Genomic DNA, 124,186 nt, shown 5'->3' with positions numbered 1-124,186 from the left:
AACTCTTGAATTATTGAGTTACAATAATGAATTATGGCTGTGTTTTGTCAAACACTTCAAGTAACTACAAACAGATTATTTTCTTTTCTTTCAAATATTAACATGATCAACTGAATTAATGACTTCTCAGTAACAGCCCAATCTTACATTTCTACAATAAAATTTATGTTTTTACATGTCACTTTGTGCTTTAGTAATATTTATATATGATTCTCCCATTAATACTCATAAGTGACATTGGACTATCATTATGTGTGTAAAGTACATGGTTTTTTGTTTGTTTGTTTTTGGTTTTTCAAGACAGGGTTTCTCTGTGTAGCTTTGTGCCTTTCCTGGAACTCTGTAGACCAGGCTGGCCTCGAACTCACAGAGATCTGCCTGGGTCTGCCTCCCGGGTGCTGGGATTAAAGGCGTGCGCCTCACCGCCCGGCGGGTATATGTTGTTTTTATTGATTTCGGTATCATCATTATCTTCATAAAAAAAGAACTTCAAAATTTTCCATCTTTTTGTGTTCTAGAAAAAATTAATAGCTTTGCAGTGAACCACTGTTTACCATTCATATGGAATTTCTTTGCAGGAGAAGGGGTGCTTTTTCATCCTTTGGGGGTCAAATGGTAGGAAGGGTTGTTCTTTGATCATATGATCTAGTTCCCCTGTGCTAATGGCTTGCTTAGATTTTGTCTCTCTTCCGGGATCTATTTTAGTAAACAGTATTTTCTTGTAACATGCATTTAATTTCCTGTTTGTTTAAAGTTTAGCAAAATTAGCTTCTTGGTAATCTATTGTTTTCTATATATGTGATTTTTCTACTTTTAAAATATCTTGTCTAGGCTGGGTGTGGTAGCACACACATTCAGTATTAGCCCTTAGCGGGCAGAGGCAGGTGGATCTCTGTGAGTGTGAGGTCAGCCTGGTCTACATAGTGAGTTCCAGGACAACCAGGGCTACACAGAGAGACCCTGTCAAGCCAACCACTCCCCTCACCCCAGTAAAAAAGTCAAGTGAGATTTTTTCCCTCTGTTTCTTGCTTATTTGAAGGCCATGTTCATATTTTGTTTTTTAATATATCTTACATTAATTGTTAGTATAAGATAGAACCAATTTTATCCCACCTCCCAGAAAATAGTGTGTGATTTATTAAAAATTATGGGACTCCACACCCCAAACAGCATAAAAATAAACAAGTAAATTAACTATGAGCGACAAGGAGCTCAATAAATGAGAGTTCTCATAACTCTGTAGGAAAAGAAAAATGGTGTACAGCCACACCAGGCCATGCACGGTCCTCCCTCCCGTGAGGTTTGGGGACTGTCCGATGACTCTTGTGACAAAGTTTAAACTTATTTAACAAAAGATGTCCTTCCACTCATAGCATCTTTCAAGTAAGGAAGGGACTCAAGTGGTGAATTACAGTGGATGGGTTCTGATGGGTTCTGATGTGCTGGCCAACGCGGCTGATCACTAGGGACCGTCGAGAAAACACAGACAAGCCAGTTTGGATCCTAAGCTTCTAAAAGTTCAAAATTTTCAAGACAGCATCTTACATTTTGGAGCAGGTTCTGGCATAGCCTAGGCTGGACTCAAACTTGCTGTGTAGGTGAGGATGACCTCCTAGTCCTCCTGCCTCCACTGGGCCCTCTTTATTTGTGATTGACTATTTTTTTTACGTGTTTTCCTACCAGTTGAGATTAAGACTACTACCACAGTTTAAAGTCAAATTTGGAGCAAGCTTTTTTTTTTTTTCCAATTTTTTTGTTTTGTTTAATCTTTTTTGATTCATTTTTATTTTAGGTATATGAATGTTTTGCCTACATGAGTCTATGCACCATATATGTGCAGTGCCTGCAGAAGCCAGAAGAGGGCACCAGATTCCCTGAAACTGGAGTGCCATTTGGGAGCTGGGAATAGAACTTTGGCAGAGCAGCAGGTGCTCTTGGTGGCGGAATCATGTCTCCAGCTACCAATTTCATTGACTTTTTTTAAAGATTTATTTATTATGTATACAGCATGTATAACTGCAGGCCAGAAGAGGGCACCAAATCTCATTATAGACGGTTGTGAGCCACCATGTGGGCGCTGGGAATTGAACTCAGGACCTCTGGAAGAGCAGTCAGAGCTCTTAACACCTGAGCCATCTCTCCAGTCTCTGGAGCAACCTGTAATAGTGGCCAGGCTGATGAACTGTTTCTCTGGTTTCCCAGTAAATGGGCCAGGGTCATGGTTTGCAAGGGCTCAAGTATTTCCATCAGGTCCAATCATGCATCCTGATGTAATTTTTGGCTGTGAGCCTTCTGCCCACAAGTGATCAGGCATATCTAGTGTAGGGACAAACAAAATTGTTTAGGGCAGTAAAAATTTTGGCTTGTTATCTCCCATAAACAATGGCCTCCAGCATTTCAGGAACTATCTGTCCTTGGGCAAGGGGCTTGTAGATCAGAGGTATTTTGTTTCAAGGATCTCTTAGGTTCTCACATTGGATCTATTAGTTCAAAGGTGTTAGTACTGTAAATCCATTAACTTATTCGCCTTTACCTTTGTGTTCCTGCTGCACTCATGTTTACTTTATATATTTTGTTTATTTTGGTTTTTGAGGGAGAGCCTTGCAGTATTGCTCAGGCTGGCTTGGAACTCAAGTGTTTCCTCAACCCTCCGATTCACCACAATCCTTCTGCTTCTGCTTCCTTAGTTCTGGGATTGTAAATATGTGCCACTACGCCCGATTTATTTTTGCAGTTGTAACTCTCCAACTTACTGTTTTCCCCATATGAACCCTTCCCCAGCTGTTTCAAATAACCATGTACAGATTATTTTTACTGTCTGTATTTTCTAGATATTCTGCCGCTCAGTTTGAACTCCCCCTTTTTCCTGGTGTTCAGTGAGAATGCTTGCTCTTTTGAGTGGTGGCTGGAAAGGCTCCATGTCTCCAGCTCCGGGGAGGTGCCCTCCTGGAAAGGTAGGAGAGCTGGCCCGGCTCCAGCGCAGGGCTGATGGAGCACCGCGCCTCACCATCCACAACCACCACCACTACTCCCGCCCCCGGCACATGGTCCAGTCAGCCAATCGGTGCCTTCGAGGTGCCCGGGTCTCTGATTGGCTCTTGCGGAGACGCCCACCTCGTCTTTGGTGCAACGGTGGCCGAGGGAGGACAAGAGGCTTGCGAGGCAAGGGACGCTTTCACCAGGAAGCCAGGCAGCTTTTGGTGTCCGACCCGGCTGTGCGGACATGGCGGCGGCGGCGCTGCTGGCTGTGGTGGACAGGAACCAGTGGCGGCGGGTCCCGATCCTGCTGCTGCAGCCGAGGTGACGACCGGGCGGCGGGTCTGTGCGCGGCCGGGTGGGGGGCGCTGGGTCACGTGAGCGGCCCTTTACGTTTCTGTGTGTGGTTTTGGTGGGTGCTGTCCCACTTCATGGTCCCTGTGTCATTGTCTGGTTTCTGCTCTGAGGGTGGGAGGGTGGCGCACAGTGCACAGCTGGAGGCTTGGGCCAGGATCCCCTTCCCAAAGCGTCCCCGTCTTGAGTGCAGTTCACAAAAGGATTTCCAGAGATCTTTCCTACTGCTGGAAAGAATCAAATTAATGAGAGCAACCCTGCAGAGGGCTGAGGAGTTTTGTCGAAAGCTGTTCACAAGTTTGAACAAAGCTGTGTAAGATGACTCACTAGTACCCCAGATCCTTTTGGCTATGAAGCTCCACGCTTTAGGGACAGTAACTTCTGCAGTGAAAATCCGAATCCTGTAGGTAGATGGCTTCGTCATTATCATCACCTTCCCACTTTCTGGAAAGGCAGCCTCAAGACTGCCCTGGGGGCAGAAGGCTGGGTCCCTGCCTAGCTGCTCACTTCTAGGTGTGTGACCTTGGCTAAGTAACCTGATACCTTTGCTTCAGTTTCTTCTAGGAAGAGGTAGCAGAGATGTTAATATGATACTGGTCCTCTCTTTTGTCCAAATTAACAAGTGGATAAAAACTTAACCAGATATGGTCCATATAGTTTAGTCAGTAAACGGAATTTGAAGAACCAACGCTTTTACACATCTTCAACCAACAGTGGTAGATATCCTGGACTGTCAGTGAATCAGTTACCCTATATTTTAAATAAGAAAGATGGTGAAAGTCGTGTCAATTCTATTTTCTTTCCTGTGAATTAATTTTTTTAGGTTTCCATAGCACTACGACAGACTCATTTTCCTCTTTCCTCTCTCAAAGCTTGCTTATTGTCTGTAGATGACTAACTTGTACCCCAGATCCTTTTGGAGATGAAGTGCCACACTTCATCATCTCGCTAATGGTTTCTAGAATTAAAAATCTTACCAGCATGAGATTTTTTTTCCAACCACGATTCCTCTAATATCTCAGAGAAAAGAATCCCTAGTTGTAAGATTCTAGGCATGAGAACAGAAGCTGTCTCAATCAGTGTAATTATCTCCTGGCAATAACTTACTTATCTTGTTTAAATGTTTTAAGATGTAGAAAAAATAACTGTAAAAGATAGGATAGAGCAATCAGAACATTGTGAGGATAGAGGAGGATTACAGCTAAGGGGTGTGTCTTTCTGCCTGTCTCAGTCTTTACTGGCTGAAAGGAAAATGCTTTGGGCTGTCAGTGGTCTCATATGAAGTTGCCATTTCATAGACGCAACTGCCTGGAAAGGCCTTAAACCTTAACTTACCTGAAGGGGTCAAAGGAAGACAATGCTCCAAGCTGGAAAATGTCTCATAAAGATCAGGAAAAATGTCTTCCTCCTTGAAGATCAGGAATATGAGGTGGGCTGAATTAGGAAGATTTAAGAAAGCACCAGTCTCCTGGGGAAGCTGTCTGCGGAGCTCTCATGCCAAAGAGATAGGCTTCAAGACTGACAGCATCTGGTTAAGTGTGCCTCCCAGGATAGTGAGTATAGAGTGTGCCCCAAGTGAGCCCGGTGGTTGAATAGCCACATGCAAAGGGTATATGCATATTGTTGCAGTTACATAATATCCTAACGTATACTATGATCTTTGTGCTTTATGGAAGAGCTAAGCTCCTCGCTCTATGCAACTATGGTTTTGCTTGGAAAAATTGTATACTTTAAAACTGAGAAGTATCTTCAAGATTGCCTTTTACAGAATAGGAACTGTAGGTTAAGCACTTTGACTAGCATGTGTTTGTGGCCCTCTAAAACTCAAATTTCTCTGTTTGTAAAATGTATCCCTTACTGTTTAGGTTTTCTCGTTGGGAGGGTATTAATGAAAAAAGATTGAGAAACCCCAGTGTAGAGTGATGTGACTGTGGGCAGGCCGTATTGAAGAGAAGCAGGTGGGGACCAGGCCATAGCCAACGTTTATTTCTGCTGTCCTTGTTTCATTTTCTTTCAGCCTCCTTCCTTTAATTTCTCTGGCTTAATGTCACAGCTGTCTTATCAGAGGTTTGCATTCAATTTGTATTTTCTTTCTTTCTGTCTTTCTTTTCTTCTCTTTTTTTTTTTTTTTGAAACAGGGTTTTTCTGTGTAGCTTTGTGCCTTTCCTGGAACTCATTCTGTAGCCCAGGCTGGTCTCGAACTCATAGAGATCCACCTGGCTCTGCCTCTCGAGTGCTGGTATTAAAGGCATGTGCCACCACTGCCAAGCTTCAGTTTGTATTTTCTTTTTCTTTCTTTTTTAAAGATTTATTTATTTATTTATTTATTTATTTATTTATTTATTTATTGTGTGTACAGTGTTCTGCCTGCATGTATCCCTGCAGGCCAGAAGAGGGCACCAGATCTCATTACAGATGGTTGTGTGGTTGTGGGAATTGAACTCAGGACCTCTGGAAGAGCAGCCAGTGCTCTTAACCGCTGAGCCATCTCTCCAGCCCTTCAGTTTGTATTTTCAAACTGTAATTTGGTTAGCATATTTGATTTAATAGGACAGAGCAGATAACATCAAAATGCAGAGTGAGTAATCTTTCTTGACAGTTCTGATTGTGTGTGTGCTGGGTGGTTTTTACTATTCTTTACAGTGCAACCAAAGGTTTTTAAAAGCTGACGTAGAAGATTTTAAAGCACTTTACCCTTTTAAGTATCTCTCTGGCCAAATGCCAGCTTCAAGTATTAAACAGGCTAGGTGACTCATTCAGAGACCTCAACCCAAAGGGAGACTGGCCAGAACTCAGCCTCCCAGGCTCTAGACTGGCTTTCTTTCCACAGAGTCTTACTAAATCACTTTTGGGCTTAAGGTTAAACTTCCACCGCATCTGGACTTGTTTATACAAGTTTTGAAAGAGCAGTAAACGATCCGGTATATTCTGATTAATTTTTCTTCCATTTGGACTTATTTTATAGGGAATGGGCTTGGAAGCAGAGAGCCATGAAGTATGGAACAACCCCAGGTACTGGCAGGCTCTGTTTAGCATTGCTTCAGGGTGTGAGCCAAGAAAAAACAAATGTTTACTCTTTAATTTGTGTACAATAGAATTAGCTCTCATAAACCTTCAGACTTTTGAATTTTTGTGATAATGTTCTTATTAATTACTAAGTCACCAGCTTTGCTTTTTATGTCAAATCGTTTTTGTTATTGAGTGTGGATTTTGATGTGTAATGATGGAAAGCATTTTCAATTTTTTGTTTGTTTGTTTGTTTTAAGACAGGGTCTCCCTACATAGCCCTGGCTGTCCTGGATCTTGCTTTGTAGACCAGGCTGGCCATGAACTCCCAGAGATCCGGCTGCCTCTGCCTTCTGGAGTGCTGGGATTAAAGGTGTGTGCCACCGCCACCTGGCCAAAAACCTTATTTTTTAAGAAAAAGCTTTATTTTAAAGTGTCAACATTTATCCTGTGTGACGATGGAAATGTGTATCTTTTTTTTTTTTTTTTTCTAGATCAGGTAGTTTTGTTACCATGATTGAAACAAGAGGAAACAGTGAATCTCTTAGTTACTCAGAATTAAATATAAATCACCAGGTGACAGTGCAGGCGGTAGCGTAGGGATCATTGCGCACTATACTGTATCATTTCCTTATAAAATATGATTACATAGGGTTTATCTTGTGGGTGAATCATAAGTGGGTGGACAGGGCATAACAGTGTAAATAGCCTTTTAAGAAATAAACTTGGGAGAACTATGCAGATTGGAAATGAATTGGCCCATGTTGTTGGACATATTTGAAACACCTGTATTGATTAGGTTTATATGAATAAAGGTGGAGTCTAGTTATGGGAAGGAATGAAAGCCAGCAACATTTCAAGAAATAGTGCAGGAAAGCATTGAGAAGCCTCATAATTTGACTGGATGAGAACAGACCTCCAGGGAAAATTCAGCGATACTCATAACTTCCCAGGAGTTTGGAAACTGAGAAAAGAGCGCTGGTGGAAAGATCTGGAGAAAAAGCACAATAAGCCGTATTTTAGATGTTCTGATGTTAAGTCAACAAGCAGACGGTCAAGTGGAAATCGACTGTAGAGAACTAGAAACCTGAATGAGTTGGAGCCGCTGGAGTACAGAGGTTACCCATGTAGAAGGGTGGCATTTGAAAGTACCAGAATGCTTTCATGACAGTAAAAAGAAAAACTGAGAACCTAGTCATGTCTCCTTCTCACTGCGTTTCTTGATTTCAATCTCCTAAGCTCTTCCATGTGAAGATCATACAGTATGGTTTTTTAAGCTTTATGTATCTTCTGAGTAAATTGAGTTTGCAATGATAGAGATATTATGAACTTTAGTGAATAGAAAAGAAACCTACTGTCTAATATTAAAATGGTAATTTTAGGTTTCAGTGTGCCAGGTTTATCAAAGCAAGCCCTTAGGAGCTGACTAAAAATGTATTTTAATTTCTCATTTCCTAATAACACTTGTATCTTTCTTCATGGTGTCTTAACAGGAAGAAGCATTGCCAAGGTCCTCATTGCAAACAGAGGAGAAATTGCCTGCAGGGTGATACGAACAGCCAAAAGAATGGGCATACAGTCTGTGGCTGTTTACAGTGAGGCTGACAGGAATTCCATGCATGTAGATATGGTATGTTGTTAAAAGCTGGAAACAAAATCTTGTTTGCGATTGCATGTGTTTGCTTTTGTGCCCAGTTTAGCTCCTTACAGTGACAGTTGGTGCTTGCAAGTGTCCACAAGGTTTGTGTAAGTAGGTTCCAACTACTCACTGAGCACTCCTCTTGGAGACACTTTTAAGATCAACACTGGGTGAACCAGAGTGCTTAGTCACATAGCTGATTCACAGGCAAGGTACTTGATCTCATCAAAGATTGCTTAATTCCAGGGCCCTGATATGCAAGGACAAAAAGGTCAAGACAATTGCTGTTAGCGTTTTCACCTTAGATAGGTCACTTGATGTTTCTGAACTTTAGTTCATCAGTAAAATCCCAGCCAAAAATACTCAATTCCTTTGAACTCCTTTGAATTTTGCATTTTCTTTTCTTCCTTCCTTCCTTCCTTCCTTCCTTCCTTTCTTTCTCTTTCTCTTCCTTCCTTCCTTCCTTCCTTCCTTCCTTTCTCTCTTCCTTCCTTCCTTCCTTCCTCTTTCTCTTCCTTCCTTCCTTCCTTTCTTTCTCTTTCTCTTCCTTCCTTCCTTCCTTCCTCTTTCTCTTCCTTCCTTCCTTCCTTCCTTCCTTCCTTCCTCCCTTCCTTCCTTCCTTCCTTTCTTTCTCTTTTATTGTTTTTGCTTTCTTGAGACAGGGGTTCTCTGTGTAACAGCTCTGGCCATAGACAAGGCTGTTCTCAAACTCACAGAGATCTGCCTGCCTCTGCCTCTGCCTCTTGAGTGCTGGGTGCTGGGATTAAAGGTGTGTGCCACCATTGCCCAGCTGAAGTTGGTGTTTTCAGTTATGACTAGTTCTGATCTGCCAGACAGAACTCTAGCACAGACGTCTTCAGCTGTGGACTCTTGGGAGCCCCATGCATCAGTTTGAGTTCCTGGACCAGCTTCAGATGGGCTTTTTTTTTTTTTAAACCATAGTAAACTACTCCCTCTTGTTAGAAATAAGTTTCCTCTTGCTTTTCAGGTCTCTGAACCTCCTCTCCTTTCTCAGTGTCCTTTCTGGACCTCTCCCACCTGTATGAATTCGACCATTGATGTTGAAGTTCTGGTGTCAGATTTTGTCTTGACCCTCCTCCTTTCTCCCTGATTCTTTTATTCTAGATCATTTTACCTAGCCCTTTGACTATGGAAAACTCCTGAATTTCTGTCTGTAGCTCAGGCTTCCTTTTGAACTTGGACATCTGGGGATACCAGCTGTCTATTTGTCAGATACCAAACCACTATGTCCTGACACTGAACTCCAGCTATTTTATCTATACTCAACTTGATGTTCTCCCACACTTCCCTTCCCAGTTGACAACACCTTTGCTGATAAAAATAATGATGGAGAGACCTAGTATGTCTCCCCTCCTCTTCCCACTTTATACACGTCATCCATCCCTTCTCTTTTAGAGAGCACTAAGGGCTGCTACTTCCGCTTCCAGACACTCCTCCCACTTCTTCCTGCCCTCTCTTACCTGCACCGGAAGTCTTGTCTTGAGTGGAGAGTGCTATTATTGCCTCTGAGCCTTCTTCCCATTCCCTCCTGTCCTCTTAGGGTTTCTTTTTTGCATTTCAGCCAGACCAAGTTCTGAACCAAAGTGTGTTCGGATTGTTTAATTGCTTTATGATCCATCTAGTTGGGAAATCTTTTTATTTATTTGTTTGTTTGTTTGTTTGTTTATTTTATGTGCAGTGGTGTTTTGCCTGCATGTATGCCTGTGGGAGGGTGTCAGATCCCTTGGGACTGGAGTTACATACAGCTGTGAGCTGCCATGTGGGTGTTGGGAATTGAACCTGAGTCCTTTGGAAGAGCAGCCAGTGCTCTTAACTGCTGAGCCATCTCTCCAGCCCCTAGTTGGGAAATCTTTAAGAGACAGACAGCTAATACTTAGTGTTGGTTAGGATGGGTAGAATTGGTGTGTTGATGGAGATGTTTGTTAGCGAAACCCCAGTACTAATGAACCAGGATTTATTAAAATGTACACATTTGTAACCCTGTCCTGCAAACATTCTGCCACGTCTGTATTCCCAAGATTGAGGGGCCACATTAACATATAAATGTGCACAGGTATATAAAGAATTTTCCAATCTTGCCTGGGTCCAGTGCTATGCTACTGCAACCAAAATTCAAGTGAAGAGGCTTGTGATTAAATGAGCGCTGTGCTACCTCCATTCTGTGCAGCTGTTCTAACAGCTGTACATGTGTACATTAGCAAAGAAACACTTCCCAAGTCAATTCCAGAAGATAGGCAAATAGTATAATTCTATTTGTATAAAACTAAGACTGTGTGTGCTTATGTTTATATGAACAAATAAAATTATGGATATGAAAAAATGTTCCAAATTGGTTATAGTGGAAAATATGTCTGGAGAGGACTGTAATGAAGAAAGTACCCAAGGCCAATTTACCATTGTATTATTGTCCATGTTTTTCAGAATGAGAATCGACTTGTGTTTTGTGAAGTTAAAATATAATTTTTGTTTTTTTTTTGTTTTTTGCCTTTTGTATTTTTTCCTCAAATCTCATTATGAATTCTAATAGGAAAAAAAAATCCAATAGTTTTACTTCCCAGAGGCCTCATGAAATCTGTCTTATCACTGGTTCCTTGACTGCTCACTTACAGTGACCCAGCCACATGAGCTACCCTGGGTTGCTTACACAGATCAGTTTCCCGTCTACCTCTGGACCTTCACATGTGTGTGTTCTCTCCATGGAAGCTCTGCAATCCCTTTCCTAAGCCCACTTTCTCCATCCATCCCCAGGCCACGTCCTTACCAACCCTGCAGGGCCTGCCCTGACCACCCTCAGAGCAGAGCCAGTCACCCCGTTATATCCCTGACTTCTCCTTTAGGACCTCTGTCACAGTTCCCATTTGTGTGTGAATGCTGTCTTCCCTCTGTAAGGGACACTTCCCAACCCAAAGCCTGGCAGGTAGTAGGCATCCGGCATATGTACATAAATGAATTCATGCTTTCTATTTTGGTCTACTTCCAGGGATGCTTTGACTGTATGAAAAATATAAAGGATAGTGTAGAATAATGTGCAAATTAAGAGATTATATAAACTTTGTAATGTTTTCTTGCTACATGTTTCAGTTAATGTATTTTGTATCTGTTTCCAGATTATAACTTTTGGCATTAAACACATTTATGATCATTATAGTGCTGTGATTAAATCTAGACTGTGGTTTATTTGGAAAATTGAGTTTTGACTCTCCTTACATGCACGCGAGTCCCAAACTGCTGCTTGTGCGTCTTCATCTTACATTATTCATGGCACTGTCATTGTCTGCTGTGCCCAGCGTTTTCATTTCTAATAGTAACTGTCAGGCTTTTCCTTTCGGGCCACCAACCAGCTCCCAAATCATGAGTTATTAGTAATTATGAATGCTTGGCCTTATCTTAGCTCTTATTTTAATGTTTCTCTCTCTCTCTCTCTCTCTCTCTCTCTCTCTCTCTCTCTCTCTCTCTTTGGTTTTTTGAGACAGGGTTTCTCTGTGTAGCTTTGTGCCTTCGTGGAACTCACTCTGTAGTGCAGGCTGGCCCCAAACTCGGAGATCCGCCTGCCTCTGCCTCCTCCCTGCCTCCCGAGTGCTGGGATTAAAGGCGTGCACCACCACTGCCTGGCTTAATGTCTCTCTGTATCTATGTTTTGCCTCGGGGCCTTTTACCTTTCTTTCTTTCTGTATGTCTTACTTTCACTGCCTCTTGTATCTGGCTGGCGGCTGCCTGGCTTCTGATCCCAGGCATGTCCCTCTCTTTCTCCCTTGTTCTCTTCTCTTCCCCTTTGCCTAGATTTCTCCTGCTACTTATTCTCTCTGCCCATAAGCCCCACCTATCCCTCTCTTGCCTAACTATTAGCTGTTCGTTTTTTTTACTAGACCAATCAGGTGCCTTAGGCAGGCAAGGTGAAACAAATGCAACACATTTTACATCATTACAAAGGCAGCAGAAACAAATGTAACACACCTTCACATAGTTAAAGTAATATTCCAGAAAGTAAACAAATGTAATACATCTTTGCCTAGTTAAACAATTGCTCCACAGGTAACAGGCTGGTACAGTTCTATATACCATACAAGTGCAAACTAGCCATGTGGTCTTTAACAGGCAGATGAAGCATATTCCATCGGCCCTGCTCCATCTCAGCAGAGCTACCTGGCAATGGAGAAAATCATTCAAGTGGCCAAGAGCTCTGCAGCACAGGTAAGAACTGTGAAAAACTTTGCAATGCAAAGAAATAAATTTTGTATAGTTTATGAAAAATTACTTCTTTGCAGACATTTTCTCTTTTTGGTGAGTTTTTACATGTGATTATTGAGTTATCTTCATAAACTTATATATTCCTTCTCCTTCCTCAGCCTTTTTACTGGGTCCTCTACTTGAAAATCTTTTGGGAAGTAGGTGGAGGGAGAATCTAAACTATAAATTAGAATTAAGAGAGAATTCAGCTCCTCTACCTCAAATTTCAGGTGCTTGGAACATCATTGGTTTAGGCCAGTTTTTCACAGAACAATAAAAACCCCTTCCCGGGCTATAGCCCTTACTGTCCTTAACAGCAATGCTAAATTAAAGTGTGGGTTTCCTAGGACGAATGACATGGCTCGTCAGTAAAGGTGCTTGCTGCCAAGCCTGCCAACCTGAGGTCAGTGGAAGGACAGAACTGATTCCTCTAAGTTGTCCTCTGACTTCTACATGGATGCCCCACAACACACGCACACACTTAAGAGATGTGATAACAACTGTTTCATAACTATTACTCTTTTAACCAAAAATATGTCTTAAAACAAAAAGAGGAAAATTATGTCTTAATTATGTTTCAACATTTAATTTATAATAACCACTTCTTGATTTAAGCATTCTTAAAGTTCACTTGGTAAAAATTTGAGAAAGTTTGTGTAAAGGTAGAACATTTTTAATGTGTATATAAAGATAGATTGTTCTAGAGATGACCACACAATTCATTAATTCCACTTTGAAGTTTTATTTATTTGTTTATGTATGTGTGTACATGTATGTATGCATGTATGTCTGTAAATGTGTGTGTGTATGCATGTTTGTGTGTGTATATGTGTTGGTGTTTGTGTGTATATATGTTGGTGTGTGTGTGTGTGTGTGTGTGTGTGTGTGATGTAGGGGTTAGGAGCTTGTAAATGTGGAGATCAGAGAACAACTTTGTGGAGTCAGTTTTCTCCTTCTACCTTTTTATGGCTTCCAGAATCAAACTCAAGTTGTCTAGCTTTCTGTGGGCACTTTACCCACTGAAATCTCTCACTAGCCTATTAATTATACTTTGAAGTGTACATTGGAGAATTTGTACTAGGGGCTCATACTTGTACACCAAGGTTCACAGTCATATTATTTATAGAAATAAAAAAGTAGAAACAACTCTCATGTCTGTGAACAGATTAGTGGATGACCAAATGTGGAATTTACATATAGTGAAATATTAGCCTTAAAAATGAGTGAAATTCTGGTATAAGTTGCCAAAGAATGTGAAAACATGCTAAGTTACATAAGCCATAGACAGACGAGAAGTCCATCGATAGAAGATACCTAGATTTGTAAATTCATAGAAATGCAAAGGACATAGTGTCTGCTTGGTCACAGGGATCAGGTCTAGGATGGTGATAACATTTCGGAGATAGGTGGTGGTAGCAATAGGAGAGTGGCATCGTTGTGAATCACATGCTTAAAATCACCTTGTAGGCTTCCTATATATTGCTACAATAGAAGACACAAGGCTGAGGGAGTAACTGGTAGACCACTGCCTAGCACCTGGGAGGCAGCATCAAGTGAAAGAAAGAAACAGGTTTTCCTGATGCCAACAGACTTCATATTCCAACATGAATGTTGTAGACATCTCTTTGGGAGCATGCTATGACAGAGCCCTTGGTGTCTTATCAGCTGTCTCGCTGACATGATGCACATCGCCAGCATCAAAGTCCTGCTAGCTAGTAAGTTATGTGCTTTCTCTCCTTTACAGGCCATCCATCCAGGATATGGCTTTCTTTCAGAAAACATGGAATTTGCTGAACTTTGTAAGCAAGAAGGGATTATTTTTATAGGCCCTCCTTCGTCTGCAATTAGAGATATGGGTATAAAGAGGTAAGCCTCATAAGGCAAATTAAAGTAGTCTGTTTTATTACAACAGATATTTTTTAAATGATTATTTTGTGTGTGTGTGTGTGTGTGTGTGTGTGTGTGTGTGCACATGCAAGCCTTCCACCTTTCCATGGGTTCCGAGGACCACGCTCACGGCTTGCAGAGCATACACTTTACCTACTGAGCCATTGTGCCAGCTTTGTTAACAGGTGTTCTAAATTATACCCTTGTTGTTACTCTTCTGGCATGTTGGAAAATTCCACTGAATTATGGAAAACATACAAGTAATTAGTGTTTTTAAAGTATGTATTAGCTGTCTGGGGTTTGAAGATGGTGGGATGAGCTACCACGGGAAGTAAGGGCAAGTGTGTAACAAGGAGTTTTAGCATGTGCTATGATATTGATCCCAGGCTGAACTCCTTCCTTTACTTGTGCGATGATTCTTTAAACAGTTATGATTTGTTGATATCACAGAATTGGGCATCTTGGTGTTTTTACTCTAAAGCACATCCAAGTCCATCATGGCTGCTGCTGGAGTCCCTGTTGTGGAAGGTTACCATGGCGAGGACCAGTCTGACCAGTGCCTGAAAGAGCACGCTGGGAAAATCGGGTACCCTGTTATGATCAAAGCTGTCCGTGGTGGAGGAGGAAAAGTAAGGTTGTGGGTACTCTTCCTTGCCATTTCTGGCTAGAGGTCTGTGTTTATGTCGTGGTCACACAATTCTTGCTTTCTTAGGGCATGAGGATCATTAGATCTGAAAAAGAGTTCCAGGAGCAGTTAGAATCAGCCCGGAGAGAAGCTAAGAAGTCTTTCAACGATGATGCTATGTTGATCGAGAAGTTTGTGGACACCCCAAGGTCGACTTGCTGGTTTGGGTTTTTGGCTTTGAAATGAGAGAGAGAGAGAGAGAGAGAGAGAGAGAGAGAGAGAGAGAGAGAGAGAGAGAGAGTGTGTATGTGTGTGTTTAAGCAGTGCATATATATTCTTTAAGCTCTAATGTTGTAACACTATTTAAGATCTTGAAGTCCCCCAGTTGTACATATGTAGTCATGGGTTAGAGGACAGTATGCTTGCATCTAAATATTTTCTTCTGTGTTGATAGAAAACTCATACACAAACACATAAGAAACAAGATATGCCCACAAGAAGAGTGGATAGAATCATTTATAACATTATAGTGTTATTCAGTGAAATACTCCAGGCATCTTTCTATATTAGTAAATAATGACTCTGCCTTAGTACTTTGGTTTAAGGCAGAGGGCTCTGTGACGTTGATGTCCCAGAGTCCGTTTGTTACTGGTGAAACTTAGGATTTTCTTCCAGTATAAATATGTTCTTCTAAGAATCAGCTGTGCTTACAGCGCTCTTGGCATTAGTTGAGGGATTAAAAAGTGGAACTTGTTAGTTAGCTAGATTCAGTTATGAAGATTTTTGTCATCATTCTATGTTAACAAGCAGTAGCCCTGCTAGCTAACACTAGTCATATGCTAGATTCAGGGTTTTCATAGTCTAGGTAATCCTATTGTCCTAATTCCAACAACCCCCGGAATGTATTCCTACTTAAGTGTGTGAATCAAGGCACCACGCAATAGAGTAACTCTTGCTGCCTGTGGTCACCAACTACTAAGTTGTAAATCTGGAATTTTTTTTTAAATTTTTTAAGATTTATTTATTTTATTATGTATACAGCATGTATGACCAGAAGAGGGCACCAGACCTTATTACAGATGGTTGTGAGCCACCATGTGGTTGCTGGGAATTGAACTCAGGACCTCTGGAAGAGCAGTCAGTGCTCTTAACTTCTGAGCCATCTCTCCAGCCCTAAATCTGGAATTTGAGTGCAGGCAATTTGACTCCAGAGTTCACATTCTAAACTGCTGCACTGAGGAGCATCTTTAGATACCACAATAGAGGACCATAAAGATTCCTAGTTTCTCCTGTTTTTAAAAATAAGGTAATGATTGTAAAATTTCCTATGTCCTAGATTTTTGCATCTAATATATGTGTGTGTGTATGTGCGTGCGTGCGTGTGTGTGTATGTCTGTGTGTATACATATACATACATAATATATGTGTATATATACACTTATGACACACACACACACACACACACACACACACACACACACATCCTTTAAGTCAAGTGGAAAGAACAGTCCGTGTGTGAACCATGCGTAGAAAGTCTTACCTTGCAGGCGATGAACTTGAAGCTCTTGAGTTCTTTTTTAAGAGAGTCCAGGAAGAACTCCCTTTAATGTTCTCTTCTCTTTAAAGAAGGCTCTATGTTGTTTTTGGTTTTGTTTTACACCGTATAAAGATGGAACTGGAGGGCTGGAGGGAGATGTGCAGCAGTGTGCAGCAGGTAGGAACACTGGCTGCTCTTGTAGAGGACCTGGGTTGAATTCCCAGCACCCACCTGGCAGCTCACAGCCATCTGTAACTCAAGTTACAGAGGATCCAATGACCTCTCTGGCTATGTGGGCCAGGCACCAGGCATGAGTGTGGTGCATAGACATATGTTCAGGCAAAACATCTATACACATAATATAAAAATAAATAAATCTTAAAACAATAATGGACCTTTACCTGAGCCTGAAACAATAAATGAAATTTAGTTGCAGTTTGATAGTTAAGAAATAAATCAATTCAAAACAGATCAGTAATTAGGAGAGCACAGCTTCTGCTTTGATCCTCTGTCCCTTGCAATCATCCCTCCCCCTCCCCCTTTTCCACAATGTTCCCTGAGCCTTAGGTGCAGGAGTGATTTGTAGATGCATCCTTGTGGGAATAGGATCCACAAGTTTGTGTTTGGCTTATTTGTGGTTTTCTGTAATGGTTTCCATTTGTTTCAAAAAGAAGTTTCCTTGATGAGGGATGAGGGCTAGCTACACTTACCTGTGGATGGGAAGGCAGATGTTTAGATTGTTGTTAGGGATTACACTGGCTTAGTGAAGTGGTGCTTGTATGTTCTTCTCCAAGACCCATGACTTCACTCGCCCTGGGTTGTTAGCTAGGACCAAGGATGCGCGAGTCTCATTTGTATAGGCATCGTGTATGTTCACTATCAGTATTAAAGTGCCTTTTTGGTTTTTCATAATTGAATGTCGGGACACTCTTGAAGTACTAATGATCTATATTTTAACGTACTTATTTGACTTACTTTTTTTTTTTTTTTTGAGCTGAGGACCGAACCCAGGGCCTTGTGCTTGCTCTACCACTGAGCTAAATCCCCAACTCTTGACTTACTATTTTTAACTTATTATTTGACTTACTTTTTAGCTCCTTTAGAGATGAGATTTTGATTTCAGTCTTCCATGTTTGTAGAGTCTGACTGTAAAAGTTTTTTGTTTTCTTTAAAAAGTTGGTTATTACTGACCTTTTTTATGAACTATCGTTTGTAATAACTTTTATAAACAAGTTTATCAGCCTTTGATTTTTTTTTCCCTCTGTGATGTACCCCCAATTTTAGATCTCCTGAATTTTCACTCTTCTGACCTAACAGTCATTTCAGACATGTAAGTTTGTTTTCTCTGGTGTTTGTCATCCAAGTAGAAGCCCTCTTACTTGGACTTTACAAGATTGTAGCTATGTTTCTAAGTCTATAACCTCAACATGGAATCCAGAAGATCATTATCTTCCTCAGAGAAAATGGAGGAATCTTGGTCATTTTGGCCAGCAGTTTAGGTTGATAAATATGAAGTCTTTGAACCCTTAATGAAGTATATTTACACATTGGTTTCTTTTTGAAATAGGCACGTGGAAGTCCAGGTGTTTGGTGATCACCATGGCAATGCAGTATACTTGTTTGAAAGAGACTGTAGTGTGCAGAGGCGACATCAGAAGATCATTGAGGAGGCCCCAGCGGTAAGGAACCTGAAAGGACATTTCTGAGGTTCTCTTGAATGCAAACCTTGCTCAATCCTATTTTCACATCAGATCTGTAAGCTAACATCTCCCATCCCTAGCATCTGACTAGGAATGCAATGATAAGACTTTGGTGCATAGCTGAGGATCCATGGGGGTTGGTGGTGTCATGTGGGGTATGGTATTGTTCTGGGGGAGATATAGGTGAGTCATGTTCCTTCTGGACACAGTCCAGAGAGGTCTACCTTGGTGCAAGTATCTGACTAAGAGTTAGCAACTGGACAGTGATGTTAGAGCACACTAATTAACTAGAATTAATTACATGAATAAAATGGAATTATCTGGTTTGTTGGACATTGTTTTCATAGAGAAGAGTCTTGGTTTTTGTTTTTTGGGGTTTTTTGTTTGTTTGTTTGTTTGTTTTTTTTTTGTTTTTCGAGACAGGGTTTCTCTGAGTAGATTTGCACCTTTCCTAGAACTCACTCTGTAGACCAGGCTGGCCTCGAACTCACAGAGATCTGCCTGGCTCTGCCTCCCGAGTGCTGGGATTAAAGGCATGCGCCACCACCGCCCGGCAAGAGTCTTGTTTTAACCACTGTTTCAGCATGTTCCCAAACTGTATTAGTCATCTTGCCCAATAGTTACACTGTGGAGGAAATGTAGTTTCTTTTTGACAACTTCCCCTTAATACTGTTTCTATCCCTCATCTTGGTTCAGGTTGCTATGAGGGTCAAAGCGAGGGCTTCTGCTTTTTGAGTTTATATTTCTGTGGTGCTTACAACTGCCATTGGTGAAATATGTGGTATATGTATTTCTGAAACATCGGGGGTCTGGGCTTTCTAGTTAACCAGTTCTTACACTATTCAAAGTATAATTTTTGTTGCAGAATATATTAGATATTTGAAGTACATGTCAACAACAAATGCAGTAAGACACAATTTTTAAGCAGTGATTACTTAAATGTCTGTGTGTAGAACATTGTTTTGAACAGTGCCTGTAGAAGCAAGTGGCATCAGATTCCCTTGGGTTCCTCTGCAGGTTGTGAGCTGCCTGATATGGGTTCTGGGAATCAAACCCTACCCCTCTGCAACTGCTGGCCCATCTTTCCAGCTCAATACTCGTCATTTCTTATATAGTTATGAAGGTTGTTATGCACATACAGGAATAAAGCTGTGTAATTGTACTGAGTAATAGCTGTGGTTCGTAGACATTACTAGCAGAAGCTTTCAAACTTTGGTATATTGACAGACAAATTGGTATATTATCTTTTTAATGCAGTTATTTAATATACACTACCATCTAATGTCCATTTTAATTGTTTTTGCATTCTGGTGGAAATGTATAGAGATCGGTACTAATGGAAATTATTTTTAATACCTTCCTGTAGCCTGGTATTAATCCTGAAGTAAGAAGAAAGCTGGGGGAGGCTGCAGTCAGGGCTGCTCAGGCTGTCAAGTATGTGGGAGCAGGTATGTTAAAACTTCCTTGCAAAAATTATCTTCTTTCAGGAGATGAGATGGGCATAAATCAGCCCCCTAATGTTTTTACTGTATCTGCAGTAAGAAGTACACTTTTAAGAAACCTTTTCCTAGTCAGTCCTTAGCCTAATCAGATATGTGGAAGTTTGTGATTTCCTATTCTATTTCAAAATAAAACAAATCAATTTTCACTTTTATTTTTAAAGCATAGTTTTTGTTTGTTAATAGAGCTAAGAATTGAAGCCAGGACCTCACATTATGCTAGGCAACAAAACTGAACAGAAAGCTGGAGTTGTACTTACACATCACCTGCCCCACCCAGCCTCCAGCTGTGTTAGCATCTCTGGACCAGGTCATACCCTGTGTGAACCCTCATGGTTCACACTCTACCCTAGTCCATAGTTTAGGGAAGTGGTTCTCATCCTTCCTAATGCTGCAGCCATTAATATAGTTCCTCATGTTGTAGTGACTCCTAATCATAAAATTATTTCATTGCTACTTCATAACTTCAATTTTGCTACTGTTAAGGGTTGTAATGTGCAGGATATCTGATATGCAGGATATCTGATATGTGACCTCTGTGGAAGGGTTGTTCCATCCCCCAAAGAGGTCGAGACCCACAGGGTGAGCTTCCCCTTAGGTGAGAGCTTACTCTTACCATTATACATCCTGTGAGTTTTGACAGATGTGTAATGAATGTGCCTACTCTTGCACTAGCAGTGTAATACAGAGTAGTTCATTGACATAGATGTCCTCTCTGCTCTTCCTCGGCCTTAGATGCCGGCAGCCATCTGTCTTCATCCTTCCTTCACGGTGTACCTTTGTAAGAATGTCTGTAGTTGAAATCATATAGTGCAAAGCCTCTTCTGATGGGCTCCTTCATCTTAGCCCTCTCTATTGAACTTTCCTCCACATCATCTCACAGTTTGATAGTCATTTCTTATTGTTCTAAATAATACCCCATGTCTGTATAACTTATCCCTTGATAAGCTTGGTTGCTTCCAACTTTCAGCAATTACAGATAGAATTTCTATAAACATCCATACACAGAATTTTCTGTGGGCATAAATTTTCATTTCGTTTGTATAAACAGAAAAGATTGTAATTGTTAGATCATGTGGCACAAGTGGGTTTATTTTGAAAGACTAACTCTCTTCCGAAATGTACTATTGTTACATTCCCATTAACAGTTTACAGTTCCTGCTTCCAATCTCCTGTAGGTTTTTGCATTGTCAGTTGTGCTGGTCAGTTTTTGTCATATTGACACAAACGATATCTCGTCACCTGGAAAAATGGAACCTGAGTTGAGGGATTGCCTCCCTCAGATTGCCCTAAGGGCGTGTCTGTGGGACATTTTCTTGATTAATGATTGATGTAGGTGGGCCCAGCGCACTGTGGGTGGTACCATCCCAGAGCAGGCCATCTTGGATTATGTGAAAAGTGAGTGAGCTGGTGAGCACCACTGCTTGAACTCTTGCCCTGGCTTTTCTTGGTGATGGACTCTAAGATGAATTACACCCTTTCCCCAAGTTGTATCTGAGCAAACTAGGATATCAGTGCTTCAGATTGTTGACCATTTGTTATCCCATTGCTTTATTTGTTCACTCATTCATTCATTCATTCATCTTGTATTCTGGGGATAGACCACAGAGCCTTGAGCATGCTAGGCAGCAGGGGTCTGCAGATAACTACATCTCAGCCCTCATTGTTTTAATTTTCACTCCCTACTGAGTTATTTGTGAAGCATCTCATCCTCCTTTGCCATCTATATATCTTTGATAAAGGGTCCGAGCCTTTCATCCATTTTTTAGTCTTTTTTGTATTTGGTTTATAAATACTCAGTCTGCAGCTTGCCCTCTCACTTTTTCAGGATGTCTTTTGGAGAGGGGATATTCTCCCATGGGCTGCGCCTTTGGTGTGTATGTGTAAATGTCATTGCTAGACCCAGTTGATCTAGATAGTCTTGTATGTCACTTTCTACGGCTGTCGTTTTGCAGTTTACATTTAGACAAATTGTCTGTTTTGAATTAATGCTTGTGAAAAGTATGAAATTTGTGTCTAGATTCCTTATTTTTCTTCTGAATGTTTGTTTCAGTACCATTATCCCAGCAAGTTATTTTGTGAATATCTGTAAACCAATTCCAAAGTTTATATTAAGAGACAAAGGACCCCAAATAGCCAACTCAACAATATAGAGAGACTTTGTACCATTGTATTGCCTGTGCCCTTTGCCATAGGTTAGTATATTTACGTGCCTCTACATCTAGGCTTGCATTTCCATTTTCCCAGCCTCATTCTTTTCTTTAACCGCTCATTTGATTGGCTACTGTGAATAGTGCTACCGTGAGCATAGATCAGTAGATATTATTAATGGCGTATACCAGTTCTTCAGTAGCCTATGTTCATGTCTTTCTCTTTGTTGCATTAGGGGCTCTAGTTTAATGAATTAGCAGTTTGAATCTTACCGATTTTCTTGATTATTCCTCTCACTGAATTTCCTTTTTATCCTGTTCTCATGCTTGTTAATATGGCTTCTACCTGTGGATAGAGGATTCATTTATGAATTTTCTATAAAGCTGGTGTGGTAGTGCATGCCTTTAATCCCAGATCTCTGTGAGTTCAACTAGCCTACAGAGTGAGTTCCAAGACAGCCAGAGCTATGTAGAGAGATCTTGTCTCAAATAAATAGATAAATCATGAAAGAATTTTCTATAACACTGACTTGTCGGCCATGAGTTTCTTTAGTTTTTGCCTGTATTGACAGCCTTTATTTCTCCTTTGATTATGAAGGATAGTTCTCTTGTTTTCTTTTTTTTTTTTTTTAAGATGTATTTGTATATTATGTATACAGTGTTCCGTCTGCATGTGTGCCTGCAGGCCAGAAGAGGGCACCAGATCTCATTACAGATGGTTGTGAGCCACCATGTGGTTGTGGGAATTGAACTCAGGACCTCTGGAAGAGCAGCCAGTGCTCTTAACCACTGAGCCATCTCTCCAGCCCCAGGATAGTTCTTTTAGATAGGGCTCTACATTGACTGTTATTTTTCTCTTAGGGTTTAAAATACAGCATTCCATACCCTCCTTGCCTTCAGAGTTTCTACAGAGAACTCTGTTATCCTGGCAGGTTTCTCTTTGTAAGTGATGTGGTGCTTCTCTGTCTTGCTGTTTTTAAGGTTTTTTTTAATGTTTTTGGCAGTTTAATGGGCACATAGAGCGGTTCCTTTCTGGTTGTGTCTAATAGAGTTCTAAATGCCTCCTGTACTTGGAGGTCTGTGTTTCACAAGATGTGAGAAACTCTGTTGTTGCTTCGCTGAGTGGGTTTTTTGTGGCATTAGACCACACCACAGTTCCTTGGTTGTCCTGTCACCTTCTCTCAGGTGTCTCAGTGGCCCTGTGTGTTCTGTGCATCCTTGCTTGTTTTCTTTACTACAATTTGTTCTAATCTTCAAGCCCTAGTGTCCTTTCCTTTACTTGATCTCGTCTATTGATTCTTTCAACTAGGTTTTTGCTTATTTGTATTTGTTTTTGAGGCAGAGTCTCACAGTATAGCTCAGGCTTAATGTAGTGGTGGTGTGTGTGTGTGTGTGTGTGTGTGTGTGTGTGTGTGTTCCTCGAGATGTGCCAGCCACATGTGGTCTGTAGTATATGGAAGCTACTAAACTTAGATCATTCCTTGGTGTGCTGCTATAGGGGAGAAGTACTAGGAATGGGCCCTGGACATTCCTTACTTATGCTCGCTGTGTGGGGCTCAGGCATCAGGTGAGGGCTTGGTGTATGCTCAGTCTCATTTGGTACTGCCGAGCATGGTGGTTAACATCGATTGTCAACTTGACAGGCTCCAGAGTCACCAGAGAGACTAGAGGGATGTGCCCATGAAGGATTAAGTAATGGAAGTGGAGGACCCACGTCAGTGTGCAGCATTCCATACTCTCTTCTTCCTGCCTCTGGACAAAATATGACAGTCTTTCTGCCTTACCTTACTGCTGTGGCAGACCATCCCCACTGAACTCTGAGCCCAAATAAACCCTTAAATTGCTTTGAGGAGGGATTTTTTTTTTTTCACAGCAACAAGGAAAGTAATGAACACATCGAGATTCAGGGAAAACGATGTCATGCTCGGTTTGAGGCACAGGTTCTTAAAACTGGGCTGGGTATTTTCTGTACAGCAGTACCTGTCCATCATGCATAAGGCACCAGGTGCTAGCTCTACCGCCGTTGAGAAAGAAGAAAACAGTAGTAACAATGACAGATGCAGAAGCACTGTGCCAACTCAATAAAAGCTTTAACTAACACAATATGAGTAACAGAAGAAGAATAACGAAAGAATAATAAAACAAAAATATTTGAAAGGAAATAAAAAATGGAGGGAAAAAGTTTGTTTTTGAGACAAGACTCATTATGTAACTCTGGCTGGCCAGGAACTTACTGTGTTGTGGTGGTTTGAAAGAAAATGACACCCAAAGGAAGTGACACTATTAGGTGTGGCCTTGTTGGAGGCAGTGTGTCACTGTGAAGGCAGGCTTTGAGGTCTCATACATGCTCAAGCCATGTCCAGTGAGACAGCCCACTTCCTATTGCCTGTGAGTCAAGATGTAAGAACCCTCAGCTACCTCTCCAGCACCATGTCTGCCTGCATGGTACCTTGCTTCCCACCATGACGATAATGAACTAAACCTCTGAACTATAAGCCACCACAATGAAATGTTTTCCATTATAAGGGTTACCATGGTCATGGTGTCTCTTCACAGCAACAGAAACCCTAAGACAGAAGTAGACCAGGCTAACCCCCAACTTACCAAAATCTGCCTGCCTCTGCCTCTCAGATGGTGGGATTAAAGGTGTACAAGGCTGGAAAATAAAATTTTAGATGTGATAAATGAAAAAAGAGAGAAAAAGAAGACCAAATTAAATATAAACACCACAGAAATGTGTTATCCTTGGCCTAATCCTTAGTTAGCATCCCAGAGAAAAGGAAAGACAATTATAAAAAGAAAATAAGGAGAAATGATCCAATTAAAACATTTTAGAGGTAAAAATTAAAGGTTAAAAAGAGAAAAGTGTGAGCAGAATTGAGGCCTACCTCGGCTCCAGGCTGCCTGTTGTGGCTTTGGGTTGCTGTCTGTATCAAAAAGCTTTGAGTTTTTACCACCCAGGAGACTGCCATCTTCTCTCAAAGGTCTCCTCTCCCACACTGGTGGTCTTAGCATTTCCAGGAATAGCAGTGCAGGGATGGAGGCGTCATGATCTGGTGTTCCAGCCGAGGCCAGGGCTGTGACAGTAACTGTGATGAGAAAATCCAGACTACAGCGTAGCTACCTCCAGAGACTGGGTTTCACCAGCTATAGAGGTTGGTTCCTTAATAACGATATAGCAAGAGAATATTTTAAATGTTCATATATTACACATAAGCATGCATTTATTTATGTTTAATATAATTTATATATCAAACTAAACATTGATGTCATAGTTTTGTTTCCTGATACTGTGATAAAATACCTAACAAAAGTTACTTAAGAAAGAAGGTTTGTTCTGGCTCACACTTCAAGATTCCTGTTCACTATGGCCTGGAAGTCACAGGGGTAGGAGCTTGAAGCATCTGGTTACTTTGAATGTACAAACAGGAAGAAGACAATGATGGATGCATGCTGCCTCCAGTCAGTTCTCTTTCTTTGCTTACACAGTCTAGGATACCAGGCAAGGAATGGCGCCACACACAGTGGGTAAGCCTCCCCACCTCAATTAATTATAGTACAGGTAATCCCCAACAGGCATGCCCAGAGGCCCTGTCTCCCAGGTGATCCTAGATTCTTTAAGGTAAGCAATGAGTGAATGAGAGAGAGAGAGCTCATGTGCGCAGTGCCGCGCGCGCGCACACACACAAGACTTCCCATTTCCTTTCCTCTGAGGTGGTCAGTTGAGAAATCAGAAGTAAATTTTTTTAGCCTTTGTGGGGCAAATCTTTTCATGCCCTCTGGAGAGAGCACAGCCCCTTTGTTACTAGCCCTTTTCTTGAGTTTGCTCACCTATCAATCAAAAGGGGTGGTTTGTGAGGAGATCCAGTTATTAATCACTCTGAGTGGTCTCTGTTCATCTTAAGGCAGAGCTGACCTCTCTGGCACCTTTGTTGATGGTTTGAATGAGGACGTCTCCCATAGGCTCAGATGTTTGATTACTTGGTCCCCAGTTGGCGGTACTGTTTGGCTAGGTTTAGAAAATGTGGCCTTGCTGAAGGAAGTATGTCACTAAGGGCAGGCTTTCAAGTTTCAAATCCTTGGACCATTCCAAGTGCACTCTCTGTTTCATACTTGTTCCAGATGTGTACCTTCTGCTTCCTGCTCCAGCTGCCATACTTGCCACCTGTCACCCTCTGGGACCGTAAGCTTATCTGGGGATAAGCCCTGTCTTCTGTGAGGTGCCTTGTTCATGGTGTTTTGTCCCAGCAACAGAAAACTAATGAGAACAGATGGAGTGGGTGGAGAGCACACTCTGATGGGATTGGGTCAGTCACCCATACTTGACGGAGAGTGAGGGATGTGCTGGATTTCCCTGGAGCTCTAACCCCTCTCTGATATTCCAACACGTAGCTCCCTGCGTTCATCATGCAACCATGTGCCCTCTTCCCCAACCTTTGTTCCCTCCCAATGCAGACCAGCTTTCCCCAGCACAGAGCTCTCCACAGTCTCCCTCAGAGTCTCTCCTGTTCTTAAACTAGCTCTGAAGGCTGATGCCCAGTGTGTGTGCATAACCTTTGTGTGAGTTCCTTGATTCAGAAAAACGTTAAGACCTTTGACTCTCCATGCAGTAAGCTCAGACAAAATATTCTCAAGACCATCCTAGTGATACTGCACTGCCGAGTCTTCCTGACTCATGCTTTGCAAGATTCTAGGTCTCGTGTGTATAGGCCACGTTTCCTCCAGTGCCGAGGCCTGTGCTAACCGAGCTTTCTTTGCCCGTCCTTCATTTTTGACCTTTACCCTACCCCCAGATGCACTTTTTCTCACCCTTTGCTCTCCAAAGTTTCTGGATTTTGTCAAGTTATCTATTGGGTTCAGTGATACTTGTCATACAAGGCTGACCATCTGAGCTCAATCCCCGGAACCACAGTGGAAGGGGAGAACCGATTCCCGGAAGTTGTCTTCTGACCTCCACGTGTGTGCCATGGCGTGTATGTGCCATAGACACACACAATGACAGGCACGCACAATAAATAAATACAGCTTTAAAACTTTTAAAAAGTGTTATCATTTCATGTCATAAGCACAGGTACTTCATAATCATAGTTAGATATCTCTACTATCTCCTTGTCCCTTCTGGTATTGCTGTCGTTCTCTTTATTTCTGCATAAGCACATATATGGAGACATACATAATCACACTCTCTCTGTTATTTTAAACTTCATTAAATCAACTAGCCAGCAATTAAAGCAAATGAGCTAGGAATTCATTCTACTTTCACCTATTTGTTTTCTGATGGGCCTCCTCTATGTAGACACACATTTCCTATAAGGCTGGTAGTTAAACTATTGTGTAAAATGAAACCTAATAAAACCGAGGAAGGTTTGCCTACCATGCGCTAGGGCTGGGACCCATCCCCAGCACTACTAAGAAAAAGCTTGGAGGAGTATTGCAGATCTTAATAGACTACCAGTAGATTTGGATTGTAGATACTGGACAGCTGAAAAGTCTTTTCAGTATGTCCCTGACAACGACTTTTCTTATTGGGAGTGGGGAGCAATACTGAAGATTGAACTTAGGGCCCAGTGCATTTGAGATAAAAGATCTACCATGCAGCTACAGCCCCAGTCCCCACAAGGACTTTTAGAGGGAACCATAGGGGTCAAGGGGGGAAAAGTTAAGCTTTGTCCAGAGTTCAGGTAAAGTGGAATCTCATGGTATGAGGCTTTTGGGGTAGGGATGCTGGGACAGTAACTCACAGTTCAAATGTGTTCTCATTACTACAGCAGATAAGACTGGTGTATAATTTGGGCTCAGCATTTGCTCAGAATTCCAAAGATATTTTTCATTGCTGCATTTCATACAGTTCTCTATCCTAAACTTAGTCATTTGCTGCTGCAAAACATGGTGTTTTCTTCATGAAATACAAATCATGTACCACAAATGAAGTCTGCAGCAGTACAACTCAATGTTGCAGCATAGAAAATCTTTTTTAATGAAAATTTTAAATGATATTTTAATTTTTCTATGTGCATGGGTGTTTCCTGTGTGTGTGCCTGTGTTCTCATTCCTGTGGAGCCAGAATTATACATCAGACTTGTGTTAGTCACCATGTGGGTGCTGGGAACTGCACCTGTGGAGGAGGTCTCATGCTCTTCACTACTGAGCTGTCTTTCCAGCTCTCGTGATAGGAAATCTTAATTTGCTGTTGCTGATATGCCCCTGAGGTGTGACAACTGTATTTTATCTCTTAGGAACTGTGGAATTCATTATGGACTCAGAGCACAATTTTTATTTCATGGAGATGAACACAAGGCTACAAGTAGAACATCCCGTCACCGAAATGATCACCGGGACTGACTTGGTGGAGTGGCAGTTCAGGGTGAGAGTGGTTTTCCTAGTAAAGATCAGTCTTGGGCTGTGGATACAGCTGAGTGGTAGAGTGCTTGCCTAGCATGGGGGATGCCTGGGTTCAGTCCCTAGCACTACCAGAAATAAGATCAGTGTTGAGAATACATCAAGCTGTGGGCTCCTTTTATACTACTTTGAGTGTGACTCACTTTTGTGGTTGGGATGAGGACAGGAAAATGTAAGATTTAAAAAAAAAAAAAAAAAAGTGGCTAGGCAGTGGTGGTACATGCCTTTAATCCCAGGAGGCAGAGGTAGACAGATCTCTAAGTTCAGGGCCAGCATGGTCTACAGAGCAAGTTCCAGGACAGCCAGGACTACACAGAGAAACCCTGTTTTGAAAAAACAAAACAAAACAAACAAACAAACAAAAAAACTGCGTCTGATACTGCAATATTATTGGCACTTTAGGAACACAGATTCCAAATTTATCAATTACCTTCATTCCCCCGCTTAGGCACTAGGCTGTAGGCAGGTCCTGTATCTGGTCCTGATCACAGGCCAAGCCTTGTGATCTACCAAGGCAGCAACATTGTGGGCCATGTTAGATTTTAGAGGCAAGACTTGCTAGCCAGAATGAAATGACCTAAGGAGCTGGAAATGAAGAGCTAGGCCATAGTCTTCCAGCAACAGAGTGATCCATGTAAAGTACATTTGCAGACTGCTGTCAGCCCATGAGTAAGTGCTCATTTGTAGTAGCCATTTACAGCCAGTGTTCAGAAGGTATTGTAGTTTTTGACACTGTTGATGTATCTAACACACACACACACACACACACACACACACACACACACACACAATCTGTAACTGTTCTAATAATATGAAAGTATTAGTATGAATATTCTTGATTTCCAAAGGATTCTTGGTTCATTTCATGTACTGAGTCTAAGTTATTTTTTTCCATACTTCGGTGATTAACTCATGACATTTGGATAACTTTGTCTTCTCAAAACTTCTGTAGACAATGTTGTCATGTTTCTTTGGTGAATGATCAGTGGTTCGGATTGAGCCAAAAAATTCTTCAGGATCTATCTGTAGCATTGGAAATGAGAAATCCAGGCACAATGAGCTACTAAATATTAATAGTGTCAGAGAAAACTAGCAAGTGTGTTTGTTTCTAGAATCAAGGAAAGGGATTTTTTTTTCCTGAAACAGTAGGTAACCATGTGATCCTATGGGCTGCTTGCACTTCCTGAATGTGGCGCAACAAAAAATTGTAGTGACTTAAAACATTGTGAGGGTTGTTGGTGCTGCTGTTGTTTTAATGATGACTTCACTGCAAAGTTCTCAGGCATGGACTTAGTAGATGACACCATCAAGTTGCATTGTCAAAACGTTGGACACCTAATAGGACTTTAAAATCATGGAGGAATTGTGTTCCTAAGCATTTAGGAATGAGAAGGAAAACCAGGGATATTTTTACTGGATCTCAGGAAATTGCAGGAGCTTCAGAAAAGGAAGCGAGCTTTCGTCATCCAGAGCACATCCCAGAAATGAAGGAACTGGGGCCTGACATGGGGCACGAGGTACCTGGAGTCATGCACAGGGAAAGCAGGGGACCTTGACAGTTGATGAGTCAAGAATTGGAGCTTCAGGCCTGCCTCTAGAGTCAGAGACTTCTTAAAAAGAGGGCTCAGTGGTTCAACAGCTGAGTTCAGGTTACAGCACAGAAGGCCAGCAGGCCTCAGGGGATGCTGGGAAATCTGCAGTTACTTCGTGTCTCTCTGAGAGTGAAAATGTCACAGCATTCTCAGCCTGAAGGTGTGGTTAGGACCAGTCTCTAGGACTTGGATGGGAAGCCAGTGTCAAAAAAAAAAAAAAAAAAAAAAGCCAGTTTGAAGATGGTCTGTATAACAAGAAAAAGGATTATATCCTAGAAGGTGCGATGGCATGGCCAACACTTTTTTCTTTTGCATGTGAAGACAATTAGAACACTAGCATATCAACAAGAGTTTCATTTTGAAACATAGAAGGAAAGGATGCCAGCCACGATTTCTGTGGTTCTTCTTACTGTAGCCAGGCTCTGAATACAAAAGCTTGAGAAATTCCCTGGGCAGGGTGAGTGTGGGGGCAACAGAGCCCAGATGGTGTGAGTATGGAGACTGTGACCTGAAACACCATCAGCACACTTGATTTAGTTATTTCTACTTTGGTTCTGTATTGGGTGTGGTTCCTGACCCTTCTGTTCTGAGGAAAGTTTCGTCTCTGTTGTGTGCTTACCTTTCCAGTTCAGAATCATATTGTTGCTCTTTTCTCCTGTGTCTTTCATGAGTTGTTGTTGTTGTTGTTGTTGTTGTTGTTATTGTTATTTTAATCTTGGGGAAAAAATTGAAGAGAGGAAGTGTCCACATATCCTCTATTACAGCAGTTTTCAACCTGTGGGTCGTGACCCCTTTGGCAAAACTCTGTCTCCAAAAATATTTACATTTTGATTCATAACAGTAGCAAAACTATAGTTCTGAAATAGCAACAAAAATAATTTTATGTCTGGGGTCACCACAACACGAGGAACTGCATGAAAGGGTCACGGGGTTAGGAAGGTTGAGAACCACTGCGCTATTAGCTTTTTCCAAGTCATACTAATTGAAGGGTAAAATGTACTAAATTGTAGCAAGTATTATAGTAACAGTGGATGATCATGGCTCTCCATCTTGTGATCTGGGTTACACAAACGTCTTGTTCTTTTTTCTGCCTTACTCGTCACTCACTTGCTGGTGAAAATAGTGTAAATGGGCCGTTCACACTTTCTTCGTGGGTGTGAATGTAATTCCAGACACCGAGTGAAGATATAAAGATGATTGGGGAACTGAGCATTATATTGTAAATGTAAACAGTATCTTACCAGTAAGAAAGTTAGGTTTTCATGGTATTAAACACTAATTTTTATACTTAGAAATTAGTCTTCAATTAGGCTTTCTCCAATTTAAAACTCTGGAACCCATGGTAATTAACAGATTATCCCCAAATTGACTCTGTTTAAGGGGATGTACAGCACAGATTTAATTTGACTGCTTTATAGAATCCAGTGTCCATTTTCACAGGGTATAAGCGAGACCACTGACCTATGAGTCTGTTAGTAACTCTAATGTGCATTTTCACAAGAAGCTCTATTTTGTCACCAGATTGCAGCAGGAGAGAGGATTCCCTTGACCCAGGAAGAAATCCCTCTGCAGGGCCACGCCTTTGAGGCTAGAATATATGCAGAAGACCCTGACAATAGCTTCATGCCAGGGGCTGGACCACTGGTTCACCTCTCTACCCCTCAGGCAGACATGTCTACGAGGATTGAAACTGGAGTAAGGCAAGGTAACACTAAGTGAGATCAAAGCTATCGCTGTAATTAAACTCACAAGAAGTTACTTTTCTCTAAGGTGAGGCCATACTCTGTTGGCCAGACTTAAACTCCTGGGCTCAAGTGAGGGTCCTGCCTTTGCCTGCTAATGAGCTAGAACTATGGATCACACCACCATACCTAGATTTAAGTGCATTATCATCTCGTGTGTGTGTGTGTGTGTGTGTGTGTGTGTGTGTGTGTGTGTGTGTGTTGCTTTACATTTTATTTATTTAATTCCTTTGTGGGGTTTGGTGGGTTGCTGTATGTATGCCATGTGTGCATGTCGAGGCCTTGGGACAACATACGGGAGTGGTTTCTTACCTATGGGCACAGGTGACTGAAGACTTGGAAGCTAAGAGTGGAAATCAGTTTAATGTGAGCGGGTAGGGCTTTGCCTTGACCTCCACAGAGGGAAAGGAAAAGAAGATAGGCTGAAGAAAGCCGGCCCTTGTGTCACTGAAGCACATGATAAAGCCTTGTTAGATTTTGGAGAAGCTTTGAAGTCCACCTGAGCCTTGGTTTCCTGGAAATCAAACTGTGCTGAGGGCACCTGCCTTGCAGGAGTTGGTGAGGATGAGCGTGAAGTGATGGGAAGAATGTGTTGTTCTGCCCTGCTTCATTCCTGAGTGGTGACATGGACAGTGTTTCTCAATTCCAGGAGATGAAGTCTCGGTGCATTATGACCCCATGATCGCAAAGCTTGTTGTGTGGGCTGCAGATCGCCCATCAGCCCTGTCGAAACTGAGGTACAGCCTTCATCAGTACAACGTGAGTGAGCCGAGGCCCGAGCCGATGCCCTTTCTCAGCAAAGTGACCCTCTGTTGAGGGTCCTGTTCTCACCTCCTTCCTGCATTCCAATGGCAGGCACAAAGCAGGTCTTCACAGGTCAAGTCCCCAAGGGCTTGTCTTTGTTTCAGTTAGGAAGAAAAGGATTGTAGACATAAAACATTGTGTCATTGCTACATTCTAGTGAAATCATAGTCATCTGTAAATAAGGCCAACTATAGAAGTGAGTGTAGTCAGTTTTCTTTAAAAAAATTAATACTTATTTTCATCCATTTGACAGTTTATTTTTCTGTATCACATGAATTTTCTTGGTGCAAAAGCCCTAACCCCCTTAATTTCACTTCATAGAAGGCTTTATGACACATGATTTTAAAATTATCAGGTGTTATTAATCTGCATCAATTTCCATGGCTCTCACACTATGATTGTACTTGCTCTCCCCTGAGTGCCCCGGGGTGGAGAAGTCTGTTGCCTCCTCTTTAGCGTGTCTTTACCTTATACTGTCTGCTGACTGTCCTTGGTCCTGCTCACTCCTTGGTCTCCATTTCCAGATGTTCCTCTTAGAGCAAGACACTGGGATGTCCTCTGTCCCGTCTCTGTCACAGCCTTTGGGAGGCAGGGGCTGTATCTGTTTTCTTTCACTGTCCCCAGACCCTGTGTCAGATCCTGGACCCTCAGTAAATGAAATCAGAAATGGATGATTGAATGAACGCATGAACCCAAAGCCATAGTCACCTTTATCTTTAATCCTCTTGTCATTGCTTTTTGAGAGGAGGTGATTCGGGTTGATTGTTATACCCATGTATAAACTTCATATTTCAGTGTGGAAGGAAGTTCCTTTCCAGCTGTTTATTCCCGTCCCCTCTCCAGAGTCACAACCTGCCTGCACTTGCTGTCATCCTGTTCTGTGGAATGTTCTAAATAATCTTCGCTCTCTTCAAAACAAATTCCATGTCTGTTTTTTGACATTCATCATTTTCCTAACATAAGCCAATTAAATGTTTGACCTGAGCCAATTAAACACCCCTGCTGTACCACATCCCACATCCTATTTCTCTTGTTAAGCTGGATTTTGAAGTGTAAGTCCAGATATGCAGTGATAAATCTGGTGACAGTTCAGTGTGACCCTTCTCCACATGACTCCTCAGTAGGTCATAGAGCAGATGCTTTTCTGAATATATTGTTTACCACACTCAGCAGGACCCAGGTTTGCTCCTCTTCCTAGATTGTCGGCTTGCGCACCAATGTGGACTTCCTGCTCCGGCTGTCTGGCCACCCAGAGTTTGAAGCTGGAAATGTGCACACTGACTTCATCCCTCAGCACCACAAGACACTCCTACCCACCCACAGCATCATAGCCAAAGAGGCTGTGTGCCAGGCAGCTTTGGGGCTCATCCTCCAAGAAAAAGAGATGACCAGCGCTTTCAAACTTCACACACAAGGTACAGAGCATACTTTTCTTCCCTTGCTATAGTCTCTGAATCAGCAAGAAACATGCTTCTCTTTCTGTGTGTCTTTCTTGCCTTTTCTGCTTCCACTGACTGATCCTATTATCTGTTGTTGGAGATCTTCTCTCCAAGCGCCCCCCCCCCCCCCCCCCCCCCCCCCCCCCGCCGCGGTCTCACAACCCACGTATAAAATAAACACACAGATGCTTATATTATTTAAACTGTTTGGCCATTAGCTCAGGCCTATCATTGTCTTGCTCTTAGTCTTATATTTAGCCCATTTCTATTAATCTACTTTGCCATGTGGCTCTTGGCTTACCAGTACCTTACATCTTTCTTGTCATGGTGGTGGCTGGCGGTGTCTCCCTCCCCCAGCCTTCACTTCCCAGAATTCTCCTACTCCTTGTCCTGCCTACCCTATCCTTCCTGCCTGGCTACTGGCCAATCAGCACTTTGTTTATTTTAACCAATCAGAGCAACACATTTGACATACAGAACATCCCACAGCAATTATCTGCACATATTTTTCAGTGTGGAAAAGAACTCTTCATGTATCACAGGTGCATCATAAGCATAAGTATATACATCACAAGTGCACATATAAGCACTATTTAACTCAGTAAATGTAGCTCAAACAGTGCCCTAACATTGCAGAAATTGCTCTCTTTCTAACTGAGCACTAGTTCTTTCTGGATCTTGTGCTGACCCCTGTTGACTCTGCATTCACCACTCCGGGTGGTTTGCTCCATTGTACCCACTGTACCTACAGCAAAGCCCTGGGTCGCCCAGAGTCTAGAACACTGGATATCCAGATTCTTTTGAGCTATCTGTGTTTCATTACCGAGTTTCTTCTTCCTCTTTCTCCATCCCATAATTAAGCTTCTGTCTGGATGGAGACTTTGGCCTTCAGGGCGTCAAAGGATATGCCGTGGAGGGTCTGTCCTGGTTACCACATGCTTTCCTCCTCCAGCATGCTCTGATGGTTGCACAACTTCTTCCTGGCAACTAGTTGCCTCATAGGATGGTGTATTATAGCTTCAGTCAGCTCTGCATTGAAAGGTCCCCCACCCCCTGCCCTCCTGCCCCCAAACTAATACAAAATCTGCATTCTCAAATTTCCCCCGGTATTTACTCAGGATAATGTTGAACATTGGATTAAATATAATTTTAAGTCTATTTCTCTTTTATTATTAGAATTATTATGTTAAATATTTTGTTTTTAGTTTATTTTTATTTATGCGTTTTGCCTGTATCTGGGTCTGTGCTCTGTATGTGTGCAGTGCCTGTCTAGGCCAGAAGAGGGATCCTAGGACTGGACTTAGGGATGGAGTAAACCTCCGTCTATCTGGGATCCCGCCTGGGCTGTTGGGAAGAGCTGCTGCTGCTGCTGCTGACCACTAAGCCATCTCTTTAGCTCTAGGATTGTTATGTTCTCGCCTCCCATAGGATTCTGTTGTTAGCATCTTTGATTTTAGATTTTTTCAAATCTTTATATTGAAAGCTTAAAGAATGCAACTATGTCTTTAGATGTGTTTGCTCTGTTCTCACTTTGTTCCTTTACTTTTTAAATGTATAAGTATCACACTTACAGGCTCCACACTAGATGGCTTCAGTTTAGTTACACCACAGTCTCTGGGTTGTAGCCAGCAGAGCATGCACACCTCAGCACATAGAACTGAGCCAGTGACACAGGGGCCCGGGGAAGGGAAAATAATGAATGTTAGAGACTGGGGCAGAGTGGGGACCTCTGCGCCACCAGAGGACAAGAGCTGGCTTACAAATAATCAGATTCTTCCAGCTGTTGGGACTTGCCATACGGAAAGTCTTTGAGATGTAAGTCAGAGTATCTATCTTAAATTTAAAACAGTAAGAACTGAGCTGCCAATTGAGGACCTGTGGTTTAGATTTGCTTTTGTAGAGTATACTTGGGAGCTTGATACTTGTAATTTTGTTGTTGCATTTTAAATTTTTTCTAGATCAATTCTCTCCGTTTTCATTCAGCAGTGGGAGAAGACTGAATATCTCTTACACCAGAAACATGACTCTGAGAAGTGGTAAAAGTGGTAAGTAATGTTTCATTACAAGAGAAAGGTAGAGTGTAGAAACGTAACACAATAACACTTCTAGCAGGGCTGGGGGTTTAGCTCAGTGGTAGAGCGCTTGCCTAGCAAGCACAAGGCCCTGGGTTCGGTCCTCAGCTCTGGCAAAAAAACAAAAACAAAAACAAAACCACTGCTAGCCCGGTCATGCTCAGTCAGCTGTGAGATTTTAAATAGTCAGTGGAGTTGATTGGCAGGGTCATGGGGTTAATGGTGTACATTCTCTCCCTACTTCTGTGCTTTTAAATATTCTGAAAATATGCCGTAAGACATACCTACAAACAACTGAAGTGAAATGTGACAAAGTATTCGTGAGGAAACCAGGGTCTGATCTGAGACGAGACCTTTCTCCTCAGCTCTTTGTACATTTTATTGCTGTGCAGGCTTTCTGCTCTAAGAACATTGCTTTTGGATAAGAAAACAGTGTTCAACACTGCCACGGACAGAGGGTCACCCATTGTTCAGGCAAATCCTTGAGGTCCATGTGGACTGGGTCACTGGAGAGTGGTCGTTTAGTCTAAGTCTCATCGTATGAGTGTTTATCTCCACCACAACTTAATGAGGGGAATGAAGGGAGTCCCAGCTCATGCGTGGATGCTGGCGCTGAAGCCCAGAAGTAACTTACTGAAGGCCAGTCAGGACAGAGCATCATGGATGCCTACCCCTTTTGATACTGACTCCATGCTTTTCCTAACACCTTTAGTTGGGTAGTTTTGTTTTTATTTTCTAACTGTGTACTAGTTTGAGAAGGCTCAAAGACTAACTTACTTTAACTAAAGTTAGAAGACGGTGGCACCTAAGCCAGAATGTGGTTAATAAATCATGACCAGGCAGGATACAGAGGATCTTAATCCTGTGATAGCCAGTCACCATTCCTTCTGCTACAGGCCAGTGTGCATGAGCAGCCCGAGTAGGTAAAGTATCATGGATACGAGGATGTGAGGTGTCCTGGAGCTATGGCAGCTCTTATAAAGAGGAGGCGTGCTAGCTAGAACAGCTCCCTGCCAGCAGATCAGTCCCCCTCTTCTCTGAGGAGAGCAGGACCTTTTGACTCTAGATATCATAGACCTCATTACAGTGTAGCAAATACTTCCTTCACAGAGCGATTGCATTGTGACCATTATGTCAACCTCAGCCTAGGTGGACATTGCTATACTGGGTGATCTCCAAGCCTTCACAACGAAAGTTTGTAAACACCCCTCCACTCCATAGCATAACTGGTTATCCCTGCATCTTTGGTTAGAGTGTTTACTTATATCATCCTAAAGAGCAGCTTCCAAAATCTGAGGACGCCTTGTTAGCAACTCGTGCATGCTGACAGCACACATCAGTGAGGAAAACTGCAGTGACCTTTGCAACCTAAATTCAACAGACAGCTCACACATTCCACTGTGATTCAGATGAGCCAACTGTGCTATTTGGCATGGGTCTTCATTAAATCACTGAGTAGTATTTTGAATTGTGCTGAGTTTTATTAGAATTAAAAATGTTTTAATTTAAAAATGGTGGCGCACGCCTTTAATCCCAGCATTTGGGAGGCAGAAGCAGGCTGATCTCCATGAGTTCAAGGCCAGCCTGGTCTCCAAAGCAAGTTCCAGGAAAGGCACAAAGCTACACAGAGAAACCCTGTCTTGAAAAACTAAAAACCAAAACAAAATAAAAAAAATAAAATAAAATAAAAAAATAAAGATGAGTAAGGGAGGGCAGGGATTTAGCTCAATGGTAGAGCTCTTGTCTAGCAAGCACAAGGCCCAGGGTTCGATCCTCAGTTCCCCCCACAAAAAAAGGCCAGGAGGTGGTGGCGCATGCCTGTAATCCCAGCACTGTAATCCCACTGCAGAGGCAGGTGGATCTCTGTGAGTTCGAGGCCAGCCTGGTCTACAGAGCTAGTCCAGGACAGGCTCCAAAGCTACAGAGAAACCCTGTCTCAAAAAAAAAAAAAAAAAAAGAGTAAGTATGTAATTGAAAAGCCAACATTATTGCTGTTCACTGTATACTTTTACCACTATTCCACAAAGGTAATCTGATTCTAAATGTAACTCACTGGAAATGTTCTAAGGAGTTTTTGAAAACTGCTAATGAACAGTGGCCAGGAGAACCAATTTTAATTACAATGACCAAGTGTTTCAATGCTGTGTTTATGACCCGAATTTTTTTTTTTTTTTTGGCCAGAGCTGAGGACCGAACCCAGGGCCCGGATTTAGCACTCTACCACTGAGCTAAATCCCCAACCCTGAATTTTTATATATTATTTTGTTACTGTTGGCCATGTTTCTCAGAACCCTGTGTTGGCTCTCAATAATAATGATAATAGCTTAAATTTATTGAATGTTTTCAGATACAGTCTTAAACATTTCCAGAGATGATCTCATTTGCGTTTTCAGAACAGGCCCATAAGATGGATGCTATTACCAGTGCCACCTTTATTATCAACAACTAATCTCTCCTAGCCAAGGACAAAGCTCAGATAGCAATCATTTTCCAAAGGTCATGGAAAAATAATTCAAGCCAGGGTTCGACCCCACATCCTGAGGAATGTATCCTTACACAACACTACACCCTGCTAAATTGCCACGCCTTGTTAAATGTATCACAAGCTGTTCAAGATTCTCTGGTGACCAAAAGTAACTGGGGTAGGGAATAACAGTTTCACTCTGTGAAGTTGGAATCAAATCTTTAGTATAATTCTGCTTGCATTCCTGCCACTTAGCCACTCTTAATGCTTTGTCATGGGAAGAAAATGATCTGGTGTAATTGGAGGCATTTTCTCCTAAAAAATTCAAAGCATGTTTATAATATGTAGGGTAGAGAATTTTCACCCACTCAGTGTAAAGCTTTTGAAAACAGTTATGCTGATAGATGTTGAGGAAAGTGAGTCAGTTTCTGTGCCCAGTGTGTGTGTGTGTGTGTGTGTGTGTGTGTGTGTGTGTGTGTGTGTGTGTGTGTCTAGGATTCTGCTTTTAGGAAGTGTATATGCTTGGAATGTGGGTGTTGTAGTACTTGAAGGTACAGGCCAGGAAGTTATTGGACTTTATAAACAGTTTCAATTTTGCAGTTTTTTTTTTAAGAGAAAATTCTCATAAACTGGGATGAAGAGAGAATCATAACTGTTTTCTAGGTAGAAGTCTATTAATGTTCAAAAGAGTGAGTTCAAAGACCTACCACTGTGAACCTGGTATAAATAAGTTTACGTGGCTGTGATGTGAGGAGATGGGGAAGTAGGAACCATGAGCAGAGAGGCATATGGGAGTATCAACTAGTCCATTTTCTCCTTTGCTTAGAACTGAGCCACACATGGAGGATGGGCATAAAACAAAGCTGAGAGGTTTGGACTCTACATATTATGAACATGTTTTAAATTTAAATTTTTAATTTAAATTTAAAAATAGTTTGATTATAACTTCACAGAGTGAAGCTGTCATCCCCCACTCCAGTTACTTTTGTTTCCCACCAGAGAATCTTGAACAGCTTGTGATACATTTAACAAGGCGTGGCAATTTAGCAGGGTGTAATGTTATGTAAGTATACATTCCTCAGGGTGTGGGGTTGAACCCTGGCTTGAATTATTTTTGTAATTAAAAATTCCTGGTAATTACAAATTCCCAGGACAGTAATTTGAATATGGAAATGAAAGGGTTGAGATGGGAAGCAGGAAGGGCCCAGAAGATGCCTTGAGAGCCAGTCAGCCTAGGTCAGGAAGAACATCAGGAAGGCAAGGAAGAGACTCATAGGACAGGTTTTGGAAAGAAAGAAATGTTATTAACGTGTACAGCTCTAGTCACAACATTGTTGCTGGGAATTGAACCCAAGGCCTTGTAGATACTACACCAAAATACCTACACAAAACTGATTTCCAACTTGGAGAATAGTCTCACCCAATTCCATATTATGTACAGCATAATTTCTTATATTCTTATGATCTGTTACAGTTTTAAAGCACTTTCAATTTACTTGGTCATTGTTAACATTCCCATGCCTGCTTAATGGCTGGACAGTGAAGGAACATAGAGTGACTTAGCCAAGACCACAGAGGCAATCAGATGGGAGGTTTGGGTCCAAGCCAGACCTTCTCTTGGCTAGTTGATTGCATTTTCTGTACTGTCATTGTAACTTTTTGTGTACAGGTGAAAATATTAAAAGTACATTTTCAAAAGAGAAAGGTTTGCCGATCTACCTGTGCTGAGCCTGGTCAGAGGCTGCTAAGGAAAACCTTGTATCCCCTGGAGTTAAGATGGCGCCTTTTCTTGCAGTAGCGGAGTAACTTAGAGTTGAGAGGGGGGAAGTTCATCATCTCCATTGTTTACATAATGTTTCCTTCTTTTTTTTCTTCAATTTTCTCTTGTTCCATAGATATAGTCATAGCTGTGACATATAACCATGATGGGTCATATGACATGCAGGTAAGCCTTGTTGGTTCTGGTCTGTAGCTCAGAGCCAAATCCTATCTTTCTCATACTAAGTAGGGTTGGTTTTCCTTCTCAAGTTCCCCGTAAGCCTTTGACCATTGTAACTGTAATGAGAATGCCATGTGCTTTTATTTCAGAGCAGTCTGAGGGACTCACCCCCAGATTGTTTCTGACCTGTTTACTCAGTTTGGCTATGATTCCCTTAAGCATAAAAACTTAGCAAAAAGAATAACCTTGAATTAAACAGCTAATAAGCCCCTCAGGTATGTGCACACATTTCACCAAAATAGAAGCACTCAGATTTTTGAGATTAGGAACCCAATACACACTTAAAAATTATTGAGAGGTCAGATGTGCAAAGAGCTATCAGAAAACTTAAGAAAATTAGGTGTACAGCTTAGTGGCACAGATATGTTCATGTGGTTGTATAACCATTGCCAGCACCCATCAACAGATAAACAAAAACTGTCCTATCTTTTCCCTCCAGTTTTTGACAATTTCCATCATAAATACAGTGTATTGTGAACACCTCTTCCATCGCCTTCTCTTATTCCCCACCCCCACCCCACCCTCCAACACTTCCTTCTTCCCAGCTAGTCCCCCCATTGTCGTCATATCTTTGTTTTAACCCACTGAGTTAGTTCGGATTGGTCGTCTGCACATGGGTAGGGAGCTCTTTGCTAGGGGCAGCTCACAGCTGCTTACACCACTAAAGGACATGATCCCCTTCCCCAGCAACCATTAACTGTCAATTGCCCCTCCTCCTCCTCTTTCTCCCCTGGTAGACCTCGGGCCTCAGAGGCCCCTCCCCATCCATGCTAAAATGTTAAAGAGACTAGTCTTGTGCAGGCCTTGTGCAGGTACAGCTGTTGGAAAAATGCCACTAGGAACAGGTGCACAGGGAGTACTTCAAAGTCGTTTAAGTGTGTGTGTGTGTGTGTGTGTGTGTGTGTGTGTGTGTGTGTGCGCGTGCGCGCGTGCGTGCGTGCGTGCGTGCGTGCGTGCGTGCGCGCGTCCAAAAGTAGAATTGCTACATCATGCAGTGATTCTGTTTTTCCTTTTTGAGGAAGTGCCATGCTGTTTTCTGTAGCAGCTGCAGCATGTGCCTTCCCACCAGTAGTGCACAGGACTGTTTCTGCATCCCGGCCATAGTACTTGTGGGTCCCCCACCCCCTGTTTAAAAACAACCATCCTAATCAGTGGAAGTGGTCAGGCATTGAAGCTCTAATTTCCTCTAATTCATAAATGACTTAAGGATGGCAGCTTCTGTGTGTGTGTGTGTGTGTGTGTGTGTGTGTGTGTGTGTGTGTGTGTACTTGCTGGCCATTGGTATGTCTTCCTGGGAGAAATTTCTCTCTGTGACCTTTGCCTATCTGTATTTTAATCCAGTTATTTTGTTGTTGCTGTTGAGTTGTAGGAAAACTAGAAAAAAATACGAAATCTAATATCACACAAGTACCCATTACATTGGCCATCATAAGTGTTATATTCTCATAGGTCCAGTGGCTTCTACAGAATTCTCTTCCATACTTATGTGGGGGAAATGTTTTAAAAGGTAGATAGCATCTTGGTCTTATTATGAAAACAGTTTAATTTTACAGGTTCTCTAAATGGCTGTTGGAAAACTCAAGGAGTCTAAGTCATTGTCACTCCAGGGTAAAGCTTAGGCTAGCCCTTAATTAAAAGAAGTCTATTGGCAAAAAGGAAATGCTAAGAAGGTTCTTACTGTTAGTTATTCATTTGTGGAGGTCTCACTCATGAGTCTAGAGCCTGTGTAGAAGTCAGAGAACAATTCACAGGAGTCCGTTTTCTGTTTCCGAGGAGTCCTAGGAATCAAACATGAACTCGGGTCATCAGGTGTGGTAGCAGATGCCATTCACTGGGCCATCTTGCCTAGCTCCTTAAGGGGATGTTGAAATGTAGGAATTCAGCTACAAGTTCAGTAAATCTATCACATTTAATATGAACGGAAGGATTTCCAATTCTGAAGGATTGACTGGTTACATGTGGTGGAATCCCCAGCACTTTGAGGCCCAGCAATTTCCTCTGTCTGGGCTTCAGATCAGCCATGGGAAGTCACCTACTTTGGATACATGCACTATGCTTCCTTCATATTGGCCTCTGGTTTGGGGACCTTTTCTTGTTCCTTGCTGACTAGCAAATTAACAATTGCCTTGGTTGGCTCATGGGAATAAATGTGGTTTTGTGAATTTTTAGACAAAACTCTTATACCCTGAGATTTCACAGATATTCAAATAGCTGTTTTAGTAGCTTGGAGGGTGGAATCAATATCATGTTTAACTTAGGGGAGATGAGAACAAATACAAATTCCACCATGTAATCTACTTCACTTTAGCCCCAGCAGCATATTTGTAAAGAATAGATACAGATTCTATACTAATATGATGGGAACTGGAAAGAAAAACATAGATTAAATGGATTTTCTTTGTGTGAGAGAAATTTTCTCTTGCATGTGTATTCAAGAAAAGGCTCTTTAAAACAGGAAAATGTGTCCTTTTACCAGCTCCCTTGAGACATAAGTTGTCTTCTGACGACACAGCCCCTGAGAGCAAGACAACTGTGACCAGTCCCCAGATCATCTGACCTTCCTTTCAAATCACAATCAGAGCCCACGGAGTCAGCCCTCTGTGCTGCTGAGATAAAGGAAGTGCCCTCTGTGTGGGTCTAGTTTCATTCTGTTTCATTGCTGACCTTGGCACAAGAAAACTGCATTTAACCTAAGGACTTGGGAATGAGTACCAGCATGTAATATAGCCAGGGGAATTGAATCATTTTGTCTGGTTTCTGTTAATTTAATTGTATTTTGAATTATGTGTATGTAGAGGGTGGAGTGTGTGCAATCGGGTGAAGTTACCTGAAGAGACTAGAAAAGAGCATCGGATCCCCTGGAGCTGGAGTTACAGGCAATTATGAGGTTCTTGACATGGGTGCAGGGAACCGAACTCAGGTCCTGTAAAAGCAACATGCTCTTCACTGCTGAGCCATTTCTCTAGCCCTTTGATGTGTACTTTTGACAGTTTTTATGCTGTTCTTTCCATTTTAAAATGAACTTTCATCTGTGGCATTATGCTAACATGAATAACATATATAGTTATTTTTTTCTTTTAATGATCGTATTGGTATTTGTATCTAAATTGTTCTGGTTAGGAATCTGGGGGTGGGGGTTCTGCATGATTCCTTGAAAAATATACCTTTGAAATTGCTAATGATGAAGACATTTTGACTTTATTAACTCTACATAGTCATTCATTTTAAAGCTTTTTTTCCCCCTCTAGATTGAAAATCAGACCTTCCGAGTTCTTGGTGACCTTTGCAGTGAGGGAGGCTGTACCTACCTAAAGTCTTCTGTTAACGGAGTAGCCAGTAAATCCAAGTTCGTCATGATGGACAACACCATCTACCTGTTTTCCATGGTGATGTCTCACTCTTGTCTTGTTTTGATGAGGTTTCAGTCGGCAGCTCAAGCTGGGCTAGGACTCATGGAAATCCTCCTGCTGTAATTTCCCGAATTCTAGGATTGGGTGTAGGCTACCATGTCTGGGTTTGATGATAGCCCTCTTGGGGTTTGGGATGGAATTGATTAACCAGGAACATTTCACTGAAGAAAGGCCCACTTCCTTCAGCCACTGAGATCATGTTTCCCCAGTTTCTCTCTCCACATTTCTTTGCCACAGCCCTTCCTTTCTAGTTCTAGTCATCTATTTTTTTTCCGGAAGATTCTCATTGTTACACATGACAGTTTTCTTCTTAGAATTCAGAAATAAAGCTTGCCCTCTCCTTGTGAGAGGCTCTGCTCTCGGTGTGGGCATTCTCCTATACTCTACCCAGACCCATCCCTGTGGCACTTGGAATCCTGGGGTTGGGGACGAGGTGACCACACGAGAGCAGTCTGGACCAGATGTTTGTGGCAATAGGAAAGTGGATGGGGTTAGTGGCAGTGACTTAGCACTCAGAAGAGAGCCAGGCGAGTTTGGTTGTCCTTGGTTCAGAGCCCCATGACCAGTGAGCCCTCAGCTTCTGGGCAATGGAGAGAAGTGTCCGTCAGAGAGATGGGGCCATATCAAGACCACAGTGATTATGGCGAAATGGCTTTAGGGTCTGCACTGTGCCTAAGGTCAAGGACAATGTGGCTTTCCCAGCAACTCCCTTCTGCAGCCAACTTTGCTATAACAGTGCCAGGCTGAGAGGCAGGCCATGGAGGGGCAAACAGCTCTGGAGGGTAAAGCTGTCCTGGATCAAGTCCTGGCCCTGCCACCCGGCAGCTGTGTGACCTTGTACAGTTAAACTTTCCAGGCTCTGGTTCTGCCGTCTATAACCTTGACTAGTTAGCAGACTTACTTGATAGAATTGAGACAATTAATGGCATAGTGTGTGTGTAAGTGTAAAGTTCTTACTGTAGATTATGTTCTCCACAGTAAAGATGCTACTAAAAAAATCACTTCCAGAAAGCGACCATCCTGTTACTTATAGTCCCGTCCTTTAATTCTTAATCCCTGACCAGGCATTTGTACCATGACCTCTGTGTCATGGGAGATGGGACTGATCGAGGCTTAGTAGCCTCTTAAGATCACTAAGCTTCATTAGAACCCAGGTGTCAGTAGCAACTAATCGTCACTAATAGCATGAATCAATCCCTTGGGTGTCCTACTGAACATAAAGAGATGAGATGCTGATTCTATGTTCACTGTTTTGTATAGGAAGGAAGTATTGAAATTGGCATTCCAGTACCCAAGTACTTGGCCTCAGCGAGCTCAGAAGGAACTCAGGGTGGTACCATCGCACCTATGACTGGAACCATTGAAAAGGTAATTAGGGGGCATCTGTGACATCATGCCAGAAATGGCTTGTAAATGTCCTTTTGGAGCTCAGTGTACCCTTTCTTTGTATATCCTTTCCTCTCCTAAATTTTGCTCATTGGAAAGCATCACTTCAAGAAAATAAGAAGAGTGAAATGTAATGGTTCAACTTTCAGTGTACACAACTACCAATTTTTGATAAAGATTAGTGGGTTTTTGTTTGGGGGTGTGTATGTGTATGTGTGTGTTACATGCATGAGCCTGAGTTCAAATCCAGAGCCTCATACATGTTGTGAACCCTACACCTGAGCTCCACCCCAAGACTGCTGGGGAGGGTTGCTTATTTGCTTTTTAATTTTAATTTTATTTGTGTATGGAGGTGTTTTGCCTGTTTGCATGTCTGCTAAACATGTGTGCAGTGCCCACTGATGCCAGAAGAAGGTATCAAAGCCCCTGGAACTGGAGTTAGAGACAGTTGTGAGCTGCCATGTGGGTCCTCTGGAAGAGTAGCCAACGCTCTAACCGCTATCCATCTCTGCAGCTCTGAGGCCACTATTTTGAAGGGAAGAGTTAACTTCATGGTACAGTGTGTTTGGAGGGGAGAGTTAACTTCATGGTACAGTGTGTTTGGAGGGGAGAGTTAACTTCATGGTACAGTGTGTGTGGAGGGAAGAGTTAACTCCATGGTACAGTGTGGAGGGAAGAGTTAACTTCATGGTACAGTGTGTTTGGAGGGGAGAGTTAACTTCATGGTACAGTGTGTTTGGAGGGGAGAGTTAACTTCATGGTACAGTGTGTCCTACCTGGTTCTGTGAGCCTGTGATGTCAGCAACGTGGCAGATTGGGGCCTGAGGGTCACCTGAATTTGAGGCCAGCCTGGGCAACAAACACAGCAAGACTCTGTCACAACAAAAGAAAGAAGCACAACGAACACATCTAGGAGCATAGCTCAGTAGAGCATGTACTTAGCATTCCCAGGGACTTGGCTTCAATCCCCAGTGCCAGAGAGAAAAAAGAGAGAAGGACATAGGAGGGTGAGTTAAAGGACCAATCAGTGCATTTTCTCCTCTTTATCATGTTGTGTTTCCCAGGCTGCTCTTGAATCCTGGGCCAAAGTGATCCTCTCTCAGCTTCTCAGGTGCCACCACCCCCAACTCAGAATGTATTTTTAAGAATGAAAATGGAGTGTTCACCAAACATTATCTAAAAAGTCAGTGTTTTAATGTGAAACTTAAAACATACAATTTTGTCATGAAATAATGACATAATTACCTATGTGTTAAAATGAGTTTGGAAGGCTGGTATTGGGGCCCCATGTGGCTCAGGGTGGGGTGCAGGTTGGAGAGGAAGTTGTTTTTGTGGCTTTGAAACAGGGTTTCATTGGGTAGCCAGGCTGGCCTCAGACTTAGAGCGCTTGTCTTGCCCTTCCTCCTTACAAGTACACATTTCTATACCCAGCAAACCACGTGATCTGATACAGTCTAAGGATGCAGTCAGGGCACTCACTTGGCTGCTACTTAGCACTCACTTCCATACACATGAAACTGCATAAGTTTATTCTTCATGGTTCTGGAGGTTGGGAAAATCTTGGGTCATGTGACTAGTGAGTTTGCTTCTTGGTATCACAGTGGACAGACCGTCTTCTTCTCCCAGTGTCCCTACATGTCGAAGGCCACAGGACCTTGGGCTTTCTTGGTGACAGTACAGATCCCTGGTGACCTAATTAATCACCTTCGAGAAACCCTAGCTCCCAAACCTTGGGATTAATATTTCAACATGAATTTCAGCAGGATACAGACATTAGTAGCTGAAGACGATCTAATTTCTTTGGGGTAGTTATCTGGCCTCCCCAATACATTAAGTCATACCAATTCCACTGTGGCTGTAACAGAAAACCTTCTTCACATACGGTGAAGTCCTGCGTTCATTCACCAGCACTGCAAAAAGTAAAGCTCAGCTGTAAATTCTTAGAACAAAAAAAAAAAAAAAAAAAAAAGAGGAAAAGAATTATTTAGCCTTCCACTGTTCTCCAGTGTGTGACCTGACAGGGTTAGATCTGCCTTTAGCTTGGTCAGTCTCTACTCACACCAGCCTTCCACAGTGAGGGATGCCTGCAGAGAATGGTCATCTCACATCTGAAGATGGACACACAGTGGCTTTTTGAGACCGTACTAAAGAAGCATCACCAAGGACTGGGTGATCTTAGGAGCATCCAGAGATGCTTGTTGCTTAATGACTTCGTGAGAGCTAACTCCCTGCTGGTGTCTTTATGGATGGTTTGGTAGCTATATTAACTAAGAAGATACTTAGTCTACATCAGCTTATTAGTCTAACAGAACTGGAGAGAGGGACAGACATCCTTTTGTTCTCATTTGAGGACTAGTTATACACTTGTAACACAGACTCAACAGATAAGTAACTCCCAAACTAGAAAACTAGTCAAGAGCCTCATCCTCCGCCCTGTATGAGACAGTTACAGGTATCCATCCTTCCCTGTATCATTTATATGGATACATTTCCCTGTATCAGATGTGAGGTCTGTCCTGATGATATTCATGAAAAACAAAACAGTACAAAGTTATGTAAGATCCATTCCTCTGAGTCAAGCAAAACTAGGTCAGAACCTAAAGAGACTAAGCACATACACTCTCAACAGTGCTAGCAGTGCTGAGTGGACCCAGCAGACTCCAGTATCCTTGGTACATCTGTCCTTGGCAAATAACACCGACCTGTAGGCTTGTGCTCCTGTTCCATTTGTTCACATACCAACTCTGTGAACAAGAAGGACCTGTGTTTCACCATATCCCTCAATCTCTAGGTGTTGGTGAAAGCTGGAGACAGGGTAAAAGCCGGAGACTCTCTGATCGTTATGATCGCCATGAAGATGGAGGTATGTGAGATCCCATGTTCAGTTGCCAAGTAAGCCTTGGGAGCAACCCAGCCTAGCTGTGCTTTGCTTTATGTGATGGGTTAATAACATTCTAAACACTAAGAGTCATGAACTGGCTAAGTATTCACTGCAAAAGCTAAAGCAACCATTCTTCTGGTAAATTCATTTTCATCTTGTGAAGCCAATACCTGCCATTCTGAACAGACTGAAATTATCATCAGCAGTGTCGCAGCCGAACACACTGTCGCCATTTCCTAAAGCTGAAGAAGGACAAGTGTTAGACTGTAGGCCAGTAGCTCCTGGCTCTCGCAAACACTACATTCACTCTGGAAGCTTGGTAGACCGGCCTCCAGAGTTGAACTGGGACCTCCAGCAGGAAGGCCGCGTTGTAATGCTGGGGTTGACCCCAGGGCTCTGTGGCACCCCAAGTCCTGGTACTTCACGTCAGCTTCCCACATGAAAGTGTACGGTAAAACCTGGTTGAGATTGTTCATTAGACAGGAGCTTCCCAGTCTTGTGCTTGACAGTGCTACCGCTCAATATTGACTCTTCTCAACTGTAAAAATGTTTCCATTTTCTCTGTGGTTGGAGCTGTGTGTAAACAAACAAACAGAGAAACCACAAAACATTGAAGGTATTAGCTGTTTTGTTTTTTTTTTTTTTTCATTTTTGTCTGCCTCTCATGGCTTGGTGTGAGCCTGGCCCTCCCTGGCATGACTACCATTGTTGTTTATGTCCCTACAGCATACCATAAAAGCTCCAAAGGATGGCAGGATAAAAAAGGTGTTCTTCAGAGAAGGGGCCCAGGCCAACAGACATGCACCTCTAGTGGAGTTTGAAGAGGAATCTGACTAATTCAAGTTATAATGACTGTGTTCACAGCGACTGCACAGCATCTTACCTACCTGGATCCAGCAAGTGCCTCTTGAATTTCTAGATCCTGGGAAGAGGAGCTTTATTAAATAAATAATCATGTGATTGTAAAACCCTTTCATACTTACAAATTATCTCAAAAGATTTCATAGAAATAAAACTGAGTTGTATTTTTTTTTTTAGAAACTATTGTTTGCCTTAGATCTTGTATGTTTACTCTTTTAGAAGTAGGGTAAGGGAAAGTCATGTAAGTGAATGGCTTTCCAGTTCCCCTGATGACAATATAGTAACGTACTTCAGAGGCAGGGGTCACAGAGCTGAACTCAACCACGGCTCACTTATTTTAAGACATGAGAGTCACTTGTGTCTAGTCCTTGTGTTTGGAAAGTTTCTCTTTAGATTCTGCCTTTATTGTACTTGCGGGCAGCCTGGGAAGCCCTGAGTGAGTGAATGTGTGCTTCTACTGAATGTGTGCTGTTGATCTGGACACAGCCATGTCAAGGATCTTAGCCTTAGACCCAAGGAAAATGGCACCCCACCCACCCCCACTCTGAGATTCTCCTTTGGGTGGGTGAGGCTTAGGGGAATTTTGAACAAAGCCTTCCTCTGTTTCCTGTGCAGACATTGATATTGTGTGCAAACATTGTCCACCATAGCTTTCTCCCCCCAGGATGTTTACAGCCTGCTCTCCTGCAGAGACCACTCCTACCAAGATGAGCTAACCTGTGGCCTTGATCCAGCTGTGCCTCCCGGGCTCCTCTTTTCCTCATTACCTTACCACCCCAGTCAGGTCTGTCCCTGGAACTCTGCTAGCATGGCAGTACTGCACTCACTAAGTGGGCATCTTAAAAAAGCGTTTGTATCATACTCAGACGTTATTTATCTTTAATTTGGATAAATTTAAAAAAATGGTTTTGCACAGATTGGCTAAAGGGCCAAGGAGATGGCAGAGTGATTCAGGTGCCTACACAAAAGCAAGAGGACTGGAATTCGGATTCGGAGTGCCCTGAAAATGCCAGGCAAGCATGCCATCTTGCCTGCAATTCCACCCTCAGAAGGCGGAGACCGGATCTTTGGTATGAGCTGGCTAGCGAGACTCGCCATAGCAGTGAGCTCTGAGTTTGGTTGAGAGACCTGGCCTCACAGTGAGGCCGAAGCATAATTGAGGAAGATCCCGGGCATCAACTTCAGGCCTCTACACACATGGCTGACATACAGGAATGGGGACGGAATAGAGAGGAGGGCTGAGAAGGGACGGAAGAAGGCTGGAAGTGCAGCAAGCTTCTGTGAAGTCCTAGGGAATGGAATTAGGGCTAGAGGAGAGGCATCTGCAAGCACGCTGCTCCGGGGCTGGGTGTGATGGAGGGTGAGGATTGCCTGGTCAATAATCTCATCGGAGATGGGCATAATCATGTCAGAATTTCCAAAATGTATGCCCTGGATGTCGAGGGAGTGGTTCCAAAGGTAGTTTTGACAATGGTGGCAGAGAGTCAGGAGTGGGTCTCCCACAGTCTGATTATCTGCCCTAGTTAGGATGTCCATTCATTCATCAAGGGAACATCTCCTGGATGTCATTGGAGGTGAAAGCCGGCTGGTGTGGAAATGGGTGTTTCAGTGGAAGCTTTGTGAGCAGATGTGACCAGGGTAAGATTCATTAAGGAAATGGGTGGAGGGTTTAGACTGAAGTGTGGGGCAGCAGCAGAACCTGGCCGGACAGTGAGCTGGTGTTGCCCTGTGCGTGAGCAGATTTGCACAACTAGAGGAGAGACGCCAAGGTGTGCAATGGAGGCTGAGGAAAAATCCTGCCATGAAGTGAGAAACTGGTGAGGAGTGATTATATAGAGTTACTTTTTTAGCAAGGAACCTACCTGACTCCATTTTGAAGGCAGGAGTCATTATACTGTATTTTTAAAAATAAGTTTCTATTTACTATGAGAGTTGAGTTACTCTCTGTTTCCTGGAACCTGACCCATGACCTTGATTTGTTTTTGAGAATACCCTTACCCTCCCTGACCCCTCCCTAGTCACATGAGCGACCACATGATGTTCTTTTAAAGATTTTATTTGCTTATGGCCCCATTGTCTCCCTTCTGTAAAACTACTTGTGATGTTACTCCTTAAAGGGGCCAAGAGATGGATTTGGGGCTGGCTGCTCTCTCTAACCTGATTTAGGAGGCAGTTGCTAGCCAGCTCTTGAGTACACCCAATAAAAATCAAGTTTGCTTCAAATTTGGCTCAAATTGTGGTAATGGTCTTATCTCACTATTGGGATTAACAGAACACAGTGATATTTGAGGGGGAAAATCTATCTGGCATTTAGAGCCCCTCGGAGAAACACAGACAGTGTTCATAAGGTTAAATATTTCCTTGTCCTATAATCTAACATTCTACTTCTAGAAAACTCCAGATACACTGTGCACTAGACATACTCACTGTAAACTGAAATTCATTGGTAGTACACTTGCCTAGTGTGTGCAAGGTCAACACACACACACACACACACACACACACACACACACACAGATTCATAGCCACATTACAAACAATCAGTTGGCAAGCAAAGGAGAATATGGTTTGGGCATACATTGGACACTGCAGTGCTGTGGATATCACTCTGTATAAATAAACACTGATTGGCCAGTAGCCAGGCAGGAAGTATAGGCGGGACAAGCAGAGAAGAGAATTCTGGGAACAGGAGGACTGAGTCAGGAGATGCTGCCAGCCGCCACCATGAGTACCAACATATAAGATACTGGTAAGCCACGAGCCATGTGGCAAGGTATAGATTTATAGAAATGGGTTAATTTAAGATGTAAGAACTAGATAGCTAGAAGCCTGAGCCATTAGGTCAAACAGTTTAAATAATATAAGAGTCTGTGTGTTTATTTTATGGGCTTTGCCAGTGCTTGTAGAGAAGTAATCAAGAAAAGTTGTTTTTATTTTTCTTCTTTTATTAGTACAAGTTTGACAACCAGCAAAAGGGACATGGGGCAGATCCTCCTCCAGCCTTCAGGTTGTGTCAGGACTTGGATAGCAGTGCACTAATCAGTGATGGGGAGGTGGTGTGGTGGCACATGCCTGTAATCACAGCACTCTGAAGCAGGATTGTGATTTGCAGGCCTACCTGGTCTACACAGTGAGACCTTATGTTTTTTGCTTTAAGGTGAAACCTCAAGGATATCATGTTTGTTCTTGCAGAATTGAAAAACACTTTACAGTTAGGTGGTTAAGATCGTGTATGCATCCCTGGGCTGCTGTAAGACAGCCCTGCAGTGTGGAAACACCCTCTGCCCATCCAAACCATTCCTAAACCAGCCTTCCTGTAAGATGGGCTTGGGACAGGAGTCACTTACCTTCCCATTCAGCCAGCTTGAAGCAGTTGCCTTTCTTGTTCTCTCTCTCTCAACTGAATGGGCCCCTGTGAGGTGAGCAGCAGACTTGATCTGCTAGCAAGCCCTCATGCATGCATGCATGTCATTTGTACAGACATTTGATGTTTGCTTTTGTCCCTGGAAACACAGATGGGAAGAACTGCTTCTGTTCAGGCTCTATCTAAGGGAAGTGAGGCAGCCATATAGGAAAAGGTAGTCAATCCTAGTAAGAAGTACCCGGGGAACTAGATGCTATGGGGACCAAAAGAGTAGAAAACGTACTGGAGATCAAGACAGTGAGAGAGGGAGTGACATTTTAACGGAGCTTTAGAGGACGGCCATTTGCCACACAGTGAAGAGAGATGGTAGGTAGGTGGGTAGTATCAAGACACTTCAGGCATAGGGACTAGCAGAGGCTAAGAAGGCAGGAGAGCCACAGTGTATTGGGGCAGAGTGCTCCAGCATGGACAGGACAACAGACAAGGATGCAGCTGCCCACCAAGGCAAAGGCTTTTTGTGTTGCAGTCTGTTCCTGGAGCCTGGGGGCTGCTGAAGACTTCTGAACAGTTTACGGTTACAAGTTGTACAATGTGCACAATCTTGAGTACACCCTGGAGAATGTGGAGACAGTCCAGAGGAGACCAAATGAAGGGCCTAATGTTGGGGGAGTAGGGAAGACAAACTTTGGTATATATACACCTTAACTTCTTTTTATTTATTTTTCTCTGGGACAGGGCCTTGCTGTGTAATACAAACTGGCCTGCAACACACTATGTAAACTGTGGCGTGACAAGATTTTTCCTTGAGGGGATGCAACTCACATACTCACCCCATGATAGGGATCCCAGTACAGACCAAAGTACAGATACCACCAGAGTCAATTGGTGAAATAGTGAGTTTTATGAAGGGTTACTTGTAGGTGAGGGGTCACTTAAAAGAGCAGAAATGACTCAAAGATAGCTGCATCATCAAAGCCCACTCCAGCATGGATGACAGCTCACAAAGCTGGGACCGGGAGCACACTGCACAGCCTGTAGGCAGCTCAACAGGTTGGACAGTGTCCTTTCCAAGTGACTCTGGTCTAAACCCCTTCCAACTGGTTCCTGGTTTTTTGTCTGTTTGTTTGGGTTTTTTGTTTGTTGTTTGTTTGTTTTGTTTTTTCCAGGCAGCTGGTCTTATCTCAGGGTTTTCTTTTCATACTGGCTTGTCTGAGAGTCTTTGCAGTTTAGCTTAGTCCATCTGAGAGTCACTCTCAACTTCTATTGCTTATTCTGGCAGGAAGGGGCCCTGTGAATCTGGTCGGTTTCAGGAACTTCCTGAAGCTAACTTTGAGTTATGCAACCTTCCTGTTTAAAGAGCTTCCCTGCAAGTTGAAATGTTTCAATCTGCAAGGAAACTTATATAACACAAACCTGGTGGCCTTGAAATTTAAGTCACATGCCTCTACAGGCAAGTACCAAGATTATAGGTATGAGCTACCATTCTTATATTTGTTTTGTGATGGGATCTCTGTGTAGCCCAGGCTGGCCTTGAACTCATAGCAGTCCTCCTGCCTCAATCTCCCCAATACTAGGATTATAGGTTTGAAACATTATACCCAGTCCTTAATATAGAAGTATTCTTCCAGGCTAGAGGTGTTGTTCAGGGTAGAGTGCTAGTCTAGCATGCACAAGACTCTGGGTCTCATATAGTGACAGGAAAGGAGGGTCAGGGTTGTGTAGATGTAACAGTCTTATCAAATAAGAAACACAGAGCCAAATGCAGAGTTAAAAGCCCAAGAGGTCAGAGCAGTAGCTAAGAGCTGAGACTTAAAACCGCCTTCTTACCCTTCCTGCCACTGCCGTCCTTCCCCTCAGCAAGAGGCCTACTTCCTGTGTGTCTGTCTTTTTATTGACTTTCTGTTCTGCCTTCTTATTGGTTGTAAACTCAACCACATGACCTCCTCATCACTGCCTGTCTATACAGACCTCTAGGTCTCTATGGTTGGAATTGAGATTAAAGGCATGTGTCTCCATGCTGGCTGTATCCTTGAACACACAGAGATCTGCCTGTCATGTGATCGGGAGTAAAGGTGTGCACCACCACCACCACCACCACCACCACCGCCCGGCGTCTGCTATGGCTTGCTATTAGCTTTGACCTCCAGGCAACTTTATTTATTAACATACAAATAAAATCACATTTCAGCACAAATAATATATCACCACATTTCCCCCTTCCTATTTTAATAAAAAGAAAAAAAGGAAAAAAGTTATAACTAATGTAAGAAAAACTATATACAAAAGTACAACTATATACAATATATACAAGCAATAAATACCTAAACAATGTCTAGTCCATTTGCATTTGACAAATTCAGAGAAAATAATTCCATTATCTATTCTATTTTGGTAAGTCCAAAATGTACCTGATTCACTTTCTATCCTAACTTAATATTACTAATAGAACTATCTTATAACGCCTTTCAAATGTATACACTTACTCTTTAGTGAGTTTCTTTTCTAAAATTCTTAACAAGGAAAACTATAACTATCTAAACTTTAACTATAACTATCTAATATTCAACTCCCTCAGAGTCCCAAGAAGGAAATATTACCTAACAAAAATAAAAAAAGAGAGTGCACGCAAGCAGCTTCACAGAATAGCCAGCTGCCTGGACAGTCACCCGAGGTTTCTCTGCAGTGTTGGGGCATCATCTTCAGCCTATAGGCTTAGCGTATTTGACAGACTCATTTGTGAAGTAGGATCAGTTGAGGAATTGGCTAGGTGAGGTGGCTGTGGCTTGTACTGTTTCTCTGATCTTCTGGCATTCACCCCAATACCTGGCTTCAGGTTTGATTTCATTATTAAGTTCCATTTAATATTCATGCTACAGGGTTGGAAAAGAGAGCTAAGTTCAAGTTAGCCGGTTACTCTTGCAAACATCACACCTTGGGTGATGATGAGCCTTGCTTAGACATGCATCAGCCAGTTCCCTTTTCCCCCTTTGTCTCTAGTCTGCTCCAGTGACACCATAACATCTGTCAACCACGAGCAGATTATATGTCTCTCTAGGAAAGGCCCCAGTGTTTTCCAGGCTGGCATGTCACTAGAATCTTTGAGCAGAAGGAGTATCAATAAGCTCCAAGGGCAGCTCATCTCTGGCACAAAGGTTGGGCTTGGATTTGTTCTGTCTGCCTGCTAGTAGTAATAAACCGATAGCTGTCAGTGGAGGGATGCTGTTGGTCTGACCTCAGTGTGGGTGGACATCACTACTTTCCCTGGACAGCAGAGTAGGGCTGGCTTGTAGCTGAACTCATTACCTTGTCAGCTCTTCTGACATCAGCACACACGCTGTGCTTAACCCTCAAAACAAAACCTTTGGTATGTCAGAAGTAGAAATATAACTCCCGGACCTGCACTTCCATTGTGGGTAAAATATTTGCAGTGTTAATAATAACACTTGGCACTTCTGTTGTACATTTCATCAGAGGATCTCAAGGAATCCACACAGGGCTCTAAACTCTCAGGAAGAGAGGAAAAATGTTGTTGGATCTGTGTGCAAGAGGAGAAGAGATGGAGGTCTCCAAATGTGTCTGTATTAGATGCTTCTCTATTTCTGAAATAAAATGCCATGACCAGGACAACTTAAAAAGGAAGGTTGTATGGGTCTTGCAGTTTCAGAGGGATAGAGGCCATGACTACCTGGTGAGGAGCATGGCCGCAGGCAGGCAGGCATGGCCGCAGGCATAATCGCTGAGAGCTCATATTTTGATTAGCAAGCAAGAGGCAGAGAGTGAGTACTGGAATCATGGGGGTCTTTGGAAACCTCAAAGACCAACCCCAGCAACACACCTTCTCTAACAAGGATACACCTAATCCTTCCCAAACAGTTCCACTAACCAGAGATCAAGCATTCAAATCTATGATATGAGCCTAGGGGCACCTTTCTCATTTGATCTACCACAGTGCCCAGTGCAGGGAAGAAACACTTGGTCATGGCTCTACTCCTGCTGAACACACTTTCCCTCACACTTTCTCAGGTTGCAGTCATGACAGTAGACTTTTAAGTCCTACCAGGCACCCTGGCAGTCCTGCTCAGACCTCTGAGGACACTATTCTTTCTGGGCTATGGGATTCCCAGACTATCCTCATCACCAGATATTTGTCTCACAGCTGCTGGATTTAGAATGCCTTAGTTCCATAATTTCCTGTGATGTGTTACCAAGATATGTACTGTCCTCCCAAACTGCAAGCCTTGGCAATGATGTAAATTCCTTCTTTCCCTTATACTCCAAGCAATGGTTAACTCAATTATTCATACATACCAACCCTCATTATTGCTTTATTAAGTCTTTAGATTAGGTTACAAATATTTTTTTGAGGAGTTAGGTAGTGTAGCTCAGTAGGAGAGTATGTGGTTAGCCCATGTAAGGTCCTGGGATTAATCCCTAGTGCAAACTCCGACTTAATTACTTTTTCTATTTCTGTTTTAAAATATCCTGATAAAAGCAATTTAAGGAAGAAAGAATATATGAAAAATCTAAAGGGAACACACTACTTCATAAGCTAATAAAATATTTTTTAAAAGGAACTTGAATGGTAGTACACAGCAGGGGGACACAATACAGAAGACAATCTCATCAGCAGACAGACATGAGGCATTCCCTGTGAGTGTGAGCTGTGGATCAAGGAGGTCCTAGAGACTTCCAAATCAGCACATGTTATTGTCAGTGCTCTTGGTTGCCCTCCAGAACTAGATGCTAAGAGCCCACAGTTGAAGGTAGCACACATTTTGGTTTTGGGACAGAGAAATTCATCTGGAAATGATCAAAAAATCTCCTCCCTACTGGCTAGCTTTCATAAGTCCAGAAGGTGCTGGGGAGAAAAAAATTCATGGTCTTACCCAGAGCTGGACCTTGTATGCCACACACTGATTTCCAGACAAGATCTGCCTGTTGACGTAACACAGGCATGAGGATTTATAGGGGTGGTAATGGTTAGAGGGGTAATTGTTGTTTGTTTGTTTGGTTGGTTGGTTTGTTTTTTGTTTGTTTGTTTGTTTTGTTTTTCACTAGAGTTAAGGCCTGTCCTACAAAAGAGAATTCATGCTTGGTACTGTGTCTTAGAGTTTCTCTAACTATTACTATAAAACACCATGACCAAAACCAAGTTGGGGAGAAAAGGGTTTATTTTATCTTATAGCTTATCTCCCATCAGCCAGGGAACTCAGGGAAGGAACTCAAGGGAGAAAGGTGAAAGCAGGAACTGATGCAGAGGCCATGGAGGGGTGCTGCTTACTGGCTTGCTCCTTCTCTTCTGACTTGTTCAGTTTGTTTTGTTATTTATTTATTTATTTATTTATTTATTTATTTATTTTTATTTTTTGTTTTTTTGAGACAGGGTTTCTCTGCAGCTTTGGAGCCTGTCCTGGACTAGCTCTGTAGACCAGGCTGGCCTCGAACTCACAGAGATCCACCTGCCTCTGCCTCCCGAGTGCCGGGATTACAGGCGTGCACCACCATCACCTGGCCAGTTTGTTTTCTTATACACCCTAGGACCACCTGCCTAGGGGTAGAACTGTCTACACACATCAATCATTAATCAAGAAAATGCCCTGTAGATTTGCCTCTGGAGACATTCTCCTGATTAAGATTTCTTCTTCCCAGGTGATCCTAGCTTGTGTCTAGTTGACATAAAACCCAGCCAGCACACACTGTAAAGCTGGACAAAATGCTATGTATGGCTGGGAAGTCAAAAGCTCTAGGGGAAAACTTACTTCTTTTGTTCTGCTAAATGGCCATATTGTCAAACTACCTTTTAATAGTCTGACTATACCCATAGATTTTGTGCTGCTCTCAGCCTCTGTGAGAGTATTTTAGAGTGGGTGACAGTTAATGCAGGGACTCATAACTTGTCAGAGTGCTGAGAATACGTGACTGAGTGATCAATCCTAAATGGAATATTTATATCAACTCTGTCCCACAAGGCTCACAGAACATCATGGAAGAGAACGAGGGCAAAGCCTAAAAGCTAAAGGATAAGGAAATTGTGTAAAATTCTGCCTTCCAGACATGACTTGACAGCTGCAATCATGAACTGGCCATAGCTGTAGTTACCTGCACAAGATAAGGCAGTGAAAGGAACAGCATGGCCAGGGAAGGGCTCACAAAGCCTCTCCACTAGCTGAGAAACTATGGCAGTTGATAGCTGCTCGGGAGGGAGCATCTGTCTTTGGGAAAGTGTGTTTGCTGACAGATTGCCCATGTTCCAGTGGATGGCTCCACACTCAGGTACATGCAGGCAGCATTAATGGACACATTGGGTTGCGAGGAGGAGGAGGAGGAGAGTAAGGAAGACGAGGAGATGATAATGAAGTTGAGACTATGTGCTGGGGAGGGGGTCCAGGAGAGTTAAAATGGGAAGGGGGGTGGATATGATCAAGTTCCATTGTACACATATACAATTCTCAAAGAAGGAAAATATTTGAAATTAAATAAATGCAGGGAATAATCTTCTACCAGCCAGTTCTACATCCACTGGCAGTTAGGCACTATCGTTTCCTGTGTATCCTGGCATTTCGTTACACTCACAGGACAAGAAGCAGTGGAGTCTTACTCCCCCATTTACAGAAAAAGTACCATTCTACACAGCCCTTCTGATGAGTACTGTAATGGGGTCTTACTAGGATTCTCTTCTCCATTTCCTTAGTGACTAATGATGAATAAATACTTTTTCATATGTCTATTAGCCATGGTGAAATGTCTATTCAGCTCTTGTCCATTTAAAGGTTGAGTCTCTGACCTTTTGCCTGCAAGAATTCTTTACCCATCCTGGGCATCCTTTATCGAACAGGATTGGCAGATGCTTCCTGTGGTCTGTGACTCATCTTTTCATTGTGTTACTGCTGTCTTTGGAAGTGTAACTTTTTTTTTTTTAAATTTTAGTAAGCCATTTTCTTTAATAAAGTGTGATTCTGTGTCATTTCTAAGAGCTCACCAAACCATGAACGTTCTTCTGTTTTCTTCTAGTGTTTTATAGATTTAGCTCCTACCTTCAGCCTGTGATCCATATTTTATTTAATTATTTTAGCACAGCACAAAGAAAATTCAAATTCATACTTTGAAATTCCAGTTGTCCCAGCAACATTGGTTGGGTGTTATTTCCCCCACTGAGTTGCCTGGATCCTTTTGTTGAAAATCAATTAAACATGGATGTAAAGGTTTATTTGGGAGTTCTCATGTCTGTCTTTATGCTATTGCTATAATGTTTGGGTTACTCCAGCTTCATTAGTAAAGGTCCACAATGGGGAAATGTAAGTCACTGAACCTTGGTTATAGTTTTTCCAACTTGTGTTGCTATTCATATAAATCTTTCATAGATTCAGCTTATCAATTCCTATAAATCCTACTAAGATCTTAGTAGGAACTGCACTGAGCCAGAAAATTAAGTTGGGGGGTGTGTGGATGTGCTGTGCCAGCAACACTGCATGTTCATGAATGTGGGATAGCATTGGCTTACATCACCCTTAACTTCTAGCAATGTTTTGTTGTTGTTGTTGTTGTTTTTGTTTTTTAGGTCTTTTGAGACAGGGTTTCTCTGTGTAGCTTTGCACCTTTCCTGGATCTCACTCTGTAGACCAGGCTGGCCTCGAACTCACAGAGATCACCTACCTCTGCCTCCCGAGTGCTGGGATTAAAGGCATGCGCCACCACCGCCCGGCTTCTTAGCAATGCTTTATAATTGTCAAATGTATCAACCTTGCACTTGGTTTGTTAAATTTATTCCTAAGTACTTTCATATATAGAGTTGTTCTATTAGTACTTTTTCTCTGGAGATCTTAATATACTACCTTAACTATATTATTATAGCCATGAGAACTGACTAATAGAATGGTGATACTAGACATACTTGTATTCTTGCCATGTTAGGGAGAAGCATTCAGGTTTTTGGTTTTGGTTTGTTTTATTCACTAGTAAGTATGATGTTGGTAATGGGATTTTTCTTCATGCCCTTTGTGAGGTGTGGGATTTCCTTTTACTACCAGTTTCCTGAGAAAAGTAACTAATAGCTAATCTTGGTTGTCAAGTTTAATACATTTGCAATCAACCAAAAACACAAGCAGCTGGCACACCATGAAGGTTTCTTGATTGAATCACTGGAGGTGAGAAGTCCTACCCCACTTCTGGTACCACTATCAGTGTTAGTCAGTGTTCTCAGGGGGACTAGAACTAACTGAGTACACACAAACAGGGTTGGAGTTATCAAAGTGGCTGACTCCCAAAGAAAAGACCAGTAAACAAAATTCATTCTGTTTACAAGGCTGGATGTCTTAGTTGCTCTTCAGTCTATGCTGAAATCCCTATGAAGTAGGCTCTAATGCCCCAAAGTAATGCCTCAGCAGTATGATAGATGATCTTGCCAGTGAGAGACAGGACAAGCAGATAGAATCCCAAAGCTTCCTCCTTCCATGCCCTTCTATGTGGCCCAGATTTAGGGTGGTTCCTCTTACCCCAAATGATCCAATAAAGAAGGTTCCTCAGATGCATGGCCAGCTGCTTGTGTTTTAGTTGATTTTAGATGGACAACAAATATTAGCCATCACATATAGATCTACTGTGTGGAGATTCTAGATTTAATATGGAAGCTTGATCAAGTTTTTAAAGGTATCAAAGGTTTGAATATTGGTTGGCTGAAGCGTTTGTCAAAAGATGGCCTACTGAATTGGAGCTGGAGATGTCTAATATGCCCTGATTTCATGTTGATGAAGGGTTTGAAAGCCCTGGAAAACTACAGTGACAAAGTGGATATGATGTGTGAAACCTTACCCTCCACAATGAGGAGGCCCAGAAGACATGCCCTTCACTAATCCTATAAGACCCAAAATTTTGAGGGGGCACCAGCATATCTGAAGAGCCTTGGGTGGCTCTTTTCTTGTGCTGGATCTTAGGGTTGGAGATGCTGGAACTCAATTCGATGAATTAAATATGTATGATGGGTTAATTGGGCCCCAGAGTAGCAGGGACCAGGTGGCAGCACTGAATTGTTAAATCAAGATGACTATAGTTATTGTAGGCAGCACAGACAAAGTGGGATTTATGGTGGCGTGATTCATATGGATCTTTGGTACTGGCTAATCAGTCATGGTGTTTCCAGGAATGAAACAGATCAGTCTACTACATTTTTATTTAATTTGTATAAGCAGAAAATTTTTGGAACAAATGAAAAAGGCTATCCTGGATCATAGTATGAGGAAATTTGGCCTGTACACCGATTTCCAGATGAGCCAATACCCAGACCCAAAACTCCTTAAATGAAGGGATGGCCAGGTCCATCTGAGGAAGGATCTTGCTAAAGTACCTAAGAGTTTTATTGTTAGCCAGATGGTAGTGGCACATGCCTTTAATCCAAGAACTTGGGAGGCAGAGGCAGGAAGATCTCTGTAAGTTCAAGGCCAGCCTGGTCTACAGAGTGAGTTCCAGGATGGCTAGCAATACACAGAGAAACCCCACCCACCCCCCAAAAAGGTTTTAATGTTAGCCTTTTCCCCATCCTCCCTCATAGAGACCTATGACCTTCACAAGGGTAACTGTGCACTTGGGGAAAGAAAACAATCATTTTCCGGGGTCTAGTGGATACTGGTTTAAAACTATACTGATTCTGGGAAATCCCAAGGAACATTGTGATCCTCTAGTTAAAGTGGGACTTAAGGAGGTCTGGTGGTTAGTGGAGTTTTGGTTGAGTCCAACTCACATGGGTCTCCAACCTAACCCTATGGTTCTTTCTTCAGTTCCAGAATATAGTTAGGATCGATATAATTAGAAGCTGGCAGAATTCCCACATTGGTTCCCTGGCTTGTGGAGTGAAGTAAAGGCTATTATGGTTGGAAAGGTCAAATGGAGTTTCCTCTACTAGGGAAGACAGTGAACCAAAGATTATATTGAACCTGGAGGAATTATAGAAATTAGTGCCACATAAAGGACTTGAAAGATACAGGGATGGTGGTTCCCACCACATCTCCCTTCAACTCTCCAACAGGATACAAATGGATCATGGAAATGACAGCTGATTATCGCAAACTTAGTCAAATAGTAACTCTAACTGCAGCTGCTGTACCAGATGTGGTATCCTTACTTGAGCAAATTAACACATCTCCACATACATGATAAGCAGCTATTGATCTAGCAAATGCCTTTATCTTAATACCTGTATCTAAGGACCACCAGAAGCAATTTGCTTTATACCTTTATAGTTTTACTTCAAAGTTATAATAACTCTCCAGCCCTATGCCATAACATAGCTGCTTGAAGATAGTTATGGTCTCTGTCTCCTCCACAAAATATCACACCTGTCCACTATACTAATGACATTATGCTGATTGGACCAAATGAGCAGGAGGTAGTAAGCACTTTGGATTTGTTGGTAACACATGTGAGGATGAGAGGATAGGAAATAATCCAACCATAGTTCAAGATCCTTCAACCTCAGTGAAATTCTTAGTCCAGTGGTGTGGTGTATGCAGAGATATTCCTTCTAAGGTGAAGGATAAGTTATTGCATTTGGCCCCTCCCACTACCAAGAAAGACAACAGTTAGGCCTATTTGGATACTGGAGACAGCACATTCCACATTTGGATGTGTTACTCTGGCCCATAAACTAAATGACTCAAAATTGCTAGCTTTGTGTGGGACCTGGAACAGAAGGCTCTTCAACAAGTCCAGCCTGCTGTGATCACTTGGATAAGAAGATCTAGTGGTACTTGAGGTGTCAGTAGCAGACAGGAATGCTGTTTGGAGCCTTTGGCAGGACCCCATAGGTGAATCACAGAAGAGACCTTTGGGATTTAGAACAAGGCTCTATCATCATCTGGAGACAACTATTCCCCCTTTGAGAGACAGCTCTTGGGCCTTAGCATAAACTGAATGTTTGCCAATGGGCCACCAAGGTATTAGGCAACCTGAGCTGGGTATTATCTGGCCCACCAATCATAAAGTAGGATATACACATCAGAAACCCATTATTAAACTGAAGTGGTATGTATGTGATCCTGAGAGCATGAGAAAGTTACATGAATCTATTGCCCAAATGCTTACTGTTTAACACTCTAGAGGTGGTGGGGCCTGGGAGAATGGAGCCAAGAAATGAGGCAGACTAAAGTCTCATGCAATAGCCAACTTTATTCAGAACATCAACCAATTTATACTTTAAGGGTAAAGAATAAAATATACACTCACAAGGGCAAGCCACACATGGTGTGGATAACCTGTGTGCATTAAAAACATGATTTTCCATAGAGGCATGTAAACAAATAACAATAGCCAGTTGTAATGAATAATTTGAAGTAAACTCACTCCTCTCTGCTACACCTTGGAGGGGCTTGAAAGCATAATACAAAAACAATTCCTTGTTTTTAAAGAAATTGAGGTCATAAGACTCTCTTGTTTTCGTGGAGTTTTCTCAAAGCACTCAGGAATTATATTCTTGGACTATGTTCCGACACCTATGGGCTCTACTCCTGTTACAATGCCTTCTGCTCCCAAGTATGCATCTATAGCTTCAGGGGATGTGGCCTATGATCAGTTGACTGAGGGGAAAAAAGCCTGTTTTACTGATGGTTCTGCATTCTATGCTGGCACCATTCAGAGGTGGACAGCTGCACTATTACAAACCATTTCTGAGACAACCCTAAAAGACACCAGTGAAGAGAAACCTCCACAGTGGGCAGAACTTCAGGCAGTATACGCGGTCATACATTCCCCTTGGAAGGGGAGATGGCCAGGTGTGCGATTGTTTACTGATTCATGGGTTGTAGTCAGTGGAATGGCTGGGTGGATGGCCAGCGACTTGGAAAGAGCATGAATGGAGAACTGGTGAGAAAGACATCTGGGGAAGCAGCACATAGGCAGATCTCTCCAAATGGGCAAAGGATGCGAAGACAATTGTGTTCCATTTAAATGCTCATAAAAAGGTGACTTCAGTTGAGGAGTTCAATAATCAAGTGGATAGGATCACCCCTTCTGTGGATAGTCAGCCTCTTTCCACAGCCATCCCTATCATTGCCCAGTGGGCCATGAACAAAGTGGCCATGATGGCAGAAATGGGAATCATGCATGGGCTCAACAACATGGACTTCCACTCACCAAGACTGACCTGGCTACAGCTGCTGCTGAGTGCCAGATATGCCAACAGCAGAGACCACCACTGAGCCCATTCCGGGGTGATCAGCCAGCAACCTGGTTGCAGGTTGACTACACTGGACCACTTCCTCTGTGGAAAGGACAACACTTTGTCCTTACTGGAGTAGATATTTATTCCGGCTGTGGATTTGCCTTTACTGCAAGTAAGGCTTCTGCCAAAACCATCATCTGTGGACTTGGAGAATTTTTTGTCCACCATCATGGTGTTCCATACAACACTGCTTCTGACCAAGGAACTCACTTCACAGCCAGAGTCCCCCACCATCCTGAAGCAGATGGCTTGACACAACAGTGGGATGACTTTTTGAAAACACAGTTACAGTACAGTTAAGTGGCAGTAGCCTGGAGGGCTGTGGCAGAGTTCTCAAGAAGGCTGTATATGCTTTGAATCAAATCCAATATATAGTATAGTTTCCCTTCTAGTCAAGATTCACAGGGTCCAGGACACCGGGGTAGAAATGGGAATCATTCCACTCACTATCACCTCCAGTGACCCTTGTTTCTATGGCCTGAAGTTTGGATGGCCTGGAAGTTTAGTTCCAGATGGGTGAGCACTCCTGCCAGGAGACACAATAAACATTCCATTGAACTAAAAGCTCAGACTTCCCCCTGGTCATTTTGGGCTTCTGATGCCCTTAAACCAACAGGCTAAAAAAGGAATATTAGTGTTAAGGTGGGGTGATTGATCCAGACTACCACAGAGAAACTGGATTGCTTCTCCACAAAGAAGGTAAGATTATGTCTAGAATGAAGGAGGTCCGTTAGGGAGTCTATCTTGGCGTTAGAATATCCTGAGATTAAAGTCAATGGGAAACTGCAACAAGGCAATCCAAGCTAGCTGCCAGACAACTCAGACTCTAAAGGAATGAAGGTATGGGTCACTCTTCTAAGATCCAAGACCTGCTGAGGTATATTACACACACACACACACACACACACACACACACACACACACACGACAAATATTTGTGTTTTTCTTTCCTTTATTTCTTTATAATGTAATGTAACAATAATTCATATAATATCAATGGCTGTCATATTTAAGTTATGAGACACTCAAAGAATGTCCCTCAGGGACATTGCTACCTATTCTAAAATATATAATTCACTCGCAGATAAACATGGGATACTTCATGGGAGTTCCTGGGAGCTCCATCATGTTAGGTGTAATTATGACCTGGTTATTGTTTCCATTTGTAAATTAGGCATGGCATAACACAGTGTGACAAACTGACAGGGGTGGCCTTGTGATGGCTAAGTTTGGTTTTCAGCTCAACTTCCTTTGCAATCAACTAAAACACAAGTGGCTGGAAATGCTTCTTAAGAAATTTTCTTGATTGGCTAATTTGAAGTGAGAAGACCCACCCTAAATCTGGGCCACACCTTCTGCTGGCAGCCTATACAGAAAGACATGGCAGAAGGAAGCTTTTGCTCTTTGCCTGTTGGTCCTCACTCTTACTGGCAAGCTCATCTTTCTTGTGGCCAAGGCATTACTCTGTTGCCATTTGAACACACTTTGTGAGGATTTCAACACTGACTGAGCTGAGACATCCAATCTCATGAACCCATCAACCACTAGCTCTTTGGTCTTTCGACAGAAAGGAGGCAGCCAGACTAGCTACGCCATAGCCTGTAAGTCACCCTAATACATTTCTTTTTAGTATATTCACATATATTTATAAATATTCTTTCCACAGTTCTATTCCTCTAGAGAACTCTGACAAAGACAGATGGCATGAATGGGTGTTGGATTTTATTAAATGCTGTTTCTGCATGATTATGAGGTTTTGTCTTTGATTCTGTTAAAATCATACACCACTTCAGTTGATTTTCAATGATAAAGTCAACTTTGAATTTCTGGGTACTTGGTCATACTGTGGAAATATTTTTGTATAGTATTTGATTCAATATGCCAGGTTTTTGTGAGTGCTGAGCATTCAGTTTAAGGTCTCAGTAAAGACAAATGTCTATCACCAGTAGCTACCCTCCAAGCTGCTTGCTATTTCCCAGAGGATCTTACTATATCCCTTGGCTGCTCTGGAACTTGTGATTCTCCTGTCTGAACCTTCTAAGTACTAGAGTTCAAGAATGTATCATCACGCCCAGCCTCCTAACACTTTTGAAGTATTTTTTGCATATATATTTAAAAGGGATATTATTTCCAGTTTTATTTCCTGATTTGTCTTTTCTTTTTGGAGTCAGAATCTTGGCTCATAGAATGACAGCATGCTTCCACAGACATGTAAGCAGAATTTTCATTGTTATAATTTATAAATTGTGTTTCAGTTTCTGTGAGTCAAATCATCATATCATCATCATCATCATCATCATCATCATCATCATCATCATCACCATCTGGTGCTTGGATTGAACCTAGCATGCTAGAGTGCCCTGTATGACTGAACCAACTCCCAAGTTACCATTAAGGAATAAGCAAGATCTCAGTCACTAGTCTGACCACCATCTAATTGGTGCAACACATCTGGAGTCTTATACTGTCTTGTTGCAGACAAGAGCAGAGGCAGATGATATGTCAGGACTTATGTACCTCAGCATCCGCTCCATTGACTAGACAGGAGAGGCGTGTGCTGCTTCCTTCTTTTCTTCTGTATCATGGAGTGGTTAAAAAACTTCCCCAGTCCTCACTGGCCATTGTCACCACAGCTTCTTATTTTGAGATCACATTCTCCCAAGATTTGGGGGAGATGTGTAATAATGGTACACAGATATTTATGAACAACCAACATGACTCTGCTGTTTAGTATCTCCAGATGCCAAGAGCCAATCAGCTGTCAGAAGAACCTATGTGTCAACCTGGTGTTTCAAGAGATCAGACTGCCTAGTCAATGTTGCTTTCATCATGTATCCACAATACTTGTCATGATCATGACTGATCTGGGTTATCATTTAGTTTGTGAAGTGCAGAGCTATCCAAGTATAATGCAATGGGAAGGAACTGCTTCTTTCCAGATTAACTGATCTCATATATAATTCATTAAGTTACTTTCAGTTTCTGAAAACAAAAATCACCTTAGTTTGATACTCACTGCTGTCCATTTTCAAACCTCAGTTCACATGTCACCTCTCTAGACTGAGGAACCACTACTTGTCATTCTGTACTATGTGTACTATCTCCTTTGCCCTTCACACAGGGCATGAGGACCTTTATCTTCACAGATAGAGACCCTGGGGCCCAGAGAGGCTAGGAAAGAGGCCATTATCACCTCTACAGTATAATGACCAGTTGGTTTAAGCACAAATTCAGGTACCTCAGGCTGGCCTCTCCTGCTGCCGAACTAGCCCTCTGCTTGCTGTGTACCCTACCCCAGCACTTGCATAGTTTTCTCAGAGACCTTACCTTTCACAGATTGCACACTGCTTGAAACAGAACTCCTGGTTGAGTAGCTTGGGAAGGCCTGCCAGAACTGTGTGATCGGTTCTATTTTGTATTTCTAGCATTCTAAAGTGTAGTGATACATGGGTATTCTGTATGTACTGAAAACAACTATGCTTCTAGGAACTTTGACATAGAAGGAAACTAAGTTTTTATTTAATACAAACTTGTGCTACCAGTCAGAGGAACTGAGCCTCAAAGAAGGAAGGTGGCATTTGCCCAGTCATACAGTGATAAAGTAGAACATGCCTTCCACCCATGACTATTTCTACTAAGCCTCAGACTTTAGTTCAGAAGTTACAAAGCTAATGCCATACACCAGTTTGTAAGTTGTTAAAAAAAAAATGTAAAAAAGACCCAAACACAAAGGGATCTGAACTTAAGATATCAGAGGCACTGTGGAAAATTCTAATCACTGACTTTATACCTGTCCAAGCTGTTTACTAGTTCTGAAGATCACCCCTACCTGAAATAAACAAGGCCTCTCTCAGGCCCCAAATCAACCAACCTGACTCCTTGCTCAGTGCTGGTAAACTAAGAGGCTGAGATGTGAGGAATAAAACTCACTCAAGGTGTGCAGCCCAGCACAGCGGCATAGACAGCCTAGCCTTCTCCTACTTCACAGCTATGCTCTTACTCTGCAGGCTGAGGCCTATGGATGAAGAATGAATATAATCCCCCCCCCCCCCCCACTGGCTGCTCCTTCCAGCTAGGCCTGACCTGCTGGTTGTGCTGTCATCCCCCCACACCCCAGAGCTTACCAGGCCTGCCCAGCCACAGGCCTCCTTTCCTCCCCACTCAACACCCACCCCAACCCATCCCAACTATAGTCAAGGTTATCAAAAAAGCCCTGGGACCTCTTTTACAGCAGTGCAGATAACAAAGGCGAAGCCGACCTCCAAACACCAAATCCTCTAACATTCATGGTTTGGGGCCATCCTCGTAAGCTGTGGTCACAGCCTTTACTCATCAGGCGGCAGGTCAGTTCAAAGCTGCTGCATCGGATTTCACCCATAAGGAATTCAGCCCACTCATTTCCTTGCTCAGCTGCCCTAAAAGCTTCTCCCTAGTCTTTCACACTACATTAAAACAGTTGGACTTTGCCTCTGACTTCTCCATTAACAGTCCTTCTTTCTGTATAGACATGTCCTCAAGATGATCATCTTATCATATGAGCATTTTCTTATTTTTGTTATTCTCATTCATTTAGGCTAACCTGACTCTGATATTTATATTTTCTCAGCTTTCTAATATTTGCAAAGAAAATTTTTCTCGAAACTCTTCTCATTCATCTTAAATAATTTCTTTGAAATTATTACCCACTGTGATGGAGCCAATTAGGGGTTCAAGGTCAGGCTCAGTAACGGGGAGGCTCGCTCAAAATTAAAATGTAAAGAGGGCTGGGAATGTATCTCCATGTAGAGGGCTTGCTTGTTTGGTATACACAGACCTGAGGTTCAATTCCCAATACCTCAAAATAAGTTTTGTTTATGCGGTTTTCCTAAATTGCTATACATATTAAAAACATGCATTCAAGGTAGACGTATAGATTCACACCCACAAAACACATTTGAGACAGGCTGTCCAATAGCCCAGGCTGACCTAGACTAAGCATACAGCTAGCGGTGATAAACATTTAACTCTTCTGCCTCTGCCTGAGTGCTGGTACTAGAAGGTATGCCACCATACCTGGTTTATGGTTGCTGGGGGAATGAACCAGAGCTTTGTGCAATGGTAGGCAGGCATTCACTCCCTGAGCTACACCTCTAGCTCTGAGATGTTTATTTCTAAGATGATATTTTATTTCTCTCTTGTCCAAAGTTTGCTCCAACTGAACTATCTTAACTTTCCAAGTGCTAAATTTCTGTGCTTTCTATAGGCTATACATAAATATTCCAGGTTTACTTTGATTTCCATTTATTTTCTGAATGTTAAGAACTTCGGGGCTGGAGAGATGGCTCAGTGATTAAGAGCACTGGATGCTCTTCCTGAGAACCTGGGTTCAATTCCCAACACCCATATGATAGCTAACAACTGTCTGTTAACTCTAACAGGGCACTACATGCACATGGTACACAGACATACTTGAAGGCAAACACCTGTATATATAAAATAAAATTTTAAAAACTCAATAATAATAATTCTGAAAGAATACTAACCTCCCATGATTGTCTCAGTATTTGTCTCAGGCTAACTACTGCCGAGGCCTGGGCTGCCCAAAGAGCAGGCTGCTCCCACAAACAGCAACTGTGCTGAAAAGGCAGTTGTTTTGAGTCAGGATGCACTGAAGGCATGAACGCTCACCTAACGCAAATCCTACCTGGAAAACAGAACATAAAACATCTCAGTAATACTTCACACTGAATATATATTTGGGTTAAATGAGGTGTTAAATAATAGATGATGTCTTTAAAATAATAAATGTTGCCAGGTGGCGGTGGTGCATGTCTTTAATCCTAGCACCTGGGAGGCACAGGCAGGCAGATCTCTGCAAGTTCAAGGCCAGACTGATCTACAAAGGAGTTCCAGGACAGCCAGTACTGCAGCACATAGAAATCTTGTCTGGAAAAACCAAGAAACAAAACAAAACAAAAGCCAACCAAGAAAACCTTTAAATGTCACTATGAGAAAATTTAAAAGTTTCCCATTTGTCTACACCATGGCATTAGTCAGCAAGCAGTAGTGGCCTGTGAACATCCCACACTCAAGAGTGAAAGATGAGAATGATTACATTTCCTTGAATTTGTTCTTTCATTTTGTGAGATGGGGTCTCAACAGTGTGGCTCGTGCTGGCCTGGAACTCAAGATCCATCTGCCTCAGTCTCCCCATGCTGGGATTACAGGTGTGCAAACCTGGCGATTTCCCTAATTTGGGGGACAGTTCACTAGCAATGAATCAAACAGGATTCTTGTGAATTTTATTACAAATTGACACAATATTTTTATCTGTACTTGAGACTCCCAAATCCTAGAAAGGCAGCGTTCTACCCCACATTCTATCCGTTTGACAGAGACAGGGCAGCGCTAAGGATTCAGTGCAGTATTTGTCTGTGTCTCTGATAGAAGATGCCTGAGGAAGGAATCTAAAGAGCCAGGGGCCATCAGCGGTGCTCTGTGGACTCATGTCAGAGGCTGTGTTCTCCCCGTTGAATTCATTCATTATTGTTCAGGGTGAGTACCTGAGCAGAGGGATCACATCTAGGAAGGACGGAGCCTAATTTGGTGGAGAGGTAGGTGCACTCTGGGACAGTAGGACATTGTGACATCAGCAGTGATGGTCTCTGAATTTCCTATTGCTGTCCCACCCAGTCCACGCTGTCACTTGCTCCAAGCCCATTCCTCTACCATGCGTGTGAAAGAGCTCAAATCAGCAGATCCACATGGACCTTGAGGTGACAGGCTGGCTCTGGTGAATATTCCTCTTTTCTATTTAGAAGGTGACATATTGCAGTATTACGTGTTTGTTGTGAAGTGGATAATGATGCCGAATTCCCTGAGGTTTTCCCTTTGTCCTGATTAAGGATTCCTCTTCGAATGGTTCAGAATGTGGAGGAAAGAGTCCCAGGCAGTCATTCCTTCAGCTTCACTGGTAACGTTTACTGGGGCAGGGGACAGCAAAGGCTTTTATTTCTAAGCACACTCTCAAAATTTTGGTGTGAATTGGGGCCCATGGCCCCCATAGATTTCCTGTGGGCCATAAGGCCTAATCCTTAAAAAGCCCTTACAAGTTCTATTTTGGAGGCTGAGGGTACAGTACAGAGGCACAGGTATAAGGCCTTGAGTTCAATCTCCAACACACACAGACACAAACATTATAATTCTGCATCAATAAGCTCTGTATGTTATTTTACTCACGCTAAAATATGGTGTAACAAATCCACTACACATTAAATAAGTAAGCCTGGGCCCAATAAGCACATTTCATGTAAACACAGGACTAAATGGCACTCACCTAAGTTATGAGTGAGAGGCTGGTGACCACTTATCTCAGACTTGTGCCTCAGAACTGTGGCTGGACTTACAGAACCAGCCTGTAGGTTTCATTGTAGCTAAATGAACTGCCAGAAATGCTAGCAATGTGTCTTTTCAGAGCTCTGCTCTTTCCGCCAATCACAGATTCTAGAATTATAGACTCTTTGGTTTTACGTGTTTCTCTAAACAGAGTTGCAATGATTTTTATCAGTGAATATTTACCTTAACATGCAAAATATAAGCTTTTGCACCAATATTTTCCAAATTGGTTTACCTTGGAATGTCACCGTTCTACAAATACTATGTCATTACAGCTATTGGTGTACAAAGAATGTGTGTATGCATGTACACAGGTTGGATTTCAGCTAGATGTTTTCATCTTATTTCTTTTTACTGAGCCAAAATTCCTGCTATAAAAGTAGTTTTTAAAATTATGTATTTGAGGGGCCAGAGAGATAGCTCAGTAGGTAAGGGAGCCTGCTACTTAAACACAAGGACCTCAGTTCAGATACCAGCATCCACATACAAAGGCATGCCAGCCTGTAACCCCACTGCTGGGGTGGGAGTGAGCTGAGATAGGAGGGTCACTGGAGATTGCTGGAAGCTAGCCTAGCTCCAGGTTCATTAAGAGACCTGGCTTCAAAAGAGTGAGGCAGAGCAAGGCATAGAGTGATATAGCAGGACATCTGATCTCCTCAGTGGCCTCCACATGTGTGCAAAGGTATGTGCACATCTGCAAGCATACTACACACACACACACAAATTTCTGTATCTGAAAAAAAACTTAAGCATTTGAAATAACATATTAATGAATACCTTTTGTTAATCAAATATTGTAATTTATGCTTTATCTTCAAGAATCTGCCATTTAAAAAAATAACCAGAATAATTTTCACAAATATGCTTATCTCACACAATAATAATGATTAATAGTCTCCATTTCACATTCAGTTCTGTAACCTGGAAATGTAGTGATGGGTACCATTGTTATTGCATTTACCATATGACCATGTGTATAATATGCATCTGCCAAGGAGCGTGAATATCTTATTACAATAACAAGTAGTATGGACACATTATTATAACATCTTTTATAGGCTCTCACTGTATAGCCCTGGCTGAGCTGGAACTTGGTATGTATACTGGCCTGGCCTCTACTTGCACCTGTCTAACAAGTACTGGAATTAAAAGCATGTGCCACCACACCTGGTCCAGTTATTACTGTAAGTGTTTTTTGTAAGTTTTTTAAGTGCAGGGCAAACATTCTACCACTAAGCTGTATGCCCACAATCCTATGCAGCCTAAAGACCCACAGAGAGCTATTTGATTACTTTCCTTTAATTTATCCAATTGCTACTCCCCCCTCCACACACACACAGGAGAGAGGTCAGCTTTTCACCCAACACTAAAAACTCAAAGCTAGGGTAAAACACTTGTCTCAATAAGCATGAAGACTTGAGTTCAAACTCCCAGAAGGTATGGAAAAGTAGGGCACATAATTCATGTGTCTGTAATCCCACTACCTCTACAGGGAGATGGAAGGTGGACATTGGAAAATCCCCAGAGTTCAAGGGTCAGTTGGTCTGGCAATATGAGGTGGAAAACAACAGGAACCCCACTTTAAACAACGTAGAAGGCGCATGACACTTGAGGTTGTCCTGACCTCCAGACAAATGCCATGCATCACTGACCCCACATACAAACAAAACAAACAAAATTACCTCAAAGATGTACATGACCAGGTCTCTGCCCTGGCCAGAGGCAAATGATTATCAGACAATGTCTTAAATATAACAGTATACAGTATGGGTCATAGAAATGTAAAACGAGATGCCCCAATTGTGGAAGTCCAGAGTAAGAAACAAACTGTGGTAGTTAAGAGAACACATTATGGGTTGGGGTAGAGCTCAGTGGCAGAGCACTTGCCTAGCAAGTACAAGGCCCTGGGTTCAATCCTCAGCTCAAAAAAAAAAAAAAAAAAAAAAAAAGAGAGAGAGAGAGAGAATACATTATAAGTAGATTGTCTGAGTTTAAGTCACAGCTCTATTATTTGCTGTGTAACCTTAGGCATATTACTTACCCGCTCTGTACTTTGGTGCTCCCTGCAAATGGGCATAGCTTGGACCTAAGGTTTTGCATGAGTTTCATGGGCTTAGACAGTGCGATACACAGGGAACCCTCACTCATGTTGGCTAGTGTGCCAGGGACAAAATAAGGCCAAGCCAGGAAATACGAAGTATATCATGCTTAGCAGGCAAACACTGAAATCTGAGCTGCATTTGTGTGGAGGGTCATGACAAAGGCAGGGAAAGACAAGCAGAGAAAACTCGTGGACTCCAGAGAGGCTCGTGTTAGGATAGTTCTTGGAGAAAACCTGCTCTGACTCCAGAGAGGCTCACGTTAGGATAGTTCTTGGAGACCACCGAGTAAGACTCTGGTCTGCATTGCAGACAGACAACTATGGGACAGAAGGAAAAGTATAGAGAAGATGGGGTGGGGACACACATTCTAGGCAGCTCAGCCTAGGCGATATGGTCAGACCCCACCACCTCAAAAGGGCCTGGAAGAAACAACTGATGTGAGGTAATTGGCTAAGGGACAAAAGTAGAAGGAAGGCAGGTTGTTCAGGTGATAAAATTGGCAAGGTTAGACTAAGGGACATGAGGTTGGACCATTGTGGATGGTTCTGATATTTAGCTTGCATGATGAAAAAGCAGGGGGAAAAGGAGGTTTGGGGTAGGTTTTTGGCTTTGGGGGTCTGTGGAATGAGTAGAATTAGTGACCATGCAGAGTGTCAGTAAAGATTTTGGACTCAATGGGGATATGAACAGGAGTCTAGGAAGTACAATAATGAAGAGATTTGGGCTTGGTTCTGGAAAGCCCATTACTGAAAAGCCAAAGAGTTTAGCCAGCAAAGAAGTATGGTCAGGAGGAGAGACTAGAAGCAAATCAAGTAATGGAAAAAATTACAGGAGGAAGTGTTTAAATGCAGGAGAGAAAGAGGTCAAGTGGAACTAAGAATCATCCCTTGGAACTGGCACTTTGGAAAGAGCTTTAAGAAAACCTACAAGCTACCACTGTAATAATGTCTGATGGAGTGCAGCAAGAGACAGTCTTCTTCGTTAATATTTTAGGTTGCTTGGTTGAGTTCCTAGAAAATATCCACAGGTGTGACCCAGTTTCACACTTGCTACGTGTTATTTTCTTAGGGCCTTGCAAGAAGTTAGCCACATCAGCGTACACATGCTGATGTTGGGAAGAATGAATGAGTGACAGGTCTGTAGCGCCAAAGATCTGCCTCTGTAGGGCTCTGGGAGCTCCCAACACGTGGCTAGTTCTAAGCAGTAGTAGGAGGCCTCAAGGAGTTACAGTTGTCTTAGTAGAAACTAAGTACAATTAATTGTCTTAGTAGAAACTAACTTCCAGGGCTGATCTGGTGCCTGTATTGAAGGGAGCCCCATATTGGTGATGAAGATGTGGATGGTACTGTTTGGTGATATACATAAACATGGGCAATCTTGGACAGCTTTTTCAAGCGCCGAACTTGCTGTTTTATTTCCTTCCTCTGCAGGGAGCACTGTATTTCCTTCTCCTTGCAGCACACGCGCGTCCTCGGGACCGCAGCTCAGAAGCCAGGCTGGGTCGAGCTTGGACAGTCCACCATGACAGTGACTCTAGGTGCAATAATCTCCCGGATTCTTCCCCAAACTTACCCGGGAACTCTGCCTTGGAGCTATTAGGAGCGCACGGCGGACAGGACGCGGCCGTGACCGGGGCGCCCGGAGTGGGGGCGCAGACAGGGCCCCGCCGCCCCGAGTGCCAACGCGCCGGCCGGCGCCCCGCTCGCGCTCGCAGTCGCCCGCCGCGCGGGGCTCGGCGCATGGCCTCGGCCCCGGCGGCCGGGTCGCCCGGCTGCTCGCACCACGGATGCCCGCAGGCCAGGCCGCCCACCCCGGGGCCCGCGCCCTCCGCCTCCCGCGGCCCGGCCGCTCCGCGGGCCGCCGCACTGCGCATGAGCGGGAGCCCGGCGAGCCCGTGAGAGGCGCCGCCGCCGCCGCCGCCGTCCATTCGCTGCGGAGCCGGAGGAGGAGGGGAGAGGTCCGGAGGACACCAACATGGTGAGGCACCGCGGCGCCGTGCCGCCCGGCTCGGGCCCCCAGCCCGGCCGCGCTCCGCTACCCCTGCTCGGCCGGCGCCCGCCTCGGCCCATCCCTTCCCGGCGCCGCCGCTACGCGAGGGCCGGGCAGCGGAGCGCGGCGGGGCCTAGTCGCCGGAGCGGGGCCGGGCGCCGGGCGCGGAGGCGTTGGGGGACGGCCCGCGCCCCATTGTGCGGCCGGGCGGCGCCTGGGCAGCGGGCCCGGCGCTGCCTGGTCCCGGCCGGGCCCCTCGGTGCTGACGGCCCTGGCAAGCCGGCGTCGGCCTTCCCGGTCCGCGCTGGCGCCGGGCGCCCGGGAGTTGGGGCGGCTCGGCAGAGGCTCGGTCCCAGCGAGAGGACTGGGAGGCTCCGGGCTGCGGACGGAAGTGCAGCTGGGGGACCCGAGACCTGCTGCCTTCCGAGCGCCTGCTCTATTTGCTTGGGGTGGGAGGAGTAATTGCTTTATTATAGCAGTTAGGGACCATTTGTGATTCTTAAAAAACAGTTTGTCAAGTTGCTCCCCTCCTGGTTTTTGTTTGGGTGAGAAAAAGTCACGGAAGCTGGAGGACGCTGTAGTGATCTGACTCCTTTGTCATTAAGTACCTGGCGCTGCTGGACACTGTTTTTCAGTTTGGAAGTATACAGTCACACCTTGTTGGAGTTCCAGGCAGGCTGCTAGGTGAACAGTAGAAGTGATAGGGTCCTGTCGCTCCGGAGAGCAGAAGGGCCTCTTTGGGGAGGAGGGTGTGTGCTCCAGTCTTGAGTTGTGGGGGGTTGTTTTCACTCACTGACACTTATGTGGCCCCAGCCCCCAGCTGCTTTGGTCTCCTGAGTGGATTATGTGGCTTGGTCCCACATATTAAAGATTTCTCTTCTGTGCTAAGTTCTTAAAACTTTAAAATTGTAAGAAAGCTTTCCTGTAAAGTACAGGTTAGTGTTTGGATTGAGAGTACAGTGTAAATTCAAAGACCCAACAGAGAGAGTCTGCAGTTTCTTCTTGGACAGCCTTGAACATTACCCCTGAACCCCTAAGAGTTTCTACTCTCTTACTGAGGTGCTTGTAGCAGGATGAGTTAATGAAGTGCGGGTCTCCGATGAACATTTATCTTCGCGGTGTGTGTACGCAGCTTCCAACAGCCCACATCAGAGTCCCCTGGAATCCAATCTGCCAATGCTCTTCAGGAATGTAGAATTCATGCTGTTTAGATGAGAGCTCACTTTGGGTTTGGGCTTGTAGCCTTCTGTCCCTTTGGTTAATATTAAATTAGTTCATTTTGGAAATTAGCCACAAGTCGTACTGGTTGTGACAAGATGCCCTTAAATTAAAGCACTTTCTATGCCTTAACTCATTTTATGTCACTAGGAATGTCTTATGGTCTTGTTAGTTTAGAAAGTCAATATAGGCCCATAAGGATCTTACAGTAAGTTTATTTCATTATAAATTTGTAGTTTTTTTTCTTAGAACAGTTTTAGGCTGTTATGAGTTTTTTTTTTTTTGTTGTTGTTGTTGTTTGTTTGTTTTTTCTGATAGGTACACCACAGCCAATTTCTACAACATGAATTATTGTCAGTTTTAGGAAAGACATAAATGACAGAATATCTGAAATATTTCTATAAGAAAAAAAATTAAGTTACCTGTCTTTCACACTCACAGAAAGACCAAAAATAACCCAGGCTGGGGATCAAACCTAGGCAGGGCTTCATGCCTGATAGGCAAGTGTATTTTAAGAAGTACTCAAAACATCTGAGTTTTCTCCTAATAAGATGGCAGGACTGGGTTTGTTAGCTTCTAAAGTTATACCGAGTTTAGTAATTTTGTGATTCTAATGGTTTTCGAATGTGTAAGATCTATATAGATTGTGTAGCCTATTTGATTTTTATAAATTACCAGAAGCTTTTAGACCTATAGTGTCTTAAGAGATCATCTGACTTGTCCCCTTTATAAAAGTAGAAATGGGGGCTCAAGAAGGTTTTGAGGTTCAGGTTTGTAAGATGGTTACAAAAATGTAACTGTTTTCTGCAAGCCTGTCATTTCCTAGTATTTATGGTACATGTGTAAGTCTGTAAAATTAAGGCTAGAAAGGAAATCTAGACAAAGGGCTGAAAATTGCATTTGAGATTAAATTATATTAAATAGGAAAATAAATATTACAATAAATATGTTAAGTAGCAAAATTTAAATTATTGGGTAGTTAATATTGTTAATTACTGTTTTTAATGGCTTTAAAATATATGGACTTTGAAATGTATATTGTATTTTTTGCTATTTGCAGGCTCTGAAAATGCGCTATGTAAATCTGTCCTGGGTCGTTCTGTAGAATGTGTTGCATATCTTCTGTATAGCAGCAAGTAAAGCAGGGCCTGATTGCTAGTATTCATTAGGTATCTGCTATATTCCTCACACTATTCGAAGCCTTGAAATACATCTGTATCTATCAGAGGGAAACCTGGAAAGTCAGAAATCTAGGGAAAGTCAAAGAGTAGACATTGTATTTTCCTGCTACTATTTACAAAGTGTTAAGTGTTACTGAGAAAAGACACCATTAGGACAGAGGATGATTAGAGGCATACTGGGGGCATGGTGGAAATGGGGATACAAAATAGCAAATAGTGTCTGTGCGCCTGCGGAGAAGAGAAACTTGAACACACTGGGAGTTGAGAGACTAAGCCTTGCAGAAATGGGGTAGAGAAGAGCTTGTGAGACTGGTAGCTGTGGATGAGTGTATGGAAGAGCCTGCTGGAGAGGGAGGGAGTGTTCACACTGGGAAGATACCAGACTTTTGCTTTGGAGAGAGACAGATGGGAAGCCCTGCTAAGCACTGAGTGCTGTGGTGGTGGTTCTTTTGTCTCAGGTATCCTGGTACAACATGATATTTTCAGACAGTCCTTCCCATTCAAGACTCTCTTTAAAGTTCCTTCTTCTCCCTCCCTCCCTCCCTCCCTCCCTCCCTCCCTCCCTCCCTCCCTCCCTCCCTCCCTTCCTTCCTTCCTTTCTGGCTGTCCTGGAACTCATTCTGTAGACCAGGCTGGCCTTGAACTCATAGAGATCCACCTAACTCTGCCTCCCTGAGTGCTGGGATTAAAGGTATCTGCCACCACTATCCAGCTAAAGTTTTTCCTTTTTTAGCTTATGTGTACAGAGTTTCGAATTCTGTTTCACTATATAATGTTTAATACAACATCTTCCTCTAGCTGTTCCAGGGTTAATTTTAAAACTTTGTTTTTCTTAAGTTGGATGTTTTGGTGATTTGTAGGCACATCAATGACTATGTACAGAAAATGGCCTTGGAGGAGAGAAGCAGTTGAGATTTATTGAGAACATAGCACATGCTCGTCTTGCAGCTTATAACTGTGTCCCTGCTCCCACTTGTGGAGGGGGAGTATTACCACCTCCTGTCAGCATGGCTGCAAATGTCTTGGTGGTTCTTGGTGATTTGAGCAAGGTGAAGAACTAGTATGAGAAAGAGCAGGGATTACAGACACTGTCCTGATTCTCTTGTGATACCTCCTCCAGGCCTCAGGTTTCCCCTTTAAAAAAAGAAGAAAGAAAGAAAAATCAAGCAACATTTCACTACTGGTATGGAATCTCTGGCTAGTTTGACTCTAGTTTCTTATATTGAGCAACCTAGTTGCTTCTATATTAAATTCTATAATTAATCAAAGGGTCTGATGTAAACATTAAATATGTAATTGAAAATTAAAACTCTTTGGTGTATAGTGAAAAACTTTGGAAATAAAATTGAGTGAGAGTTTTGTTTTTCTTAATTTGTAACAGACAAGGACTCATTTGAGTCCAGTACCTTTTTATTGCCATCTCTTAGTGGGTGTGTACCTAGAGGAAGTCTGAGGCAGCCTCTTTCACACACAGCTCTGAGGTGCTGAGGACCAGCTCAGAGGCTTGTACGTGCTAGCCAAGTACTCTACCATTCTGCTACATCCCCGCCAAGAAAGTCTCTAAAGTTCAGGATGTAAGGTTCTGGATATGGTGGTACCTATTATCCCAGCACGCTGGGGGCTGAGGTAGGAGGATCCCAAGTGGGAGTCAAAACCAGCCTGGGTAACATATAATGAGTTCAGAGACAGCCAGAGCTCTATAGTAAGACCCTACCTCAAAGCAAGCAAGCAAAGGAGAAAACAATACAAACAGAAATAGCACTAGGCGGTGGTCAGGCCATGACAGTATGACAGATGAAGAGAGTAATTCCAAATGGGTTTCAATTGCTGCGTGGACAGAAACAAGTTATTGAGTAGCTAAATGATTGACTTACCTCACTATTTTAGGTTCGAACCCCTCAACCAAGAAAAAGCACCTCCAAAGTCATCTTTCATTACTTATGTGATTTAAAAATTTTTAAGTGATTTATTATTTTTATTTTATGTGCATTGGTGTTTTGCCTAGATATATGTCTGCATTAAATTGGGGGTCTGCATTGTAAAATTTTAAGAGATTTGCTCAAATAGTATTTTTCTAAAGAATTGTATTAAATTATACTTTGAATCCCTCCCTATTTGAGCATAGTGATCAGTAGCTGAAGTATATACAACCATCCCTTGTTAGGTTGGTATGTTTTAATTTTAATAAACATTTAAGGGGCTGGAATGTTGGTAGAGTGCTTAAATAAAGTCCTGGATTTTACCACACCACCATATAAACTGGCCATGGTGGTTTATGCCTATAATCCTAGCACCCTAGAGGCCTAGACAAGAGGGTCAGAAGTTCAAGGTCATCTTTAGCTATGTCTGGGATACATGAGCAGTCCATATCTCACACTTAGAGTATTTATTACATTATTAGAATATTGCTTAAGATTTGAGTAGATAAGAAAACTTAAAATTAGATTTTACTTTTTAAGGATCTTTATGAAACAAATATTGCATTGGCTGTTGAATGCTAACCATTGTGGTTATCTATGAAACTTTAAAAATACACAGCTCTTTGGGGGGTTGTTGTTTTTTAGGGTTTTTTGGTAGAAAAATTTTATTTATTTGTTTATTTATTTATTTATTTACTTATTTGCTTTTGAAGTGAGATTTCCCAGGCTGGTCTGCAGCTCCTGGTCTCAAATAATCTTTCTGTTTCAGTTTCTCAAGTGGCTGGGACAGTAATCATTACACTCAGCTTGAAGAGCAAAGTTACCTATTACGACTGCTTGTTAGATGCTCAAGTGGTGAGCTAGGGAAGATCAACAGGAACGTGACCAACAACAGTCAAATTGAAGGAACTTGTTTCTGTCCTCTTAGCATGTTAACTAGAAATAAGCGAAAATAACTTTTAAGTAGTCCAACACTTTTTGTAGAAAACCAAGACCTTATTCTGTTTTCAACAACAGACATCTTTTGACTAAGCTCCCAATTCTTTGGTGTAGTGAAGAGAACATTGTTTAACTGTCTGTCACTAGAACACTTACTAAAAACCTTTGAGGGTCAGGTGTGATTGTGTGTGCTTCTGATGGGCAGCGGGGAGGATGAGACAGAATTGTTACCCAGGGCTGCAAGATGAGGTCTAGGCCAGCCTGGGCTGCACTGTGAGTAAGACACTGCTCAGCAAACCCTGTGAGGAATATTCTCTGCAACCATTTTGAATTATATAGATGTGCTTTCTGATTAGATCATTGTACATAGTAACTAAACAGCATTCTTGACTTTCTGTTCAGTAGCAGAGTACTACCTGCCTCTTAGATGATATAAACTATTATTCATGGTGCAGAAAACTAAAGAATGAATGATAAGCTGCACAGCTCATAACTTATTAGTAATTATTCTACACTGTAGATTCAAATGTAAAAGAATATTCTGAGAGTTCTGTTTTAGCTTAGTATTGGAAATTGTACTCAGTCTCTTAAGTTCTGGCCATAACCTGTCTGTTTATATTTCCTGTGTCGAGCCTTTTCATTGGAAAAGGAAACCATGACTTCCAGTAGCTGTAGGTCTTTCTGTATCTTCAGTCAAAGCTATAGACTGTCATTTGTTTACAAAACAGACTGTCATGGAACCATAAATATACTTTTCATCTTGTTTTATTACTTGTCTTAAAAATAACCTATCCCCTTACTCCCCCAGCAAAGCCCTAAATAGATATTCCATCCCAGTCCCTGTGTTAGCCTGGGGACTAGATGGGGAGCCAGTGTTTAAAGGACATTTGCGGTTTGAATGCTGATATTTGCATTGAAAAGGGAAAAGTCAGTTCTGTTGGAGGAGGTGAATGAATGCTGCCCTCCTCTCCCTCCTCTCATTAATGTTGATTTGTTCTGAATCAGTGGCTGCACTTTGTAACCTTATTCTCATTTGTCCATGAAGTTGTACATAGAATAATGGAAAGACTGCACCCTTCAAAGGAAGGCACCGTGCTTTGAGTACTGGCTTTGCTCTTTTAGGTGAGTGTAGCTCCTACCCTGAGCCTTGTGTTCCTTTCCTGTAAGATGAGCCCAGTGAGACCCCTTTTCTGAGTTGCTGATGCCTCTAAACCCAGCTTGGGCAGCTGAGGCGGTACTGTCAAGTTTCAGGCTACCCTGTAGCCACAAGGTCAATCCTATCTCCTAAAAAAATAAATAAATAAAAAATAATTAAAAAAAAAAAGAAAGAAAAGAAAAAAATGGCCAGCATAAGGTCTGACACAGTAGTAGCTCAAAGAAATATGGTCATTATTTTTCATTTACCATTTAAATAATTTTGTTCCCCCCCCCCCCTTATTCTTGCTCAATTTATGGACCTATACGACTCCTTACTATATACCAGTTAAGGTTAATTTAATTCATGTTAAATGCCTAGAACTGTAAAGCTTTGTTTACTGCAGCAGAAATTAGTTTTCTATGGGTGGAGTGGAACCCGTGCCAGGTAGGCCTGAGAGGAGACTTTTGGGTGTCGACAAACCATGTTACAGTGTTCCTCTGCAGCCACAGGAAAGACAGACAGTTTACCCTTACTTCTGGAGTAGAACTTTGCCCCTAGGTGAAAGTGTTCTCTTGCAGCAGATCACCTCACTGAATTGACTTTTCCTGCACTTTTGACCTGTGATCTGTGGGAAGACCATTTGTAGTTGAGTGGTTGGGTATGGTAACATTGCACTGTGTCTGCCCCAGACTCGGTCTTACATAAGAAAACATAGCTTGCTAGACTTAAAGCTAGCTCTTACAAATCTCATGAGAATTTAAAAATGTTAATCATATCCTAATCACAGTAGCCACACAGAGCTTTTTAAAAATTATTACATTTATGTATTTATGTGTGGGGGTGCATATGTGACAAAAGAGCACATTTGGAATTTGGAACAAGTTATGGGAGTTCATTCTCTCTTTCTACCCATGTGGGTCTTGGGGATTGAACTCGGGTCATCAGGCTTGGTAGCAAGTGCCTCTACAGGCTGAACTGTCTTAGTGGCACCTGCTCTACACAGTTTTTCATGAAAGTGACACATGATCATTAATGTTGTTTTGTTTTTATTCTGAGTCCGAATCTCACTAAGTAGCCCTGGCTAGCCTGGGACTCGCTATGTAGAGCAGACTGACCTGAACTCATAGATCCGCCTTCTGTACCACTAAACCTATCTATATACCTGGCCTCAGTAAGGTATTCTGTTATTTTGAAACATTGACTTTTGTGAACTAGATATCAGCTAATTAGGAATTGCATTTCAAAAAGTAATTCCAGAGCTGGAGAGATGGCTCAGAATGTAAGAGACTTAGTGATCTTACAGAGGACCCAGGTTAGGTATACACATGGCAGCTCGCAATCATGTGTGACACCAGTTCCAGAGGATCCAATGCCCTCCCTCATCCAACTTCTATAGGCACTTGATATACATGCATGCCTGCAAGTACTTGTTATGCATGCCTGCCTGCAGGCACTTGATATGCTTGCATGCATGCCTGCAGGTGAAACACTAGTGCTCTCTTTGAAAAAGTTCTTTGAAACTCTGGACCCGAGTGTCCTTCAAGAGTTGAGATTGAAGCTGAAGCTGAGGGAAAGGGAAGAAGATGAACATTGTGGGTGAAAATTAATGAAGGAATTTTTGTTTTACGAGTACCACTTCTCAGTAAAGTTACTTCTGTTTTGAAAACTTGAGGTGTTAGTTGGCCAGTAGGTCATTTTCCATGTATGTGATTTTTCTTGGGGAGCATATGGGAAGACTTTGCTGTCATTATTATGATTTGCTGTAATCGGTTCATCTAATCACTGTTTTGTGAGTTCAGTGGTAAACTGTGCTAGAAGATGTGCTTGGCTAGATCCAAAACACCAGATTGAATTTTTCGGATAAACTACTCCGTTTGGTGCTGGACGCTAAGCTTGCAGTATGTATTCTAACATGGGCCACACCGTCTTTCTTTTGCTTGTTTTCTAATGTGAGTCGTAAGTTTATTAAGTTAAAAAAAGTGGTTTGTGTTCACAGTCTAGGCATTTTTTATTTTTTTATTTTTGTAAAGAAAATGAGTTTTATTGTTCAGATTATGGAATTTTTCTGGGTTTTCTTCCCCCATCCCTCTCTCTTCTTTCTTTTTCTTTTTTTTTTTCTTTTTTTTTTTTTTTTTTTTTTTTTTTTTTTTTTTTTTTTTTTTGCTCTAGAATAAAAGTAAGAATCTTAACACAACCTGAGTATTATATGTCCTTTCATGCTTACCACTGTTGGCTTTTCTTGAAAACTCAGTAATGTCTGAGTGACTTTAACATATGAGGATTGATGGTTGCACTGTTAATCCATTTTACCAGCCACTCTGCTCTAGTCCTTTTCAATAGATAGTAAAGGAAATGGACTGTACACTTTTGACTGCTGAGTCTTTGAGGCTGTCTCATGGAAAATAGTCTCCTTTAGCTTTTTTATAGAAATAGAGAAAATCTACAGCCAGGCCTTGTGGCACACACCTTTAATCTCAGCACTCAGGAGGCAGAGGCAGGTGGATCTCTGAGTTCAAGGGCAGCCTGGGTTACAGAGTGAGATCCAGGACAGCCAGAGCTACACAGAGAAACCTTGTCTCAAGAAACCAAATTTAAGAAAGAAAAATCTGCCCTTCAGTTTTGTTTTGTTTTGAATCCATCCTGTTATCTCCTGCTTCTCAATCATGCCCTGCTAAATCCAGTGACCCTTCTCCTGAGGTTGGCCAGCTTTTGATGCCATTCTCTCTGATTGGAACATCTTGCCCAATACCAGCTGTGTGGCCTGGGAAAGGAGGGTGGCCGTGTTAGGATTCTGACCAGCTTGAGCAGAGGGCAGATGAAGTTCGCCTAGGAGAACCCTGCAGTCTGAAGAAAGTCCATCCTTGCAGAGGAAAGGATGCTAAAACTTGCTCTAGATGCAGCAGAGCTGAGAGGGATGGGACAGCCATTGCAGAGGCCGTGGTGCTTATCGACGCTGCAGGAGCAGGCGCGTCACGTGACCTCTCAGCCCTCTGCCTCCCTCTATCGATCTTTGCCAGGTGCTGCCCGGTTGTTTATGAGGTTACAAATGGGTAACTAGTTGCTTTTGAAGAATGTGTTTATTTCCCCACAGAGCGAAAGCTTATACTTGTACCAGACAGAGTAGTTATGGTATTAAAAACAAGTGGTATGACATGAAATTAAGAAGTGTATGTAATGTTGTTGCTTAGTTGGACAAGACATAGTCTTTATATCTTCCCCCCTCTGTCTTCTAATAGCTAGCTTTCTGTCAGTAAGTCACCAAGGCAGGCAGTGAGCGATTCTCGACTTGTAGAGTAGTTTAAGCTGTGCTTTTGGAGTTCCTGTCTTCATCAGGGACAGTGTACTGGGCTCAGTACTGTTTGACTAAAATTCCAGATAGGCCAGACTGTCCTGCTACCTCCAACTTTTTAGAAGAATGGGCAGTGAGGCAGGGGGGTGGGGAGTGGGGTGGGGTGGGGAGCTATGTAAGAAGTTATATCAGCGTTAATTCAAAAGTAGTTTCCAGCTTCACTTTCTACATTATACATAAGTGGCCCTGATGATCACAGTGACACTCAGCCTCTTTAAAGGTATATAAATATGTCAGATGCCCTGTGGTTTGGGGGAGAAACTATGCCATATTTCAGAATAATTTCCAAGGTTGAAATAAAATGGGCTTCTTGTTTACTTTCAGTTAATTAACTTTTAGGAATTTAAATTATTTCCTTTTTGGTTATTTCTTTGGGATTGTCACTGAAGAATACATTTCAAGGATAAGAGTAATCCTGGGTCTTTGAGAGATGCATCTCATGTGATATGCTGGAGCAGTGGTTTTCAACCTTCCTAATGCTGTGACCCTTTAACACAGTTCTTCATGTTGTGGAGAACCCCAGCCATAAAATTATTTTTGTTACTACTTCATAACTGTAATTTTGCTACTGTTATGAATTATAATGTAAATATTTTCAGAGCTAAAGGTTTGGCAAAGGGGTCATGACTTACAGGTTGAGAACCACTGGGCTGTAACTGAGGTGGTATCCAGAAGTGGTAGGGTTATAATCAAAGGGCAGCTAGTGTATTTACAATTTCTCTTTCAGTGGAGGATAGTGGTGGAGGTTGCAATCTGTAACTTCATGCATTAACATTTGCCAAGAGAGGAGAGTGGTAGATGAGGCTCATGGGCATAGATGGGTTTCATGTTCAGAGAGAGAGGGTTTGTTTTTATACGGGATTTTGTAGTCTTATTTTCACTCTGTGATAGTGGTAATGCTTATATCTTTGATAGTCTCTCTGAGACTCTCAAAAGCTTTTTAAATATCCATTAAGCAGGAAGGTTCCAGAAAAATTACCAGGACTTGAATTTTGAAGGCTACTCTTGTTCTTCCCTCATTTTTCCTGTATAAGCTGGGCAAGTTTGATGAACCAAGAACTTAGCCTATGGGTCTGTTTTCTCCATGTTCAGATGTTGGAATTCCAGGTTGTCAGTTTGGGCCACATCAGAGCTTCAGGGGGTCTTTGTTGTGTCGCTTAAAAGACAGAATACTGTCTCTTCAATGTGTTTGACCCTTCGTTTACATTATAGCATTAGAAGAGCCCACACATCTTACTGAGAAAACAGAATGGGACTTGCAAGGAGGAAGAGTTCAGGGACCTTGTCCAGGAGCCCAGCTTGAGTGGGAGGGGAGAGCACAGTCTTTGATGGCAGGACAGAGTTAATAGCCTGATGGCCTCTCATTTTGCTTTGGGTTTAAGTCAGAGAAGTGAATCTTTGTCAGTGTAGGGCAAGGGAAGACTTGAGGCCTTTTAGGCACAAGCACGGAAAAAGAGATGATTCCTTCTAGAGAAACAAAGGGAGACTCTTAGTGAGAAGTGTCTCAGGCCAGCGAGATGGCTCAGCTGGCAAAGGTACTGCCTGCTGCCAAGTCTGATGGCCTGAGCTCTGTCCCTAGGACATGGATGGGAGAAGTGAGAACTGACTCCTACAAACTGTCCTCTGCTCTCCACATTAGCATCTTGACATGTGTATGCCCATAAGTATGTGCACATCCGTGTGCACATCCTCCCCCACACATGTGTGCACATACACACACTAAATAAATATATAATTAAAAGACTTGTTTAAAGGAAGTGTCTAAGTAGGATGGGTGCTGCTTCTTTGAGGGAATTCTGGTAACATCATATGTTTCCTAAACACTACCTAGGAGAAATGTAGGCTGTTCTGTTCCATTGCCTCTTCCATTTGGTGAAAAGAGCACCCAATCAGGAGGGAGTGCTGGACTGGGCATTGGGATTGCAGCCGTACCTGTGAGTTCTTGCCATGGTGGTTTGCCTCTGGCTGAGTGCTCTTGTTCTGTCTATGCTGGCTACCCTTCCAGGAGGGTGCCACACTTGTGTTTCAGATGCTTTTAAATTGTCTTGCTGATTGATGATGGATCATAAGTAAGTCGTAGTAGAAATGCTTTCATGGTTTGTGAAGCACATGTTCTAATGGCGGTGACTTAGCTGCGTGACACGGGTCATGGTATGTGACTTTGCACAGTCTCAGTCTGTTTTCTGGTTCTCCTAGAACAAGTTGAAATCATCGCAGAAGGATAAAGTTCGTCAGTTTATGATCTTCACACAATCTAGCGAGAAAACTGCAGTGAGTTGTCTTTCTCAAAATGACTGGAAGTTAGATGTTGCAACAGATAACTTTTTTCAAAATCCAGAACTTTATATACGGGAGAGTGTAAAAGGATCCTTGGACAGGAAGAAGTTAGAACAACTGTACAATAGATACAAAGGTGAGTGCCAGATGACTTAACTGTGTTGACCAGTTTTTCTAAGCTAAGGGCTGGTTCTGAGACATCAGCTTCACAGACTGTGGAGTTCAGTGTGTGCAGCAGAGCTACAGCAGATCCTGGAACTAGAAATACCTTAGAAATGATTCTCCTTGGCGCTTAAGCTTAATCTCTACTTGGCCTATCCTCCATCACATAGTTTGAGAATGGAAGATTAGAGGCAATTTTTCCTAACCTTGTGTTTGTAAAATTCCCTGAGCCATGTTTTAAGAAAGTCTGTGTCATAACATTTTGTAATGTAACATATACGTTAAAAAACTTGAATAGCTGAGCATAGTGGTACAATTCTGTATCTCAGAGGCAGAGGCAGTCAGATTGAGAGTTCAAGGTTAGCCTGGCCTAAATTGTAAGACCATTGCCGGAAGGGGGGAGAAAAAGGAAAAGGTTAATAGTTTAGCTGTTCCTTATTTTCCTGAGAGTAACTAGTTCAGTGTAAGTACATGCCTGTCTTTTGTTTATGCAGATGTATATAGAGGCATTTTCAAATTTCCCCCCAATGGGATTATATTATATACATAATTCATGCTCCAAAGTCTTGCTTTATTTTTTATTTTTTTTAGTAATACTGGGAGTCAATCTAGGGCTTTACCATCATGCAGGCCAGGCAAATGCTCTACCATTGAACTACACACCCAGCCTGTTATGCATCATTTATCTGCTGGAGTCACTACCACATACTTTAGATTTTTTTAGCAAATCATATTTGGTAGCAATATAGGGGAATCTCTTTGTATATGTCTCCTTTTTTAAACTTCACAGTTTTCCTGTTGTAAACATCAGATATTTATACTGTTGAGATTAAGATTGAATTGTATATTTTTGAATGCCTGATTAAATAAAATAGGGGTGTGTTGACCCAAAATCCCTTGCCCTTGGTTAAGCATATCTTATTTTATTTGTATGTATAACTTTTTCACATGGATAAGTGAGGTGGGTTTTTTTGTGTTTTGTTTTGTTTTAAGACAGATCTCATTATGTAACTCTGGATATTCTGGAATTCACTATGTAGACCAGGCTAGCCTGGAACTCACAGATATCCACCTGTTTCTGCCTCCCTAGTACTGGAACTAAAGGGGTGTGGCACCAAGCCTGTGGCTCCATAAGTGAGACTTTTATACATTAAGTGTCTGACTACTTTTACACTGTACACTTTAATAGTGACTTGGGTTGTTATATGAGGAAACATCTATAAAAATAATATTGCTTCATGTTTTTGGTATATTATGATTAGTTTTAAAATAAATAATAAAACAGCATCTTTTTGTTATGACTATAACCTTATAAGTATTGCACTAATTTTATATTTTATTGGTATTTTTAAAGATCCTCAAGATGAAAATAAAATTGGAATAGATGGTATACAGCAGTTCTGTGATGATCTGGCCCTCGATCCAGCCAGCATCAGTGTGTTGATCATTGCATGGAAGTTCAGGGCAGCCACACAGTGCGAGTTCTCCAAACAGGAGTTCATGGATGGTATGACAGAATTAGGGTGAGTATGTCACTTTCTAGGAGATGAAGACTAGCTAGGAGAAGGATGGAGCTCAATTTGTTTCCTCTGTTTTTAGATGGAAATTTAAGTTGTTACTAGCTCACAAACAGTATCAAGTAAGTACATTGTTTCCCTGGTATTTTCTGGGTTTGCCAAATACCAGTATAACTTTGTAGCCTCCTCTGACTGCATTGTCCTTGAATCATTTGTTCCTAGGAGAGTCACTAATATTCAAATTCTCTGACATTAATGTTTATAGCAAAGTGAAATGAGCAAGTAAATTATTTCCTAATTTTAGGCAGTGTACTTTGAAGTGGTGGTAAAATATAGACTTTAAAAACTAGAGGGTATTAAATGCTTTTCCTCTACTTAGTGCCTTGCTGGCTGGTTTAGCTGAATGTGTTTGAATAGGTAGATTGAAAAGTCATAGATAAAGGTTCTGCTGACAATCTCTGTTTGATGGGACTGCAGAAATAGTCTGAAAGCTGGGCCTGGTGGTGGGCAGCCCAGGAATGCCCAGCCCTCAGGAGGCAGATGCAGGAGTTCAGGTCATCCTCAGCGACAGGTGCTCAAGGCCAGCTTGGGCTGCCATATGAGATCCTGTCTCCAAAATCTAACAAAGCAAAAACAAGTTCACATAAACCAAGCATGGCTTCATCCCAATAACTGCTTTGCCTTCCTCTTCATAACCACTTCTGTGAGGGAGGTATTTACTGACCCATAACAGGTAAAAAAACCAGGTGATATTCCAGTCAGGACTACAAGCAGGACTCTGTTCACTGAGTCTTAGGGACAGAGGAAAACTGGGCCCATTCAGGATACAGCCTCACCAGTAATTTGACCAAAAGTGTAAAGAAGTACTAGACTGTGTAAAACAAACCCTAAGGTGTAAAGAGGTGGCAGTTGCTCTTGCCACCCCTGGGACTGCATGAAGTGAGCCAGCCAGGCAGGCTGGAATTCAGTCCCTGGGGGAGAGGCAGGGCTGCAGGGGCTGGTGCCTGCTCAAAAGCTGCTTTGCTGCAGAATAGAAACTGCTTAGAGGTCAGTGGGGTGTTGCTGTAAGAGTGGCCACCACTGGTAGACACTGCTGGGACCTTTCACACACTAAAGCCATTTTCCTCTGCTGACAACAGCCTGGGTAAAAATTCCCTTACTCCCCTAACCGTTTAGCCCTGTCAGTAGACCCTGACGTTGGGCAAGCTGGCAAAAAAATTAATGTTCAATGGTTTGTGGCTGACCACTGCAAAGCAGGGCAGAGAATGGTGGGCATAACACAAAGAGACAATAAATTAATAATGCGCCTGAACCCTGTCTTAGAGCCAAACTGACCCAGCTGGAGTCTGCTGGGCTTCTCTGTGACAGATGTCACTAGAACTTATAGAAAAGCAATGTCACTGTTTATGGAGAATGCAGTATAAAATATGACCTGAAATGTTATAGAGAACATAGAAGGCAGATAAAAAGTAGAAAGTTTAGAGTTGATTTGTTTGTAGAATCTTTAAGAAATGGGACATTTCTATCATAAGGCCATTGTTATGAGGAAACTAATGAGGTACATGGACCTTTTTAGCTCTTTGAAAGTTTTGTAAATGGAAAAAAAAAAAAAAAAAACATCCTAATCATACTTTAGGTAATTCAGTTGAAGGCAGTACAAGCTGTAGCTAATCTTTAGTCAAAGCAAGTTTTCAAGAAGAACGCTTCCTTAGCAATCGACCTTGTTCTAGTTGTGTGGAAGCTAGACCCATGACTAACTGCTGTGCTCGCTGTGCCCACCACAGTGAGAATGAGTAGTGGCTGTGGGGCTGAGTGTGTACATTCTTATCTGTTCACTGAGGTACAAGTGCAGTCTGTACGTCAGTGTGTTGAGTTTGGTGAGTTCATATCTATACAAAGTAATTCTAACATTTCATCATTCCATTGTCTTCATTAAGCTAACTCTAGACAAGAGTTATCCTTTGTCCGTGGCTTTTTTGAAGTTTTAGTGACTCGTAGTTGACTGTGTTCCCAAATTATTAGCTGAAAGTTTCCAGGGGGAAAAATCCCTAAGTTTTAAGTTGGGCATCATTCTGAGTAGAACGGGAACATTTTTAAACTGTCCTGCTGTCCTGCTTGAAGTATGAGCTGCCCTTTGTCCAGCAACCCTCACCGTACCTGCCTGGCTGGTAGTCACTTAGTGGTTATCTCAGTTACCAGATTGCTATCCTAGTACTTATGCTCAGGTGGCCCTACTTTATTTCACCGTGGTCCAACAGTGTAGGAGCAGTGTTGCTGACAGTTAAGATGTGCCAGAGAGGCATTCTTTCTAAGTATATAGAGAAAAATGCATATTTTCATTACCACATAATTGTTTTATTATTAGTTCTGATTAGCGTCTCGCTTTGTCTCATTTATAAATTACACTTTGTATCATAGTGCTGTATGTGCAAGAAGAAGCTGCATATATCTGAAGCATGATGCTCACTGAGGTTTCAGGGGTCAGTGAGGGACTTAATCCTCTGTGACTAAGGAAAGACTGCCTTCTTAATATATGTAAAAAGTTGAATTCCCATATATCTGATTTAAAAAAAAAATAAGTTCTAGGAAACAAATGCAAGCCCTCATAGGAATAATTAAGTTAAGTTTTTTAATTTCTAGTGAAAAGTTAACCGTTTACAAACTTAATTTTATAATGTAGATGTGACAGCATAGAAAAACTAAAGGCCCAAATACCCAAGATGGAACAAGAATTGAAAGAACCAGGACGATTTAAGGATTTTTACCAGTTTACTTTTAATTTTGCAAAGAATCCAGGACAAAAAGGATTAGGTAAGAATATTTTAAAATTATATTTGGTGTTTTACATATATTTAAATACATTGATAGTATCACTTTTGCAATAGAAAGTCTTGTGTTTTGAACATAACGTTATAAAAATACCAGTTATTGGAAAACACTGAGCAGTAAACATTAGTTAGGGGACATTGGGCACAGTGCAGCAGAGGATCACTCTGATGTCTTACATGAATCACTGAATTATTAAAACACAAAAACTATAGATAGAGAAAATCAGTAGCCCTTAATATTTCACTGACATCTGTTTATGCATACTTTTGTTCATATATGTTCAAGAAGGCTCTTGGGACCTTAGGGTCTGTAAAAACACAGTTATAACATTGCTGTAAGAAAATGATTATCACTCATGATCTTCCTGGGAACACACTAACAGCATAGAGCACCTTTACCTCCCCCCCAACCCCCACCCCCATGTCGCCTTATCTTACCAATAGTTTAAATCACCCAGTTTGGACTAAATGCAGTATGCGTCCATTTGTTTGGGGGCAGATAGGTGATATGAAAGGAAAAGGTGAAATGGAATTGACAAAGTTCTTTAAAAGCTTAGACAGCAATAGATAATACTAAGTAAATAAAGATAGAGTTCCAAGGGTGGCGGGGACTAAAGCCAGAGAGATTGGAAAGGGCTTCCTGGGCTTTGTGAGGTAAGAGCAAAGATTTGTTATCTGGATGTACAAAGAAATATAGTACTAAGGGGTTGGGGCTCCAAACCATAGACATAAACCGAGACTCTGTGTAAGAGAAGGCATTGGAGATGCAGTAAGGCTAAATTAATAACCATAGACTTCTTTTGAAAATGTAGCAAAAATGTTGTGGAGTGTGAGAAATAGGACACACTAAAAGTTTGGGCTGTGACAGTGTTTAATGTGAGCTCTTAGTGTGCCTGATAGTGTGCTAAGTCTTTCACAAATACTGCTTCAGCTGTGCTAAAGAGTTCTATGTTTTCATTCAATAAATTACTACCTGCTGGGTATCACATACACAGTTACAGAATCTAGACATTTTTGTTCTTAATTTGCAAATGAGAAACTTACACACCAAAAGTTAAATAGTGAGATTGAGGTTGTGGGTTTTTGTTTTTGGTTTTTGGTTTTTGGTTGTTGTTGTTTTTTTTTTGTGATACTAGAGATTAAACCAGAGCCTCACACATGCTAGATAGTGCTTGACCTACTGAGCCATGTCCCTGCTCTCTCAGTTCTTCATTTTGATGGTCTCACCAAGCTGCTCAGGCTGGCCTGAAATTCACTTTGCCCAGGCAGAACTTAAACCTTCAATCCTCCTGCCTCAGACTCCCAACTAGCTAGATTAGGAGCCTGCACTTCCAGGCTCAGTTCTGCTGTTTTTACATCAGTAGGGGTTGGGCCTGGTCCTCTGCTGCGGAGTGCTCATCACTGTGCTGACCCCAGTCAATGGTTTCCCTTTGGAAAAGGCTAGTGGGGCCTCTGGTACTAATCTTGCCTTGTACTTTAGATTACACATCGAGAAACAGATCAATTATATGACTCAATTAGACCAAGGAAACAACTGAAAGCTAGCGAAGATGGTGTGTGTGTGTGTGTGTGTGTGTGTGTGTGTGTGTGTGTGTGTGTGTATAATGGAGAATTAGCCTAAAGAGAGATGAAGCAGGACTTCACTGATTAAAGATGTTCAAAATATTTGTAAAATGAAATTCTAATGAACCGATTGTTCAGTATAAGCTGGGTCTTACTCTTTTCTCTAAATGCATTTGAAATGAACAGATAATTATATAATTAGCAGGGTACAGTGTGATGTCTGTACTTCTATAGTACAGAATGATCAGATGGGCTGGATTTCCTTACAGAAGGCCTCCCTTTCAGGATAAGAAAGAAATCGCGCAGTCCCAACAAGTCAGACACCAGTTAGCCAGGCACTTCTTGCTCTGGTTTTCTCCTTCTCCTCAAGTGAAAATTCGGGAAAGCTTTTCAGTTTGACTATTAGTTTGTGGTATTTAGAAATGTAACAGCATTTTGGTAAGATCACACATAGTATTGTGGATGTCAAATTGATTGAAAGGAATCAATTTCTTAGTTACATTCCTGCCCCTTACTTACATTCCTGCCCCTTACAGGATATATATATATATATAATTTTAAGCTTGATGTTAAAATGAAAATCAACATTTTATGATTACTTGGTATAGTAATATGTTAAATTAGAATTTTTAGATTAGAAAAGAATTAAGAAAATTACGTGAAAACAGATTTTGAAAAATAGTTGTTTTTTAGTATTTTGCTTAAGAAAAATACATTGTTCAGTGGTTGTAGAGTTTGTTTTGTAAGATGAGTATTCAGGAGATTGCTTAATAATAAGCGTGTCACACATTTACTTCTAAAGGTAGAGGCAAATTCTGTGTCATATATTTATGAAACTCTCAGACAGTAGCATTTACAGTGAAATGAACCCTAATGTAGAATGTGGAGTTTGTTAGCAATAGTGTATCTGTGTGGATTTATCAGTTGTTCTGATAAATTTCTCAGTAGGAACTCTATAGGAGGGAGAGGGGTTTCGAGAGGGAAGCAGAGCAGACTGGAGGAAGGGAGGTACTCTCCACTTTGTGCATTGGTGTTAGGTGGCAGGAAATGCAGTAGCTTGTATCACTGAAGAGCTTAGTTAACAAGGAGCATTTTCCCGACAGCCTTTCCCAAGTGTGGAGTTTATGGGAGGACATCTAAGTCTCAAAAGGTGGGAAAGACTGAGAGAGGCGGCACTGAGCTGGGCTGGTGCTTGGAGAGCTGGGCCTCCCTATTCCAGCTTCCACTTCCGGCCTCCCTATTCCAGCTTCCGCTTCCTGCTTCCCTATTCCAGCTTCCACTTCCTGCCTCCCTCTCTCCTGTCTCTGCCATCTGCTCCAGTCACATGCAGTTTTGCATTAATCTGTGTATCTTCAATTTGAAAGAGACTTTTGTGGGCCCAGATGAAGTCTCATCTACCTCAAGTGCTAGCCCTGCTTAGGAGCACAGTTGAGTTTTCACTTTGCGTCTGTGGCAACAAGGTGAGAAGTGTGCTGTTTTAGGAAGTTGCCATTCCTGTCCCAGAGTGCATTTGCTCTTTGTTACATAGTTTTCTTATTAAGCTGAGTTTGCTCTCATCTGTCCAACTGTTTAAAACAGAGGAAGTGTAGCCATTTAAAGACTGCCACCCCTAGACCCTTGTCCTTTCCAGGTCAGGATTCTAGCTTATCTAACTATCCTTCATTTGATGTTTGTTACTTCTGGTGCTCGCCCCCATGCCCCCAAGCACATTTCTAGGTTTTTGGTTTCTTTCAAAATTGAGCGTTAAAATCTGGACCCAATCTTTAGAAGAAGGCTGTGAAATAGTACACTGTGGGAGACTGCTGATCCTGCTAACTTGGTCAGAGATTATATACATTTTGTAACAGCCCTGTCATTTTAAGGACCATTGTTAACCTTTGTTAGAAAATCTCGGGCCAGTAGGATGGCCCAGTGGGTAGAGGCACTGAAGTGCAGACCTGACAGCTGGTGGTAGATCCCAGTGTCCCACAAGGGGGCAGGAGAGAGCAGCTTTCAAGGGCAGCAGGACTCAGAATCACTGATGCTTTAAAATGTTTTTAAGTGAGTGAATAATAGCAATGATCAGGCTTGATGGCAGGCACCATCGCAGCAGCTTCTAGTTGGGACATTTTTTATTACTACATGCTGGGGAGAATGTGAGGGCAAAAGAACTTTAATTCAATGCTGGTGGGAGTGCAAAGCAGTAGAGTTACTATGAATTCAGTATGGAGGTTTCTCAGAAACTTAAAAGTACTATTGTATGAACCAGCTGTCACACTTCTGAGCACATACTCAGAGGAGGACTCAGTCCTACACCAGAGATGATGCACATCCGTGGGTCTTGCTGCTCTCATTCAGCCCACCAGTGAGGGTAAAAATAGCTGATGAGGAAGGATAAAGAGTAGGCAGAAGGACGTGTGAGACATGAGAGGTAAAGAGACTGGGGTAGCAGAGGTCATGAGGGAACTAGCCGTGCCAGGAAGATGGAGGAGAGAAGAGGAAAAGAAAATCTACCCAAATATACTTTGTTTGAAAATGCCATGATATCTAGTGCATTGTATGCTAATTTAACAAATAAAAGGCACATGTGTTTTAAATGGTTATATTGTTTTGAATTACTCCCTTATCCAGCATGAATTGATCTGTTCTAATTATGCTTTGAAGCCTATTGTGTTAGATTATTATTGAAGGGTGTGTATTAATTCTCATCATTTTGTTGATCTGCCCTCCCCTCCCCCTTTCATGGTCCTTATTTGCTCACCTACTGTTCTATCGTGGTGTTTCTTTCCTATATCCTTATATGCACATTTTCCTCTTCAGTGCACAGAACTTCTTCAGGTATCTTCTGTAATCCTGGCTTCATGAGATTTCATAAGCTGTGTCAGTTTGTTTACCATAAAAGGTTTTTCCTTTTCCATTAATCATGCTAGATAATTTTGCAGAATATAATAATCTTAGTTGGCAGTTACTTTCAGAGCATAGAATACATTTGTCTGTGTTCTCTTTGAATTTAGGTAGCTTGTTTGTATCTTCTAATTTTATTAGATGGTATTATAATTATTACTTTAAAATCATTGGAGTTGGTTCTAATTCAGTCCTATAGGAATTCACTATTGTGGAATATACCACAATTTCTTTTCTATTTATCTTTGCACCTAGGTTGACGCTGCATACAGTAAACATGAAAGTGCAGTTGTCTCCTTGGTAGGTTTGTTTAATTTTCTTTGGTTGTCCAGATGTTGCTCTAGAAGATAGATGGGCCATATGATAGATCTTTTATTTTGTTTGTTTTCTTTTCTTTTTTAAGACAGGATTTTAATGTCTTGAATATATATTTTAATGTCTTTAATACGTTTGGTATTAGAGACGGGTACCACCATGCCCAGTGCCTAGTTTTAATCTTTTGAGGAACTTTGTTGTGTTTCTGTAATGGCTGAAGTCATTCACAGTCCCACAGTTCTCCTTTGTCTACATCTTTGTCAATATTTGTCAATTTCTTTTCCTTTTTTTCAATGTGTACTTGAGAGTGTTTACAGTGTGTGAGGGTGCCAGCAGAGGCCAGAGAGGGCGCTGGATCTCCTGGAACTGGAGTTAGAGGAGGTTGTGAGCTTCCCAACTGGGTATGAAGAACCATACCTGAGTCCCTGGAAGAGCAAGAGGTGCTCTTAACCACTGAGCCATCTTTTCAGCTTCAAGTATTTGTTGATTTCTGTCTTTCCTAATTGTGGTTTTGGTTTGTATTTATTAAGCATTTTTTCATATTTTTTGTTGGCCATCTGTTTTCCTTCTTTTGAGAAATACCTGTTTGGACCATTTGTCCATCTCTATTTCTAGGATGTTTTGTTGCTGTTGTTTTGAGCTCTCCATTTAGTTTGGTAATTAGTCTTTGACCAGATGAACAGTTGACGAGCATTTTTATAGTTCTGTAATGATGCTTAAGCTTCTTGGTTTGAAAAAAAAAAATCTGTTTTTCTTTATGTTTTTGAGGTCTCATCTAGAAGATCAGTGTCTACACTGATGTCTTCGATTCGTTTATTATTGTGTGTGTGTGCATGTGGGAGTGCAGGTGCATGCATGCCATGGTGTGCATGCAATCAGAGGACAACTCTGAAGAGTTGGTTCTGTGTCCACCTTTACGTGGCTTTGGGGCCTTGAACTCAGGTTGTCAGGCTCGTATGGCAAATGCTTTACCTGGCCCAGATTTTAGTGTTTTTGTTCAAGATTGCTTTGGCTATTCTGCTTTTGTTTTCATTGTTGTATTTTCTTTTTGTTGTTTGTTTTGTGGGACAAGGGTTGTACCTGGTTCTTGTGCATGCTAGACACCGGTGTGCCGCTGAGTTAGAGCCTCTGCCTTTTCCTTGTTCAGTATCTTTCTACATGGATTTTGAGGTTGGGTTTCTTAGTTCTTTGAAGAATGTCATTGAGCCTGTATGTTGTTTAGATGTTTGGGGACTTTTTAGAAAAATCAGTTCTTCTAGTGAATGAGCACAGAAGGTCAGTCTTTCCATCTTTTTTTTTTTTTTTTTCAGTTTCATCATTGTTCATAAATTTTCACTGTAGAGGCCTTTCTCTTCTATGGTTAACTTTAGTGATTTAATTTTATGATATAGGAATAGGACTGTTTTTATGATTTCTTTCCCAACAACTTTATTACTATTTCAACAACACTATTGGTCTCACAGCTTCACTGAATCTGTTTTCATCAATTCGAATGATCTTTGGTGAGTCTCTTCTAGAGGATCTTGCTTTTGGATTAGAGTAGAGGCAAGTGCCATCTTAGCAGGCTACAGTGCTTAGATGTTTCACATGGACACTGAAGACCTTCAGGTTGATGGCAGAACGTGGCATCAGCGCCATCAGTGAGTTCGGAGGATTCAGTGAGGGGTGTGATGGATGACAGCAACAGGACGGATGTTAAGAGCTGGATGCAGCCGTGTCCACAGATCACGTGTCTGCACCAAGGCGACACTGTCATGGGCAGGTGGCTTAGTGATTTAAGGGAGTAAACGTTTTCCTCTGGGAGGGATATCTGACCGCTCACTGGAAAATGACACCAGAAATTAGAGTCCTTTGGGAACAGCCAGAATTCATAGAGCACAGAGAATTGAGGCACATATTCTCTCTCATACATGGAACCCAGCCAATTAAACACATACCACATGCACATATGGATTCAGTATGGAAAAGAGGAAAAGAAGGGCTAAATATAGGACACAGGAATGAGTGAATGCAGGCAAGAGACACGAGTTACGTGGAGAATGTGAAGCTAATCATTTTCTAGTTCCGAGTCTGTCATGGACTTTTCATTTTTGGTGGTAGTTAAGTGCATAAAAATATATTCAGCAGTCAAAGTGTACAATCCAGCTTCAGAATAGGTGATTCTAAATGTACAGAAATTCACCAGGATGTGCAGAGTAGGTCTGGTTAATTTTGGTGTGAGGTTTTTATTTTCAAGGTTTTTTTTTTTTCCAAATAATAATGGCTGTAAAGAAAAATGAGATTTTCAGGTAAATGGATGGAACTAGAAAAGATTATACTGATTGAAGTAATTCAGACCCAGAAAGACTAATGCTTATTCTTGCCTGTTTGTGGGTTCTAGCTTCTAATCTGACACTATAGTAAAGAATTGGAATCAACCTAGTTGTCCATCCACAAATGAACAGGTCATGAAAATTCAGGGTGTGAGAGAGATGGGGTGGGTGGGTGAGACTATTCAACTCTAAAGAAATTTGTAAAAATAAAGAAAATTGTAATCATAAAATGCACAGTAAAACGATGGAGTTAGGATGTATAAAATTAAGCAAAATCACACAACCTCAGAAATAAAACCCTGCATGTTCTAAAAGACACAGTCTTGTAGCAGATGTCCTGGTTCTTTTGCTCCAGTAATCTTTCCACCTCCTCTTCCACAGTGTTCCCTAAGACTTAGGTATATGTGTTGTATTGTAGATGGTAAGTTGGGGCACACCACATCAGTTGTTGTCTACACTTTGACCAGTTGTGACTGTAATAGTCTCTCTGTCTGATACAAAAGGAAGCTTCTTTGATTGTTTGGTGTGTGGTGTGTGTGTGTGTGTGTGTGTGTGTGTGGTGTGTGTGTGTGTGTATGTGTATGTGTGTGTGTGTGTATGTGTGTGTGGTGTGTGGTGTGTGTGTGTGTGTGTGTGTGTGTGTGTGTATAAGCTACACTTAACTGTGGGTATAAGGGTAAGTGTTTAGAATGCAGTTAGGAATCATGCAAGCCTATAGAGTAGAAGTAGTAGGTTCTCCTCTAAGAGCCATGACCTCACTGGCCACAGATGATCAGTTACATTTACAGGATGAGGCATGATTTCCTCATGTTAGGTAAGCCTAAGTCCACTGGACTGTTGGTGGTAACTGTCAAGATGTGAGTGCCACTATCGTACTGTAGGGCTGCCGTGCAGTGCTGGTGATTGTGGTTCCTAGACATCACAGCTGGGTGAAAGGATCGACCACTTTCCTGCCTGTGCAGTCTGCATACCATCTTCTGGCACTTTTAAAAACTGGGCCTCAGGGAGAAAGCTTTCAGGTTATACCCAGCTTCATCTTCTGAGGCTTTTACCAAAGCATGTTATCCTCAGCAGTAGGAACTTTCCTTAACCTCTCGGGGACAACCACAGGCAATTGTTTGGGAGCCTTGGATTCCCCAACTAACAACTCAAAAGGAGGTTTCTCAAGCCTGGCCTAGTGCTGTTTTGTTTTAAGTCTTTAAGATTTTAGTCTTTGGTTTTTGGAGATAGGCATTAGCACCCCAAGTAGCATAACTTCACTTAAACTACGTCTATGCATTGTACATATAGACCTATATACGTTATATGTAATTTTAAGTAGATAAAAACAATATAATTCCCTGTGGCATTTCACATATCTTTAGTGTTATTTATCTTTCCTCCCTCTCTTTCCTTCCCTATTTTCCTCCCTTCCCCATCTCGGTTTTCCCATGTTTAGCCTCCACATAAACCTGTGTCCTGCTTTTACCCTTTCTAATGCTCCTTTCTTACCCATTGTCCCCTTTTCCTTTCCTGGTTATACAGTCACTCCTAATTATATACTCACATCTGAAGATTTGGAGCTAGGAACTACAGATTTGAGAGAGAACATGTGATGTTTGCCTTTCTGGATCTGGGTTATTTCACTCAATAAAAATTTTTTGTTTCATTCATTTATTTATAAATTTTATGATTTAATTTTTCTTTACAACTTTCCATAGTATATGTGGACCACATTTTCGTTACCCATTCTATAGGCGAAGGACATTTAGGTTGTTTCCATTTCCTAGCTATTGTGACTAGAACAACAATGAATGTAGCTGAGCGAGTGTCTGTGGAGTACATACATCTGCATTAGCTTTCTGTTTTCAGTGGTTCCCTCCACTGCTTCAGCTTTTCTTGAGGCTACTATTCCCTTTATTTCATTTAGGATCAGGCTTTTCTTTAAACTCTCTCTCTTTGAGCCCTGGGCTTAGCTCTATTACACTTCTTGGTGGTCCTTTTTGTCCTCAAACTGTACATTTTGTATCTTTCTTTGCTCAGCTTGCTCCTTTTCATTATAGATCTGCATAAAAGTAATTACTAATAGCCATAGGACAGAGTCAAAATTAGGCTGCCTTGATATCTCCTCTGCCAATGCCATTTAATCCAAAACTCTTCAATTTAGCCTCAGGCAAACTTTTCAAACAAAGGCAAAAAGCAGCCACATCCTTTGCCAAGATATCACAAAAACCATCTCTAGGCTACTTAGATTTTTCTCCTCTGAAACTTCTTGAGTTGGGTCATCATAATCTACATTGTTCTTAGCACCACTGTCTTCCCTGCTCCTATTAGTAGGGTCCATTAAGCCCTACGTAAAGCATTGAACTGCTTCCTTAATCCAAAGTCTCAAAGTTCACATTCTGTCAACAAGAAGCATGATCAAGCCTGTCACAGCAATACCCCAGTCCATGGTACCAGCTTCTGTGTTCATCGTTACCACTCTAGTTGGCGGCATGAACGTGGAAGAGCATCGCTTACAAATGAGGTGGACTAAAGTGTCATGCAGTCACTAACAGAGCACCAGATAGCTTCTGTTCTGGAGCATTCTGAGGGTTAAGCAAGGTCAAATGAGCAAAGTCCAGTTGATTTCAAGCTGTATTATACAGACACAAGGGGGAGATCACATGAGTTTAGGCTGTATGCAGTTGTGAGGACAACCTGTGCTTGGAAACATCATTCTGAATGATAATAGATGGTGGGTTATCTGCAGTAACCCACTCCTGTTTACTACAACTGGGAGGGCACAAAAGTACATCCCAGGAACAACCATATTATGGAGAAACAGAGGTTAAAAGACTTATTTATTTTTCATGTTTCCTTGGAGTTATCTCACAAGCTCTCAGAATTCTCCTCATACAGTTTCATTCATGGACTTTATTCAAACAGTCAATATTCTATTGCTGTGAAGAGACCAGGACCACAGCAACTCTTATAAAAGAAAACATTTAATTAGGGCTAGCTTACAGTTTTATAGGTTCAGTCCATTAACCATCATGGTGGGAAGCATGGCAGTGTGCAGGCAGACATGGTGCTGGAGATGGGAGTTCTACATCTGGATGAGCAGGCAGCAGGAAGGGAGAGAGACACTGGGCCTGGCTTGAGCATTTGGAACCTCAAAGCCCCCCTTCAGGGACACACTTCCTCCAACAGGGCCGCAGCTCTTCCTAGTCAAGCAGTACTACTTTGTAGTGACTAGTATCCAAATGCATGAGCCTGTGGAGGCTGTCTCTGTTCCAACCACCACAGTTCCTTTGGACATGCTAAGGAGTAGGCCATCTGGTAGACTAATTCTTAGCTGTTTGAGAATTCCCCAGAGTGCAGTCCTGTAAACAGTGAAGGAGGGGTCTCCTTTTCCCAAGTATTGCCAGCATTTGTTATAGGTTGTTTTCCTGGTCTTAGCTATTCTGACTGCAGTAAGTCAAAATTTTAAAGTTGTTCTAATTTGTATTTGTCTAATTACTAAGGGAGCCTGTCTTAGTTATTTTTCTACTGCTGAGACACCATGACAAAGGTACCTTATAGAAAAAAGCATTTAATTTGGCCCTACAATTTGAGAGGGCAATTCTATGACCATCATAGCGAGGAGCATGGCAGCAGCAGCAGGCACGTCACTGGAGCAGGAGCTGAGAGCTCACATCCGATCCACAGGCACAGGACAGACAAAGCTAACTGGGAATGGCATGGGCCAGTTACCTGAAGTGACACTCCTCTTAAGACCACACCTCCTAATCATTCTCAAACTTTCCCGCCAACTGGGAACCAAGTATTCAAATCCATGCGCCTCTGGGCCTTCTCATCCAAGCCAGCAGAGCTCCTCCCAGGGTTCTGACTTTTGTGGTCACTGATGTCCTACCAATCACCTGCTTCTTGTCAGGGAGTAAACATTGAATTTCCTTTCATTACTTGAAACATTCTGAGCAGCATTTGTCCATTTTAGTCTTGACTAGCCTTTTGGGCTCCATCAGATTGGCTCAATGGTTTTGACTTCACAGCTTGAAAGGATTTTTAAGGTTCCTGCACTGTGACTTACCCGAGGTATGCCAGTCTCTTTTGAAAGCAAGGCAGCTTCAACTACTTGAGCTCCTTGAAGAGATCCAACTTGACTTTTCTGTCACAGAACAGATGTAGAGTTTGTAACATTGGATGTTGATAGGATTACTTCTCTGTCCTGTGTCTGAATAAAGAACTTTTTAATGTCTTTGGCAAATTAAAGAAAAAAAAAAAACTTAGATCATTACTATTATTGTTATTTAATTTTTAAATTATTTTATTTTTCCATGGTGCTGGGGAATGAACTCTGTGGTGCACATGCATTTTATAAGATTGATGCACTGAGCCAAAAGAGCAACACAAACACAAAAAGCCCACAATATTTTCTTGGCCTCTTGTAGTTAGGACAAGCTAGACATCGACTGTTGGAGTGTAAGATTTCTAAGATTGGGAATTGAGCAATCCTTTGTGTTTCAACCAATTGATATGCATCTAGGATTCTTAACTGGGACAAGTTTGCCCTCAAGAATGTCTTCGGCTATATAGGGGACATATTGGTATCTGATGATAAAGGCCTGGATACAGGTAGTGGTCCATGTTGCATACATAGCCCCTACAGCAAATAGTTATTTGGCTCAGAATGTTGGAGGAGTCTATACTGAGCCTGGGGACCTCCACACATTAGTATTTGACAGTAGAAAGGTGCACAGTGACATCTGCTTTCAGCATCAACACCCTGTGAAGGTAAGTCATGTTATTCTTACCCCAGAGGCCCTGGGGAGCTCATTGAAAGAAGCAGATGTTAAGCATGGACTTGGGTCTTTAAGAAAAGTTTAATCTATGATACTCAGAATGCAAATGGATTTCTTTGTTTTACTAACTGTTCTTTTGCAGGGACATATATTCAAAACATTAAAGTTCATACTTTATTTTTAATATTACAGATCTAGAAATGGCCATTGCTTACTGGAACTTAGTGCTTAATGGAAGATTTAAATTCTTAGACTTATGGAATAAATTTTTGTTGGTAAGTTAATGTTTACTACAGTTTCTGTTTTCTCTTAAGATTATACAGTAGTTAAATATTAATTTATTTCAAGGCATCATTAATTTCAGAGCATGTCCTAGACGTAGAGTGAGAAATTTGATTACCAGAATTTCATTATGTAGATGTTACATTTTCCCATGTTTAGCAACAGCTGGACTAACTTTTCCCAACCGTTTCCAAGGTTTAAAGGCTTTTTGGTTCTTTTGGTGTTTTAATAGGAGCATCATAAACGATCAATACCAAAAGATACGTGGAATCTTCTGTTAGACTTCAGCTCAATGATTGCAGATGACATGTCCAATTATGATGAAGAAGGTAGCAAAAATATTTGCCTTATCTGAACTTCTGTCCACTGTGTCCATGGAAGTGATAGTTCTGTTCTGAGCTTTTGTTCATTCTCTTTCCCTCCCTCTCTCTCCCTCTCCCTCCCTCTCCCTCCTGTGTGTGTGTGTGTGTGTGTGTGTGTGTGTGTGTGTGTGTGTGTGTGCGCGCGCGCGCGTGCGTGCTGGAGACCAAACCAAGGCATAATTGCTGAACACCTGCTGTAACATAGAAACAGAACCAAGTTCCTAGTCTTGGTTTTCCCTCTTTGCCAACTGCCATGAAAGAGGGTGGGTGAAGTCATAGCTCAGTTACAGAGCATTTGTGGAGCCTGGGCCCTCTCCATTGCATTGAACAATTCAGGGGGAAAATCTTACCAGTATTTCTCCTGCAGAAGGGCATAAGAAATATTCACACCATATCTTGCATATCAATTTACTATAAGAGTTATATTCTCTTAATGTATTTTATACTCATTTGAATCCAGTGAGGTTTTTTGTTTTTGTCTTTGTTTTTATTGGTTAGTCTCATCTGTAAACTCATGAAGTATGCTGGATTTATAGAATTGGAAATGACTTTGACTGCCTGGTGTCTTAGTTGCATCCAGTCACTATATTAAATGCTTCTCCCCATTCTCCATCTGTGTGGACAGAGTCCCTCTCCAGCATTCTCAGTTAATTCTTTGCAGTTATCTAGTCCCTCATGAGAACCAACTGTTGATTTTTTGAGATTGTTAAATGCAGGATATTCTTTGGAAAATCTCTCATGTCTTTATCTCTGTATAAGTCCCCTGGGACCACTTGGCTTAGTCAGCCATAGTCTCTCTTCTCCCCATTTTCATTGTGGTCACCTCAACAAGAATGACAAGTGCTCCTGAGGGGGCTTGGAGGACTTGGTGCCCCATCATGAGGTAAAGGCCTGACTTTAGCAAAGCCTTCAGAAAACCACACGCCATATAACTGATGTATTGCTCCAAAGAGGTGTTTTCATCGATCAATCAATAACCCCATTTTAGAGTAATAGATTAGAGAGAAGACAGGAATGTGTTAATAGAAAACATAAAGATGGAGTCTTTTAAAGATTGATCAGTGGGAGTAAAGAAGAGTACCATTTTTGTTATGAGGATGCTGTAAAAACACCAGGATTCTATTGAAATACAAGCTTTTATCCTGCTTTTCTCCGGTTCCTCTCCTCTCATGCTTTTCTCTTCTTTTTCTTCAGGAGCATGGCCTGTTCTTATTGATGACTTTGTGGAATTTGCACGCCCTCAAATTGCTGGGACAAAAAGTACAACAGTGTAGCACTAAAGGAACCTTCTAGAATGTACATAGTCTGTACAATAAATACAACGGAAAAATGCACAGTCAATTTCTGCTGGCTGGACCGAACTGAAGATCAATCCTCATGGTTCAAACTGAGGGTTGAGACAAACTTTAAGGATACATCTTGGACCATATCGTACTCCATCTTCTACTGGTGGTTTGGGCTTTCTTCTAGTCTGGGCCACTCTAAACATTTATAATCCCAACATTGTGGATTTCATCTTACCTGTGGACCATCTTAGTTTGTCTTCCCATAAGTCATAGAAGCTCGATGGTGATTATTTTGAGGGTTCCATTCCTGCATAAAGCACAATGCTGTCTTCATCAGAAAACAGTTTGGCATAAGAATTAAACATAATAATGAACACCACAAACAATTTATAAAAACTTCTTAAGTATATGCTTTGGGCTAGTTGCAAAGACTCTGCTGGTAGCACTTCAAGTGAGAGTGATTTATCTGAGTGTACCGGATCTTAAGGGTATTTGGTTGAGGGGATGTATTTTCCTGGCCAACCACATGTACTGTTGATGTGAGTGAAATAGCTGATGAAAGAAATGTCAAAATAACCAACACATGAAAAACTCAGGATAACTGGGTGACTACCTGAAATATGTCTTGTGTTTCAGACTCTCACAAGGTTCTCCAACACAGTCTGTGGTTGTCCTGCCCGTGTTTAGACACAGTGGTCCTGCAGGGAACTTTTATTTACAGATGCTGTAACAGGACATAGTGTTAGAGTCCACTCTCAGTGCATCACACACCACATAACTGGATTTCACTATGCTTCTGAAATGCTTCTACGCCTTTTGAATAAGTTAAACTATTTCATTTGTTTTGAATGTTTTGGATTGCTATACAATACAATATTCTAAATTTAGGCATGAGGGTTTAGTTTTTGTTTTTAAAATTTTTGTCCTCGCACTATGGAACACAATGCAGTTCACTTAATTTATAAGAAGATAGTAGGATTTACATTTTAGAAGTGGTTGTAATGAGCCATGAAGTTCAATATTTATCATATAGGCACTGCTCTTTCAGGCACTACTCTGGCCTTTACGACTTCTTATTGTGTTGAAATGGCTTTACTGCTAAATCACTGTGGTTGCCAAATCTTTCCTCCAAGAGCAGAGATTTCAAACAAGCGAGTGCTGGTGTGGATACCAATGGCTCTGTTCTAGAAATTATTTGGACTTTTGACTGTTTTTGTCTCACTTGCATTTGCTATTCCCACATCAAAGCAGAACGCTGTCTTTATTGTATTTTATTTTTTTCATGACAGGACCCATGAATCACTCTCCTGCTGAAAATGCTTGTTTCTCTGTTAACACACTGACATGTGCAAAGGGGTCTTCATAAATATTTCCAGGAGGAAGTTAAAAATAATGAACTTAGATGTTGGATGACTGGCCTTCAGTAGGGACAGAGTTTGCTCCATGTATCCAAGTCCTCTTCAGGGCACAAAGGAATGTACTTTGAGAGAGCAGGACATTTTATGCGGATATGGAAATGATTAAAACTGCTTTTTAGTCACATGATTTGGAAATTGCATAGAATGCTTACCTTATAGATGTATCATTTTTCCAATCATAACTTTAATTTAGAAAATATTTCAAATACCAAAAGAAAGCTTGGAGCACATTTCTATTCACCTTATAGGAATTGGCTATTAAAAGAGAAAAGAATTTGCTCTTTTCAGTATTTCTTGATTTTATTTTGTAAATATGAAGAACTTCAATTATGTATATTCAATTATGAATATACATATAAACATATGTATATCTTTAAAAGTTTTACAGACATATTGTTTGTTTCCTACATGGAATATTTTGAGTTCTGGTATTGTTTTCAGATTGATTGATTCAAGTATGATTAATTTTCAAATGAAAGCTCATTAGCTTCTCTTCCCACCTCATAAATTTTTCTTCATAAAAATCTTAATATTTGTTTGTGGCCTAATGCTTTGAGTTTTACAGATTTTATTTTTAAATGCAAGACTTTTCCACTTTGTCATCAGTTTGGTACTAAACATCTACAATTACTGTGTAATTATAAACAAAAATATATAAAGCTTTAATATAATTATGTAGCAAAAAAAGTTAAGGTTGTTCACTATGATGGCATCTTAGAATTAAACAAAACTATTACTAGGGCTCAAAAAAGAAGACTGATTTAATGTGTTTATTCTGAGGACAAATGTCTGGTTATAGGGAATGTTTTGTACTGAAATGCTTACACTGTTGGGGGAGGGGCACCAGTGAGTCTGGAGAGAAACGGCACAGGCGCACAGCCAGCCTAACTGCTTCAGTTCACAGTCGGTCTGCTTTTGCGTCAGGTCTCCATGCTGAATCTTTTTTTTTTTTCCCCAGACAGAACCATAGGGAGAGTTTACTTTTTGCCAAATGTCAGAACAGGTACACATTTCTAAATGTAATGCTTTTTAAATAGTAAAATGTATAAAATGAGAAGTACCCACATATAAAAATAGTTGAGATGAAGGTTATCTTTAGTGACTATCATCTGCATATCTCTGTAAGCTCAAGTGTGTCTTTTACAATCCCTGTCATATCACCAACAGAGGCAATAAAAGTTCAGTGAAATTGCCATGACTAAATCTTTTCACATATTATTTCAGTGTTTTAGTTTTTTCATAAAACTAAAATATGCTTGAGGACTTCCAGGAAGAGTAATTATTCATGGAAGAGCATTGGAATGGCACGTTCCGGGGAAGACAAGACAGTGTTCACTATCAATGTTTACAACTGTACTCGGCTGCTTTATTTATGAACTGTGCTAGTTGTAGACTGTGGCATTGTGAGTGCGTCCTTCATCATACACTTCCAAAGTTTTAGTGATTGAAAGTAAATTCACTCAATGAAAACATCGGAAACCTTTTATGTAATATCCCTCCTAAACAACTCTTAAAACAAGGTATACTATTTTTTTCTCAAAGATCTGAGTGAAGAATTATCTATTTTTTTCTTTGATCGTGAGAAGTTTTGAGTCATTTGTGCTCACCCTGCTTAGGTATTTAGTTAGGTATGTTGCTGTTAGGATGATTGGTTGGAAGCCTATAATTTTGACATACAAATAGGAGTAAGTTGACCTGATAGAACAATTTTGGAATTAAGAAAGGAAAATGGTGTTGGGAAAATTGATCATTGTTTACAAAGTATGCCTTTGTAAAACTGATTCAACTTTTAGTAGAGAATTTATGTGGCTCTGAATGTTCAATTATGTATTTATTAGGAAATATTTACCTGACACCTCCAGATTTTTGTTGTTGTTACCTTAAACTTTTAATAATATGGTTTATATTGAATGCTGAGATGTTTTGATAAGAGTTTATCAAATTTGATAATGTAATGATAAATGTTTTTAAATGTGAACTATTTATCATATATCTTAATAACTGAATTGTGGTTTTTATATAACAGATGATGAACAGGGTCCAATTATGGCTCACCATTTAATTGACTATAAACTTGAGTGTATTTCTCAACCCTTTCATTGTTTCTATTTTTATAATCATGGCAGTAATTTTTATTTCTTAGGGATTTAGTGAAGTTAATTTCTGGTTTCCATTTGTTCCATTTGGTTAACTGAATTCATGTTATTTGTAGCACACTCTGGAGGCAGGTACAGACAAGCTCAGAACTGTCACAGATGGTTTTCTCAGAGCACTCTAGGCATATTTTCTGCATCACCTGTTTGGAAAGTATCATTTCCTGCAGACCAGCTCTTTGACAACTTTGCCCTGGGCTCAGTATTGGTGTTAATGCAGTTTTTTACTTCTCTTTGGTTGAATTTTTTTTTAAGATTCTTTTTTCACTTTTAATTATATGCCTCTGTTGGAGGAATGTACACATGAGTGCAGGTACAGGTCGAGGCCAAAAGAAGGCGTAGGATCCTTAGGAGCTGGAGTTACAGGCAGTGGGGAACCACCTAATGTGGCTGTGGAGAGCTGACAGGGCCATCTCTCCAGACCCAGGTTAATTAAAAAAAAAATGTCCTAAGTCAATTATGGTGAAAAGAAGACAGCCTTTATAGCTGCCTAAAAGGTAATGGTTTTATGTAGGATGGTTTAAAGAGAATTACTTTGTAGTTACCCACTTTTGCTTTTGTTGTTACTGTTTTGAGATGGGGTCTCATGTATTCCAGGCTGTTCTCAAAATCACTGTGTAGCCAAGGATGTCTTTGAACTTCTGATCATCCAGCCCCCATCTCTTGAGTGCTAGGATTACAGGTGTGCACCACCACACCTGGTTTATTTGGGGCTGGGGATCAAAGCCCGCATTGTGTGTGTGTTAGGCAAGTCCTGTACCAGCTACTCAGCTATATCCCCTACTCTTATACTGAGACTAAAAATATGTTTAAGTGTATACAAAGTTTCTCTTCATTCACAAGCAAGTTGTATCAGTAACTTTGATTTTTTGGCAGTGATGATGTTCCAAGATCATCACGTAGTTCATGCGTGTTTGTCTGCTATAATGTAAGGCCATCAGATACAGATGTCCCTACTTAATTCAGAGCTTTGCATTCACACTTTATCTTTTGTGGGTGGGTTGTTCTGTTGTTGTTGTTGTTGTTGTTGTTTGCTTGTTTTGGTAGTGTGGGTTTGTTTTGAGACAGGGTTTCCCTTTGCAGACCAGGCTAGCCGTGAACTCAGAATGATCCACCTGCCTCAGCCTCCTGACTGCTGGGATTAAAGGAGTGCTCTACCACATCCCACTGCTTTTCTCTTTTATAAGTGTTTGGTATCAGATTTGTTAGGATTGGAATTGTTTAAACTTTGTTTTGGTTTTGTGTTTTTGGAAATGGGTCACTGCTATAGCCCAGTGTTGCCTCAAAAGTTTAATTCTGTCTCTCAACTTCACAAATGTTGGGAGGGATTAAAGGCAGGTGTACCATGCCCAGTTTGAGTTATTTTTCTGTCTGTCTGTGCATCCTGTGCAAGGAGGCCAGAAGAGGGCATTAAATACCACGAGACTGCAATCAGATGCTTGTGAACTGCCAAGTATCTTCTGGGAATGGAACTCATCCTAGGGAGGAACAGGCAATGCTCTTAACTGCCCAGACATCCCTCCAGCTCTTTTGGTTGGTTTTTAATATTTGTGTCTTAAAATGTTTTGGTTTTGCTCTTGAAGTGGTCTCACGTAGCCCAGACTGGCCTTGAACTAACTGTGTAACTGAGGATGACCTTGAACTCCTGACCCTCCTGCTTCTGCCTCCTGAATGCTGGGATCACAGGCATGGACCTCTATGTCCGGTATGCAGTGCTGGAGAGGGAACCCAGGGCCTCATGAAGCTGGACGAACTGAGCTGCAGCCCTGTCCCTAAGATGTATTAGCATTTGGCTGAGAAGGTAAAGTAACGTTACCTCTGACAAAGCTGCACGCAAGGGAAAGACCTGGAGACTAAGAGGAAAGCTGGCCCTTCCTGGAAGAAAGAATCCAGCAAAGTCAAGGAAACAGAAGAGTTTGGAACCCAAATAGAGAAAACTAAGTTTGATTTGAAGCAAGTGTTTGGAGCATATAAGGAAGAGCTTAATTAGCAGATATGGAAGAAGAGAAAGAACAGCCGTTTTACATCTAGAAAGTGTGTATTTAAAGGCATCTTCAGTGCAAATATTAAAATTTTATTTGGGGTTACTACTCAGAAAATTTTGTCTAATGAAAAAATTGGGTGATATCAAGCAAGAAATTTTCCAAAAGAAAATAGTGACAAGGTAAGTTTAGAGGGAAACAGTTGTGTAAAATGGCCGAAGTGCTGTGCTGCCGTGAACAGTGGAGGAAGTGGCTCCGCAGACAGTACCCATCACTGAACAGGATGCAGAGACGGCGTCCTTTGCAGGCAACGCTCTCAAGCAAATGTGGACTGTGTCCTCTCGTTAGTTCTTATTATAGCAGTCTTCCTCAGCGTTAGTTTTCACAGCTCTTCATAAGCTCACAGGAAGCCGAGGGTACAGTTCAGTGGTGTCAACACCAGAAACGGCTCCATTAAAGGATTATCCATGTGCTGTAAAGCTCAGGTCATTAGCAGGACACAATTCAGCGGCTCAGCAGATTCGAGCATTGTATCATCACAATCAAGTTTTAGAACATTGTCACCTGACTGGAAGTGTCCCCTGAGCCGCTTCTGTCCCTTCCTAGGCAACCCGGGTGATGTGCTGTCTGAATACATTTCCCTCTTGGGGTGACTCATGCAGTTCCTAGACTTTTGCATCACCTTGTGGTGTGCTGTTTCTGTACCATGTATGTGGTTAGCTCCTCAGACTGCTGCATGCTTCTACTGTGGGGTAAACCAGACCCCATCTCTGTGCTCATTTGTGGTAGACATTTAATGTGTCTACTTTTTAAAAAGTGATGATGCTGTCAATGTTCCTCTAGTGTCTTTGTGTGGATCCCTTTTAATTTCTCTAACATATTTAACATTGGAAATGTGGCTGTACCATTTAGAAATGTTCTACACCACACAAGTATTGCTGTTTCCCCACATCCTTGCCGGTCCTTCATATACAAGCCCATACTGGGGGATACTATTTTTCAAATTAGCATTCTTATCTACAAGATACACAATCTGGGTGACTTTCAGCAGGCCTGAGAAATGGCTGTAGAAATGGCGAAAAGAAGTAAAATTAGTCTAGGGAACAGAGCCAGTGTTTGCTGAAGCAAGTACAGGTGAGTGAGTGGAGAGAGGAGTTTGAGGGTTGGCGCTGGCGGCTGGTACTCTGGCTGACAAAGTGTAAGTGATGGTAGACTCTCGCTGGTGAGGGTCATTAAAATGACATGAAGTACCCGCAGTTATCATTTCATTAAGTTTTCAGATCTTTTACTTTTGAGGTACCATTGAGATTTTAATTAAATTCTTAAAGATCTTGTTACTGTTCGGTTTCAGCACCTGTGCAGTTATATAAGGTTACTTCAGCCGAAAGTGGTCCCTGGTTACATGCTGAAGGGTACTGGGATGAAGCCTAGCCTTGCAGACAGTCCCTGGCTAGCATGTGAGGCAGGCCCTGAGTTCAGGCTACTACTACAAACAAATAAAACACGACAACCTGTGCTTTTCTATGCGGTTGTGTCTTTTAAATTTTTAAATGAAAAATTTCAAAAAGGAAAAATAGTGTAATAAGTCCATTTCAACGTGCTTGGTTCATGGAAATCTTAACTTATATGCATGCTACCTGTGTTTGGAACCTTGATTTATTTTGAAGCAATTCCCAGAAAGCAAATTATTTGGGTAGGAATTATTTCAGTCTAAGGATTTTCAAACATCACCATCTTTTATTTTTCTATTTAATTACCAGTAGTTTCTTAGTGTTAGTAACCAGTATGTAAACTACACTCCTTTACACAATATTTCAAGTCAGTATTTAGATGGGATCCATACATTACATATGTGTTTGCAAGTCTCTTCACCTATACCTTATAGAATTATTTGAGAAAGCTACCATGGCTTTTTATTTATTTATTTATTTATTTATTTATTTATTTATTTGCAATTCAAATTTATGGTGAAGTTTTGATGTACTTAGTAAAAGTATGTATCTGAAGTATGTATCTGAACTTGTAAAAATATGTATCTGAACTTGAACATACTTTGAAAATTAATGGAATGTGACATAAGCTAGTGTAATAGCAGACTTTGAACATACAATGTAATAGATCCAGAGAATATAATAGACTCTTAGATCTTTAAAAAATGTATTATTACTGTATGTGTGCATGATGTATATGTGTGTGTGAGTGTGCATGTTGTGGCATATACTTGGAGGTTAGAGGACAACTTTAATTTTCTCTTTTCACATTTACGTGGGTCCCAGAGATTGAACTCAGATTATCAGGCTTCTATAGCAAGTGTCTTTACTCACTGAGCCCTCTTGCTGGCCTAGGGACTCCTAGATCTTAATAACCCAGGTTCTAAATAAATGAAGTAGACATTTCCCTAACGTTTCTTAGTCTCTAAGTGTCCAATTAGCATAAGGAAAGACCTTCAACACCATTAATAGGATATTGTAAATAAACCTGAGAGAACCGACTTTCTTAACCTTAACTGCATTGCTCTTATCAGAGTGGGACAGGAGCTGAGTTTGTAGCTCAGTGACAGTACTTGTTTCATGCATGTGACCCTCTGGGTTTGATTCTGCACCGAAGAGGAGGAGGAGGAGGAAGAGGAGGAGGAGGAGGAGGAGGAGGAGGAGGAGGAGGAGGAGGAGGAGGAGGGACCACTGTTGCTGAGGCTGTGGAGAAGTGAACTGTTGGACATTGTGGGAAGGATTGTAAACTCTCGCACTGGCTTTAGGAAAAAGATGAGCCTTTCCCCAATACATTAAACACAGAGTAGCATGTGAGCTAAGAATTCTAGGTATACTCAAGAGAATGGAAAACACTTGTTTCTATAAAAACATACCAAAACATTAATAGCTAAAAAGCAGAAACAGTGCAAGTGCCAACTGGCTGATATGTAGCTACACAGTTCAGTGGTGTTGGTCAACAAAAGGGAATGAAATATGTAAAGTGCTAATAAAAAATGTCAACGTGTTCTTTAAAAAATATCCTTACAATATCTTTTTTTTTAGAGCTGAGGATCAAACCCAGGACCTTGTGCTTGCTAGGCAAGCGCTCTACCACTGAGCTAAATCCCCAACCCCAAAAAACATCCTTAGCCATCAGAGAGACGCAAAATAAAACTACTTTGAGATCTTTATCCGAGTTCAGACATCTGTCATAAAGAAACAAACTGCAACAAATGTTGGTGAGGTTGTGGGGAAATAACCCTATTCACTAGAGGTGGGAGTGTAAACTAGTGCAGCCGTTATGGAAATCTGTACAGAGGGCCCTTTAAGAAGTAAAAATAGAACTACCATGTGAGCTGTGTATACACCCTGGACATACACACAAATACTCTATGCCCTACCACAGAAATCACCACAGTGTCTATTCTGCTCTATTTACAAGAACAAGGAAATAGACACACTGGACATAGCCACAGATAAATGGATAGTGAAAAGATGGTAAATGTGCACAATTGAATTTTACTCAGCTGTAAATAAAAACGAATGGATGGATCTAGAAAATATTGTAATCCAGGCTCAGGAACTGTTCTTATATGCAGGCCTTAGCTATTGATTTTTATACACACATGTATATGTGGGTGTGAGTATAGTAGCTACTCGCTATAAAACTGGAAAGAGGACCATGAGAGGGAGAAAGGGGAAGTAATAGACCATGTGGTGTAAAATAGAAAGGGAGCTTCAGAGGGTGGTAGGGAGGAAGACGCTGTAATTACACATACTAGTTAAAACAATGAAATAAGATGCTACAACATGAATGATCTTGAAAACATGGTAGAGGAGAAGAACTAGTCTTAAAGTATGATTCTATATGTAAGAAATGTCTAGAGTGGGCAACGCCATGGCAAAGTCTGACGAGTGCATGGTGGGGAGTGAGGGACATCTGCTAATGGGCACAGGCTTATTTGCAGGATGATGATGATAGTCTGAAATTAGACAGTTGTGTACACTGAATCTTAGGCCTTAGAATGGCATTTAAATTGTTTATCTTTCTTCTGAGAATATGCAGGATTAGTGCACAGGGGGCCTCAATTTCCCCTTCCAGAATGTTCCCTTTAACTATAATCTGTGCTGGGCTTGTGCTGTTCTTGGGTCTCTGAAAGAGGCTGGCCTCAGACAGGCTCCACCTTGCTGCTCTCCCGTGGAGCAGTGAGGCTGTCCAGATGTTCAGCTGCATTCAGTTTGGGGGTTTCCTGACTGGGTCACTATTGAGCAGCGAAAGAGAAATGTTCATTCCTGTGTCCTACTATTACCTGGGATGAGTGACATAAACTGTGTTGATACCCTACAGGGTTTCCAAAAGAAGCCGGGAAGTCTACATTAAGAGAAGTCTTTGGATTTCTCTGAACCCTCCTGCTTTCTCCTTAACTTTTCATAGCAGTGTGATGTATACGTGAGAAGCTGGATTCTGCGTGCTTCCTGAGCACAGCATAGTAAATTTGAGTGAGTCCCTTTTTCTCAGAGTAGAGGTGTCTGCTTTAGGCGGTCCAGTCTGGCTGGCTCCATGCCAGCAAACACCTGTACTGGAAGGCTGAGTATCTTGTAGGAGTCAAGTATTCTTTGATCTCTAACTGCGGAATGACAGAATTTCAACAAACTAGTTACATAGTCGAATAGGTTTTTGTCTGAAATTTGTGAATGGGTACAGCTCATATAATAACGAGCAGCATTGGGCCTGGCAGAACAGCTGGTTTTTGTAAGGAGATGAGCAAGGAAGGAAGCATAGCAGGAACAGGTAGCTCAGCAGAGAGTTATTTCCGCACAGAGACTTACTTGAAGGCAGGCTGAAGCCAGTCAGTCTGCCTGTCCCGATGACTCAGAAGCTTACAGGAACAATACAGTTTGTGTTTGCCTTGTGGAGTCTGAGTGCAGATGTTCAGAGCAAGAACTTCAAGTGCCTTATGTTCTACAGGAAAACTGTTTTACAGTCACATCACAAGATTTTGTATCCCTACAGAGGAATGAGGGAGTCAATGGAGAGTCAGTTGGTGTATATGCTTCGCCAGATCCATTCAGAAAGCCTGTGACAGCACACACAGATACCACCAATTTCCCAGCCTCTGATGACTTCTGGAGCCTCCTCACTTCAGTTTCTCCATTGTCACAGCACATTTAAGAATCGTTTGGTTCTGAAAGTGATCTCCATTTTGGTGACCATTTCCATAAAATAACAATCCATCCAAAATTGGGTCCTTTCGAGACTATTCTGCTTGAAACTGCTGACTCTGCATTTTTCCCAGACAGATCTCCACAACTGCATCCTTCCTTGTGACTTCTAAAGGATACAGCATGTCACAGGGCTATGTAGACAACTTCAAACTTTTTTGAGAAGGCTCTTGCTTTGTAGACCAAGCTGACACTGAATTTTCTATCTTCTTGCTTTGTTTCTTAAGTTATAAGACTTTTAAAATAGGTTCTGGATGAAGTCCTTTATTCCAGATATATTTTGTTCATAATTTTGCCTCTGCTGTCGTGTGTGTGTGTGTGTGTGTGTGTGTGTGTGTGTGTGTGTGTGTGTGTGCTGGAATATCTACATTTTCTCAATTTCTTCCCGGCACTCCTTCATTCCTTCTCTCCCTTTTTCTTCCCCTCCTCCCCCTCTCTTTCCCCTGACCAAAAACCGATATAGTTCAACTGGTAAGTTCTGTGATGTATCTTAAGAAATTTTGGCCTAACTGAAGGTCACTAAGACTCCCTCCTACTTTTCTGTGTATTTTATAGTTTAGACCATTTGAGTTTTATGGTTCAATTTAAATTTGAATGGCTACCCTGGCCAATCTGATCATATTGATACCTCTGTCAATAGACCAGAAGCCCACTGTGTGGGGTTTATTTCCCAGCTCTGTTATATTCATGATTCTGTCAAATTAAGTAAGAAGTGGGGACTGAAGAGAGTGGTTAAGAGCACTGGCTGCTCTTCCAGAGAACCTGAGTTCAATTCCCAGCAACCACATGGCGACTCACAACTATCTCTAACTCCAAGATCTGACACCCTCACACAAACATACATGCAGGCAAACCATCAATGCACATAAAATAAAAATGAATAAGTCATAAAATAAGCACAGAAGTGTCTTCATACACTTTTTACTACAGCTGGGAGCCTCGCACCCAGTGGGTCAAGGGCAGCTGCACAGCACCATGTCTTACAAGGAATGATCTGATGGCATAATCAGTAATACTGTTCTGAAGCCTTGCTTTAAATGTATATATTAATATGAAAGACAATTGTCATTTTAGAAATAAGGAAAATTTTATCTCAGAAGCATAACATATATTGCTTGCTTAGATCTTTAAATTTCCCTCGCAGCAGAATTTATGACTTATCAGTATTGCACTATTTTAAAAATTATTTTTGATATCATTATGAATTTGTTTTAATTTCATGTATAGTATTTTGTGACTAGTATATAGAAATAAAACAGATTTTGTCCATGTATCTTGAATCCTGTGATGTTGCTAAATACCTTTATAAAGTCTAATCTTTAATAAATTCTTTACAATATACTACATACATCATTATGCCATTTGCAAATGAAGATCACTTAATTCTTTTTAATTCATATGGATTTATGTTTTATTATTTTATTTTGCTGTCTAGTATAATGTTGAATAGACATGGTAAAAGTGTCCTGTCTTTTACCCAATTTTAAAGAGAAAACATCTATTTTTCACTATTAAGTATGATAAGTGCTATGGACTCCATTTTTCCTAGTTATTTTTCCTGAATGAGTTTTTAATGTCTAATAGATTATTATTTTGTCTGTTCCTTTTTCATGTGAACCACACTGATTGACTCTTCTGGATATTAAAACACTTGCATTTCTGCATCAAACACACTTGGTTATGGTGTGTCTTTTTTATATATTGTATGAGTTTGCAAACATTTTTATTATGATACAATTTAATAAGATTCCTTTGCTTCACATGTGAAATTTCAACAAGAAAAATTTCATATTTTCTTGATGCTGCACAGTGATCACCACTGTTAAATCTCTGAACATTTCCATCCAAGATGTTACCTCTCAGCTGTCATTGGGCTGCCTTCCCATCAGTACCTAACAGTGACTGACTAATCCATTGGCTCTGCAGATCCATCATTCATGAACATTTCACAGAAATGAAATCATAAATACATGGTCTTTTGTGATTAGTTTATTTTGCTTAGTATAATGATGCCAAGGCTTATTATGTTCTATGGCAAATAGCAGTACTTCATTCCTTTTTATGACTAATTATATCCCATTATACAGACCGACATTGTATATATATCTGACAGTTGATCAATAATCTGGGCTTTATTTTTTATATTAGGATGAATAAATAGTGTTATATATTTATATACAAGTGTTTGTTTAAATGTTTAGAAATATACTTAGAATTCTGTAGTCTAGTAAGCCCATGTTCAACTTTTTAAATTTTTTAATTTCTTTATTTATATTTCATGTTGCATTGGTGTTTTGCCTGAATGTACGTCTGTGTGAGGGTGTCAGATCTCCTACAACTGGAGTTACAGACAGTTGTGAGCTGCCATGTGAGAGCTGGGGATTGAATGCAGGTCCTCTGGAAGAGCAGCCAGTCAGCTCTCCAGTCATTTATAAGTTGAACTTATAAATGACAAATTGTTTGTGACACATGATGAAGCAACCAGTTTAAGGGAGCTGCAGAAATGATTGTACAACAGCCTTTCGTGTGCAAGAGCCAGCCAAAGGCTGGGATGGCATGCACTGGGTCCCAGTACTTGCTGGAGCGCTCTTTGAACTTTCTGAAGAATGGCCTTGCATTGGCCTATCGGTTGCAGAGGTCATAGGTTGTGAAGTATCTTGTACAAGCCCATGAAAGTCTTCCCTGAATTGTTTCTCTGGAACAATCCTTCAGGATGTTGATGGATGCCATCTCTATTTCATACCTCCATAATGAGTAAAAAATATGGTAATGAAGCTTTCTGGCCAAGTTTATTGCAGAGGCATGTATATTTATTTTCTTGATTCTGACTATTTTCGTGTTTATAACATCAGTTTGTGAAATGCTGGGCTCTGGCATCTATTCCTTTTGAGTATTTCATGGCATGTGTTTTAAGAAGGGGACTGAAGGGGAAGTAATCTGTCAATGATGCAGAAATAACAGTCTACACTTGTCCTTCTGATGACATAACAGAGACCAAGGGACAGTGCTTGCCAAGACCACTGAAGAGCTGATGGATTTTAGTGACGGAGAAGAAAATGTGGGTTCATAACTGGGGCAGGCACCAGAAGGAAAGGTCGCAAAGTGGCAGAAATGGCTCTTCACTGTGTGAACAAAATATCATGTTGAAAAGGCTGGGCTCTGCTGCTCCTCTAACAGAGATTCACCCATTGGAACTTTGCTTCCTGGTGGACAAATCCCCTGAAGTCAGTTGCCACCTGCTGTTCCTCTGACATCCAGCAGGATTCAAGACAAGATCTCAGAAGATGTAAACTGTTGGCACTACAGCTCTTCCTAGACTGATCCCTGTCCTTGAATTGTTACAAGCTTAGCTCTCAGAAATTGGAGACACAGAGGTGATGATTTTTAAGCATGAAAAGGGATGCCATTTTTACTATAGTTCTTTGAGATTCTAGAGAGAATCTGATGGGTGATATAGAAAGCACAGTAGGTAGTGATACTTAAGTTTTCAAAGGCATGTTTTATACCTGATGGAGGGTAACAGAAACAAAATTAGCCACACAGATCACATCATATGGAAATACATGTCCTGGACTTCAACAATATGCTATTAAGAATGTTGCTGAAGTGTTTGAAGCTATTCCATGGGCATTGACAGAAAATTCTTGAGTTAAGAACAGTGAAATAAGGTCTAACCTTTGTGTAGTGCACCAAGAAGACAGAAAGTACTGGGTAAGCTATTGAGGACAAAGTTCTTGCTGTAAAAGACACACTGGAAACTGGTGCTATAGATCTTCACCTAGGAAAATACAGGGCTATCAGACTGGCCACTACTGCTGCAGTCACTGTACTGATGAGTCAGACCATCATGCAAAACCTGCCAGAGGGTCTGAGCCTCCATGTGGGAATAAAGACTTGAAAGGCTTTTTACCATAAACGGAGGTTGTGTTTGTAGGATAGCAATTGCCTATGCTCTTGTTCTCCTTAAACTGTGTCTTCTGTCTTGATTTTCTGTGGAATGATAAACACACTGCTTAAAAAAACAAACCTTTGTCCTCATGTAGAAGTTTCCCTCTTCTACCCTCCCCTAGTCCTGGTCAACACTAATTTTCCTTTTTCTAAGAAGTTACTACTTTAAATAGAAACATGAAATCATGCAGCATTTGTCTTAGTGTGATTGACTTATTTCACATTATGATGCCCACAAGACTCCTTCATGTGGAAGCATGTGTCAGGATTTATTTCCTACTCAAGACTGAATAATGTTCCACAGTATGTATATACACATACTACATTTTGTTTATTTGTGCATCTGTAGATAAAAGATGATTATCAATTCTTGACTAGTTTGGACAGTGCTTCTATGAACCTAGGTGTGCATATACCTCTTTGAGACCCCACTTTGAGATATACCCAGAAGTGAGATTGCTGGATGATGTGGGAGTTGTGTTTTTAAAGTTTTTGAGGAATTGATATGGTTTTCTATAGTGGTTTTACTACTTTACACTTTACCAACAGTACACAAAGGTGTCCATTTTTCCAGTCTCTAGAACACTTTTGGACACTTTTTTTTTTCTTTCTCTTTTTTCAAAGTAGGTATCCAAAGGGTGTGGGATAATATCTTAAATTTTTTTTTTTATTTTGTGTATGTGTGTGTACCTGTGTAGTGGGTTATGTACACATTGTGGGTATCTATCACGGCCACAGGAGGGAGTTGTTTTCCCTGGAGCTGTATTTACACATAGTTCTGAGCCATGTGGCATGGGTATTGAGAACCAAACTTGGGTCCTCTAGAGAGCAGCAAGGGCTGTCAACCACTGAGCCATTTCTTTAGTCCCATATTGTGGTTTTGACTTGTGTTTCTTCAATGTTGAACCTGTTTTCATATCTGCTAGCTATTTGCAAATCATCTTTGGAGATGTCCAAGTCCTTGGTCCTTTTTAAATTAGGTTGATTTTGTTTTTATAAAGTTGTAGTTCTTTATATATTCTGGATATTAACCCCTTAACAGATGCATAATTTGCAGGTATTATTTTTTCCATTCTGATGACGATGATGATGATGTGCGTGGATGTGAAGGCCAGATGCCAATGTTTGGTGTTCTCTCCAACCACTTTCTCACTTTGTTTTTTGAGACAGGGTCTCTTGCTGAACAGGTCAGTAATTGGCTAGGCTGGCTGGTTATCATGCTCCAAGCTCCAAGTATCCCCCTGTCTCTGTTTCTCCAATGCTGGGATTTTAGGTATGTGTTGTTAGGTCATGAATATTTTCATCTTTATTCTGTAATTTTTCAAGTTTAGATTTACGGTTTACATCCTTAGTCAATTTAATTTTTATATATAATGTAAAGCAGCATATGGTGGGAAACTTTATTGTTTTCATATGAGTATCAATTCTCCCAACACCACTGGTTAAATAAGCTACTGTTCCCCTTTGAATGTATGTGGATCCTACTAGAGGCCACTGACCATACACAGTAGGGTTTATTATGGGCCTCCTGATGTATTGTGCTGTGATTGTCTTCATGCTAGGGCCATTTCCATTGCTCCCACTATGTAATTTGCTTTGAAATCAGAAATTTTGAGTCCTCCAAGTTATTTTTCCTTCTAAAAAGTGTTTTGGCAACTTTTTTAGAAAGTCCATTTTCTAAATCCTTTCTCCACTGTGGTTGTAGCTTCAGACTCTGTCCATTGTCTAATGCTGATCCTGTGCTGTGTCTAGAAGATATGATGAGGTCCCACCCGGACCAATGGGCTTGCTAGAGCGAACTCCCACCAGCAGGTCCAGAAGCTGGTTGGAGATACTTGATCATTCACAAGCCTATGGCTATTTCCTGGTTTGCCCAGACAGAAGCACAGCACTTGGGCATTGGTAAGCACAAGGGAAGGATTAATGTGCAATGCCTGGGAAGGGAACCTGTGTAAGGAGTGGATCAATGGAGAACGTATCACAAATCCAAGATATCTCTGTGCATCACAGCCTACATTCTAGAAGTGTACTGTGTTTAAATGCTGCAGGAATCTCATGGAACACATCTTCCAGCTGAAAGCAGGCTAGACCCGGAAGAAGCATCCAGCTCACTGAAACCTGAAGGCTTAAGACCAAGGAAGTATGCACATACTCCAGGCAAGCAGTACTCATCAAGACTGTCCAAGAAAGAAAAGACCAAACCCAATGCTCTCTTTTCCTTTTCACATATCCTAGTCTTGGTAATTACATATATTAATTACTGAAACAACGAACTTTTATCATCAAAAGTAGAATTTTATTTGATTGTGTAGAATGCCTAAGATCCCATAAATTTTTGGATTGATTTTTCTGTTCCTGTAATGAATACCACTGGGATTTTCATAGTAATTGCACCACTTCTGTGGATTGCTCTAGCAGTCTTATTATCTTCACATTAAGTCGACTCATGCACACAGGATATGTGACATTCACCTAGTCTTTAAAGCCTTTAGGGAAAAAAAATTCTTGCTTAGGATCATTCCAAGGTATTTTATTCTTGTGATGGTTTTGTAAACACAATTTTGTTTTCATGGGGCTTCTTGGGGGAGGAGTGGGCATTGGCTGTATAACTCATGCTGGCTTGTAACTCAAGATCCTCCTGTCCCAATCAAGCAGTTCTCTGTCAGAGTTTAACAGGCGTTTCCTTCCATGCTCAGCCTTTCCTTTCTGATTATTTATTGTTAATGTATAGAAATGGGACTGACTTTTAATGTTTGTATCTTGTATCTTTGGAACATATTTATTTAGTGCGTGCATGTGGATGCATGTGTGCTAGATGGCACACTTGTAGAGGCCAGAGGACAACTTCAGTTCTCTTCCACTGTGTCAGTCTTGGGATTAAACCTACTTTGCCAGGCTTGGTGGCATGCTCCTTTACCTGTGGGTCTTATGTTGTATTTTTTTTTTTCAGAAGTCATTGTTCTAATGGTGTGTATACATCTGTGTGACTATAGGATATTTTTAAAAATTATGTATGGACCCCCCCTCCCTTGGGCTCCACACAGCCCTGGCAGCCTTAAGGGAGGTCAAAGTGGTCTTAGGAATGCCAAGTAAGATAACACCACTACCTACTAAAACCCCTTACACCTGTCCAACAACCCCAGACTATACTCCCTCCCCTGGGCTCCATATCCTGATCTACAACTTGAGAAGACTTCTGCTTTACCAGAGGCCAGGCTGGATTTAGGGACCCATTTAGGCTCCCCAAATCCCAAAGGGGACACCTTACTGGACCTGAAGACTCACTAGTCACCAGAACCCTTGGCCATTTAGGCCACAAAAAACAGAGAGCAAAGAAACTAAGGAACAAAACACCCATCCAACAAAGAAAGACAAATGCAGGGATCAACACCTGGACCTATACTCACCCCAAATCCAGATGCCTAAATGCCAGTGTAAGAACACAATTAATAACAGAAAGAGCCGTATGACACCACAGAACCCAGCTATCCT

The 124,186-nt window shown here is 41.6% G+C and overlaps 3 protein-coding genes, 1 long non-coding RNA gene and 1 pseudogene across 8 annotated transcripts; 3 read left to right on the top strand and 2 right to left on the bottom strand.

Annotated features, from left to right (window-relative positions):
* The first annotated feature begins 3,108 nt into the window (after positions 1 to 3,108).
* Mccc1 (methylcrotonoyl-CoA carboxylase 1) lies at positions 3,109 to 50,577 on the top strand. The gene is made up of 19 exons (XM_036189857.1): positions 3,109 to 3,300; positions 6,296 to 6,342; positions 7,830 to 7,966; positions 12,092 to 12,187; positions 13,968 to 14,089; positions 14,592 to 14,739; positions 14,823 to 14,944; positions 17,840 to 17,951; positions 19,339 to 19,420; positions 27,858 to 27,985; positions 31,134 to 31,317; positions 32,004 to 32,113; positions 33,357 to 33,573; positions 35,556 to 35,642; positions 40,029 to 40,078; positions 43,381 to 43,518; positions 44,803 to 44,910; positions 47,720 to 47,791; positions 48,536 to 50,577. The coding sequence occupies exons 1-19, from the start codon at positions 3,224 to 3,226 to the stop codon at positions 48,644 to 48,646; spliced, it is 2,148 nt and encodes a 715-aa protein (XP_036045750.1). The 5' UTR covers positions 3,109 to 3,223; the 3' UTR covers positions 48,647 to 50,577.
* On the bottom strand, positions 39,108 to 45,273 carry LOC118585373. The gene is made up of 3 exons (XR_004945180.1): positions 42,960 to 45,273; positions 41,811 to 41,910; positions 39,108 to 40,188 (listed from the first exon to the last, which is right to left on the bottom strand). It is a non-coding gene; the product is annotated as an uncharacterized LOC118585373 (long non-coding RNA).
* Positions 45,414 to 76,093, bottom strand: LOC118585372 (ATP-binding cassette sub-family B member 10, mitochondrial-like). Of its 5 annotated transcripts, none has more exons than XM_036189861.1 (3): positions 75,291 to 76,093; positions 47,980 to 48,382; positions 45,414 to 46,838 (listed from the first exon to the last, which is right to left on the bottom strand). In XM_036189861.1, exons 1-2 carry the CDS (start codon positions 75,643 to 75,645, stop codon positions 48,321 to 48,323), a joined length of 417 nt encoding a protein of 138 aa, XP_036045754.1. In that variant the 5' UTR covers positions 75,646 to 76,093; the 3' UTR covers positions 45,414 to 46,838; positions 47,980 to 48,320. The 5 variants fall into 5 exon arrangements, with proteins under 5 accessions (XP_036045754.1, XP_036045753.1, XP_036045756.1 ...); XM_036189863.1 differs by lacking the exon at positions 45,414 to 46,838 and adding an exon at positions 69,765 to 69,925 and having other exon boundaries at positions 48,326 to 48,382; XM_036189864.1 differs by lacking the exons at positions 45,414 to 46,838; positions 47,980 to 48,382 and adding exons at positions 54,835 to 54,904; positions 69,765 to 69,925.
* On the top strand, positions 75,177 to 108,622 carry Dcun1d1 (defective in cullin neddylation 1 domain containing 1). The gene is made up of 7 exons (XM_036189859.1): positions 75,177 to 75,695; positions 87,648 to 87,864; positions 89,245 to 89,413; positions 92,088 to 92,218; positions 104,264 to 104,346; positions 104,586 to 104,682; positions 105,910 to 108,622. The coding sequence occupies exons 1-7, from the start codon at positions 75,693 to 75,695 to the stop codon at positions 105,987 to 105,989; spliced, it is 780 nt and encodes a 259-aa protein (XP_036045752.1). The 5' UTR covers positions 75,177 to 75,692; the 3' UTR covers positions 105,990 to 108,622.
* A 3,143-nt stretch (positions 108,623 to 111,765) lies between these two features.
* On the top strand, positions 111,766 to 119,826 carry LOC118585558 (annotated as a pseudogene).
* The last annotated feature ends 4,360 nt before the right edge of the window (positions 119,827 to 124,186 follow it).

Source organism: Onychomys torridus, chromosome 6 (genome assembly GCF_903995425.1).
Source record: "Onychomys torridus chromosome 6, mOncTor1.1, whole genome shotgun sequence".
NCBI classification, from domain to species: Eukaryota; Metazoa; Chordata; class Mammalia; order Rodentia; family Cricetidae; genus Onychomys; species Onychomys torridus.
The sequence above is the reverse complement of the archived record's forward strand: the minus strand, read 5'-3'. Positions and strand labels throughout refer to the sequence as shown.

Excerpts from the sequence above, each read along its gene's own strand:
- Mccc1 (XM_036189857.1), top strand. The coding sequence starts at position 3,224 with ATGGCGGCGGCGGCGCTGCTGGCTGTGGTGGACAGGAACCAGTGGCGG. Across the intron at positions 12,188-13,967 it reads CCAAGAGCTCTGCAGCACAG|GCCATCCATCCAGGATATGG; the intron begins GTAAGAACTGTG and ends TCTCCTTTACAG. Across the intron at positions 40,079-43,380 it reads ATGGGTCATATGACATGCAG|ATTGAAAATCAGACCTTCCG; the intron begins GTAAGCCTTGTT and ends TTCCCCCTCTAG.
- LOC118585372 (XM_036189861.1), bottom strand. The coding sequence starts at position 75,645 with ATGGACGGCGGCGGCGGCGGCGGCGCCTCTCACGGGCTCGCCGGGCTC. Across the intron at positions 48,383-75,290 it reads CTCCAAGGCAGAGTTCCCGG|CTCCAACCACAGAGAAAATG; the intron begins GTAAGTTTGGGG and ends GTTTACACACAG.
- Dcun1d1 (XM_036189859.1), top strand. Across the intron at positions 87,865-89,244 it reads ACTGTACAATAGATACAAAG|ATCCTCAAGATGAAAATAAA; the intron begins GTGAGTGCCAGA and ends GTATTTTTAAAG. Across the intron at positions 104,347-104,585 it reads TATGGAATAAATTTTTGTTG|GAGCATCATAAACGATCAAT; the intron begins GTAAGTTAATGT and ends GTGTTTTAATAG.